Here is a 144,179-nt window from a genome sequence, read left to right as displayed (position 1 = left end):
GTTAATCAGTGGGCATGGTTTTTGATTGACATTTTGGGCAGCAGTTAATACTAAATGTCAGTTAGGTGTTGTGAATGAATGATCTGCATATGCGTTTAAATCAAGTAAGTAATCAAGTAGTTTATCAAGTTTATCAAATCAATTGATAATTTATTACTCTATATTTCAATTCATATACCTTTAATCACTTCCATTATTAATTTGTAAGCATTTTCATCACTTCCATTTTTTTCCATTTTGTTACTCCCACCCTTTAGGCCACTTTCCTTAAATGATAAATGGCAATTTTGTGTTGTGAATGATGAATGTAAGAAGGAGAAAATGATGAAACATGGCTCTGTTTTCATCATATCATGACAGTTTTATCAAATCGGTTTTAAATCAATCAAATCACTTGATAATTTATCACTCTATTTGTCACAGGTAGCAGAGCAGGAGGACTGAAACGCAGACACCGAAGCAGAATTACTGACTTAAGATCTTTTCTATGAATTCAGCAGTCAGGTAACAGAAGGCTCAGGTAACACGCTGGCATGACAACAAGGTTCATCAACAAACTGGAAACATTGACGATGATCTGACAAACAACTAAGAGAACAGACAGGTATATATACACAGGGAACCAATCACAAAACAAGGCACAGCTGGGGTGAGCAGGGACCAGAATATGGAGGGAACATGATGATTGGGTAAAAAGGTGATTAAGACGGTGTGGCAGGAAAACACAAGGCAAGGCTGATTTAACTAACACAGGAAAGGTGAGCAGGAGAAAGCAGGCTGGGCAGGGCCACAGGAACACATGAGGAACACCAGAGGTTACCAACTGACAAGAATAAAACCAAAGCAAGGCAGAGATAAAGAAAACCCTGGACTCAGAGGAGAAAACAATACCAAGCTCGAGCACTACACAAATAGAAACACAAACGGCAAATACAGTTATCACAAACAATTTGTAACCCAGAGCACATTCAAAACACACACAATCCTCTTTATGATTGAGACAGAGTACATGCTGTGCGAGTTCAGACCGGAGTGGCCAACCAAAATATGGTTTCTAACTTCTCCTGCCATCTATCCAGTCTTGCAGACTGACCCTAGGCCTCTTTTAATGAAGCTTTGGCAAATGAAACTGGACTCCCACTTCTTGATTTGCAGGATAATACCAAAATTGACCCTTATCCTGCTGCCCATATTCCCTCTAGCCCACTCACACCTGCCGCCCCAGCTCTCTCACCCGTCTTATTAGTTGTATGTGCAGCAAGCTCCCATGTATCGAAGGCCAGGCGGGCCAAAAATGCTCTTCCTATCACCCCATCCCTGTCATTGTAACTGTTATTGAGGGAGTGGAAGTCATCACAGGACTTGAAGGTATTGCCAGGGCTTGCTCTTTACTCCTTGGCTTGACCTACGCACTGAATCTTGATTATCCCGGGCAGCTGAAGTATACCTTTGAGGTATTCCAAAAACTTTTCTTGGAACTGTAACACCCGCTCTTACTTATATCAAAGTTTGAATGATTAAAAGTGTTTTGTCAAACATTCAATGTCATTGTATATTATTTTGTAGTATTTTGAGTTTTATTTCTTCTGTACTATCTGGGATATAGACTATAATCGTACCTTAAAATGTAGGCCACGACATAAACACATAGAGATGTTAAGAAATGCAATGGTTATTCCTAAGAAATATTTAGATTTAATTTACTGCATTGAATAAATTCAAATCAATGCAGTGATTAATGTAGATTATTATTACTCAAATATATAATATTGATATGTAGAATTAAATTAATTTTTATTAGTACTATTGACACATTTAGAAGTTTCTATGATTCATATGTACTCAATATTTTTGTTGAGGTTTTAATTTATTCATTTTTGTTTTCTAATTGAATTTACTCATTTTAAATGGATAACTATAAATGGTCTCATTTAATTTATATTTACTCAATACAAAACACAATTATATGTAATTAGTAATATTGTGTGTAATCTGTTGCCTCAATTTTATTGAGTAGATATGGTGTATCTTTTCTTACAGTGTATGTGCAAATCTACTTGGCAATAAACCTCATTCTGATTATTCAGAACAGGGTAACTTCATTCCTTTCTGTCCCCACCCATCTTCTTAATCGTTTCCCACATCTCTCCTACCTGAGTAGTGTTGCAGTTGAGTCACAGTACTTTCTCCAGTATGTCCTTTTGGTCTGTCTTTTTGTCTTCCTTACTATTGCCTGAGCTTGTTTATACTGAATCGTATGCTTTATTTTAAATGCTTTATTTCTATTTCTCACTGCTACTTTGCATTTCTGCAGAGATACATACTTGGAACCATGTGTTTAAAAACTCTACTCGGCACTATACTACAGCCACCACTTTTACTACTATTACAACCATTATTAATAAGAATAATACTGACTACTACTATTATATTTCTGCCTCTTTATGCCTCTTCTTCACTGAGGGTTTAATTAAAAGGCATTTTGACTCTTGATTGGTCATCAGTGTTAACCTGTCCAGTTAAAGTTAGATGCTGGTTGAAATTCTGGCAAAACCTTTCCTAATTTTCGTAACTGTTGCTGTTATCATCACCTACAGTATAATGATAGTAGTAGTTCACAGTGCTAGAGGCCTAATTACATGCACACACACATAACGTGCGTCAGAGCCATTCTAGTTCAGTTAAATGGAGCATGTGAATTTTAATTGAAGATGGATTTGATGACACTTCCATCTGAGCTTCCCACTACACACACCTTAGTAACCACTGGTGAAGGCTGGAGACTGACAGCTTGTTGTAAAAGTAAGTGAAGCCTTTTCTCTATAACATTTCAAATACTGTAGGTTTGATGAGGATAATTACATGCACACACACATAACGTGCGTCAGTGCCATTCTAGTTCAGTTAAATGGAGCATGTGAATTTTAATTGAAGATGGATTTGATGACACTTCCATCTGAGCTTCCCACTACACACACCTTAGTAACCACTGGTGAAGGCTGGAGACTGACAGCTTGTTGTAAAAGTAAGTGAAGCCTTTTCTCTATAACATTTCAAATACTGTAGGTTTGATGAGGATATCTGACCATATGGACAGGTTAACAGTTTTAGTCTGCATGAAAACAATACAAACCTGTAAATAAGGAGAATACTACACCAGTGTCAACTAAAACATATAGTCCTGTACAGGTGTCTTACACATGATCCATCAGTTGCTTTCTCTTTGTATTCTGGATTATCTATGTATACAGTATAGAGGTTCACAGCATGAATGAAATTGCAGGTTACCTCTAGGGGTTACTATATTATAAACGGCAGGGATTGAACAACCTGTATAAAAAGGTGTATCAGTGTTACTTTGTTACAAATGATACAAATTACAAGCCTAGAGAAAAAAAATGAGAAAAAAAAATGTGTCTACAGTGAAGTGATCTTTTGCTCCTCTGCTCATATTTGCTCACCATCAGTGTGCTGTGATTCGTGTTAGTTCACACTTTCCATTCATATGTTTCCATTGTCAGTTATATCATGTTTAATATCCAGTTTATCTTTTTTTCAGTTTTTTTTTCTTGCTGTGTCTTGTCAACTATTTTATGCCATCTTGACCATATTTGTAGCATGAATTACTAAAGTTATCTTCTAACACTTTGGTGTTTTTTATGAGTTTTAGTTTGACATTATGAGAAAAGAAGACATCAAATTACACACAACTTTGAAATTTGAAAGATGACACAATAAAGTTTGAGTCAACCACTGTGGTCCTTGATGTAAAGTGAGTAAAGATGCAGGAGTGACTACCAACAAACCAATACAATAAATACCTAAATTATCAGCAATATCCAACAGCAAATGCAAAAGTCCAACAGCAAAAAATAGATTATAAGGGTGACATACAATGTATTACCAATACGATAAGCGTACACCTCCAAGTTTACCAAAAGCCATAATGGGACCTTCTGTTTAACATTGTGCAAAAGAAAGTCTGCTATGCTTTGTAATCCATGTGTTCCAGTGAGTGAGTGGTTTAATGGGACTTTGTTCATGGAGCATCCCTGGCCAGAGGCAGAGAGGTGGCTGCTGGTGGCTGTGTTGGGACTAGAGATGGTGATGGGAGTTGTGGGAAACTGTCTCGTTCTGCTGGTCAAAGTACTGGTAAGGTGACTTTGACTTTAAGGATTATTCATTATATTGGTGTGAAATGTTATTCATGTGAGTTGTGTCTGTACAGTGCAGAGGGTGATACATTTAATGTGTTTTGCATTATCGCATTATCTCATTTTTATGTGATCTCAGCATGGCATAGGTATGTTCACTTCTTTCCTTCTGTCTTTCATTTTCAGTGCAGAGGTCGGTTCAGCTGTCGTTATTGGCTTCCCTTCATCAGTCTCACCTTGTCAGATTTAGGTACAATATACACTAACACTACTGCATTACAGGAGTTAATTGGTGTTTAATTTACTTTCTTGGTCTATCCCACTAAATACCTTACCTTGCAAGGCAGCTGGATTCGTAAGATCACAACATCATGAGATCACGCAAGAATCCATCTTGTCAGACTTCAAGTTACGCACTTGTGCTATGAGGATTCTCACTTAATCTCACAAATCCAGCTGCCTCACAAGATAAGACAGTGACAGACGATGATAGACTGGTGGTTTGTCTAATCACCTGCCAAGTATTTTTTGAAAGTGCATGACTTTTCCAAACACTTTCCAAGGACGACTTCTCAGGTTCTGTGTAACAAACCATCTGGTGCATCAGGTTACTATCTCCCAACCCATCTCATCTTTATTTACCTTTTTTGGATCAAAAGATTCCTGAGTTGTTACAGTTTTGACTTGTACTCACAGTGCAGAAACTCATCATTTCTGATAATGAACCACTGTGTTGTGAAGGCTGCTCCCTCCTTATTATCTCCGGCTCACTGTTGGCCATGCTGACGGGAGGTCAAAGGTCACCATGGTGTGAGGTCGTAAGCCTGTTGAAGTTTGCCTTCATCACCTCCTCCATAGGAAGCATAGGTAAGACACAGCTCTATACACACACTAGTGGTTGAACCAAAGTTGAACCATACATTTCTCCTCAAATGCAAATGAACATTATTTCATCTGTGTAAATTGAGAATAACATTGGTGATAACATGCAGCCTTGAGGGACTCCTGTGTTTAAAACAACTCTGTCAGACATAAAACCATTTACTCTGACTCTCTGGGGTCGATTGCATAGAACTTCCTTTATCCAGAGAACAATGGCCTGGTTAATTTACAAATTAACAAGATGTGATAATAAAATATCTGTATCAACAGTGTTGAAAGCATAGAAAAGTCCATGAATAAAATCCGTACACAGGCTCTTGGCCTGTCCAGGTGTTCAGCCACTGACTGTATAAGAATCAGACTGGCACCCTCCACACCTCTGCTGGATTTATATGCAAGCTGCAGTGGGTCAAGCTGCTCACTGAGCGAGCATGTTAGATGCCTACATATAACTCTCTCCGTGCATTTTCTTAGAATGGGAGTGAGAGCAATGGGCCAGAAGTCATTCATTACATTACATTTTACATTTTATCACAAAAAACAAATGTTGTTTTTTATTGATGAATGACTTAAATAGGTTTAATCGAGCTTCAAAGTTTTGTGCACAAGATTTAACAGTTAAACAGCTGTAAATATATGCAAAGTGCACTGGTGGCACTTGATGCCACTCACTCTGCACCCCTAAGATTCTAAGCTTGGAAGGACAAGCCGATATAGCTGTCATAAAGGACAGAAAACACAATAATTTTGGTTTAATTGAACTGAAACTGAAAGCGGCATCAAACTTTCTTGATGCATCTATCTGTTTTACTCAAACAGGTGTGGTCATGAAAACATCATCTCTTCAGTCTGTGAAGATTCTCAGTCATCCAGGTAATGGTATATCCAAAAGCGTTTAGTCAAGAGCAATTGGACTTGTTAAAGATTCTTGAAGATGTTTTGCCTTGCATCCAAAAGGCTTCGTCAGTTCTGACTGATTGGTGGGGAGTCCCAGGTAGGGTTGGTGGAGACTGTAAGGAACCCAACCACGGCCGAGACCAGATATGTTGTCTCATTATGGCCAACCTCTACATGGCAAAGCCCTGAGCTCCTTCAAAGAACAGCACCAAGCCACTGGTTCAGATACATGGACATCACATGGGTCAAAATAAAAGCCTTCACACAACACAGCAACTTAATGGATAGCAAAATCAAGTTCACATGAACTTGTCAGAAACAGTAGTTTCTTGGACTGTGCAGTACACATTGAAGAGGACAGAAGCCTTCACACTGACATATACAGGAAGCCCACACATACTGACAAGTGCTTACTCTTTGACACTCACTGCCCACTGGAATCCCAAGCTTGTGAGCTTGGGGTCATTATCAATCAATCAATCAATTTCAATCAATTTTTATTTATATAGCGCCATATCACAACAGAAGTCATCTCAAGGCACTTTTCACATAGAGCAGGTCAAGACCGTACTCTTTAATTTACAGAGACCCAACAATTCCCCCATGAGCAAGCACTTGGCGACAGCGGTAAGGAAAAACTCCCCTTTAACGGGTAGAAACCTCAAGCAGACCCCGGCTCTTGGTGGGCGGCCATCTGCTTTGACCGGTTGGGTTGAGAGAGAGAAAGAGAGAGGGAAAGGGGGAGGGGGGACAGAAGAAAAACAATCACAACAACAACAATAAGCACAAGCAGCAATAGCCAGGGAAGGATGCCATCAGGACTGTGAAGGACCGCGAAGGTTCGGCCCGGGACTCAGGTTTTCCTGTGAGATGAGAAAGCACAAAAAACTCCGGGGAAGAAGCAAAGTTAGTGACATGCATTGATGTTACATGAATGCATACAGATGGAGAGGAGGAGGAGGAGAGAGGAGCTCAGTGCATCATGGGAAGTCCCCCAGCAGTCTAGGCCTATAGCAGCATAACTAAGGGCTGATCCAAGGCGAGCCTGGTCGGCCCTAACTATAAGCTTTATCAAAAAGGAAAGTTTTAAGCCTACTCTTAAACATAGAGAGGGTGTCTGCACCCCGGACTGAATCCGGTAGATGGTTCCATAGAAGAGGAGCCTGATAGCTGAAGGCTCTGCCTCCCATTCTACTTTTAAAGACTGTAGGGACCACCAGTAAGCCTGCATACTGGGAGCGCAGTGTTCTAGTGGGATAATACGGTATTATGAGCTCTTCAAGATATGATGGTGCCTGACCATTAAGGGCTTTGTAAGTTAGGAGAAGGATTTTTAATTCTATTCTAGATTTTACAGGAAGCCAATGTAGCGAAGCTAAAATGGGAGAAATGTGATCTCTTTTTCTAGTTTTAGTCAGTACACGTGCAGCTGCATTCTGGACCAGCTGGAGAGTCTTTAGAGACTTGTTAGGGCAGCCTGATAATAAGGAATTGCAATAATCCAGCCTAGAAGTAACAAATGCGTGGACTAGTTTTTCTGCATCTTTTTGGGACAGGATGTGCCTGATTTTTGCGATATTACGTAAGTGAAAAAAGGCAGTCCTTGAAATTTGATTTATGTGGGAGTTAAAGGACATATCCTGATCAAAGATAACTCCCAGATTCCTTACAGTGGAGCTGGAGGCCTGGGTAATGCCATCCAGAGTAGCTATATCATTGGATAATGTGTTTCTAAGGTGTTTAGGGCCAAGCACAATAACTTCAGTTTTATCTGAATTTAGTAGTAGAAAATTGCAGGTCATCCATGTCTTTATGTCCTTAAGGCATGCTGGAAGTTTGTTTAACTGATTGTTTTCATCAGGCTTCATTGATAAATATAATTGAGTATCATCTGCATAGCAATGAAAATTTATGGAGTGTTTCCTAATAATATTACCTAAAGGAAGCATATATAAGGTGAATAGAATTGGTCCAAGTACAGAACCTTGTGGAACTCTGTGTCTAACTTTTGCCTTCACGGAGGATTCATCATTAACAGGTACAAACTGAAATCCGTCTGATAAATAGGACTTAAACCAGCTTAATGCAGTTCCTTTAATGCCAATTAAATGTTCCAGTCTCTGCAAAAGGATTTGATGGTCAATTGTGTCGAATGCAGCACTAAGATCTAACAGGACAAGTATAGAGACAAATCCTTTGTCCGATGCAGTTAGGAGGTCATTTGTGACTTTCACCAGTGCTGTCTCTGTGCTATGATGCGCTCTAAAACCTGACTGAAAATCCTCAAATAAACTATTGTTATGTAGAAAGTCACATAACTGATTAGAGACTGCTTTCTCAAGGATCTTGGATAGAAATGGAAGGTTAGATATAGGTCTATAATTGGCTAAAACACCTGAATCAAAAGTAGGCTTCTTAAGAAGAGGTTTAATTACAGCTACTTTAAAGGACTGTGGTACATAGCCTGTTACTAAAGACAAATTGATCATATCTAGTAAAGAAGTGCTCACTAAGGGTAAGGCTTCCTTAAGCAGCCTAGTTGGGATGGGATCTAAGAGACAGGTTGATGGTTTAGCTGAACAAATTATTGAAGTTAGTTCAGACAAGTCTACTGGAGAAAAACAGTCCAAATATATGTCAGGATTTACTGCTGTTACTAAGGTTCCTGTGTTTGGGGAGAGAACGGTGCCTGTTGAGGGCAGGAGGTGGTTAATTTTGTCTCTAATAGTTAGAATTTTATCATTAAAGAAGCTCATAAAGTCGATACTACTGAGAGCTATAGGAATACATGGATCAGTAGAGTTATGACTCTTTGTCAGCCTGGCCAAAGTGCTGAAAAGGAACCTAGGGCAGTTTTTATTCTCTTCTATTAATGCTGAGTAATAGGCGGCTCTGGCATTACAGAGGGCCTTCCTATATGTTTTAAGACTATCTTGCCAGACTAAGCGAGAAACTTCCACTTTGGTGGAACGCCAAATCCTTTCCAATTTTCACGATGTTTGCTTTAATTTGCGGGTTTGGGAGTTATACCATGGAGCTAACCTCTTATGTTTTATTATCTTCTTTTTTAAAGGGGCGATGGAGTCAAGTGTTTGTCTTAGTGAGCCTGCAGCACTATCAATAAGATTATCAATTTGGGAGGAACTAAAGTTAACACAAGAGTCCTCTGTAGTATTGAGACATGGCATTGAATTCAGTACTGACGGAATTGCTTCCTTAAATTTATCTACAACACTATCAGAGAGACATCTAGTGAGGCCATTTTTGTCTAATAGTGTATAATCCAGTAATAGGAATTCAAAAGTTATTAAAAAATGATCTGATAAAATAGGATTTTGTGGAAAAATTATTAAATGTTCAATTTCAATCCCATAAGCCAGAACAAGGTCTAGGGTGTGGTTAAGACGGTGAGTGGGATTATTTACACACTGAGAGAAGCCAATTGAGTCTAATAATGAGATAAATGCAGTGCTGAGACTGTCACTATCAACGTCCACATGAATATTAAAATCACCTACTATAATTACTTTATCTGTACTAAGGACTAAATACGACAAAAACTCTGAGAATTCAGATAGGAATTCAGAGTACGGGCCAGGAGGACGATACACTATAACAAATAGAACTCATTAGAACCCACACCACTGGGTTGAGAATGTGCCCACAAGCAAAAGAGAAGGAGCAGAAAACACCTCAAGGAAGCCCGAAAAGCTTGTGGTGACCCAAAAAACATCAACAAGATCCAGCAAGGACACCAAAACTGTGGGTGGAGAAGAAAAGAAGAACAAACACAACATGGTCATTCCATATGTTGCTCGATTTTCAGAGAAACTCTGGAGGATCCTCAACAAGCACCACATCCCTGTATTTTTCAAACCCTGCAACCAACTGAGACAGAAGCTTGTCCACCCTAATCACTACACACCCGAACACAAGCAGAGCAGCTGAGTGTATGCAGTCCAATGCAGAGGGGAATGCAGAGAGCTTTACGTTGGAGAGACAAAACAACTGCTAAACAAGTACATGGCCCAACACAGGAGCGCCAACTCCTCAGGTCAACACTCAGGAGCTACCTGCATCTAAAGGACAAGGGACACTCGTTTTAGGCCAGCAATGTGCCTACTTTGGATAGAGAAGACAGATGGTTTTAAAGGGGAGTGGAGGAGAGCGTCTATGTCGAAGTGGAAAAACTTATCAGCTACTTACAACGCTATCCTTTCATTCCTTCCCAGGCGGTTTAACACCCATTCACACCTGGACTCATGTGACTAATGACTCCAACAACTGTCCCATGACAGACAAGAGGACTAACAAACCATATGTGACTTCAACGACCCTAAAGGTATGAATGGCGCTACAGTGGTTAAACACCTGGGATTCCCCAACAGCCAGTCAGAACTGAAGAAGCCTTTTGGATGAGAGGTGAAATGTCTTCAAGAAATCCAGCTGCTCTTCACTCAATGCTTTTGGATACATCATCTCTTCAGTACTGCAGTAGTAGCCATGGTAACAATGCTGTATTGCAGTCCTATAATCCCTTTAATGTAATCAGTTTGAGCGTTTGTTCTTTCATCTGTAGCCATCCTTTGTGTGCAGCGGCTGATTGGTGTGGCCTCCTCAAGAAGTGCTCTCTTTGTTGTCATGGTGACAGCATGCTTGACTTCCTGGGGGACAGGGGTGGTGTTCGGGAGTGTCCCTGTTGTCTACGCCTGGATTCGGTATATAGTTTACCAAATGATGTCAGTTGAGAGCTTTAGAGATGATGATGATGATGCACATGTTGGTTCTATTTTGTTCATCTCCATCATCTGCTCCAGGTATGACCCTGCAGAGATGCTGTGTGCTGTGTTCTGGGAGAGCAGCTACTCAGACATGTTCGTCTACGTTCTTTGTGCTTTCTCCATCTGTATATTTCCCCCCTTCCTCCTCATCTTCTTCTGCTCTCTGCTGAGTGCTGCTAGCTGCCACAGAAGCAGAAACAGGTAAACATCTGGAGAAAAGAGTCTTTCCAAGTTGACTTATTCTATGTCATGGATTCTGTCAGGGATCCTTTAGTTGTGTTTGATTTAGTATTGTATTGTAACTGTGCAGCTCTGTATGGTATATGGTATATGAGGAGAAAATCAGGTGTTAGTTAAACTTAAAAATTTAAAAGCCATTTTGAGCACATCAATATGATTGATTAAATAAATTATCATGAACTTTAAATGAACATTTTTGGAAAAGAGGAGACATCAGTGTCATCTTTGTGTAGAGCAGAGATACAACTAGAATATGTTTAAAAACTGCTACAGTATCATACTTCCATTAAAACTGAAACAGTTTATCTAAATGGATGGATGGATACTTGTGCCTAACATACAATATACAAATGAGTAGGAACAGAACAGGGGAAACGCTTGTAATTTTAGGTTAAATAAGTTTATGCTATTTCCTCCAAAGCAGGGGGGTAGGTGTGTAAGGCATAATAGAAGTGAAAATTACAAATCACATTGCTGATTCAAATGGTTTTGTGCAGTTTAAAGACCCATAGTCACTGATGATGTGGTTCTTAAATTTTTCAAAGCTAAACAATTACTTTACCATTCATGTGTACATGACATTTTCCATTGTTGTCAGTTCAGTAATACATTCCTTTTGTTGCTAGTTCAAGCTTTTATGGTCACTTCAGTACAAACTATGCCTGTACAAACACAGTTTATCTGCAACAGAGTGGTCATATCATGGTTGTTTCTGCAGCTGTTGCTGCCTTTCAGTAAAACTTTAACCAGGAGGTGACATACTGTGTAGTCAGTCACCAGTGAGGGGCACTCACAATGCAAAAAATGAGTCAGTGCAGTCTGTTCAATTCAGTTTTGAAGATTCTCTGTTAAAGATTTGTTCGCACATGCACTGAACACCTCTAATCCCTAGAGTTATAAAACTCTATTTTGGAATTCTGACATGCTATTTGACTGTCATTGTGCTTCACTTAGTAATTAATTGTGGCTGATGAAAAACACTTACGCATTCTCAGGTCATATCAGATCCAATCAGTCCTGAATTCATGCTTCTCAAGTGTGAGAATTTGATGCTTTTCTTTGTCATATATAATAAACTGAATATCTTTGGGTTTTGGACTGTTGGATGCTCTGTGTTAATAACTATAATGCTATGCTATAATATGCAGGCCTCCTTTCTCACCGTCTTGTTTCCTCTTTGTCTCAGTGATGATGAAGCAGATCTGTCTGCAGTCACGCCTCTGCTGGTGTCCTCCTACCTCCTCTGCTACACCCCCTTTGCTGTGTCTGAGGTGACACATGCACTTACTCACTTGTTACATACAAACAACACAAGAGCAAATGAACATACACTCATCGAGCACTTTAATAGGAACACCTGTGCAATCTAATGCAATTCAGTACAACAACTTTGCTATTTTGTCCACTTCATTAACATACATGAGGAGGGCAAAATATTAGGAAGACAAGAGCTCTGCCATAAACAAAGTATACATTTTCAGTTTTTTCTGACGTTGTCAGACAAGTGATAATTCTATTTATGTTTATTACTGAAGTGGTAGTGGGTGGTGGTGGTGCACTGGAGTGAATTATATTGAAAAGGGCTCCTAATATTTTGCCCTCCTCATGTACATTAATGGAGTGGACAAAATATTATGAGCAAAGCTGTTGTACTGAATTGCATTAGACTGCACAGGTATTCCTAATAAAGTGCTCAGTGAGTATATGTGTGAACATATAATTCTACTCCCATAGACTGTCTTAAATTCTGTCTCTGCATTGATCAATTAGCTGATCCTCCTGGGCAGGATGGACCTGTCCCCAGCACCTGATTGGCTAAGGACATTATCATCGGTGATGTCATACTTGGACTGTGGTCTGAATCCTCTTATCTACTGCTCCCATCAGGAGTTCCGGGAGGCAGGCATGGCTCTGCTGTGGACCAATAGGAAACCACCATCAGAGCCTGTGCTCACTGCTATCACTAAACGCCACCTGTAAACATGTGAAAGGTTCCATATTTACTCACGCTGATGTCAAGAGAACCCAACAAACATATAGCTCATTGTGGTACTACCACCCCTTGTAAAGGGCAAAAGGTGTCGTTTGGCACTGGAAAAAAAAGTGATGTTGAAGAAGCACGGCCTTGTTTCCCAATAACAACTGAGCGTTTTCTTGGAGTAATGCTACGGACACTTTGAAATTTCTACAAGCATTTCCCAAAGCAGTACTTAAAAGTGAGAGCATGTGCATGCTGTTGAGAGCTTCTTAACGCTAGTTGTCTGTGGTGTTGAAAATGATGCTGAATACACCTCAAAGTAAATTCACGTATTTAACTCACTGTAAGTTGTACTGTATACTGTATTAAAATACATACATCACCAAGTGTAAATGTTGTAAACTATACAAATAAATGTTTCATAAAAGCATATACAGTGCTGTCTGAAAGTTTTAGAACCCTTTAGAACTTTCTGTAGTTTCTGCATAAATATGACCTAAAATGTGATCAGATATTTACACAAGTCCTAAAGTTAGATAAAGTGAATCCAATTAAACAAATGAGACAAAAAATGTTTTCATTTATTTATTGAGGAAAATTATCCAATCTTACATATTTGTGGGAGGCAAAAGTATGTGAACCCTTGCTTTCAGTTACTGGTGCAACCCCCTTTTGTAGCTATAACTTCAACCAAACGTTTCCGGTAACTGTTTATCTGCCATGCACATCAGCACAATTTTAGCCTAATCCTCCTTATAGAACATTCTCAACTCAAGGATGTTGTGGGCTTCTTTGCATGAACTGCCTACTTCAGGTCCTTCCACAGCATTTCTATAGGATTAAGGTCAGGACTTTGACTCAGCCGTTCCAAAATATTATCTTCTGCTCTAATCATTCTTTGGTAGAACAACTTGTGTGTTCACTTGTGTGTTCAGTTCACAGATGGATACCTTGACACTTTCCTATAGAATGTGCTGGTACAACTCAGAACTCATACATAGCTCCTTCAATGATTGCAAGCTGTCCTGGTTCAGAGGCAGCAAAGCAAGCCCAAACCATGATACTACCATCTCCATGTTTCACAGATGGGTTAAGGTTCTTATGCTGGAATGTAGTGTTTGCTCATCGCCAAACATAATACTTCTCATTCAAGCCAAAAAGTTCGATTTTGGTCTCATCCATCCACAGAACATGTTTCCATTTTGGCTTATCCATGTGGTCTTGAGTGAACCGTAGACGGCAGCAATGTTCTTTTTGGAGAGAAGTGGCTTTTTTCCTTGCAACTCTGCCTTGCACTCCATCGATGTTCAATGTTAGACTCATGAATATTGACTGTAGCCACTGCACGAGAGGCCTTTAGTTTCCTAGACGTTACCCTGGGGTCCCTTTTGGCCTCCTGCTCTTGGTGTGATTTTTGTTGTTCGACCACTCCTGGGGAGGGTAACAACAGTGTTGGATGTCTTCAATTTGTACATGATCTGCCTGACAGTCAATTGGTGGAGTCTAAACTCTTTAGAAATGGTTTTGTAACCCTTTCCAGCTTAGTGAGCATCAACAACTTTTCTTCTAAGGCCCTCAGAAATGTCCTTTGAGCCATGACACACTTCCACAAACCTGTGTTGTGAACTCAGACTTTGATAGTGAAGACCCAGATTTCTCATCTTTAAATAAGACAGGGCCTCCCAGACTCACACTTGATTGTCATCCCATTAATTGAAACACCCGACTCTAATTTTCCCTTCAAATAAATTGATAATCCTAGAGGTTCACGTACTTTTGCCACCCATAAATATGTAACATCATTTTCCTCAATAAATAAAAGAACAAGTGTAAGGTTTTTGTCTCATTTGTTTAACTGATGTCTCTTTTTCTAGTTTTAGGACTTGAATGGAAATCTGATCACATTTTAAGTCATATTTATGCAGAAATAGAGCAAATTCTAAAGGGTTCACAAACTTTCAAGCAGCACTGTATTCATATTGTCTGCAATATGAAGGCCTCTACAGTCTTCATAATCCATGTTCCTGGTTGGAAGTAAGTTTAAAAAAGTGAACTTTAATTTAGCTGCTGCAGTTTATCATAATTTAAAGGTGGATTAATATTAAGACCTTGCTGAGTCACTATAGGTTTTCTATACCTTCCAACCTAACGTGTTTTGACACTGAGTTTTGAAACAATGTTCTCTGCAAAAATTTATCAACATGGATGGATGAAGGACTTTATGTGCAGTATGCTGTGTCAGAGTTTCCTTTACTACCAAAACCAGACATGTGCTGATATCCACTACATTTCTGGAGGAAGACTTACAAGATATTATCTGGGAACTGACAAGATGACAAGTGTTTACTATGAGTTAGTTGTACTATAAGTCACCATATTATTGGTTCAAACTGAAATTCGGCCCTTAAGGCATGGGGCAAGTTGTCTCCTGTCATGCAGAAGATCAAGTTTGGCTTTATCTTTCATGTATGAAGATCAACACAATTTAACATTCACAAAGAGACAACACAAAATTTAGTACATGATGAGAGCAGCATTTGCAACAGTGATTATGATGATACTTTGTATGGATCAAGCACTTTATACATTTTCTTGCAACAGACATGAATTCAATCACAGACTTAAAACAGATACAGCAGATGAGATGGTGGTCTACTAGTAGCATGTAATTACCATTACCACTGTCTTTCTAAGAAGCAATAATTGTGCCTACAGATTGTTACATTTTTTGATAACACTAATAATAAAAATCAGTATTAAGTCATTTATAAGACACTTGTTAATGGTGAACTGATCATGAACAAAACATTAATTAACATATCACAAACATGTTGTAAGTCATCTATAAATGAAAGGTTAATTACGAAATACTGATGAACCAATCATTAGTAGATGATTATTTAATGATTTGTTGATATATTATGAATCACTTGTGAGCCATTCAAAGAAATTATAAGAATGTATGTTATATGAACAAAGCACTCTCAAATAATTCATAACCTTGTTTTTATCTGGATAAACATTTACAAATTATTTACAGTCAGGGCAAATACTCAGACCTTCCACCACAGAGATTCTCAATCCCCAGCTTTGACATGTTTCCAGTATTGGCCAGGTCCTTCGTAGAAACAAGTGGCAGGTGCTTTGCAGAACACAGGTGGCAGTGTTTTAATCATAGACTGTAAAAATATGGACATAGCCATCATGACGTCACCCATTGGTTTCTGAAGAGCGGTTTTGAAGCTCGAAGTGGGCAGCTCCAGCCATCACCATCTTGGCAGTGCCTGACTCCAGCCCTAATCCAAAATGGGCAAAGAGGTGGAACTGAGGCGGGCCGAATGAAGCCTGGTTGCTGAAACAAGCCACCTAGCAGCTAGCGACCTGTCACTCAAAGTGGCCATATCCTTAATTATGCATAACTTTACGGCTTAATAAATTTTTCACCCCTCATATAGTTGTCATGAACAGGGAAATCAGCTATAGAGATGAGCACCGTTTTTTGTACCAGGCTGTAAACATGTTTATTTCTGCCGTATATTTTTGGCATTTTAACATGGTGGTCTATGGGGATTGACTCACCTTTGGAGCCAGCCTCAAGTGGCCATTCGAAGAACTGCAGTTTTTGGCACTTCCGCATTGGCTTCATTTTTCAGCCCCAGAGGTTGCCACTTTGTTATAATGTGAACCTTTGTACATTGTGACTTGCCAATATAGCTCCTCATGCAGGTGTACAAGGGCTGGTGACTCCACATGTCAGTTCCATCCCCAGACCTGCTTCTGCAGGTCTGGGGATGGAACTGACATTCACCATACATAAATGTCTATCCTCTCACTTCCAATTTACTCTTGTCTGTTACAAAGGTAGTATGAGTAGTAGAGAAACCTGACGGCAGCTGACGTGCTACGGTAAGCGTATTGCATCATTTCCGGTTGCTGACTGTGTTTTCTGATAGCGTTGTTGCTGCTCTCAACTCAGTTGATTTTGCTATATTTCACATTACTGTGGATTAATACCTGCTGTATATTTAAACTTTCACTCAGCTCCGCACCATGGAAAAACAATCAGCAGCTAATGTAGTTAGCCAGCCCCCAGTATCCAGTGCGGGTCGACCTAGCAGGGCTCCTACTCCACCGGTAGTTCCAGAGCAGCCGGGAAGCCAGGGTGGCTGGGTGACTGTCCGAAGGAAGCATAGCCCTAAGCAGAAGCCCACGGTTCACCAACAACCAGTTCATGTTTCTAACAGGTTCTCCCCCCTCAGTAACACACCTGCTGAGAAACCAACTCTGATTATTGGCAGCTCCATAGTCAGAAACGTGAAGTTAGCAACACCAGCAGCCATAGTTAAATGTCTTCCTGGAGCCAGAGCGGGCGACATAAAACCAAATTTAAAACTGCTGGCTAAGGATAAACGTAAATATGGTACAATTGTCATCTATGTCGGCGGTAACGACTCCCGATTACGCCAATGGGAGGTCACCAAAATTAATGTTGAGTTGGTGTGTACATATGCAAAAACAATGTCGGACTCCGTAGTTTTCTCTGGGCCCCTTCCAAACCTGACCAGTGATGACATGTATAGCTGTATGTCACAATTCAACCGCTGGCTGTCGAGGTGGTGTTCAGCAAACAATGTGGGCTTCATAGATAATTGGCAGACTTTCTGGGGAAGAGCTGATCTCATTACGAGAGACAGCATACATCCCACTTTGGATGGAGCTGCTCTGATATCTAGAAATGTTTATTAGTAGACCAAAACCATGACAACCCAGAGTTGAGACCAGGGAGCAGAGCTGCAGTCCTACACGCTTCTCTGTGCCTCCATTAGAGCAGTTACCCACCCAAAACCACATAGAGACTGTGTCTGTCCCCCGACCACTTAAATCAATTAAATCCAAAGTAAACAAAAGAAGAGTCATTCATAAAAATCTAATAAAAATTAAAACCACTACTGCAATAGTACAACAAAATAAGATAATTAATTGTGGACTCTTGAACATAAGATCTCTGTCATCTATAGCCATATTAGTAAATGATTTAATCTCAGATCATCATATTGATTTATTTTGTCTTACTGAAACCTGGCTGTGTCATGAAGAATTTTTCAGCCTAAATGAATCCACTCCCCCCAGTCATATTAATACTCATATTCCTCGAGATACTGGCCGAGGAGGTGGAGTTGCAGCCATTTTCAACTCAAGCCTAATCATCAACCCTAGACCTAAATTTAATTATAACTCATTCGAAAGCCTTGTTCTTAATATTTGTCACCCAACCTGGAAAACTTTACAGCCAGTTCTATTTGTTATAGTGTACTGTCCTCCTGGTCCGTACTCTGAATTCCTATCTGAATTCTCAGAGTTTTTATCAAACCTAGTCCTTAGTACAGATAAAGTAAATATAGTAGGTGATTTTAATATTCATGTGAACGTCGATAATGATAGTCTCAGCACTGTGTTTATCTCATTATTAGACTCAATTGGCTCCTCTCAGTGTGTAAATAATCCCACTCACTGTCTTAACCACACCCTCAACCTTGTTCTGACTTATGGGATTGAAATTGAACATTTAATAATTCTTCCACAAAATCCTACTTTATCAGATCATTTTTTAATAACTTTTGAATTCCTATTACTGGATTACACACCATTAGAGTCTATCTGATAGTGTTGTAGCTAAATTTAAGGAAGCAATTCCATCAGTGCTGAATTCAATGCCATGTCGCAATACTACAGAGGACTCTTATGTTAACTTTAGTCCCTCCTAAATTGATAATCTTGTTGATAGTGCTGCAGGCTCATTACGAATAACACTCGACTCCATTGCCCCCTTAAAAAGAAAGATAATAAAACATAAGAGGTTAGCTCCATGGTATAACTCCCAAACCCTCACATTAAAGCAAACATTGCGAAAAGTGGAAAGGATTTGGCGTTCCACCAAAGTGGAAGAATCTCGCTTAGTCTGGCAAGATGGTCTTAAAACATATAGGAAGGCCCTCTGTAATGCCAGAGCTGCCTATTACTCAGCATTAATAGAACAGAATAAAAACAGCCCTAGGTTCCTTTTCAGCACTTTGGCCAGGCTGACAAAGAGTCATAAGTCTATTGATCCATGTATTCCTATAGCTCTCAGTAGTAATGACTTTATGAGCTTCTTTAATGATAAAATTCTAATATTCTAAAACTATTAGAGGCAAAATTCACCACCTCCTGCCCTCAACAGGCACCAGTTTCTCCCCAAACACAGGCACCTTAGAAACAGCTGTAAATCCTGACATATATTTGGACTGTTTTTCTCCAGTCGACTTTTCTGAACTAACTTCAGTGATTTGTTCAGCTAAACCATCAACCTGTTTCTTAGACCCCATCCCAACTAGGTTGCTTAAGGAAGCCTTACCCTTAGTTAGCGCTTCTTTACTAGATATGATCAATCTGTCTTTAGTAACAGGCTATGTACCACAGGCTATGCAGTAACAGGCTATGATTGTTATTATTCTGCCCCTCCCCCTTTCCCTCTTTCTTTTCTCTCTCAACCCAACTGGTCAAAGCAGATGGCCGCCCACCAAGAGCCAGGTTCTGCTTGAGGTTTCTACCCGTTAAAGGGGAGTTTTTCCTTACCGCTGTCGCCAAGTGCTTGCTCATGGAGGAATTGTTGGGTCTCTGTAAATTAAAGAGTACGGTCTTGACCTGCTCTATGTGAAAAGTGTCCTGAGATGACTTTTGTTGTGATTTGGCACTATATAAATAAAAATTGATTGATTGATTGATTGAAAGGCTTATGCATGTACACAAGGCTTTTACAATCGTGTCTGCATCCCCCTAGTCTAAAGTGTAAACAATTCATCACACACAAATGTGTTACATATCAATTTTAGTTATTCCTTAACTGTTACAAATGATCTGTATGAGTAACTAAGTTATTAACAAACTTTTCAGCAGTTCTAAGTTTCAACTGCTCATGTACCAAGGTGTAGCACAGTATTTTAACTGTTCCTCGCTGTTACAAAGGACGCATACTATTCATGTGCAAATCTTTTTGTAGACTATTAAGTTTGAAAAGAATCTACTGCTAAAGGATGCTTAAAAGTGACAACAAAATGAGTGTTATTGCAACATTTTAGATTGGATAGATAAATTAGATATATAGAGTAATAGACTTACACTGTGTAGCCAGCTCCCACAAACCCACAAACACTGCCACTTGTTTTCTATAAAGGACCTGGCCAATACTGGAAACATGTCAATGCTGGGGATTGAAAATCTCTGTGGTGGTAGGTCTGCCCTGACTGTAAATAATTTGTAAATGTTTATTCACATAAAAACAAATTATTTATGAATTATCTGACAATACTTAATTCATAAAACATAATTGCTTCTAATCGCTTTTAATAGTTCACAAGTGAGTCATATCAAATCATTAATCATAACCTAATGATTTGTTCATGAATATTTCATAATTAACTAAACTTATAGATGACTTACAACATATTTGTGATATGTTAACATGGCATTAATTAATAATTTACAAAGGTATATTAATGTTTTGGTCATGATTAGTTCATCATTAATGTCTTATACATGACTTCCTACTGATGGTTATTATGAAGTGTTACCCATTTTTCATTACAATAAAAGGGCTCATTTAAGTATAGAACATCTTAGATGTGATTAAACATGGTATATGTTTAAATGTGTATAAATGCCTAAATGGCCAGGCACCACCAGAATGTTCCCAAATTCGTAGATCTGGTTCTTCTGGATCTAACTCCTTACTTCTGGGTGTGGGTCAAGAGCTGGAGCTGACCAGATGATGTCAGATTAGTTTTAATAAACAAGTGTAAACACTTTTTTTTGGATGTGTGAAGGTATTTCATATTTTAGTAAATGTACTATTTGTATAATGAGTAATACCTCAAATGAAATCACACACATCATAATTGTCATTTAAGGCAGTAATGTATCAGAGGCTCAGCAGTCTTTATTATCAAGATTTAAGATGACCAGGACCACTATGGAAATAAGTTCTATTAACTTTTTCTCCAGTGTCATGCCTCAATTATGCATAACACCTTGATCTGTCATAGATGGGATGACTTTGTTTTTTGAGTTCCCATGTGCCCCATGTTGGACTAAACCTGTGGGTTTGCTCACACTCTCCATTCAAGTGTATGAGTATTTTTCTGTGTCCAGCTGCAGTTACTTATTGTCTCTACACACCTGACAGTACATATTTCTATCAAACTTTAACCAGGCCATGTGGGTTAAAAGTCTTTACTTTTCTAAAATATAGACTTGATGAAAATTAGGAAATTAATTTGTTTTCCACACAAACTCATGAAGAGTTTTCAGTTTACTAATTGAAATTCAAGTGACTGGGCCCAAAACTTGAATGATTTTGATGACACAGGTGAGAGCAAGACAGACATGTCTCACCCTGCAGAAAATTCTCAAACTTTCAAAATAAAAGCGCACCACACTTGTAAGAAATATCCCTCATTTTTAAAAAGCAAAATGATCTGATCCTGACGGACCAGAGTGCGAGGTCCCGAACAACGCTGCTTGCAACCTTAATTTCTTCTTCTTCTCTTTATTTCTTGTCATACGAATATCTGAATAAGTGTGTGGTCTGTATCACCTAAACCCATATGATGAAACATTTACTCGGTGTGAACCACTGAACTCCTACCACATCTGCCAGGCACATCACCAAACATCCTGAATCTGAGATGAATTATTTTTAATCAAGGTGAAACTGTGTGCCTCTTGACTTTTTATTTTTACAAAAGGGTATGCCGGTGATCCGTGAAGATCTTTGTTCACTCCTGCCGTGTTACGTCTCTCTGTATGCCCTCTGAGTCAGTGTGGTCAGGAAACAGAAGCTGAAGTGGAACTGCAGCACGTCGCAAACTTTGGACCAGAAGTGGCCAGTGAGTCGCTGGAACAGCTGGTACTGGGCGAGCCAGTGATCCAGCAGCTTCAGGATCACGAACCCGGCGCATGACAGCACGGCCAGCAGGAGAGATCTCCGCGAGCGGCCGTCTCCGTGCACCAGCTGCACACGGAGTCCCTTGTACAGCGCAAGGGCGACATGACAGCCCAGCGCTACCTCGAAACCCCGCTGGTGCGCCAGCGCCAGGCCGTAGCTGAGGATGGAGCACAGTTCAAGGGCTGCAGCGTGCGACGCGCGCCACTTCTCCGGCCCGCATTCAATGAAGGTGATCCACACCGGAACCCAAGCGAAGATCGGTAAGGTAAACCACTGGTCGAGCACGGCGGGAGCGCGCCGCAGCATTGCCAGGCGCGCCCACTGCACAGGTGCGTAAAAGAGCGCCATCAGTGCGAAAACTTCCCTCATATACCGACTCTGAGTGGGTTCTTTGACGCCCCTGCGCCGCAGCAGCCAGTAAAGTCCCATGTAGATATAAGCCAGGTTAACCAGGCAGTTAAAGGGCATCGTGAGGAAACCGGGCAGATAATCAACCGTCTTCTCTGCATAGTGCTCATAAGACAAGTCCACCTCAACTTCGTCGAACAGGTTGGTGTTCGCCAAGGCGACACACAGCACAAACGGCACCGACACGTGAAGCAGCGCTGACTTCATTACTGCTGTTGTTTTTGGAAAGGTTATCCTACAGCAAAGTAAATTCTGGATTTTTTTTCTTCTTCTTCTCAATTTGTAATGGCAGTTGGGGTAATGTTGCATTACCGCCATCTACTGGATTTAAACTAAAATATCCACTGAAAATAATAATAACCCCTTCCCACCCATTTCCCATTCTGCTATAACTTATCTAGTTTTCACGAGTTTGAGAAACTAAAAGCTTCTCTCAACAGCTGCTGCACACCTTCTCAACAGCTGCTGCACACATCCAGCACCTTCTTTCAAACCCTGAATCTTCATTCCAACCATGTAGGTTACTTCTTCATGTTCATTCTCACTATGACTCGATGAATCAACTTTCTTTTTCTTTCTCTTCACTGAGGCTCTCCCGCTTCTAACTTCAAAATTATCATCATCTATTTCCCTTGTTCTCTCTCAGTTTTCCCTGGTTTAAGCTTCACATTCTGAAATGTTTAAGTTTCCTGAAAGAGTGAGATCAAAAGTCAGAGCTGTTGTTGCTATTCCAGGTTTCAAAATCACATGGTAGAAAATTAAGTGTTTCCTGTCCCACCCTCTCTATTGAGTGTCATGACATACAGCATCATACCGATATACTGTAAAGGCTTCAGTATATTTATTGAACAAAATTTAACAGAAGTTACAGAATTTCAAAATATTGACCAAATTTTCTTCAATGTTTTATGGAAGAAAAAAACAAATCCACTTTCACAAAGTGTGACAGCCAAGAATCTTGGTGTTACTTTTGATCCTAGCCTCTTTTTGATAAGAAAATAAAAGAAATTTCTAAGACTGCCTTTTTTCACTTACATAGCTAAAAATGGTCTTTCCTGTCCATGGCTGATGCAGAGACTCTAATGCACGGCTTTGTTTCATCCAGACTTTATTACTGTAATGTTTTGTTTTCAGGCCTGCCACATACTAGAACTACAAGTCTTCAGATGGTTCAAAATGCTGCAGCTAGAAATTTATCTAAAATTAAAGCTGCAAGCAGCGATGAACAGGCCCTTGCACCTCGTGTGTCAGAGGGAGCGCCAGCATTGGTATCACTATTGGAGGTCTGTTCAAATGGTTCTGAATTGTCAGGATTATCATACACCCTGAGAATGGATAAAATATTATTTCCTGTGTGCAGTATGTGGTGCTGGAGATGACATACTAGAAATTGTGTATATATTTGATGGTCTATGTGTCTTTTAGGCTTCACTTCCTGTTGCTAGTAGACAATACTACATAAGTGAAATATTAATGTAGCAATACATTTACCAGAAGGCAACTGATATGGATGTACATTTTCATGAATATTGGAAATTGCATTTAGGAGGTACAGACAGGTGACACAAAACTAACATAAAGTTTTAGGCCACCATGTGCCACCAGAACAGTTTCAATGCGCCTTGGCAATGTTTCTACAAGTCTGTGGAACTCTACTGGAGGGATCAAAACCATTCTTCCAAAAGATATTCCCTCATTTGATGTTTTGATGGTGGTGGTGGAGAGTGCTATCTAATGTGTCGGTCCAAAATGTCCCATAGGTTTTCAATTGGGTTGAGATCTGGTGACTGCGAAGGCCATAGCATATGATTCACACCATTTTCACACTTATCAAAGCATTCAGTGACCCCTTATGTCCTATGGATAGGGGCATTGTCATCCTGGAGGAGACCACTCCTATCAGGATAGAAATGTGTCATCATAGGATAAAGGTGAACACTCAGAACAACTTTGTATTGATTTGGAGTAACCCTTCCCTCTAAAGGGACAAGTGAACCTAAATCATGCCAGCAAAACATCCCCCACAGCATAACATAGCCACCGGATCCCCTCACTATAGTGGTCAAAGCATTCAGACCTGTACCAGTTTTTCCTATAAATTTTCACTCGTCTGTATCTATTGCTTCCTGTGTCCACTATGTGGTGCTAGAGAACACCGACTAACTATGCATCATGTTGCTGTATATCATGAGCAGACCACACCATGTAAATTTCATGCAAATTGGATGATGTTTGTCACATAAGGCTTACTTCCTGTTGTCAGTAGGTGGCACTATGACTAAATATTGACATGTGGATGTGTTCAGGCCCGGGCTTTTATCAAACATGAGAAATTTGGGGCAGATTGGATGATGTAAAGTGGAGTTACAACAACTTCCTGTTTAATGCCCCAAACATGTTTTGGGCAAAATTGTCCAGCATGCCATGCCACGGGCGTTCCATGAAATATAACAAGTTTCGCAATTTAGCATCACAAAGGTCTTAAGATATCACCTACCAAATTTGAATTTGATTGGGTTAAATCTCTAGGAGGAGTTTGTTAAAGTACAAAGCCTGTCTGTGCAAATTTGATTAAAAATGGCTGACTTCCTTTTGGACTAAGAGTATCACTCCAATAGGCTTTTTTTTAAAGTCTGATGTGAGATGTTACATCTGCCTACCAAATTTCATACATCTACATCAAATTTAAAGGTGGGGGCTTTGACTTTGAAATATTCTAGGGGGCACCCTTGAGCCAGTTTGCCACACCCAAATCCAAGACCCATATCAGGTTACACCACTACTGATACATGTGCAAAGTTTTGTGAGTTTTCGAGCACCCCTAATACCTTAAAAATGCTAAAAGTAATCAGGGGGCGCTATAGAGTCAAAAAGCCAGGCCCAAGCACATTGTGATACTAATTGAAATATTTACTAGTTCGAACATAGGTGCAAATTGTTGTGAGTTTTCACGCATCCTAAAGGCCTTAAACATGCTTGTAAAATGAAAATTGACTCATGAAATCCAAAATGGCTGACTTCCTGTTGGGCGAAGAAATTTGAAAAAAATATTTTTTATGTCAAGATTGATGACAGCAACTAGCCCACCGAATTTCATGCACATCAAAGAAACTTTGTTCCAAAATGGCCCTGCATTTGGGGGCGCAATGGAGCCCACTGGCCACACCCGAGCCCAGTCACTACAGAACTTTGCAATTTTCACCAGTTCTGACGTGTGTGCCAATTTTCATGACTTTTCAGGTATCCTAAGCCCCTCAAAAATTCAATGACGTACTATAACAATAATAATAATAATAGTAATAATAATAATAATAATAATAATCCCTTCAAAAACAATAGCTCCTCACACTTTCAGTATCAGGGACCGCTGGGCCCCTGGGCACTTTCGTGCTTGGGACCTAACAAGAAGATATGACCATATTACACCAACTCTAGCCTCCCTTTATTGTCTCCCTATTCATGTTAGATCAGACTTTAAAGTGCTTCTGATGACTTATAAAATCCTAAATGGGCATGCTCCTTCATACCTGTCTGATCTCCTTAAATCCGTTTCTTCATGTCATTCATTCATCCTATTTTTCCATGTTGTATTTCTGTAATTTGTTTTTCTTGCTCTATCCTGTACAATTCAATTTAGCATTTCATACGTAATTATAGATGGTTAAATTCTTTTTTACTATGTTGCTACAATATAGATAAAATAAAACTATCATTATTCTATCTGCTAGCTTGATGTTTGATACCCTATACAAACACAACTTCTCTCCACATTAGTGCATAATATGGACCAACAGGGATATTTTATATTTAAGCAGATCTATGGTTTAATGACAGTTTATTTTGCTGTGTCAATTATTTGATAGCAGGAGGTTTCCTTTTAATTATGATGAGGTTATTTTCTCATAACATATCTGTGACTTCAAAAGAATTTGCCACTATCCATGATGTAATCCCCTCTGGTTTGGTAATACAGGCTAACATGACAGGATATAAACTTTATACTGTTCCTTCTCTAGACCCAGCAGAAACAGGTATTGACAATACTTGCATTTCTTCTTCTCAAAATGTAAACAGAAAGATCCACTCACTCTTTCGGAGAGAAGTTGTTTTTGTGCCTAATGTAACTTGCTTCTGCAACAACTTTGTTAACTATATTTGTTAGAAAAAAGTCTGGTCTCTTTCAGGAAAAATGTTTTGTTATTAACAAAGCCAAATGGTCACACAAAATTATCCCACACTGTTTGTAAATTATTTTTCTAATGTTAAACCATGTTTACCTGCATACAGTCATACATTCATATACACTGGTGCGACTTCTCATTATCATGATAAGAAAGCTTTCAAAACATGTGGAAGCATAGGTCTTTGAACACATGTACCTGCCCAATCCTGCTATTACATCATAATAGAGCTCATCAGTGATTTTATTTTTAACCAGCTATGGTGATTCCATTTGAGGTAAAGGGGCCCCTTGTGTCATTGTATTGGTAGATTTGAAATGCATTACTATTTCTCTTAACAGCTATTTGCCCAATCTAGGCGGTCCTATAGAAAAGTTCATTGTAGTCTCATTGCACTGACTTACTTGATGGCAAGCTTTAAGTATTTCCTGCTTTCTTACAGTGCAGACACTTTTCTTCTTGCTCTCGCCTCTGCTTGCATTTTTCTGCTGATATTCTTGTTTTTCTTCTGCGATAAACTAGGAGCAGCAGCTCCTGGATATTTATAAATCACTGGGACTATTTTTTTGTAGATATAGCAGGCTATTTGCTATATTTCAACATTTTTATGACCTCCTCAGTACTATGAGTGAGGCCTACCGGCAGCACAAGCCTGTACTGCAGTGACTGGAAACGTGGCACTTAGCTAAAGCTAATTAGCAGCAAGATGCCTCCCTTCTCCACGGACGACTACCACAGTCGTCCGTGGAGATGTATTGCCCTTGAAGCGGCTAATCTTTTCAGGAGTGTAAGAGAATCTATGGATAATTTTAAAATTACAAATTTTGTATCTTGCATTGATAAAACCTTTTTGTGCGTCTGTAAGCAATAGGGACCAGTGATCATCATCTATCGTAATTCCAAGATCTCGCCCCCATTTCTCTTTGACCAAGTTTGTATTAGCCTTATTATTTGCCATTAATAAGTCATAAGTCAATGAAATATGTTTGGCATTAATTTTTTGGGTTAGCGGGGATTCCAGTTGAGAAAGCCTTGGTCTTTTTAAGGACCCACAAAGTTGTGACTGTATAAAATGTTGCAGTTGTAAATATCTATAAAAATGTGTGGCTGGTATTTGGTAGGAGTCTTTCAATTGCTGAAATGACATTAGCGTCTCACCATCATACAGGTCATCAAGCTTAATTATATTTTTCTGGGCCCATACTTTAAATCCATAAATAAGTGAGACAATCACAGGTGTATCATTGGAACTACCAGCCTCTGATATTATGTAGAAAAGGCGCCTCAGATTATTCATTGAGGCTCTATTTTTTATAAAGCCAGTCTGATCTTTATGAATGAGTGAGGGAAGGTATTTTTCTAGCCTCATCGCTATTGCCTTGGCACTGAAAGCAAAGAAATAGGGCGGTATGAACCCATAAGTTCGGGGTCTTTGTCTGGCTTGCAAATTAGTGTAATAAGGGCTTCTTGAGTTGTCGGTGGCAGTATCTTGTTGTCAGTTGAGTAGCGGTACATATCTACTAAAGGTTTCATTAAATGGTGCTGGAATTTTTTATAAGATTCAGGTGTGAATCCGTCTAACCCTGGGGCTTTTCCAGACTGAAGAGACATAAGAGCTTTTAGAATTTCACTTCTGGATAGTGGTTGTTCTAAGAGAGCCTTATCAAGTTCCGGTAATTTTGGTATATTCAAGGAAGACAGGAATATCTCACATTTATCTGCGGTGTTCTCACATTCTGATGAGTATAAATTTTTGTAAAACTGTGTCATTTATCTCCTTTGGGTTGTATGTGGTAGTAGTGTCTGTTTTTTTAACTTTTTGAATCATGGAGGTAGATATTTGTTTTTTCAGCTGTCAAGCTAATAGTTTATTCCCCTGTCCCCCAATTCATAATACCTCTGTCTAGTTCTAAGTAGTGCTTTCTCTGTTTAGTAAGTGCTTGATATAGTGTATTTTGTTTTCTTAAGAGTGTCTTGTATAAACCATTTAATCTTGTTTTAAAGTGTTCCTTTTCCAAGCTTCTTATCTCTGCCTCCAGTAATTCCAAATTTTTCCAAGATTCTTTTTCTCACCAATCGCACAAGTTGTTAGTTATTTTAGCTCTGCAGCTAGCATTAGCAGCTAACTTAAACTAAGCAGTTAGCGATGGCTTCTCTCCCTCACGTTATTCTGCTCTCTCTTGCTCGGTGTGTCAAATGTTTAGTTATTCCTCTGCCTCCTTTAGTGATAGTGGTACGTGTAATAAGTGTAGTTTATTTGCAGTACTGGAGGCAAGGCTCAGTGAATTGGAAGCGCGGCTCTGCACCATGGAAAAACAATCAGCAGCTAATGTAGTTAGCCAGCCCCTAGTAGCCGTTGCGGGCCGACCTAGCGTAGCTCCCACTCCCCCCGTAGTTCCTGAGCAGCCGGGAAGCCAGGGTGGCTGGGTGACTGTCCGAAGGAAGCATAGCCCTAAGCAGAAGCCCATGGTTCACCACCAACCAGTTCATGTTTCTAACAGGTTCTCCCCACTCAGTGACACACCTGCTGAGAGACAAACACTGATTATTAGCAGCTCCATAGTCAGAAACGTGAAGTTAGCAACACCAGTAGCCATAGTTAAATGTATTCCTGGGGCCAGAGCGGGCGACATTGAGTCAAATTTAAAACTGCTGGCTAAGAATAAACATAAATATGGTACGATTGTCATCCATGTCGGTGGCAACGACTCCTGATTACGCCAATCGGAGGTCACCAAAATTAATGTTGAGTTGGTGTGTACATTTGCAAAAGCAATGTCGGACTCCATAATTTTCTCTGGACCGCTGCCTAATCTGACCAGTGATGACATGTATAGCTGCATGTCACAATTCAACTGCTAGCTGTCAAGGTGGTGTCCAGCAAACGATGTGGGCTTCATAGATAATTGGCAGACTTTCTGGGGAAGACCTGGTCTGATTAGGAGAGACCACATACATCCCACTTTGGATGGAGCTGCTCTCATATCTAGAAATATGGCTGAGTTTATTAGTAGACCAAAACCATGACAACCCAGAGTTGAGACCAGGAAGCAGAGCTGCAGTCCTACATGCTTCTCTGTGCTTCCGTTAGAACAGTTACCCACCCAAAACCACATAGAGACTGTGTCTGTCCCCCGACCACTTAAATCAATTAAATCCAAAGTAAACAAAAGAAGAGTCATTCATAAAAATCTAGTAAAAATTAAAACCACTACTGCAATAGTACAACAAAATAAGATAATTAATGTGGACTCTTGAACATTAGATCTCTGTCATCTAAAGCTGTATTAGTAAACAATTTAATCTCAGATCATCATATTGATTTATTTTGTCTTACTGAAACCTGGCTGTGTCATGAAGAATTTTTCAGCCTAAATGAATCCACTCCCCCCAGTCATATTAATACTCATATTCCTTGAGACACTGGCTGAGGAGGAGGCGTTGCAGCCATTTTCAACTCAAGCCTAATCATCAACCCTAGACCTAAATTTAATTATAACTCATTCGAAAGCCTTGTTCTTAGTCTCTCTCAGCCAACCTGGAAAACTTTACAGCCAGTTCTATGTGTTATAGTGTACCGTCCTCCTGGCCCGTACTCTGAATTCCTATCTGAATTCTCAGAGTTTTTGTCGAATTTAGTCCTTAGTACAGATAAAGTAATTATAGTAGGTGATTTTAATATTCATGTGGACGTCGATAATGACAGTCTCAGTACTGCATTTATCTCATTATTAGACCCAATTGGCTTCTCTCAGTGTGTAAATAATCCCACTCACTGTCTTAACCACACCCTAGACCTTGTTCTGACTTATGGGATTGAAATTGAACATTTAATAATTTTTCCACAAAATCCTATTCTATCAGATCATTTTTTAATAACTTTTGAATTCCTATTACTGGATTACACACCATTAGACAAAAATGTCCTCACTAGATCTAGTCTATCTGATAGTGTTGTAGATAAATTTAAGGAAGCAATGCCATCAGTACTGAATTCAGTGCCATGTCTCAATACTACAGAGGACTTTTATGTTAACTTTAGTCCCTCCTAAATTGATAATCTTGTTGATAGTGCTGCAGGCTCATTACGAATAACACTCGACTCCATCGCCCCCTTAAAAAGAAAGATAATAAAACATAAGAGGTTAGTTCCATGGTATAACTCCCAAACCCGCAAATTAAAGCAAACATTGCAAAAATTGGAAAGGATTTGGCGTTCCACCAAAGTGGAAGAATCTCGCTTAGTCTGGCAAGATGGTCTTAAAACATATAGGAAGGCCCTCTGTAATGCCAGAGCCGCCTATTACTCAGCATTGATAGAACAGAATAAAAACAGCCCTAGGTTCCTTTTCAGCACTTTGGCCAGGCTGACAAAGAGTCATAAGTCTATTGATCCATGTATTCCTATAGCTCTCAGTAGTAATGACTTTATGAGCTTCTTTAATAATAAAATTCTAACTATTAGAGACAAAATTAACCACCTCCTGCCCTCAACAGGCACTGTTCTCTCCCCAAACACAGGCACCTTAGAAACAGCTGTAAATCCTGACATATATTTGGACTGTTTTTCTCCAGTCGACTTTTCTGAACTAACTTCAATGATTTGTTCAGCTAAACCATCAACCTGTCTCTTAGACCCCATCCCTACTAGGTTGCTTAAGGAAGCCTTACCCTTAGTTAGCACTTCTTTACTAGATATGATCAATCTGTCTTTAGTAACATGCTATGTACCACAGTCCTTTAAAGTAGCTGTAATTAAACCTCTTCTTAAGAAGCCTACTCTTGATTCAGGCATTTTAGCCAATTATAGACCTATATCTAACCTTCCATTTCTCTCTAAGATCCTCGAGAAAGCAGTCTCTAATCAGTTATGTGACTTTCTACATAACAATAGTTTATTTGAGGATTTTCAGTCAGGATTAAGAGCGCATCATAGCACAGAGACAGCACTGGTGAAAGTCACAAATGACCTCCTAACTGCATCGGACAAAGGATTTGTCTCTATACTTGTCCTGTTAGATCTTAGTGCCGCATTCGACACAATTGACCATCAAATCCTTTTGCAGAGACTGGAACATTTAATTGGCATTAAAGGAACTGCATTAAGCTGGTTTAAGTCCTATTTATCAGACGGATTTCAGTTTGTACATGTTAATGATGAATCCTCCGTAAAGGCAAGGGTTAGACACGGAGTTCCACAAGGTTCTGTCCTTGGACCAATTCTATTCACATTGTATATGCTTCCTTTAGGTAATATTATTAGGAAACACTCCATAAATTTTCATTCATATTTATCAATGAAGCCAGATGAAACCAATCAGTTAAACAAACTCCAAGCATGCCTTAAGGACATAAAGACCTGGATGACCTGCAATTTTCTACTATTAAACTCAGATAAAACTGAAGTTATTGTGCTTGGCCCTAAACACCTTAGAAACACATTATCTAATGATATAGCTACTCTGGATGGCATTACCCTGGCCTCCATCACCACCGTAAGGAATCTGGGAGTTATCTTTGATCAGAATATGTCCTTTAACTCCCACATAAAACACATTTCAAGAAGTGCCTTTTTTCACTTACGTAATATTGGAAAAATCAGGCACATCCTGTCTCAACGAGATGCAGAAAAAATAGTCCATGCATTTGTTACTTCTAGGCTGGATTATTGCCACTCATTATTATCAGGCTGCCCTAACAAGTCTCTAAAGACTCTCCAGCTGGTCCAGAATGCAGCTGCACGTGTGCTGATTAAAACTAGAAAAAGAGATCATATTTCCCCCGTCTTAGCTTCGCTGCATTGGCTTCCAGTAAAATCAAGAATTGAATTTAAAATCCTTCTTCTCACATCCAAAGCCCCTAATGGTCAGGCACCATTATATTTTAAAGAGCTCATAGTACCCTATTTCCCCACTAGAGCACTGTGCTCCCAAAATGCAGGCTTACTGGTGGTTCCTACAGTCACCAAAAGTAGAATGGGAGGCAGAGCCTTCAGCTATCAGGCTCCTCTCTTGTGGAACCATCTTCCAGATTCGGCCCGGGGGCAGACACCCTATCTACGTTTAAGAGTAGGCTTAAAACTTTCCTTTTTGATAAAGCTTATACTTAGGGCCGACCAGACTCGCCTTGGACCAGCCCTTAGTTATGCTGCTATAGGCCTAGACTGCCGGGGGGCTTCCATTGATGCACTGAACTCCTCTCTCCTCTTCTCCATCTATATGTATTCTTTTACCATTAATGCAACTAACTTGACTTCTTCCCCGGAGGTCTTTGGGCTTTCTCATATGCAGGAACGCATCATGCTGACGTGTTGATATCCTTCTTCTGTCCTTCACCGGTTGCTGTTTGTTGCCGCTAGTCATGTATCCATTGTTGTTGTTGTTGTTGCTGTTCTGCTTCTCTGTGCCCCTCCCTCCCCACCCCTCCCACCCTCTTCTCTCTCTCTCAACCCAAGGGCAGATGGCCGCCTACCTAGAGCCATGTTCTGCTTGACGTTTCTTCCCGTCAAAGGGGAGTTTTTCCTTACCGCTGTCGCCAAGTGCTTGCTCATGGGGGAATTGTTGGGTCTCTCTCTCTGTAAATTAAAGAGTATGGTCTAGATCCGCTCCATGTGAAAAGTGCCCTGAGATGACTTTTGTTGTGATTTGGCGCTATATAAATAAAATCAAATTGAATTGGAAAAAGTGTCACTCGGTTTTTTCCCTGCAAAAATGTCACTTATTAACAATTTAAGCAGCGTAATTGTTAAATTCATTTGTTTTTCCCTCCAGAGTTTCTGGACAATTCAGTTCAGAAGTATATCTTCAAGCTGTCCAAGAAGAGGAAACACATTCAACTCACAGAAACAACATTGTGATCGGAACCAAGGTCAGATACTCCTCTGCTTTCTAATATCATCTATGTCAAAACTTCCACCATCTAGCCTGCAAATTCACTATGCATCTCAATCTGAAGTCTGACAGGCACAAAGTAGAAAACTGAGCATCAAAGAAAATAGTTAATTTTTCTGGGAGGGGATATGTTAAAGTGAAGACTTGAATGAGATGACTGTTGTTTTTGAAGCAGACACCCTGAGGCAATTTCCATCCTCCACCTCTCCACAACAAGTCTTCACTGCCTCCATCTTCTCTAACGTCCCAGTTCCAGGAGGGGAGGAGGAAAAGCAGCTCTCTACAGTAAGGGTTAGTGCAACTAACACTGGCATTCCAAAAGTGTTCAGTCAGTTGTAAGTAGAGCTTGGAAAGCAATAATGATGTTCATATGGAAATAGCTATATTTTATTTGGGGGTGGGTAATGGGTGTGGGGGGTTACTTCCCATGCCAAAGTCCTGAAACCACTTCCTATCTAGCTGCTGGTCCACTATAGCTTCTGTAACTCAATGCAATTCTCATTCTTTCAACTGCATTTCTGAAAAAATTAAGTGAGTTTACGTTCCATATTCTAGCACATTTAGCTGTAAATTCTGCCACCAAAATTTTTGTTTGGTCCTCTGAAATGCATGTGCTTATGGTAAGCAAATTTTATTAAAGGCTGCAAAAAACAAATATAGAATAAAAAACAACATTAAATCGTTTCTCATAAATTACTATCTAACCAATCTAAACATATGGAATGGACAACAGGTAGGTAGGTATTTATGTTACTACAAATGCAAATTGGATTTCAAGCAAGGTTTTCGAAATCCCCATCTTCTGGGACAGAACCTGGAAGTTCTATATATGTGTGCAATGTTTCTTGGATCAGACAATATATACCTTACATTCTTCCCTTATTATTATATAGAAGGATCTTAATCTCATGCCTTGTACTTTGTACTTTGTGTGTGTGTGTGTGTGTGTGTGTCCGTGTGTCAGTCTGGAGGGAGCAGTCCCAGGACTTTAGTCAAGTTAAAGATCAATAAAACGATGCTAAGAGAAGCACATCCAAAGGAGGACAGAGAAAAGTAGAGGGCACTTCATCCATGTTATCCACAGTGTGTTTAATATTAATATCAATTATCACAACAAAACAAAAATAAAATAAAATTGTTTTGGGTTTTTTTTGTCAAATTGTGTGGATAATGAGGAGAATTTGTACAAAAAGTGTGTGTTATATGTTATGTATTTTGAATTATATTGATATTTTTAAAGGATGTAAACGTCACGAAAGTGAAACTAAGAAAATCCACTTTGTTTTTGCTCTGACCTAACGTGTTTTGAAAATGTTTCGTAACCAGCAAGAGTTGTAATACCTCAATGCACAGATGAACATGTTATCTTTCAACTTTCAGTTTAAATGTTAAAATCACAAAATGTGATTCACTGTCCTTTAAGTCAGAATGAAATGTCTGAACTGTATAAATGTATTGCAACAACACCAGAACTAACTTCCTTTATTGTACTAGAACATTTTAGGTAATCCTATGTCTGTCAAAACAAGAATAGAAACAACAGGAACAGAAAGGTCGGAACAGCAAATCTTTATAATTTTCTTTGCGCTTTAATTTGCTTAACCATTAATGGTCGTGTATACTTCATTTTTGTAGTTTGACAAGGGAGTTGCTTATTTTTCTTTCTTTTTTTTGCCAAAATATCTAGTGCAAATACATATCCAATAAAGCTACATGATCACACCCAGCCTCATAAAAGGGCCAATGTAAAGTCAAATACTGGAGCATGTTAATAAATTCATTCATTTTACCATGAGGTTGCATCACAAAGGCACACAAATTCCTAAGTAGTTATCTGAATCTGCACGCTGATCACTTCCTGAATCTTTCATGGTAGACTCTACATTTTATTATGTAAATACTAGTTATTAATATCCCCATAGATAGTGACACACTGAGCTGTTACTAGGACTGCTTGTTACTTCATGATTACCATTACTAAGCACTTCTGTGTCTGCTTAAGTAAGGGGAGACAGGATTAGACATCACTGTTAATGGAAATGTGCTTTGTAATACTTCTCACTGCAGCTAAGTTGCTTCTTTCTTCTTCTACTTTCTTTATAAAATTTTAAATGGTTTGGCCCCTCCTCCACTATGTAACTTTGTGTACACTCGCTCAGTAAGTTCCATTAGGTCCTCCAGAATATCCTCTATACAAGATTGTACCGTACCATTGTGTTGCACTGCATTTGGGCAGTCAGCTTTCTCTGTGAAAGCCACAACTCAGTGGAATGCCCTACCTGATGATATGAAGAACCTCAATACATCAATCAATACATTTAAGGCCAAATTAAAAAATCTAAGACCAATCAGCTGTGTGACCACTGAGTCTAAACTTTATCTATGGTTTTCTCATTAGCGCAGGTAGTCTTGCTTTTAATTTGACAGTTTACATTATTAATTTCTAATTGACATTGTGGGAGTATGTGATTTGCTGTGTGTAGCTTGTATTCTGTATTTTGTATGGTGTGTTCTGTGTGTTTTTTGCTTTGTACTGTTTGTTGTTGTGCTGTTGTTTGTTTTGATTGTGGGGGACTGCGGATGCAATTTAGCTTTGAGCTAACTCCGGTGCAGTGCATCTTTTATGCTTGAAACTGCACACTGTACCAATCAATAAATAAATACAATCTTAATGCTGATAGATATAAAATGAATTTATACTCTGTTCTACTATTTGAAAGGTTTATTTAAAGAATCTATAAAGAGTGTGTGTGTATGTGTGTGTGACAGACAGTAGACTATACATTCACAAATAAGAAAATACTTTCCATAATATGGAACAAGACCATTCTCCCAGTCTCCCAGTCTCCCAGATAAGGAAATTTGAGTCCAAAAGTTACTTGAATGAGTACAGTACATAAAATAAATGAGAAAATGACCTTGTCCTTGTCCTTTTTGTAGAAGGAACATAAAGGGAAAACATCAGGTCTAAAATTGTGAATTGATTAATTACAGGGATATTATTTTTGTAAAACTGTAATATGCATTTCTTTAACTTTATTGGGGACAAAAAAATCTGTTCAATTTAGTCCAGACATTCCTGCTAAATGTCAGAAAACTGACATTTTTCAATGACTTACTTTTCAATGATGAAAGAAATTTGGATACTGACTCTAAATAGAAGTAAGAACACTTCTGATATGAGAATTATAACGAATCTTCCTCAATATCCTTTCAACTACGCCACAGTGAGGGATTACTCTTGAGAAGGGTCATATAATAACGACATCAGCTGGCATTTTAGTGCCCAGTGCCAAGCATTGCCATACACAGGTTGCATGCAGTGGCTATGACTACAGTGGGAGCTTGGCCCTGCTGAAATAATTGATTTTTGTTCCTTCTCATATGTATATTTTAGTTATATTCTTAGTTAGTTTTTTGTACCAATATTGCAGTGGGTATTGTATATACAGAAGGGTGACAAATTAAAGGAAAAACCATGGTTTGGGTCCACTTGTCCCCTTAGAGGGAAGGGTCACTTCATATCAATACAAAGTTGTTCTGAGTCACCACCTTTATCCTATGATGACACATTTCTATCCTGATGGAGTGGTCTCTTCCGGCATGACAATGCCCAAATATGTTGCTGTATTTCCAAGATATCCAGGTGCAGCTCACAGAAACTATTGTAATTAATTAGCATCTTTGATAGCTAAATAACATTGGATTGACTCTATCAGCTCTTAAATTAGCCGTTGTTGTAGCACACAGATTCAGTCATAGTTTAAGCCAGTAATTTCAAAGTGAACACTTAACATTAATATGAAATCTTTATTCATTAATGATAAAATGATTCATAAACACAATCAATATGAGCACAGATTATGGATGTGTCACATTTTCCAATCTCAATACTGATGATGTTCAAAAGCCTCTTTGTTTTGTTCTCATCAAATGAACACCAACAATGTTTGCATGTAAGGGGGGGTGAGACACAATGCGTTTTTTGTGATTTGGTTGAAGTAACTCTTCATCTGTCATCAGTGTACATTATATTGGTTTATTTAAAACTCATACAGAGAAACAAAGTTTTCCAATCTCAACTTTTATTACAAACCAAAAATTAATTTACATCTATGAAGAAAGACCAGTGTAAAGTGTGAGTGAGCCATCAGTTTGTGCCTGTGCTTGTCTTGCTTCCATTGGTCTGTGTGTACAGTATGTGTTGAAACTGGCTGGATGTGTGTCTGACTGTGTCTAATAGCTCTTGGTGGTCTCGTATGTCTCAGGGAAAGGAAGGCTGACGTGTCCACTTCCAGCCACTAGAGGCAGGATTCCAGCGTTGGGAACAACATTCCATGACAGTGTCAGAGTGATGTTTTTATTGGCCCTGGAGATGACACAGACATGACAGTCAGGACAGTTGCATACAGCTAATTACTTAGATGTAACATTCAACTCATGCTGACAAGGACCTCAGATTTGATAATTATATTCACTATTCAAAAATGGGATTTTTTGTCACAAGGGAAAAGCCTCTGAAGCAGCATTTGGAGCGTCAGACTCTTACTCAGACCCTTCCATAATGTTTAGGTATTTGATCCTTCAGGTGAAGTAAGTGTTGTCTTAAGGCAACATTATTATTACATTATTGCGGCAAAACAGCTTGTGCACATGCCTCCTCCATTATTGTGTAGGTAATGTCTTGTCTCACATGCAAAATACAATTCAAGGAAGAAAATACATTCCAGGTCATTTCAGGTCTTATTTTGAAACTAACTCTCAGATTAACTCTGACTCCAGAGCCATTCAAACCATCGCAGTAACCACCGTAAAAAAAATATAAGGTGACACCCCCCCCACCCCCCCCTTGCAATACCTGTTTTTAGAAAAATACTTTCTGAATATAACTTTCATCATAGCCTGTTTGTATTTGGATTATCATCAGTGATGGTATTTGGCAGCTTGACATAATTCTGTTTCTGCAGCAAAGACATCGGAAGACGCTTTGGACTCATTTTCACTCGTCATTAATTTATTTCCTCCATGGCAGAAAAACACGTTGCACAAGCCTTCTGAAACTCCTGCAGGTTAAACTCGACTAACAAAACACTTTTAGGGCTGACTGACTACACACTCACTATAAACAGACTTTAAGACACTTGCTAGCCTAGCAACATCAAGGCTAGAAACAACCCATAACGCAACACTCCATGTAGGAGCTGGTTGTACACCGGTACTTTATCCATTCGAAAGGAATATCTGATTTTGTGAACAGGTAATTGTCTAGACCCCGAATATGAGACTACCCCACTTTTTAAGATGCATTTCCAGGAAAAAAACCTGTCTTAAAATTATGAGCGCCACTGCTAAAATTTCACACGATCATTAATATCAACGAGCTACCAATGATTTTCACTCACACATTTTGCGAGCACACCCTGCGTTATTGTTGAATTGTTTTGAGTCATCCTACCTCTCTTCATTCTTCAAAGGACATCTATGTGAAGAGTAGCGTAGCTCCGTTAAGGAAGAGGGCAGTGCGTAATATGTGTGAACATAGTGTAGAGCGAGCGAGCAGCAGAAAAATGATGGTGATGTGAGCAGAGCGGAGGAAAAGGTCAGCAGTAAGTTAGTTGTCAGTCTGACAGTAAATGTACTGTAAAGGCTGCAGTGTGTCAGTTAATAAATGCTGCAGCTCCTCATGACAAAGAAAACACTCATCTATCGAAGGGGGTTAGCCCCGAAGTTATCAACAATGCCTTAGCCTAACCTGACCAGGCTTACCTTTAAGGTGGACCAGCAATTCTCATTTTAGTGTCAATCTCAGCCTCTCTTTAACAGAGAACGGAGAAATGTCTGACTGATGAGTGTCTTGAGTTTTTCATAAGCCTCTATTGTCTAAATGTCTTTCTTTATTCCAGTGTTGTCATTAAGAGGTCAACTTTGCAGCAGGAATATTTGTCGGCTTTCAGCAGACACATTGTTCTTCATGTCAAGCCTGTGTGTGTGTATTTGTGTCTAACCTGAGTCCATTTCCATCATCAAAGAAGAAGTATTTGGACTTCATGTCTCTGAGGTTCAGTTTGGTGTTTTCACCTCGAAGGACAATCTTATCCCACAGCACTACCTGGTTCAGAGACTGACACACGCACACACGCACACACAAACACACAAACACACATTATATTAATTTCATTTGATGACTTCATCTATCAGGTATTGTGCCCCTGATCTACAGAGAAACTGTGAATGAGACAGTTCATTTAATGTATTTTTTCCCTGGCCAAATGTTCACAGAAAATAATATTTCTCACAAACTTAACATACAGTGTATTGTTTTACTTTAACGTATTGCATACATGAAGGAAAAATCAAAATACACATGAGACCATTTTAAAACAGTTAACCAATCCAAGAAATGCTCTGTGGATCACATTACAGTTAAAAGTCATTTCTGAGGCAGAAGTGGTATTTTGTCTTCCTTTGAAGAAACGCTAGCCCTTGGTTTTTAAATACTAATATGAATCCGTGTAACAGAAAACCTGTGTTTTCAGGTCTCTAAATTATGTTTCTTTATGAAATATTGCATTTGTCTATACATTGTGATTCTGGATTAGAGATGTACCGATATGGAATTTCAGGGCCGATAACCAATAATTATCTGTTTGTTGTGGCCAATACAGATAATGTAATTAGGCTATTACAAATTCAGAAAGCATTTGTAATATAAGTGTATAAGGATGACAATAAATATATATTTTTAGAATGACAAGTCTATTCTTCTAATACAGCACAAATGTTTACAGTACTCACCATCCTCAAAATTAAAAAATACATTTTGACAACCATAATTTATCTTTTAAATATGTAGACTAATTAACAACAGACATATCTCTTTTTCAGATACTTAGCTAATGAGATTTAATTAGTATTCCCTTTGAGCTAATTTGTAACAGTTCGCTAGAAGTATATCAAGCTCGGTATGGCTGTAAAATACACCGGCTGTGGATAAGAGGGGACAGTGAGTTGACTGCTGGGAGGGCCATTGCAGATGTTGCATTTCTTCATGTTTATGTTCTGCTTGTTGTTTGATAAGTTATCTTCCTTACTGGTTGATTGAGCTCTGATCTTGTTACGCCAGCGAACATTCACTGTTGACTAAAGTAAAGTATAACCTGAAGTCTGTTTCATTCTCTCTGCTTTCTCTCCAGAAACGGGTTTTGAGTAGCACCCTTAGTCCACAGCCAAGGCATAATTATCGGACATAATTATCAGCTGAAATTTCATTATCGGAAAAATAACAATTGAATTTTCTTCTCATCAGCCAACATTTTATCGGCCACTAATATATCCCTATTCTGGATATATCCAAAGACAGGTGGACAAAAACTGACCACACTTCCTGATAAAAAGCCAATAAAATGCCTGTATATTTGTTAGGGCTGGGTGATAAAAAAAAATCAAAGCTTGATTTTTTTCAAACTTGAGGTCAATTCACGATTTTAATCAATTTTTGTTTGCCTGCAACATAGAAGGCTTGAAACAGTTTTTTAAGACAGTTGAGCAAGAACAATAAAAGACCTGCACCACCTGCAGGGCTATAAAATACAGGTTATCCCCACAGCTATTGCCTGTCAGTACTAGATGCTTCAACTAAATAGATCACATCCAGTTTAATAATCAGTTTCAGCACAGATAGAGCAGAAAGGTCAGCTCACTAATAATCTGCTGCTGTTTGTGTTCCTTTACAAGACATCAGCCTGATGTCTTCAGACTGCTGCTAGCTAGTGTCAGCTACCCAGCAGATAGAGACAAACTGTACAAAACAGAATCTGAAAACTGTTCAGTTGACTCCCAGCATTTCAACTCTGGTAACCAGAGAGGAAACCGAGAGCAAAGATCAGTGTGCAAAGTCATTGTCAGTCGATCTTTCTCGTAGATGTGGCCGTTAAATTCACTCTGAGTTCTCCACCTGACAGTCATGACAGTCATGTAAACTGCAGCAGATGAACATGTAGTATAATCACGTTACGTTACTTTTGGACTAAAAATGACCTTTTTGTGCATATTGTAATAACTCAATTTTACAATTTAGACACATCGTGCAAAAACAAAAATATAGATACCAACCAGCCCTAATATCAGTCTAACCTTAGTGTGCAAGTGGGTGTGTGTGTTTGCTGAATACGGCTTACATTGCTCTTTGTGGCGTACTCAGCAGATAGATAGAGAAACAGCTGTTTAACATTCCAGTCAAAAATTGGTTGCAAATGTAAGAAAAGTTAAGGAACAATGAGAGTACAGACATTACCCTGCAGGTAGTCATCACACAAGGACCATGCCACTACAACAGGACATAAATTGTATAACTCTTATTATACAACACAAAGATGGGCCTATTTCTTAGGACCTTCAGTGGAAAGTAAAAAGTAAATACAATAAAAACTGCTCACAATGGAGGCAGAAAGCTCAGAAACATACGGTGGATTAAGAAAGTATTAGACCCCTTCACTTTTTGCACATTTTGTGTTGTAAATTTAATTCTAAATGGATAAAATTGCCATTGTTGTCCATCAACACTCCATAACCCATAATGTTTTTATGTTAAACATTTTCAGTCTGTCCCTCTTGTAGATGTGACCATTAAATTCACTGCGAAATAGCCAGAGACAGCTTGCCACCTGGAGTCACAAAAGTCCTGTAAACTGCAGCAGGTGCTTTTGTAGTGTAATTTATCACATCAGTTTACGGGTCTGTCATGACTTAAAGCAGCTAATGAAGCAGCTATTGTCTGTTACTTCTTGAATAAAAATTACCTTTTGTGCATACCTTAACAACTTGAATTTTCTAAATCTAGACATTTAACATTACAAAAATTCAAATTAATCGAATTAATACGATATATAGTGCAGAGCCCAACTTCTTCCTCATGCTCTCACAGTTAAATGCTGTTTGGCAAACTCCAAGCAGGCTGTCATGTCCCTCTTACTCAAGAGTGGCTTCTATCTGGCCACTCTGCCATAAAGGTCTGATTGATGGAATTCTGCTGTGATAGTCATCCTTCCAGCAGGTTCTTCCATCTCTGCAGAGGACTTCTGAAAACCCGGTAAAGGGTGACCGTTGGGTTCTTGGTCACCTCCCTGTACAAGGCCCTTCTTGCCTGGTTATTCAGTTAGGCTGGACAGCCAACTCTAAGAAGAGTCCTGGTGGCTCCAAACTTCTTCCATTTTTGAGGCCACTGTGCTCCTGGTAACACTCAAAGCTCTAGAAATTGTTTCATATCCTTGCCCTGATTTATGCCTCGCTACAGTTATATCGCAGGTGTGTGGGGGTGTGGGGGTGTTTGTGCTCTAGAATGTAACCACTGTGAAACAATCAGAAAATAAAGTTTTATTAAACTGATTCAATGGCCTTCTCGCTACTTAATTCACTGTCTAGCTGGCTTGACCACAGCTGCTCTCGCTCACACTCTCTCTCTCTCTCTTTTTCTCTTGTCTTTTTTAAAATGAGTCGGGAAGCCGTCAGCAAATCTCTCTAATATTTTCACATAACCCTGTAAATAATCAGAAAGTTTGAGGGTTCAGAAACAAGACAAGTAATGTTAAATGTAAAATGAAGAAGAAATACTTTTCTTCTTCCCTAGTTCTAGGTTAGCAATCAAATTTAAGCAAATTTGTGGCATTGACAAACTTAACTTTGTACAAAAGGTCAGATTTCCTTGACTTGCACGCCTTCAATTGAAGCATGCGGTCAGATGACACTCAGGTGGATTTGATCTACTCATCAGAGGCTCATTCAAGTAACTTAACTTGCAGCCCATGTTCACCTGTTTATAAATATGGCTTTAAAATATAAATACAGATAAATATATAAATAAATATGGTTCCTTCTAAACTTTTTCTTTATCAACTTCTACTTTTATTTATATGGCATATTCAATTATTTTCATTTATTGAAGCGTCACAGTTAAGGAAGGCTGTGTTGAGTTAAATTGCCTATTCTTTGTTGTTTTTACATAAACATAACATAATATAAATTTACCATAAATGTACTTTGGCCACTAAATTTTAGGGGCTTAGTGACCCGTGGAGCCAGTGCTTAAAAAATTAGCATCTATCCCTGAAGTCTCCTGTTATTTAGTCATTTAAAAGCTTTTAATTTGAAGCAATAAAGCAGGAAATGTTGAGTTTGCATCAGCAGTAACTGAACACAACTCTGCTCTGGCTGGATCCCTAGCAGGCTTCCGGAAAGCTGGCCAATCAGAACAGAGTGGGCTCATCGGGAGGGGGGGCTATAAAAAGACAGGAGCTGAGACTGCCTGTTAAGAGACAGAGACTGAAATGAGGGGCTGGATAAAGGACCAGTATAAGATAAATAGGTTGAGTCATGGGTTTTATGAACTGTGAATTATGCAAAGCTACTCTAGTGGAGTCCAGAAATAAAAATATAGAGCTGAAAATGAGCATTATAGGTCCCTTTTAGTTACAGCTCGATGCTATTAGCGGTAAATGGAAAAATATTGTATGTTTTTGTAATTTGGTTAAACTGGCCCTTTAAATTAAACAAATTGTTAACACTACTTACACCCAACCATACTCATGAACTGAGATGAGCTCACTGCTGAACATGACAATATGGCAGTAAGCAGACTCAGGATTAGAACCTGGCAAACCAGTGCTTTACTTGTAGGGGTGCACAATTCAGAAAATCTCACGATTCAATTTGATTCAAATTCTTGGGATCACGATTCAATTCACAATTGATTTGCGATTCAAAATCTATTCGAGTCTTGATTCATAATCAGTTCTCAATTCATTCATAGATTTGATTCTAGATTGATGTTTTGAGTTACTCTTTCCATTTGACTGTGGTAGACACTTTTATAGGTCTCAATGAAAAAAAAAATCACACTAAATCAAATGTAAACATTTACAATATCAACCCTGAGTAAGATTTATTTTCTTTTAGTCCACTCAGTCGATAGGAAACCAAGGCAGCCCTGAGACAAAGGGTAAAATGAATACTTCACACAAAAATAAAAATGATTACGAAGATAAACTGCTAAGTGCAAAACTACAAATAATAACTTAAATTCATACTTCAAATAACAGCGAGAAAGTTGAACCAGAATCAACTTTTGGAGCAACACAACCTGTAACACTGTACAACCCTGCCATGATGGAAGACAAAAACTTTACTAGGAAGAGGGGAGGACATTTCTCTTCGTTTAATAACGTTAAAAGTAAAGTTAGGCTTTGCTGACGGCTTCCCGACTCATTTTAAAAAAGACGAGAGAGAGAGAGAGAGAGAGAGAGAGAGAGAGAGAGAGAGAGAGAGAGAGAGAGAGAGAGAGAGAGAGAAGCAGTGGTCCTACAAGCTAGAGAGTGGATGAGGAAAACGTTATTTTCTGATTGTTTCACAGTGGTTACAAATAAATATGCCCACAACAGCAGAACCCTGCAGAGGTGCACTGCAACACCTGATAATCTTGCCTTCATTGCCAATGAGGCAGGTTGTATTTGTTTTTCTGTGAAGTACTCCATCACTTGCGGTCTCTCCATGACACACAATTCACTTCCTTCTTGCCCCCCGAGTTGGGTCCGGGCAGAAACCACCGTGGCGTCATTGCGCCATCTATGCGATTTAGCGAGCTAACTCATGTCAGGAAAACAACGTCATGGCAAGACTGAAAATTGTAAATCGATTCTTGGAATTTCTGAATCGATTCTGAATCTGCAAAGATAGAATCGCGATTCTTATGTGAATCCTTTTTTTTGCGCACCCCTATTTACTTCATCCCTAAAAACTAGACATGAAGATATACAGTACAACTTTTTGAAACGGACAGATTACACTGGCTGCTGGCAGAAGGTAAAAGTGGGATTTCAACACAGAAAAACATTGTTCCTACATGTACAGTGCACTACAGTGCATCAATGTTTGAGAAGCAGTACTGTAAAGGATATCAGCTGAGAGGTCAAAGGTGATAAAACCCAGATCACTGCGCTCTCTGGGTCCTGTGAAGTCATCGACATTCTTCCTGTTGAACAGAGAGGAGAGAAATAAACAGAGGAAGACAGACAACATGTACATCTCAAGTCTCTGATATATCCTCACTATAACCAAATCGAAGTTCGAAGTTGTTCTGGTCCACCATTTTGAAGGCCATCGACACTGCAAATTCCTGAGCATCAAGTTTGATATGAGTTACATAATTTCCATTTTCCCTGAAACACCTAATAATTTTTTTTTTTTTTTTAATTTTCAGTGTTCAAAAGACTCTATTCACTTTCTGGGTTATTAAATAATGAATTCATAATCAGAATATCAATAAATACAGACTCAAATAATAAATAAATAATATGAATGCATTCTGTTTGTAGAAATGGTTCATATGCCTCTGAGCAGGACACAATACACAGAATAAATACAGAATGCAGGTTTTTATTCATGTGCAGGTGTTTGTCAAACAGCTGATCAAACTGATTTGATACATCAAAACATCCCTGCAGTTTCATATCAGAGTGGAGACAGATTACAGATTAAATTTAAGTGTATCACTCCCAAGTTTTATGTTTTATTTGTTTTCTGATTCATCATCTAGTTAAAAAAAATCTGTTAATTGTCGGTCTGATCAACAAAAGAACCATAAACAACTTTCTTCATTTATTAGAGAGATGTTTCTTTTCATGATGCTATTTCCCCCATTAAACTGTTTCTTGCTGAAAGACTATTCCTGACTTTAATTTTATCCATAATAACAGTTAAACACATATATATATATTTTACATTATATTTTACATCATTTATCGTCATTTCCATTCAGTCACATGTGAGGCTGAAAATTCCTGAGCGTGAATCCAGTGTTCAAAAGACATCCTGATCATAGAGAGGAGGGCAGGTGCCTGCTGACCTCCGCAGGGCGGGATCTCTTACACTGGACTTAATGTATTTCTTTTTTTTTTTCATGCTAATCTGTAATTGGCCATGACACGTAAAATGACGCTCCAAGGGAGGCTGTCCTCCCTTACCAATCAACAACCAGAGTGCAATATTGACAAGTTGGTCCAATGATAATTTCCAGATTTCATCTTCAATTCTCTCCACTGTAAGGCAGAGTAGCAGCAGTAGATAGCTCCTTGTGTTAGCCAATGCAACAACTGGCTTGTTGTAGCAGCCTGAAGGACTCTTTATACATCCATGGAAGAACTGTTAAGGACTGTTGTTAAGCTAATGGGAGAAATTATCTGGACTGCCGAGGAGGCTGGAGAGAGAAGCAACCGGAGAAACAACCACGAGAGTTAGCTTGTTTGCCATTGTTGCTAATGATATCAGACTGGTTAAGCAGCAGCCATAAAGTTCTGTTATATAGAACTGTTATATGCTATATATATATATTCTGCTACATATAACATACAAGATGACCAACAGTCACAAATGGACGTTATGACATGAATACTTCATCTCCATGATAGAAAGAAGAAGACATCAGCTAACGTGAGTCAGATACAGCGTCTTTCTCTCTGTCTCTTTGGTCGCTAATTTCATCTCTGATGGGTAAATGTCTCTGTAGCTGTTGTGTGAATTTATCTCTGTAACAAGAATGCAGCAGATATATATATATATATAATGTATTGTGGGTAACGTTAGTTTGCTTGTTGAAGTTACAGTGAGATGTCTGGACTCACTCATTCATTCGTTTTTAATTAATTGGTTGTTCAGTCACCTGTTGTATGATTAGTGAATGAGTGCAGGAGGTCTGGCTGCTTGCTTCTGACAGTTTCTTTAGTTTGTTTTTAAGCTGAGCCGTATATTGGTAATTGGTAATAAGCTTAAAGTAACTAAAATGACAAGTGTTAACTAGTGGTGTAACTGATTGTAGTTGATCCGTGATCCGTATGGATCGCCCCCCACGGTTCGGCAGGCATATGAACTGCGGATTAATTGCAAAATTTAATGTCTCATTTAAGACAAAGTAAACAAACTGCTGTAAGTACAAGTCATGGGCAGACAGAGTGTCGCTAACGTTAACAGGGATTTTGAAGAGCAACAATCAAACCAGCATCTAACAGTCCGATGTGACATTTGAGTTATGTTTACCTGCTGTTTGATGTGCTGCAGCTGAGCAGCATATTAGTTATCTAGCTGCTAACTGATGTTAGCGGTGAATGTTGGTTATCATCAAGTTTTGATGATGTGGACAGAGGCTGTTTCATTCACTGTTTAAAAGAGGAAGGTTTCATGCCTCATATTGCAATCACTGAGCATTGAATATTTTATATATTTTATTTTATTTTATTTAAACATTGGACATCTTAAATGTTGATTTCATTTCAGAGTTCCTTGCTGTTTCTGGCTGTAAATGTGTTACAGAATAAATGGAAAACAAAGTTTTATTTTTCTCCCCCCTTTTTTTCTCTGATCCTAATAATGATCTGATCCGTGACTCAAATCTGTGATACGATCCGAACTGTGAGTTTTGTGTTCATGTTAACACCCCTAGTGTTAACATGTTAGCTTTGTAGACTATATTTTGTATATCGTACATATAGATAAGAGTGTGTAGGTCATGTATTTGATACATGCATTAATACTTTCTGATGTGAACCTACACTTTTAGATCTGTGAATGTTTTTAGTGTCCAGTCTTTCTAGTATTCAGCACTGATCTGAACCTGTATCACATTATAAGCTTTGTGCTACTTTATATATTTCTGTATACTAAGAAAATACATAGGAAACACATGTAAATCATGTGATATGTTGTCTGTTTTTGATGAGAACATAAATTTGTTGTCACAATAGAACAATACTATAAATTTGAATTTCACTTTGTTAGTAAAATGACACATTTGAACCACTCCATGGCTAAAATGAGCACTTCTTTGTTTAGAGACGATATGTATATGCCAAATGTCTTTAAAGAAGCAGCCTTTTCAAGCAAATTGTTTTTTTGGCATATAAAATTGCCCCCCACCCCTCCGATTTCATCAGGTGGGACAATGATATAGTTTGATGCGATTTGTTGTAAGATTCCATGTTGGTTTTCCTCCTGTCCTCCCCAATTTTTTGAGTCACCAGCCGCTACTGATTTATATACATGTAGTTTATTTGATAACATGAATTACCTTGTAATTTTGAAGCTACCTGTATATAACCTGTTATATTTTATTTTACTTTTTTATTGATTACTGTTGAGATTACGTGAATGGTCTGTTGTCAAAACCATACTTGAGAAAATTACTAAATTTGCTTTGCAAAATAATGCATTTGTTACAAAAAGAGAGTATTTAATTTTGCTGAGTATAATTCTCTGCTACAAAAAGCATTTCATTGAACCAAATCAGCCAAACCTCAAATGCCTTACTGTATTTTTATACACGGTTATCACCTAAGCACTAACGTTTCTCTCATCTCATCTTTGATCTGCTCATTTGCATTATTGCCTAAACATTCAAGCATTAGTAATGATACGTAACTAAAATACAGTACTCACAGATACATATTCTACTTGTAAAGTATTTAATGTTGACAGCTGTTATAAATAATGCTTGAAAAATAAATCTTACAGCATGACTTTAGAGACGTGGATGTCCACAGGAACTCTTCTGTCTTTGAACGCTGTTGTGATGAAACAGCCGAAAGTTAAGGCCGCCATGACGCTCAGAGAGAAGGCGAACAAAGAGTTAGCTCTCGACAGAACCGTATTCATCTTTAAATAGCAGTTACCAGACCAGTAATAACAATAATACTAGTAAATCAATAAGACGTATATCGCACACGATGTGCGCGATAGCTAGCTCTAGTCAATGTACAAAAAGGAAACGTCAAGTTTTGTTAACGAAGACGTACTTCCCGTAAGGCGTTTCAAAATATAATCAATGTGTGTGCGAGATAGTTGGGTAAAAAGGAGGAAGTTGAATTATATAAAGACACACTATTTTAAATGTGACTTTTAGTCGAATACATTAAGAAAAACCAAGTGAGGGTCAATATCTCTGCAACTAATGTCGGCTATATGATTGACAAAAACGTTCTGAAGCACCTACTTTAGACAGGCAGCTCGAAAGAGTCTGCTGCCATGACAAAATAAATTTAACTCGAAGCAGATATGGCAGTTCCTACTCGTCTGCGTAGGCTAAGTGGATTTGCTTCCGTTTTGTGTCAACGTTAACTTGACGCACCAGAAAATAGGAAATACGTTCAAATGCGAGCGCTGAGTAAGCGGAAGAAGTAAAGGTTTTTTTCAATAACTTTATTCCTAACAAAGAATATGTTATGTACAGGAAATTGCACACACACACATTATAATATATAATGTATGGATTACAAAGTTCACACACACACACACACACACACACACACACACACATATATATATAGAGAGAGAGAGTCAGAGCTCGAGTCCATACCTTCTTCATTCACCTGTGAATGTTGATATCGCTCAGATATTAACATTTTATGTGAACTCTATATATATGTATGTGTGTGTGTGTGTGTGTGTGTGTGTGTGTGTGTGTGTATATATGTGTATGTATCTGTATACACACACACATATATGTACACACACACACACACACACACACATATGTATATATATATATAGAGAGAGAGAGAGACAGAGAGAGAGAGAGAGAGTGTGTATATATATAGAATTTAAAAATTCCCCCTTTGCACCTGGGGTCCTGTCTGGTGTGGTAGATCCCCGCTTCTATTGATCTTGTACTAAGTGCCTGTTCTTGTACTGCCATGATAAGTGCTTCTGTGCTGTCCTTCAGTCCAGCCTTTTCCAACTACTGGTAGGATTTCTTGATATCAGCCACTTCTTCTATCTGTTGGTGGTACATGCCTTGTAGGGGCTTGTCCCACCATGATGGCTCCTCCTCCTCCTCTGCATCATCGGGTTTCTGCTGCCTGAGGTATTCACTTAGCAGTTCATCTTTGGGGGCCATCTTCCTGATGTATTCCTGGATCTTGGTTGTGTCGTCCTGGACAATGGCTCTGACACTCACCAGTCCTCGGCCTTCCTCGTTCTGCTTAGTGTACAGTCTCAGGGTGCTGGACTTGGGATGAATCCCTCCATGCATTGTGAGGAGCTTCCTTGTCTTGATATCCGTGGCCTCTATCTCCTCCTTTGGCCAGCTTATTATACCAGCGGGGTATCTGATGACTGGTAGGGCATATGTGTTGATGGCTTGTATCTTGTTCTTCCCATTCAACCGACTTTTGAGGACCTGCCTTACTCTGTGTAGGTATTTGGCTGTGGCTGACTGCATTGCGGCCTCCTCATGGTTCCCATTTGCCTGCGGGATCCCAAGGTATTTGTAGCTGTCCTGAACATCTGCAATGCTGCCTTCTGGTAGTTCAACCCCCTTGGTTCTGATCATCTTCCCTCTCTTCGATACCGTCCGACCACACTTATCTAGTCCGAATGACATCCCAATGTCGTTGCTGTAGATCCTGGCGATGTGGATCAGTGAGTCGATGTCTTGCTCATTCCTGGCATACAGCTTGATGTCATCCATGTAGAGGAGGTGACTGATGGTTTTCCACTTTGGAACTGGTATCTGTAGCCACTCTTTGAGATGATCTGGCTGAGGGGGTTCAGGCCTATGCAGAACAGCAGTGGGAATAGTGCATCACCTTCGTATATGCTGCACTTGATGGTAACTTGTGCAATTGGCTTTGAGTTGGCCTCCAGAGTTGTTTTCCACAGCCCCATTGAGTTCTTGATGAGCAATGTCTGGGCAGAGTTCTAACAAATCTAGGTACACAAGGTATTAACCAACACAGTCTTTTTGCTGCTCTTTGGTTACACGACAACAAAAGAAGGAAAGGCAAAAAGAATTAAAGCTGCAAGCAGCATTGGTCGGGACCTTGCACTCTGGCCCTTTTACTTTTAAAGTCTTTTCTTGCTTCTCCATTGATTTTATAATGAGTGTGTATTTCGGAATGTTTCACAGCACTGAGGGAGTGCCATCACCAGGAGCAGTTGGAGAGGAGGATTTTAGAGTATGCTTCTTGTGAAATCTTATCAAAAATCCCATGACTTCGGCCAAATCTTACATTAAAAATCATATTTTAGTAGGAAATTTCATGGCGAATCCATTGATTCAGGTTTGAAAGTGGTCAGACTTATAGTTTAGACGTCAGAAGCCTCTGTTTGACACAAAGTTTATGCCTCCCCATTGTTTTATATTGTAAGGGTGATGTGGCACTGCAACTTTGGGGGCTTATAAAATCCAAACCATTTGAGTTATTACAAAGTTTTTAACAACTTTTTTTCAGCATAGTGTCATAAGTCATCTATTAAAGTTTGAAGCCAATACCATTAACGCCCTCAGATAGTGTTTGTTCAAGGGCCAAAATTGGGGCAAAGTCTTATTTTGAAAGGCTAATTGAGGACTTCCTGTTGGCTTTAGGTCAGGGGTGTCAGTGTATGATTTGTAGGTCTTGATGAGACAAGTAATTGAGCTTTGGTTTGATGTCTCTACGACATTCCTACAGGCCATGGCAGCCATTTTAGTTACATAGGTGGCGCTAGAGAGCACATTTTGGTCAAATTTAGGTCTGAAGTAGCGCAATAATAAAGAAAGAAAGAAAAAAAGAAAAAAACAAAAACAAACAAACACACGATAAACAATAGGGTCCTTGCCCTCAGGCGAGGACTATGTTTTACAGTAGTCCTCTGCCTTTTTGGCTCAGTCCCTTAAAAAGAAAGTTGGTTAGGTTAATAGGCTCACTCCTGAAAGAAGTTGGAGTTAGCCAATAGAATGGCTCAGACTGGTGTGCAAAGTGTGGCTGTGGAGGTTGCATCACAGTGATAGTAGCCGATCTAAGGATTTAGTCTAACTTACCTACTCACCTATGTTACACCTGAGCTCACATTTCTGACACAGTATCTAAAGCATGCAAAGGTTATAGGGAAAGCAAACTACAAATTGACAGTGGTTATGGTGACGAATGGAGTGGTAGTAAGTATTAGTGCATGCTGAGATTGTGGGTACAGTACACTACGCTTAACTGGAGGGGACACTACCACAGTGAGTCCACCCCCTTCAATGTGGAGGTTGCTCCACCCATTCAGGGAGTAGAAATGGCTGAAAGAGCTCGGTCAGGGGGTGGGTTTGGTCATCACCCTTGTGGTTTTGTTTCCCACCCCGCCGGCAAGGTGGTCAGCGTCTGCGAGGTCCTGCTCTGCTGTCCATCTTGACGTGAGGCATCTTGTTGCCTTCCAGCGCTAGGTTGGCATCTCCTGAGGTGTGGATCCACAGAACTCTGATGTCATCTTCCTGCCCTCTAGCAGGGTGCATGAGGTGAGGTAGGTCACCCAGGTAGCGTTTGATTCCCTGGAGATAGTCATTGATGTCTGAATCTTGACTATTAGAGTTGAAGCATTCGACATCGCTTGCGAGGGACTTGAGATGTCGAGTGCGCAAGTCATGGCGTCGATGTGGCAGTGGACTGTCTGAAACATCAGAGACTCCAGGGTTGCTCAGTTCACCATAGCGATGAGGACGACTTCTTCCTCTTCATGGTGGGGATGGAATCCTGTCCAGGGGCACAGGCTCGGTGATGTGTACAGCTCGCTGGTCAAGGGGGGCCCGAAGGCACCCACGCCACTCTCATCTTGGGAGTGATCATCCCCCCTTCAATCTGGACATGAGGGCATGTGGCTGAGGATTGAGGGGGGTGCACCATCGGAGTGTGGGGCACCTGCGTCTGCTGAGTGGGCTGATGGAGGCGCTTGGCAGTCTTCTGGACTGATGAGGTTGAAGACTGCACCACCAGGGGTCACTAGGCTACTAGCTTGCATCTCCTGGTGGACTGGGGTCATCTGCTCCTTTACCTGGAGGGCTTCTTGGGGCAGGCCTCAGCTGGTTGCTACAGGAGGAGGGTCAAGTCTTCAAGGTCAGGAACGTCACTTGGTTCCTGGGTGGCAATGTTGGCAGCAGTGCTCATCAGACCGGTCTGGCCTACTTCGCGCCTGTCCTCTGCTCTTGTCTGAAAAGACCTGATCTGCGTGCGCAGAGTTCTGTTGGCATCTTACAACCAGAGTATCTCAGTATCTGAGCATAGGCGTTCATGACGCAGTCTGCGATTCTCCTCCAGTACAGCCTGGTAGCTGTGCTGCAGCTGGCTCAACTGCTCTTGGCGCTCTGCAGCTAGCAGCTGGGCTCTGTGCTGATGGAAGAGAAACATCTCACCTAATAGGTCCGGGATGGTGCTCTTGGGCTTCCTGGCCGGGCTGTAGGCATAGTCAACCAGCTCTTGTAATGCTTTTATCTCATTCGCTAATGCTGTAGAGGTTGAGGTTCTCCTGTTCTTCTATGGAGAGGTGGAGGAGGGCAGTGACGACATCCTGCATGTCTTGGTCATCTGGCCTCTGAGGAGCTTCGGTTCCGGCCACGTGGGGTGACTCATTTTACTTGTAGTAAATGCACAGTACATAGTGGCTCTAACAATTGTTGTGATACAAACTGCTAATGCTGCACAAATGCATAGGTGAGAGGCAGAGGCACAGGTGTGGCTTACACGGTTGATTACTCAAACTGCAACCTATCTTGTCCTGACAGGACAAGATAGGTTGCAGTTTGTGTGTATGCTAATTACTCTACGATACAACCTATCCTATTAGGATGTTAATGAGGTGGCTTCAGCACCTCTGGTAAGTAATAGCTGGTTACTGTATTAGGCCGTATTCAGACCAAATCAGGTGGTGCGGCGAAAACGCCAGACCTCCCATTCATTTGAATGGGGGTAGTGCGCCGCAGCCGTGGCAGGAACGTTGAGCCAGAGTCAACCTTTGAAGAAACGAAACCTGACGTCACTGCAGCTGAAGACTGCGGTGGCCAATCACAGCCAGAGATCAGACTGATCAGAGCAGTAAACTCTGCCATGAGGGAGTAAAAAGACGTTACTAGGATGAGGGGAGGACATTTCTCTTCATTTGATAACATGAAAAGTAAAGTTAGACTTAACTGTCAGCTTCCTGACTCATTTTATAAAAGACTAGAGAAAAAGAGAGAGAACTGAGAGCACCAGCAAGAGAGAGAGAGAGAGAGCAGCAATGGTCAAGTGAGCTAGAGGGGGAATGACGAGAGGGAGCAGTGGTAGCGAGAAAGCCGGTGAATCAGATCAATAACCCTAACATTGTAAAATATAAATTAATTGTATAAATAAATTTTAGAGTTTAAACTGTTTCTCAATAAGTTTTACATATTGATAGCTGACTTCTACATATTTGTAGATGTGATGTGCGCCATGAGTAGTTGCCATCTCCTCAAAATGACGCTGGAGTGAGCAAGGACGTCCCGTTTGGTGAATTAAATTCCTCCGTCTTTGTGTCTCTTCCTCGCATCTTTCTCTCATATCCTCGCTGGGAGGAGCTAAGACACAAGGAAGAGATGCAAGTGAGGGAAGCGAGGAGACATGTTAGTTTAATGAAAAGCACCCAGGGAGCAGGACAGGGCTAACAAGGATAATGCAGGGCAGGTGTGGAGAGAAAAGCGGAACAGAGACACAGGAGGAAAACCCAGAGCAGCAGAAAACCAAGAAAACAGAAAACACAATCCTAATCAAAGAAACACCTGTCAGTCTCTGGATAAGAACTGCTAAATGCCATGAATGTAAATACAGAAAACATGAAATAATCTGCCTGGTGTATAAATTGCTGCATCTAGGATGTCTAACAAGGTGTGTCAAACTCCTCAGTCACATTTCACAACTAGTGTGAAAACACACTTCAGTTTCAACTTCAAGAGCCTCAGGAGGGCAACCGGAAAGGCAGGACAGATGCCCAGTGTCGCTCAGGTGTAAGTCCGGAGGGTGACCAGCAGGACGAACAGATGTCAGCATGATGCCGCTCTGGAGGTCAGCAACAACGGCTGGGCCGCTCTGGAAGTTAGTGATGAAGGATGGGCCAGTCTGGAGGTTGGTAGTGAAGCCTGGGCCACTCTGGAGGTCTGCAATGAAGCCAGAGGGGCTTTTTTTTTCGTATTTTGCAGTTTTTCATATTGGAAGGGCAAATGATTAGCTTGTCTTGCACAACCTGATAGATTCTGCTCTCTCTTGTAGAGCAGCTATGAGAGTAGTTTTTTTTGTTTTGTTTTTTCTTGCTCTATTTTACACAAACATGAAACACATATACAATACTCACACAAAAAAACTTACATCTTACATCACAAATAGTGTAAGAGTGTGTTTTTTTCATAGAGTTATCTCTCTCTCAAATACAACAAATACAACAAATAGGGATTTGATAGAAATTGCCATGAGGAAAGGAAAAAGGCCTAACTGGAGGTTAAAGTAAAAGTATCATGGTACATAGACCTGCTCTTGAAAATATGAAGGCCTTGATTTTGCACTGAATTCATGGGATCCTCAAACATTTAAGTGCACTTTTTGCAAATTAAGCTCCTATTTTCAACCTGTGCATGAAATTCATACTGAGGCTACCGGTTTGACCTACTTAAGGAGGTTGCGGTCAGAAGCTTCTGTCTATATATACTATATAGCAGCAACTGCTTAAATTGTACGGCTGTGGTGTGTGTGTGTGTGTGTGGTGGGTGGTAATACCTAATACTTACCAAGCCTTACTGAAAAAGAGGCTGTTTAAAGTTAGACACATAAAGGAGTGATAATGGTGATTTGGTGTTTATATCAGATATGGTCATGTAAGTGTGGTGCTCCTCAGGTAGCCTACAATAAGGCAGCTCCTCCCACTGCACACAGTAGCACTCAGGAGCTGAAATTATTAGATGATAAATTGATTAGTCGATTGATAGAAAATTGGCAATAATTTTGATAACTGGTTAATTGTGTAAGTTGTTTTTTAAATGCAACAATGCCAAAGATTTACCAGTACCAAATTCTCAAATGTTCATATTTGGTAATTTCCCCAGTTGTCAATGATGGTAAACTCAAAGTCTTTGGGTTTTTGACTGTTGGTCAGACAAAACAAGTCATCTGAATATGTTAACTTTTTAAGTATTTTCTGCCATTTTATATACACTGAACAATCAATTGATTATTAAAGAAAGTAATTATCAGACCTTGATAATGAAAATGATTGTTGGTTGCAGCCTTGTACTCCTATGACGGAATAATTGTGCTGAGTTTTGAGTGTGCAGTCTGATGAAACAAAACTTGACAACAAATGAGCTCAATATACTGTAAAGTAAAACTATTGTCTGCAAACAAGATTTTGACAGAGTCCCTCTTCAAGTCCCTGTCATATATATAGTGTTTATTCGTCTTCCAGATAAAATTAAAATCGAATTTCTTTATGGATTTCATAGCCTTATTGGGGATAGTCAGTGAGTAGGCAGTGTAGATACATCTAGCCAGAGACTCAATTTTGGTTAGGTAGATTCTACCAAATATAGTTTGATCTCTTTGCATCCATATATCTAGTTGGTCTGCTCTATTTATACAATCGTTAAATTTTTCCATGTATTTAGTCTTTCATTTTAATTGCTGTTTTTTGTCATGTGAATTCTCCGATTTTTACACATCATTTAATTTGAATATTGAATGCTACAGTGTCCCCAGATAAGAGGGTCCACCTGTCCTTACACTATCTTGTATGCGCCAGTTTCATCCCAATGAATAGGTGCCATTTTTGAGTCTGGTATCCAGTTCCTAAAATACATCCATGGCTTTGCGGAGGTGGTTATTCAGCCTTATACATTATTAGGGGAATCACTGATGTAAAAAAATGTTGATGAATGAATACACTACCTTCAAACAGCCATGACACAAAATTGGCACTGGTAATTTCAGAACAAATTGTTGTGATGAGGAGATCTAGTGGAATCTGATCAGAAGTTAGATTTGATGTGATTCAGAGTTAAATCTGCCCAAGCAATCACATAGGCTACAGTTTAAAAGATGCTTCAGTACGCCACAACATACAAGCACACAAACAGATGTGACTTAAGGGACGAAAATAGGCGCTCTTTCGTCCACACATGGACGGGCATGTGAGATGGTCATGTGCGTTGAACACGTCAACAACAAAGCCGTTCAGCCAATCAGTGTCTCAATCTCCTTCTGCCCGCCCTGCTCACCCTTTCCCGTCAGACTGGCTCGTACTCAGCTGGTGCAGTCCGTGCTGTTTAAGTGGTAAGCGAGTGAGATCCAGCCGTGGGAACATGACAGAGGCTCCGTCTGTAGCTGCGGAGGTGTCCCGGAAAAGAGGCGCCGAGCCCGGCCCGCTAACCGCACATGCCACGGAAAGGAAAAAGGCCTGCTGGGGCATTCTGACCAGCCAAGGTACTGTCATGGATAAAGGCCCTGGCTGTTTATTCGCATTGGCGGAGAGCAATTAAGTAGGCTACAGTAACGTGTACTTGCTGTAAGTAGCTACAATTTTGAAATACTTTTACTTTACTTGAGTATTTCCATTTTATGTAACTTTATACTTCTACTCCACTAAATTCAGTGGGAAATATTGTTCTTTCTACTCCACTACATTTATTTTACTTTTCAGATTAAGATTTTACACAATATTACAAGCTTTTGAAATAAAACGCTTTGTTAAAGATAAAAACAGTGGTTTACAACATTTTTGGCTTTTGGATTTTGAAGTAAGACTACTTAAGTAGGATTTTAAGAGGGATTTTTCATGCTGCTTACTTTTACTTGTAATGGAGTATTTTTACATTGCTGTATTGTTACTTTCACTTAAGTAAAGGATCTGAATACTTCTTCCACCACAGGAGATAAATATACTTAAGCCTAGATAGGCTACAGTCATACAAGCACCCTTTAAAAAAAGAGAGCGTCAACAGGCTGTACTTAAAGTTACCACTTTAGAAAATATGGGATAAACAGCTTGCACTAGTGTAAGTGATAAAGTTAGAGTAGTGTAATTCACAGTAGGTCTCAGAAATAAAAACAAGAGAGAACAACAGAGCCCTGTTAATTTGTGCTGTTGATCTTTCCATTACACATACTGTATATGTATGTGGATTAGTATGTAATTGGAAACTAGTAATATTTTTGACTATTTAAAAAATCTTGCACATCAATGGATTCATTTTCAATTAATCCATAGAGCCTATATCATCACATAATGAAACAAACTGAATCAGATCAATGTCCCATTCCCCAGTGTTCTGAAACTGGGGACTTCATGCATATGTTCTGGTTCTAAACACATATTAGTGACCTCTGGATAAATATTATCAGTATCCTACAACCTGTCTGCTTAGGACAGGCGAAGTGTTTTAGCTGCATCAACAGCAGTACAGCAAACAATTCTTAGGAGCAGATAAGACCCTTCAATATCTCTGCTTAAAATTTAGCTACTGCTTTTTAATCATATGTGTAATGGAAAGATCAACATCAAAAATTAACTGGGCAGAAATTAAGGTGACTGATAATTGGACTAATGTGGTGAAAAACATACAGATACTATTATCTTTTTTTTTTTTTTTTAAAAAAGGGTGCTTGTATGACTATTGCATCCATCACTGCTGTAGAGACTTACAGCTCACATGTCCTGACCATGTGTAAATTATTGATGAACAGCAAGACTTGAACTGGCAGAGAGAAAAGGTGTGGGGGTGGGACACAGGCAGAGAGTTCAGTGGGTGTGAGAAAAGACTGAAAGTAGGGGACAGAGGAAAGCTTGGCTGTTTGTTATTTAAATGGTAAATGTACTTGTATAGCGCCTTTCTAGTCTTCCGACCACTCAAAGCACTTTTTACACTACGAATCACATTCACACGCTGAATGGTACAGGGGCTACCATGCAAGGTCCCAACCTGCCCATCAGTGGAAATCTAATCATTCATACACATCCACACACTGATGGCACAGCCAGCAGGAGCAATTTGGGGTTAAGTGTCTTGCCCAAGGACACATCGACATGTGGACTGGATGAGCCGGCAATCGAACCGCCGATCTTCCGATTAGTGGACGACCCGCTCTACCTCCTGAGCCACAGCCGCCCCGCTGAGACTGCAACATTATGCTAATACATATGACAATACCGTGAAACAATAGGAATTTGTCTACCATCTGAGATTGAATATATCCGTGGTTATATGTCTGGTTGTTTTAGTCCATTGTGAACAATCAAATCAAAGAGCAGGACAGGTGTGTTGGAAATGTCTTCTGAGGCACTGCTGTGGTGAGGGTTTAGGGCACCGACCATAAATTGCAACGTCCCTTGTTCCAGTCCATCTGGGGACCTTTGTGTGTTGGGCTGGTAGCTGGGAAACCTGAGGCTGAGGCTTGGGTTAGTAGCTGGGATCCTGGGGCTGAGGCTTGGTCTGGAAGCTTGGAACCAGGAGGTGAGGCAAGCTGGGGCAAGGGGAGCAGGTCCAGAGTGGAATCTGTGGAGGCTGGGTAGAGCGGGGGTCCAGGGCAGGGAAGCAGGTCTGACGAGATGGGGGACAGGAGTCAGGGATCGGAGACAGAGCAGATGGGACTGCAGGGAACAGGAGACAGGCACATGAGCTAGAGCAGACAAGACTGCAGGGAAAAGGGGACAGGGATGGGAGCCAGAGCAGACAGGACTACAGGGAACAAGAGAAGCAGCATGAGAACATGATACAGGCAACACATAAAACCCTCAGGATAAATATAGGGAACAGATGGCTTATAATATATAATGGCTTAATGGCAATGCGTAGACTGACTGGTGCAGAGGCTACAATCTGGCAGGGCTGAGTATAAATAGAGGTCTTGATTATGGAACGGATTGCAGCTTGTGGGTCTCAGGTCTGACTCCAGCACACCTGTCTTCAGTCACACAATCATACACACAGGAAGAGAGAGGGAGAGAGCAACTGGGGAAGTGGCAACAGGTAGGGTGACACAGGACTGAGACAGGAATCATGACACCCTTATTATGGTCAGGATATGTATTGAGTGGAACATTTTACAGGTGGAAAAAAAACTTGTCACACTTGACATATATTTTTCATTTCTGTACTAAAATTTCTTGTATCTGCAAGTAGGGGTGTCATGATTTTGATTCTAAATCAAAAATTGATTGTAAGGAGCATTCGATTTCAGCCTTCGAAATCAAAAGTAGGATCGGCGATCCTCCCAGTATTTTTTTTTTTCTTTCCACACCCGCCGACCTGCACATGTCCAGTGCACTTCCGCAGAAAAAAAAAGAACATTTCAAAGATGATAGTGTAGCTTACTGGTAGCCTGCTGCTGCATTACTTTGAGACAACATGGCTACTGCTGGAGTCAGAGAGGACAGAAACAACGGAACTAGAAAATCCTCCTGCCTCCCTGTGAATTGTGTAAACAACAAACAAGTCATTGACAGAAAAACTACAGTTTGCAGACTATGGAATGTTGTTAAAACACAAACGATGCCTCTTTCCTACCCTAGTAAGGTAGGCAACGAGCTACAACATAATTTTCACCAAAACAAGCTGGACAAATAATATTGGTCTCTATGTACAGCCAGCTGTGAGACAAGTGCACAGGGGCTGTCGAAAAAGCCAGGATTAATCCTGGTGGCTTTTTTTATTTCAATTTGACCATATGGCCTTAGTGTGGTACATTTCCCCCAAAAATATGGTGGTTTTATCACACTTGATACCATGTAGCCTATCTTTTTGAAGAAGAATTTGAAAATGTAAATCACAGTTGTCAGGGCATAAAACCAATGATCTGTTGATCTTTACAAATCAAGACTTGATAGTCTAACAATGGCATAGTGCTGAAAAAAAAAAGTTTAAATCTTATCGGATTGTGACCTTAAAATTGAAAGTCAAAGCAAATTGTAGATTTAGAGAATCATGACATCCCTAGCAATAAGCTAATATTGCCTAATTTATTGGTCCTGCTCATGAGTGAGAACAACGCAGTTTTATGTAAACAAAGAAAATAAAGGGACAAATTATTAAAGTGAGACAAATTAAGTAAAGTGTTGCAAAGATAAAGAAGATAATATTGACAGATAGTTCGTGTGTGAGATAAAGGGGGAGAATGAGAGTGGAAATGCTTTCTGCAGCCATCTCTGTTGCTGTTGCTCATGACCTTTTCAAAATGGCTGCTGGCCTGTACCACCAAGAGGAGGCCAGAGACAGAAACAACCTCACAGATCATCTTACTATGGCTGCCTGCACCTGCACAGACACCTGCACAGACAGTCTAGTCTTAGCAGAACAGATGACAACAAGAAGGCTTTATAACATGTTTTTTGGCAGATTGAGATCCAGTGGTTGAGCCAGTGCGTAACACTGTGACCTTGCTGGTCAAGCAGATTGGTTAGGTAAGTGTGTTAGTTTTGGTCTCAACACACTGATATGATTGCTCTCCCAGTGATATAAGCAGCCAGTCAGTTATCCAGCTAGTTATTCAGTTAGCTAGTAAGCCAGTTATTAGTTATTTTTAGTTTCAGTTGCAGCCTGTTGTCAGTTTTCAGTGTAGCTAGCCAGTAACATGATCTTCCAGTTTGACAGACTTGACACAAGGACAAGCAGGAGGTGTGGAGGTCCTTTCACTTCCACTTTTATTCAAAATGTCTTATATCTACCAGTGGCTGGATGGGCCATGGGGAGACGGAGATATGGGTATGTTGTAGATATGACGAATATTTATGTTGTGTATACTGAGGTGTAGTTACTACTGCTACAGCTGTTGAGAACCAAATATAACCACAGGGAGCAATGCTGAAGTCCTGCTTCAGCTTCTGTTTTAAGCATATACTTTCCTTGAATTTTGCATCTAAGTGTTTTAATCCTTGGTTAATATGGTCATTATTTATTCAATTAAAGCCACTATGTATAGAATTTAGTTTGAGTTTAGCATCATATGAGTCATAAGTTTTTGCTCATAGAAAAATAAGAAAATCCTGGTGAAAATTAGAACCATCTGCTTTCAGCCCATTCATCTCAGTCACTGTGTCCACTGCTGTCTGCCACAGTGTCAGAAAAGTCCAACGTGACGTGTTTTGTCCATTGGACCAAACAAGCAGGAACCAGTGTGTTTGGCATTTTTGCTTTATTAATGACAAGCAATTAATTTACTATAAAAAAGTTGTTGATTGATCCTCTTTTAAATAATTGACTAATTGATCATTTCAGCACTAAAAATAAGATCTTTGTGGTCCACATTTAATGCAACTGAGAGTCACCCATGTATCTAAATATCTGTTATATATTTGTTGCAGCAGAAAAATGGTGAAAGGGAACATATCTTTGTTAAATGTGAAGCTATTGCAAATATATTTTGTGAAAATTGATGAAGAAATCATGCTCTTGGTACAACTGATCCCGGTGCCCTTGCCTTGATAATTGGTATGTCAATATCCTGACAATCATAATTGCAAGGCAAAAGATCCTGTGCGAGTTGGAAAATCATTCTGTCAAACATTTCTGGATATGTATTCCGTCAACCGAAACATTTTGTGTTGTGGCTCTTTACCATTCAATGTCTGACAACGGCAGACAAATGCCCTAATAATTGGAAAGAAACAAATAAAACACAACTGAAACACAATAGAACAATAGAAACTATTCTCATAAATATAGCTGAATTTATTTATAAGATGCGCAGTATGTTACTATTGTATTTTTTTCAAACTTTAAACAAAACAATTTCTGTTCAGACAACTCAGTCACTCTCTCTCTCTCTCTCTCTCTCTCTCTCTCTCTCTCTCTCTCTCTCTCTCTCTCTCTCTCTCTCTCTCTCTCTCTCTCTCTGTGTTTTTCCAGGGTCCTGGGCAGATCGCTCCCCTCTTCATGAAGCAGCTTCTCAGGGTCGCTTGCTGGCCCTGCGAACACTGCTGGCCCAGGTAATAACTACACACACACAGAAAAGGACAGCACGTTTGCAGGGTATGCATGCAAGCTGACTATGGCGTTATTGGCATTATGTTGAGCACACAGTTGACAACATTGCACTCGCACAGGGGGTATGTTGAGTGTGCAGAGTACTAAGACGTCAGAGAAAATATTGTGTGCTGGCACCAGGGGCGCCAGATTCATTTCAGAAGTGCGGTGTGTGTGTGTGTGTGTGTGGGTGTGTGTAGATAGACTGGAGACTCTCACTAAACCTTTGTGGAGTAACTATAACTTGCTCGCACCACTGGGCGGTGGTATAATTCCAAACACAAAGCAGCTAACTAGTCCTTGTGGGATTAGATACAAGTGTTTTTGTTCAATTACCCAAAACTACGAATTTACTGGACAGTAACACTTCTGCGGCTGAGAAACAGCAAGCAGGCAATAGGAATGTTAACGTCCTTGTGTTGTAAGCAGCCATGCCCCAAATCCATATTTAATGATAAATCAGAAAAAAACATTACTTTCCCTACTGTGTCACCTTAGCAAATTATCAACATGCCATGCTGTTGTGAAAATGTCAATCATAGCCTACAACAGCCTATATAAAGTTTGGGAGCACCCCGATTACCTTTACTGCATTGAAACAATTTTATTATTTGCAATGTACACTGTATGCATTTGATTTGTGTGACAATGTCCTCTTTGTTTGGATTAAAATACAAATATTCTTCCCGTTTTGTTTTTGTTTGCTTTATTTTACCTAATGTCTTCAGATGTTGCATCTAAAAACACATGGAAAACTCCTGCCATGCTGTTTTCATCCTTTTATCCAAGGTGCTTGGGAGGTAACGCTACTGTCTTGCCTGCTGTTACTAAGCAACCAAAACCACTTGTATCTTTTTGGTTTTTAATGACGGCTGGCAACCAGCATTGGCTGACCTTTCAACCAGATGTTGTGACGTCCTTGGATGGAAAGGGCGAAGCAAGTCCTGTGGAGCTGATTGGTTAATGCTTGTCACATGACCTGCAGTGCTCTTGCTACATTCAAAAAGTTGAGATTTTTTGATCTCGGTGCGCCAATGTGTCTGAAAAAACAAGCGCGTCGCAATTAATGCACGCTGTGACAGTGCTGCTTTCAGTTTTTAGCACGCTTGTCGTACATCTCGATTGAAAAACATGAATAGTGCTTGCAAAAGATGCAACATCTGAACAGACCCTTAGAGTGGACAGGAATGATTGAAATGTCTCTTTACTGAAAGTGTTGCAATATATGGTGGCATGTAAGGGGGGCGGCTGTGGCTCAGGAGGTAGAGTGGGTTGTCCACCAATCGGAAGATTGGTGGGTCGATTCCCGGCTCCCTCAGTCTGCATGTCGAAGTGTCCTTGGGCAAGATACTGAACCCCAAATTGCTCCTGATGGCTGTGCCATCGGTATATGAATGTGTGTGACTGGTTAGATTTCCTCTGATGGGCAGGTTGGGACCTTGTATGGTAGCCCCTGTACCCATTCAGCGTATGAATGTGTGTGTGTGTGAATGGGTGAATGTGACTTGTAGTGTAAAAGCGCTTTGAGGAAGACTAGAGAGGCGCTATATAAGTACAGTCCATTTACCATTTACCATGTGTAGGGATACAGTAATTCGCAACCTAAGAATGTGGGAGGAGGGTAATGGCCCTTTGGAGCCCCTACATCTGGCACCCTTGGCTTACACAGTGGACTTGGGCACATGAGTGTTGAGTGTTGAGCGCGCTTTGCCCTGGTCTGTGCACACTCAGATCCCACCTGCTCTCACTTGACTTCCCTTCTGCTTACGATTGACTCACTGTCTGCTTGCACTCAACACCTTATTGATATGAATGATTGAAGGTCTTCTGAACAAATCAGAGCTCCGCGTTTTGTTACATTGCTGCCGATTGGCTAGTTTAGTAAAACTGGGTGGAACCACCCTCATCACTGCTCCAGTGGTCATGGAGCAATGACAGGATCGTGGGACGCAGAGTGGACAGAAGACATGACGATGTCGTCGTAGGATTATACACATAAATAGGTATTTCTTCAAAGTATTTACTCCTCTTATATTTTACAGACACTGTGTTAATAGTTAACACATCGATAAAAATGATTGGTGACCTGCTACCTAGCTAACCCACATAAGATAAGCCTGCAGTGTGCTAGTGTACTAACGCTAGCTTTTTGATTTTAAAAATATCGTAGTTAAAAATTGGAAATTACAATATGTGTTACTATTGTGCTATTGTGCCAAAATGTGGGTTTCAGCTAGTTATACAATGCCGTTCTTGAGTTAAAAGAGCTGCACATTTGATCAGCTATACAGCTTAGTTATAACATTACTTGAGTCTAATGGTTAACCTCAGCTAACAATAAAGCTGGAGTGCGGGACTTTTATATATACATGAATCAATCCCTTGCCAAACAAGTTTACACAATGCTGATTAAGAATATCACTGCTAGGTAAATCTCTGTATTTCGCAGTATACTGGTGTTTTTAATCTGGTGTCCCAAGCTGGCACACCGGTAGTGATGCATTTTACATCAACCAGCAATGATTGATGTGCGCCAGAAACTTCCACTGGCCGAGCAGGCTTCTTCCAGTTTAGCCCTCCGCTAACTTGAGGGATAAAGTAATTTAATTGTGCGGCTCCTGTAAACTTTCCAAATGTTATCTGACTGAATGGATCAAATTCTGATAGAAATTAGTCATTTCACAGGGGTTGTGACACTCAAAACAGTTTATCCACCATTTTACAGCCACAACAGTAACGATGGGAACCAGCTCACGCATGTATTCATAGAACTGTAGTTACATCCAGATGACTACTATTTACTCTCACTGCCAGAGAGGAGAGACAAAAGTTCTGCACTGCAGGTTTAAGTTACTTTGCCATAGGTTATGTAAAGATTAAAAGTAAATGATCAATTTACCTAAATATTATCAAGTGGCATTGATATTTATATGTACAGTACATTTTTGTTCTTGGTGAGGAGAGCTGGATGTTAGAGTGGTACTTGGGCAGAGTCCATTTGTAACTTTGTTAGTTTACTATGTATGTAAATATATTGACTTTACCTTTGTATTTGGCAGAGGACATTGGCGTTTCCTGACCATGTCGCTGCTAATGTTACTCCTGTCACTGTCAGCATCACACAAGAAGCCAAGGTGAGTCACAGCATATCAACCCCCAAGCTGCAGTATAAAGCCAGCCTGCATGATAAAATTAAATAAGATGAACATCATACATCACAAGGGGCAAGGCAATATAAAATCTGTAGTCTCCTAGATTAGCACCTTTGGCCCCAGATGTCCACACCACAACCTTGGAATGGATGGGGGTACTAGACATGCTGTTTAGAAACAGACACACAGAGAGAAATAGACACAGTGAGCTGTCCGTATTCTAACTCTTAACATCTTGACTATATGTACAAGCGGTAGTGTCAATAAGTAAAAATGCAGTGTGGTGCTGGGTGAATGATATGTAAGTAAAAATAATTTACAACTATGTACATCCATCATACTAAAGGGAAGCTTTCAATTATTAATTGACTTTTCCCATGTGGCACCTGCACACAAACTCTAATAAGGACCTTTACTTTAGCCATTACAGGCAACATTTCAGTTCAGACCGAATCTGAAATCTTTCAAACATGTTTTGACACACAGTATGCCACCAGTAGCAACTCACAGCTAAGGCTATGTGAGAAAAGTTAATTCAAACTGACTTAAGTGTCAATCTATCTAAACACCATTATATCCAAGAAACACGTCTTAAAAATAGTGTTTGGAGTTGATGTACATATGTCAGTCTTGTCATGAGGGAACTTAAAAAGGCAACGTGCACCAGGAGATACACATTCTTTAACATCCTGTTGGGATGTTGTTGTTCAATAAAACAACAATATAAATTCATAACACTAACTATGACTAATGTCTTAATATGCTGATGAAGAAAAAATTGTTCAAAGGTGTTCATGGTGTTATTCAGCAACTTTTGAAATGTATGTATCCCACGAGATATGTTTACACCAGATTAGGGGTAAAAAACATTGGTCAATGTTTAGTATTCAAAATTTAGTTTCAAACTGGAAGACATGCAGTTTGCAAAAACTGTTTGTCTGCAAAAACAGACATTATGACAAAATACCAATTTTATTTTACACATAGACACACACACACATGCATATATATATATATATATATATATAATGTGTGTGTGAGTATATATATGTATATGTATGTGTGTATATTTATATTTATATTAGCGGTGTGCCCGAATACAAATACTTTATTTGGCAAGGCACAAATAGTGGGTTTTTTATGAATATTTGTTTCATACAAATATTTTAAGAATTATTTGTTTTCAGGAAGAAAAAAAACATGTCAAATACCAGTGTGCAGGTCGGTTACATCGTTATCTCAGTCTCTCTCCTCTGCTCTGCTGTTACGTCTATCAGCAGGTCTAAGCAAGGGGAGTCACATCCACCTGCTACATGATGCACATTTCCTTATTTCAACATTACTCCCGGAGTTGGGGGTGTTCCCCAGAGATAAAACTGAGTTACTGACACACGCGAAGTGCTCCCAAGGGACTCTCCATAATCTGTTGTTCCTCTTCTCCTTTCCATAAATTTAGGTTGTAAAAAATAGGCAATAAATGAAAAGTGCAAAGCAAGAATCGCCTTTGAAGTTCTTCACTACACGTTACATGCTGTGCTGTCTCTGTGTTATGGTGTATAAATAGGTAGAGGTCTGTCTGCAATGAGGTGATGAGTAAGGTTTTAGCTCAGTAGTCAGTGCAGTCATCTATGATCTGGGAGACTCCAGTGTTAGACTCGGAGTGGGGAACTCCTTCGTAAGGTAGTTTATTTATGAACACTTATTGTAACTCTTTAATTTTGTAAAATTAAAAGTGCATCTTGGGGCCATGACGTTTGCACAGTGTTGGTAGTCATGTCTGGTATTTTGCTAACCTCAGTTGCTTTTGGTTGGTCAGGTGGGAAACTGCGTGCCAAGGTTTTGGTCTCAAGAACATAGCACTGGGCTTCAGTATTTGGGGGAAAAGAGATAAGTACACCGGTACACCTTCAGGATAGGTACACAGGTACATCGGCAGAGGCCAGTGTTCAAGTACTTGAAGTCAATCAATGGCTTGAATCAGTTGAGATGGTTGTTCATTTGATTGTGCCTTGTCCTTTTTAGTATCAGTAGAAAACTGGATTGGTAGAACTGTGTGGTAGCCTATACTTTGATAGAAATGATAAAATCAGTTTAAAAACTAGTATGTGTGATGTTAATGACCAGGGAAACAAAATGTATCACTTCTCTTCATCAAATAAAACATCAAAATGTTTACGATTATGACCATTTTTATACCTTAATAGGGCAAGGTATCCTGGGAGATACAACTCATAAAATCCAAAATATACAGAATATTTAAAAAATTTGTGTTGAAATGTTTTACTTAGGTGCAAATGAGATAAGTAATAACATTGAATTATTTTTTACAACTCATTTTCTACTTCTACTTGTTTAATGGGTTAGGGTCCATATTTAAAAAGAGCTCCATCCAGGGTCCGACACTTCAAAAGCCAGCAAGACTAAACTGAGATTAAAGGTGAGCAGATCAGAATATGTTTTAAGTTTCATATATAGCTTCACAACAATGTATGTAAATTGCACAACATATAAAGCAGATTATACAGTACTAGTCAAAAGTTTGGACACACTTTCTCATTTATGTGAATGGGAAGGTGTCAAACCTTGTACAAACCTTTGACTGGTACTCTAAATCCAGAGTGTGACAATTCATTCTTGATCTTAAGACAGTAGTTTGAAAAAATAATCATGACCCAAGGACCACTAACTAGTGAAATTTACTAATAAACCCACTGAAAGCATAGGTAAACTCAGTTTTATTTAAATTATAGTCTGTTATCATTTAGCAGACAAAATACTCTATACCATTCACATTTCATTCCATGTTCTAGGATATGAATTTTTGCTTTGCTTTTATAATTGTATTGTTAATTACACTAACAAGAAATGGTACAAGTTAATGAATAGGTTCACATTTTCTTCAAGTCTATCTTAAAACCATGAAGCTTTACTATTTACAGTAGAGTCAACGGCATAAGAAAGGTCTCTTATTCGATCCAAACCTGCCATAATTCTGTAACTTGGAATGAGAGTACTAAAAAATCTTGCCCATGGTGTTTCTGTGTGTGTGTGTAAGTCTCTTTTAACAATGTGAACCTTAGGTGGCACAGTAAGGACTCTCATGCGTGGTATCACATGACACAGACCACATACCCCAGACCGTCCCTTTGGTAAATATTCATAAGCCTTCATGCCACAAATCCAGTGTACACCCCTTGGTATAGAACAATGGCTGATCATTGTAGCAAGGTTATTATAATCATCAATAGGATCAGATGATGAATAATGTCTCAGAGACACATTTCTTTTTGAATTAACAATTAGTTATTCTGATGAAGTGTATGTTGAGTCACATTTGGATATTCCTAGGTGAATTTTTCCTTTACCTTCAACACACCATTTTAATATCTTTGGAGCCATTGTGAGGGTGAGAGGGTTAGGAGTGTTGCAGGAATAACAGTTGGCATAAAGTTGATCGCAGTATAATTGTCTAGTTTGGGATAGATCGGGACAGGCACAGTGTTCATAGGTGGAGTTAATGTGTAGCATGTGACAAGTGTCACAGGAAGTAGTAGGCAAAGCCATCAATGGGAGTCCTTTTCTTGTACTGTGTGGGATGAATCCACACACAAAACAGTTATTAGAGTTTGGGCTATTATCAGCTACCATTTTTGCCAATTGGAGGTATGTGTTTGTTGAGGGTTCATATGCATTAGGTGTCTTTCTCTCTTGGTATACCGAAAGGTCCTGATTTTGGTGTCTGTAGATTTCTCTGATTGTCATGTATAATGCACCCAGGCTTTTTTCTGATGGTTGTGGGTATCCGATGTCTTCTTCTGGGACTGTGGGGCCTGCGTTGCTCCTCTGACGGCTGTGGGTGTTCTATGTGTTCTTCTGGGACTCCAGGGCCTGCGTTGTCCTTCAGGGGAGGAGGTCCTTCCCAGGAATACAGCCAACATTCTATGAGTCTGTAGGCAATGAGGAAGATGACCCACAGGATGAAGAGGGATCCTGCCGATTTCTGGTGCATGGTGGATTTCTTACAGTGGGATGCATAGACCCTCTTTGGGACGACCCTCCCACTTGACTGCTGTGTTGGTGGTAAGCAGGACATGTTGCGGTTTGGACAGGCAGTGTTTCAGGGCGTTTTTGCACTGGAACTCTCTGATGCAGACCCAGCCCCCCTGTTTGGTGGCACGGCTTGTCACTAGGAGGAGATTGAACAGCTTTTACTTGACTGTAGATTAACTTAACAGCAGAGGTCAGAGCAGAGCAAAATGATATCACGGACTCATCCATAGCAAGGAGATCCATCTTTTTCATGCATAGTACTGAATTAGTTGGTATAGTCATTGGTTTACCCGTAAAAATCTCATGAGATGTAAGTTTGTGCTTCCAGATGGGTGTGGACCTCACTGACGGGAGGGCTAGAGACAACAGCATTGTCCATTTCAGGCCTGTTTCAGCACACAGTTTGGCTAGTTTGTTTTTCAGGATACCATTTTGTCTTTCAAGTAGCCCTACAGACTGTGGATGGTATGGACAACGCAGTCTTTCTTTAATCCCCAGTGATTTATTTCAGTAATTATTTGTCCTGTGAAATGTCTGCCTCTGTCTGAATTGATGGGATGCCAAATCTTGGAACAATGTCTTTCAGCAGGCATTTTGCTACAGAAGCAGAGTCAGCCTTCTTGCAAGCTCAGGCTTCGGGCCAGTTTGAGAACATATCTACACATATAAGAATATTGCCATATCCATCACATTTTGGCATATGAATAAAGTCTATTTGCAGAGCTTCAAAAGGTCCCAGAGGGGAGGATGTGCTGACATTGTCATCTGTACTGTTTTTCAGGGGTTGTGTTGTTGACAGATTAGGCATTGTTCAAAGTATTTTTGGGCATAGGATGTAAATCCTGGACCATACCAGTCTTTCAACACTATGACACATCACACATCACCCCTTTCCTCACATGTGACAAGCCAAGTGACATGCTTGCTGCCCAAGGATACAGGGAGCCACAATGCAGAAAGCCACAACCTATGCTCCTCCACATTAGCAGTATCTTGTAAATTAGGAGAAGCAAGGTCGTTAGTGGGTACGGAAGGACAGAGCTTTACATGGACAGGAATGCCAATTTTGGCGACTTCTTTGGCTGCATGGTCAGCCAAAGCATTGCCTTGTGAAACAGGATCATTGGATTTGGTGTGGGTGTCACATTTAACAATAGCAATAGATGAAGGTAGTTGTCATGCATCTAATAGTTCACCGATCAGTTTGCCATGGTTAACATGTGTCCCCGAGGATGTAATGAATCCTTGGATTGCCCATAGTATATCCAAGTCATGCAAACATCCAAAAGCATATGTGGAGTCTGTGTAAATGTCAGTTTTACCTTTTGCTATATGACAGGCTTTCATCAGTGCATATAACTCAGCTACTTGGGCAGCACCTGATGGTGGCAGGGCAGTGCTTTCAATAATTGAAAAATACTCACAAATTGCATACCCTGCGTGTGGCACTCAATTTTCTCTACAAGCAGAGCCATCAGTGTAGGAAACAAGATCAGAGGTGGAGAGAGGAGTTTCTGAAAGTTCGGAACGAGGTTTAGATCAACATGAAATAACATCCATGCAGGTATGAGGATCACCATCATCTTCTGTAGGTGTAGCAGGGTAATAGTGTAGCAGGGTTAAGAATAGAATATCTTATGAGTATAATGTGTGGAGCAGTAAGTACAAATTTTGCCTCTCTGGTCCCTGTTACATGTCTGTCTTCCACCAGGATTAATCCTGGTGGCTTTTTGGTGAGGAAACTAAGTTTAAGTGATGCACTTTTTAGACGGTCCCTGCACACTTGTCTCACAGCCAGCTGAACATAGAGACCAATGTTATTTTTCCAGCTTAGAGGATGGCTTGTTGTGGTATAAATTCGATTTTAGTTCACTGTCTACCTTACTATGATAGGAAAGTGGTGTTGTTTGTGTTTTAAGAATGTTATGCTTATGAGTTATTGATCTGGGAAGTTTGAATCTGTCTATATTATCAACTTTATCGAAGCGGGTAGCATAGCCTACAAACTGTAGTTTTTCTGTCAACAACGCGTTCATTGTTTACACAACTCATGGGGAAGGCAAAATGTTGCCACACTGGTGACTTCAGGGAAGCAGGAGGATTTTCCAGTTCTTTTGTTACTCTATCATCTCCGTCTCCGTCAGTGGCCATGGTGTCTCGAAAAGTAATGCAGCTGCAGGCTACCAGTAAGCTAAGCTGTGTTATCTTCGAAATGTTGTTTATTTTCTTGCTTCGGCCGCGTGTCAGATGTGTGCAAGTATGCGGGGTAAGAGAGTAAAAAAATACGGGGTAAATTAGCGATCCTACTTTTGATTTTGAAGGTCGAAATCTAACGCTCATTCAGATTGATTTTCGATTTCCGCCTTTGTGCTTCTGGGTACAGTATTTCCTTACTGACTTGAGGTAAAGATGGCCAAGAGTTCCTGGTCCCCTCTTGTGACAGTCTCCCTCTGGAAACCTCTGTAACAACAATTCCTACATTCAGTATACCTATTCTATGGAAGAAGTGGTGACAGGGCTCATCCTCTTGGACATATTTACCTAGATCAACAGATGCTTGTTTTAGCAATCTTATTTAGGTAAAGTTAATTTCAAGCACTATCCCTGCAGTATCTGAATGTCAACCCCCACCCGCAATCTCACCTGCAAACTTTAAAAATAGGAGGGGTCTTTGCGTTTTTGGGCCTCATACTCGATGTGAGACAAAGGCAGCCCTGCACACAGTCACAATGCCTGATAACAAAGAGAGGTGCCTAGTCCCCCCCTTCTTTTAAACTTTAAACTTCTTAAAGAGAAGTTTCCTGTGATTTTGTGTATAGATACTGTGATAACAGCTTGGTGACGGAGTCAGTGCTCGAATTCAAACCTTCATTGTTCACCTTTATAAATGCTAATGTCTCTCAGATTAGACGTTGTTAAAGTGAACACCCCTTTTAGACTTTTTTCACTGTTTGGTTATTGGTCCCTGATCTCAGGCTGGTGCCCCATTATTATTAATTCATATTAATGATTTTATTGAATGTCTTCATAAAGTAGAACTTTCTGTCCTCCACAGTGTTCCACCACACCACACCAGCACCACCCTCCACCAGAAAGCCAAGTCCTCGCATGGGGCAGGTTCAGTGTGATCATCAGCCTTGGACCATGAGGATTGTGGAGTCTGCTTCAAAATTTTCTCAATAACTAATTTTGCATCTGATTCATGCATGAAGTCTTTTCAAGTTAAACTGTTAATTGAGCGGGTCATATTTTATGTATTATTTTGTATTTCGTATTGATTTAACAATGAATAAATATATACATTGTGCTGCAGGTGAATACCTTGGTTTAATGGTTGGTTTAATTCCTCTACTCAGGAAGAGTGAACTGGCACCTACTAGTTGTATAGCACAAATAATGGAGAACACCACTGTCTCACCACGGTGTGAAATGATTTGCAAAGTTGCCCTGATTCCCCCTGTAATCAATGCAGGCATACCAGATAGCTACAGTGGCTGTCTTGAACCCCGGCAACTAGAGATGGATGGTATTGCAGTTGCCCGCACACTGTCTACTGCTAAAAATGGCTGTACTGTTGCACGCATCATCAACCCAACACATGGCCCTATGGTGCTTCATTCAAATATGCAGTTAGGACAGTTTACCCCTGTATCTGACACTGGGATAATACAGGATTCAGCCCCTGTATATAAGGTGTCCACCAGCCCAGTAACGCCATCCAGTCTGCCAACCAATCTCACACATCCAACCAAACTGCCTTTTGATGTCAAATGTGGAGATCTGACAAGTGGAGAGAGGTCTGACCTACGCAGCTTGCTCTCATCTTAACAGGATGTGTTTAGTAAAACCAGCACAGACTTTTGTAATACAGACATTGTCAAGCACAAAATGCAAACACTGATCTAGTCACATGTGGATGAAATGCTGGAAAAAGCAATAGTGGAAGTTAATCACAGCCTGTGGGCAGCACCTGTTGTGATGGTCAGGAAAAAAGATGGCACATGGCGTTTCTATTTGAGCTACAGAGGCTTGAAAAGGATGCACACCCTTTATCCAGAACAGACGACACCTTGGATGCACTCAGAGGCTCATCAGTATTCAGCACAATGGATCTTTCATTAGGGTATGGTAAGTGCAGCTAGAGGAGCAAGACAAAGCAAAGACAGCTTTCACCACAGGCAGAGGACTTTACCAGTTTCGTGTCATGTCCATGGGCTTGGTAAACATCTAATGCAGCTAGTGCTACAGGGTCTCTCATGGAAAACATACCTGGTAAACCTAGATGACATTATTGTCTATAGCCAACCTGAAACTCAAACCCTCAAAATGCTGCTTTGCACAACAGGAAGTGGCATTCCTGGGACATGTTCTTTCTTCCACAGGACTAAAACTTGACCCAAAAAACATTGAGAGAGTGAGAGACTGGCCTGCACCTACAAACCCCAGTGAAGTGAGAGCGTTTCTCGGGCTATGCTCTTACTACCGGCGCTTCATCTACCAGTTTTCTAAAATGTCAGAGCCCCTGCATGCTCTCACTCAGAAAGGAAAGACATTTTTATGGACTGAGGTTGAGCAGGGAGCATTTGAAAGCCTCCATCATGCTCTGTGTAACACACTTATCCTCTCCTATCCAGATTTCACACGAGTTTCTACTCTTCACCGATGCTTCTAACACAGCCATTGGATGTGTTCTGGCTCACAGCTCGGGCTGCACGCCTTAAGAGATACACAGGAGAAGCAGAAGCCAGGAGAATAAATAGGATGTTCTCCACCGAATCATCCAAAGTGTACTCTCAGTGGCAAGGTAATAACATGAGAACAGATCCACCCAGCGCTGAGACTTAACAATAGTCGAAGAGCATATGGGAGGAGGCATGGGAGGCATCACATAACACCAATGCTCAGTGGCTAGGGGATCTAAGAGCAAACCACAGCAATTTCCCAGAAGAACACCATTACAATGGCAGACAACCAAGAAAGAGTGTCAGGTATGGTTGTGCTGGACAGCACTGGGCCCGGGCAATCCCATCCAACTACCGGCCAATAACCTGCCTCTGTATAACATGGAAGCTCCTGTCAGGCATCATAGCAGCTAAAATGAATAGGCACATGGCCCAATACATGAGCAGGGCCCAGAAAGGAATTGGTAGTAATACCAGGGTGATAGAGCAGTCACTCAAGACTGCAAGACCAGGCAAACCAACCTGTGCACCACCTGGATTGACTACAAGAAAGCCTATGACTCAATGCTGCACACATGGATACTGGAATGCTTGGAAATGTACAATATCAACAGGACACTAAGAGCCTTCATCAAGAACTCAATGGGGCTGTGGAAATAACTCTGGAGGCCAACTCAAAGGCAATTTCACAAGTTACCATCAAGTGTGGCATATACCAAGGTGATGCACTATCCCCACTGCTGTTCTGCATGGGCCTGAACCCCCTCAGCCAGATCATCTCAAAGAGTGGCTACGGATACCAGTTCCGAAGTGGAGCAACCACCAGTGACCTCCTCTACACGGATGACATTTTGATTGGATTTATTAATTGGGACAATGTTTTAAACATTAAAGATGCACTGCACTGGAGTTTGCTCAAAGCTAATTTGCATCCGTAGTCCCCCATAATCAAAACATACAACAGCACAAAAACAAACAGTAGAAAGTAAAAAAAACAAAAACAAAAAACACAAAACCCCACGCAGTACACACCATACAAAATACAAAGCTACACACAATAGCACATCACATACACCCACAATGTCAATTAAAAAAAAATAATGTAAACTAGACTCAGTGGTCACACAGCTGATTCATCTTTAGTTGATTTTTTAATTTGGCCTTGAATGTATTGATAGAACTTATAGTTCTTCATATCATCAAGTAGGGCATTACACTGAGTTGTGGCTTTCACAGAGAAAGCTGACTGCCCAAATGCAGTGCGACAAAATGGTATGGTACAATCTTGTACAGACTTGTACAGAATATAGACTCAAGAAAACAATAATAAAGACAACAGTAAAATGATCTTCAATTAACTTTCCCTGTACTTTGAGTTTAAAATCTCCTAAAAATTTTGGGTCCCTCCTTGTGAGATTATCAATGTTTTTCCAGATCAATTTACTGTTGCCTTTTGCCTCATTCAAAATATTGAGGTAAAAACGAGATTTAGCTTCTCTTAGCTCTTGGATAACTTTGTTCCTTAAACCTTTATAAATCAGCATGTCAGTGTCTCTTCTAGTTTTAATTGCCTTCCTTAGTGCAGCATCTCTAGATTTCATTAGTTTCCACAAATTGTCATTAAACCACGGTAAATTGTTTTTCTTTTTAGATTTTATCTGTATCCTCACATTAAACCTTTCCCTCACAGAGTTGATTCTGTGAGTAAAAGTATCACAGCCATAGTCCAGATCATCAGAGGACAGTACATCATCCCAGTTCAAGCTGTTAATTTCATTGATAAATTCTTTCTTTGCTTATTCTCTTTGCTTAGCTCTGGGTATGCATTGAAGGATCATTGTCTTAGTGGCCGTGGTCTTAAATCTACTTTTAGTCAGTTTTCTCACACATGGGGTTAGGTTATGATCAGATAAGCTGGTGATTAAATTATAACTTTTAGTTATTCTTTCTGGTTTGTTATTAAGTATCAGATCAATTTGTGTACTGGAGCATTTTGCAATCCTAGTTAGGCCTTTTACTAGTTGTTCTAGTTGGAATTTCTCTGTGATCATTTTTAGTTTTTTCCTCCAAGTTTTATCCTCCCAGTTCACATTAAAATCACCCATAAGTAATAATTCTTTGTTGAGATTGCACTCTTTCAAGACTTCTGTGAGTCGATCATAGAAAGTGTCATCTGCAGAAGGGGGCCTATAGATACCTTTGATGTTAAAAGACATTTGCTTGGATAACATCATTTTTATCATACATATTGTAACGTGTTACCCACATTATAAACAACACATTCACATTTGATGTTGTCTCTCACATAAAAAAGCAACCCTCCTCCTCTTCCATCAGGTCTGTCTCTTCTGAAACATTGGTATCCAGGCACCGTGAACACACTCGCAGGAGTTGTTTGTTTCAACCATGTTTCAGTCAGACAGAGAAAGTCCAGACTTGAGTCAGACATAAGATGAGTTAGCTGATTGCTCTTTGCAGTAATGCTTCTGATGTTAAAATGAATAGCCCCCTCGGTTTCAGCTTCGGGTCCATAAGACTTTTGCATGATTGACAGTTTGGAAGGTTTTGAATAACCTCTGCCTCCTCAATGCAGGGTTTCGACACACAGTGGTGTCAGCAGCAGTTTTTGTGAGAGAGACACTGGACCTATCAAGGTTTCCACAGTCCGGTAGCAAAAAGTTATTCATGGAGACATTATGCCTCGTGTTAACAAAGTTTAGTCTGTTAAGGGAGAAGCCTGGCTCAGAAAGTTGCTGTTCATTCATCACTGGCACCAGAGGAGTCCCAGACACACAAATCAGCATCGAAGTTCCACAGCACTCCAGGGGTCACTGGTCCAGGATTTAGCTGAACATCTCCAGAGAGCAGGATCAGCATGAAGAGGAGACCTGCTATTCTCTTAAATTAGGTGGCAGATGACAGGTCCACTGGATTGCTGATTCGCTCTGGTATCTGGGCTCGTCAGAGGAAAAGATTGCAAAATATCCCAGTAAGTTATGATGAAAACTCACTATAGGAGCGTCAACTGGCCATGAGCATTTGTCCCAAGCTCAATCACTAGGTGTCGTAGTTGTTTTCCATCAGTGTTGTGATTATTCTGGCCAGACGGACACGTACAGGCAATACAGCAATGAGTACCAACAGTAGTCCAAAAAGCACTCCATGAAACACAGCCCAGGTATTTTTGCTGATGAAACACTGCCTTGAACTTGACACAGTTTTTGACAGGCATGCTCTGTGGTATGAAGCTCCTCTTAAGCCTTCAGCACCGGCCCAGTGCACCCAGAACCTCCTCTCCTCGGGGAGAAAAGGCCGCCATCCAGACGGTTACCCCAGAAGATCCATGTGGCCAGGACCGTTTCCTTCGATGTTGAGATGGATGTGCAGATGGTCTTGCTTGATGTTTAATCTGATGTTTACATTTGAAAACCTGGACTGACCTGGTAGCAGAGTTGGCAGGGGGGTGAGCTGACCATCTCCCCATCCCGATGAGTGACCTCCAGTCATATGCCATCACTTCTTGAGTCCAGGGCGCATAGAGAGGCTCCAGCATGTGTGGATTACATTACCAGCAAGGATCCTTAAAGTTTTCCTCTTGTTTTCCATCATACATCAAGCTGTATGCCAGGAATGAGTGACACATCGACTCCACCACATCGCCAGGATCTACAGCAACAACATCAGGATGTCATTCGGACTAGATAAGTGTGGTCGGATGGTATTGAATGGAGGGAAGATGATCAGAACCGAGGGGGTTGAACTACCAGAAGGCAGCATTGCAGATGTTCAGGACAGCTACAAATACCTTGGGATTCCGCAGGCAAATGGGAACCATGAGGAGGCTGCAAGGAAGTCAGCCACAGCCAAATACCTACACAGAGTAAGGCAAGTCCTCAAAAGTCGGTTGAATGGGAAGAACAAGATACAAGCCATCAACATGCACGCCCTGCCAGTCATCAGATACCTCACTGGTATAATAAGCTGGCCAAAGGAGGAGATGGAGGCCACTGATATCAAGACAAGGAAGCTCCTCACAATTCATGGAGGGTTTCATCCCAAGTCCAGCACCCTGAGACTGTACACCAAGGACTTGTGAGCGTCAGAGCCACTGTCCAGGACGAAACAACCAAGATCCAGGAATACATCAGGAAGATGGCCCCCAAAGATGAACTGCTAAGTGAATACCTCAGGCAGCAGAAACCCGATGATGCAGAGGAGGAGGAGGAACCATCATGGATGGACAAGCCCCTACACGGCATGTACCACTGACAGATAGAAGAAGTGGCTGATATCAAGAAATCCTACCAGTGGCTGGAAAAGGCTGGACTGAAGGACAGCACAGAAGCACTAATTGTGGCAGCACAAGAACAGGCACTTAGTACAAGATCAATAGAGGCGGGGATCTACCACACCAGACAGGACCCCAGGTGCAGGCTGTGCAAAGGTGCTCCTGAGACAGTTCAGCACATAATAGCAGGGTGTGAGATGCAGGCAGGAACAGCTTACATGGAACGCCATAACCAAGTGGCTGGCATAGTGTACAGGAACATCTGCACTGAGTATGGGCTGGAAGTCCCAAGGTCACAATGGAAGACACCTCCTAAGGTGGTTGAGAATGACCAAGCTAAGATCCTTCCAGATCCAGACTGATAAGCTGGTGATGGCTAACCAACCGGACATCGTGCATATATATATATATATATATATATATGTACATTTTTTATAAATGTATATGGTCTCTTGAAAATGCAGATCTTGTTCAACTATTCATAGAAGGGATTTCCCTCAGAGCATTATAGCAGCAATCCCCCTCCACTGATTTGACATAGAAGTTTGGACCGCGATCTCTGATGCTCCATGAACACACCAGTAATGGTAGTTATTAATAAGAAAAGTGTCAACATAGATCACCTTTGGGCACACATCACTGCTGGACCCCTCTCTCAGAGGTGTTTGACAGCTCCACTCACTACTTTGCTACTGGAAACCCTGCTATTTGTTTTCTCATGACAATGTATATGTAAGGATATGTGCAATATTTCATATAGTGTTATAAATTACCTCAAGTTTTCTGCATGATCTGAATTTCAAAATTAAGGTTAGGCTACAATTTATGTCACTGTTTTTTCAAGTTGAATTATCTAGTGCAGCAGGGAGGATTCAGCAAACCAGCTGTACTCGCAAAGCTGGTCTCGGGCACTGCTCACATGTTATTGGCCTCCTTTATACTCATACCCATCACAGCAAATTAGGATGCAAGTCAATCCCCAAAACAAAAAGTACAACCACATTACCTCAGACTTGGCATGTCCCCTCACGTGAATCAGGTAAAAACCAGCTACTCTCCTGAAGATTAATAAAATCAAACCACCCATGACACATGAAAACCAAAAGATATCAAATTTTGGCATTGGACCAGAGATTTACTGTCCGATCCCCTTTCCTCTGCCCTGTGACTCCTATGCAAATTTTTAAGCAACTTTAAGCAACTGCCAGGTGGTGAGACTTTTGGAAACAAACAAATGTGGAATATGGGCCCACTGAATTTGGTGACCTTCCACATGGATCTGTTCTCACCTACCAGACCCTGAGCACTGCTGTCCTCCCTGGCAATGTTCCCTATTCCACTGTACTACCCAAAGAGCTGTCTGATGTCTATGAAGGGCTCAAGCTTCCCCATGATGGAGCCCTGTGACTTGAGGAGGAAACGAGACACCAGAGCACCTGTAAAGTGTGGCATGAGGTACAATCTGAATGCATGACTGCATCAAATTTCAAACAGGCCTGCTCCAGGCACTCGGACTCGGCAGCAACATTGTATTCAGAACTCACAGGTCATCAGGTTTTCCCCTGCGGGTTTGTGCTGAATCCAAATGCCCCCCATCTAGGATGTACACCTGACAGGAGAGTCACAGACCTGAATGCAGACCCCTGCCATGGCCTTCTGGAAATTAAATGCCCCAACAATGACAGCTGTGCAGGGATGCTTTCCATCTTAAGAGAGTCCAGTTTGATGCTACCTTGTGGGAGGGCATGACAACTATACTTGATAAGTTCTTTTTGAGTATTTCCTCCCTACTCTTGGCCAGTAGGTGACAAAACTAACTCCATAAATATTTCTGTATTCTGCTGTCTATGTAGTAACCTTATTATTTTAAGGTAAGTATGCATTCACTTACCACACTCTTGTAATAGATCTCCTCACATAAATTTTTTGTTTTTTTGGGGGGGGGGGGTTTGTCCATGGAAACAGCTGGGGGACACTTCCTGGAAGCAGGCATGTTTTACTGGCCTCTCTATGCCTCACAAAACACTCACTGCTTAAATGCTTGGAACACACTTTTGTGTTGAATATTATCTGTATGAACATTACACAGAAATATGTGTTCCAGTGAGCATAATATAACAACGTTACTGACTTGACCAGAACATTTGCGGTTGGGTAAAAGGCAGCAAAAAAGTTAACGTTACATTGCAAGCTTGATTGCATTGATTGCTGACAGTGGCTAATGGGTTATCAAATATGTTATTTTACCTTGATATATGGCCCGATGTCCCTCCAGATTTTCACTGTCCATTGGATCCTCTTCAGTTGCTGATCAACTGGGTAGTGGTGAATTGATAATAATTTGTTAGATTCCCTATGATATATGACTTGCAACTTGGAAAACAGGAGTGCAACGTTATTCTTTTGATAACAGCATTTGAGCTTCCCACCCTAACAGTGACAATGGCCGCCATGTGAATATGGTCCATATTGCTCAACAGTATGTAAATTTGGCTAACAATAGGCTAAGAATTTTATTGATCATTATAATATTACATTTACAAAGAGCATTGATATATACAGTATTTATTTATTTATTTGTCCCAATGACATCTAGGATATTCCCCAACGTCATCACTCAATATTACAGTAAGGTAAAAGGAACCCTACAAAATGATGTTTAGCGGACATCCTGGAGACTGCTCACAATGGCCAAATACATTCAGAGATGTAAAAGGTAAAGTACTGAGGTGCAAACAGTATGTCAAAATGTCTAATAGTTGACAAAAATGTTTTATATTGTCCATCCCTACAAGTAGCTAATACAGCATTTCATGGTGCAGATTCACCAAAATATATAGACTTAAAAATCAGGGCAAGCCCACACCTAACTAACTTTATAAAAACATTGTACTTCTTGTGTACATCATGGATCCTGATGACAAAATCTCACAATATTAAAAAAAAGTTAAAATACACAGATATACAACAGCATCTGAGAGTACTTTGGGTTACAAAAAGGCACGTCTAGGACCAATTACATGGAGCCCATTCGGAACTGTTAGCTCAAAAAGTTAGCCTGCATGTAGGCTACAAAGAGTGTGGTATTTCTGTAGCATTGAGACCTCAGGTGCCTGACACTTTCTGCAATTAACATTGCCAAAATCATCCAAAGCACATAAATACACGAAAATCTAGCATATTCCCCCAGAGAAGTAGCATTACATTCAGTTGCCTAGTAACCACACTGGAGCTGGAAAGGTGATGAGGGTAGTTCCTCCCGAATTTTACTAAACTAGCCAATCAGCAGCAATATAACAAAACACAGAGCTGATACATTCAAATGACCTTCAATCATTCTCATCCATAAAGTTTTGATAGCGAAGGGAGTCGAGTGTTGGCAAAAAGGGAGTCATGCGAGAGCAGGTGGGATTTGAGTGTGCATAGACCAAGGCAAAGCATGCTTTGCATGCACTCAATTAAAATAACGCCATAGCTGACCACCCTGTCACTTATAACATTATTAGACTGTTTTTGCATTTTCACTGACTGGAGATTTTTTCTTGGACTGGGGCTATTTGCCCAGAGTGTCTGGTACATTTGGCCAAGTGCAAAAGCTGTTGCTGAAATTGGTTATAGTCTAATAAGGTGGTCTTGAATCCACCTCAGAACTGTGGCCTCAGTTCACTTCAAGCAAAATGAAAAGCCATTTGCTTCTTACACTTGTTGAAAAGACTTCTGTTTCATTCCTTCCTGACTGCCAGTGGCAGTAAACATAGTGGATATGTCTCTATGCAGATTGAGATCTTATATAAACAAAGTTGTGTGTGTGATTTGTAGGTTGCCTGTGCATCTCAACTATAAATACCAGGTGGTAGCCGACATTCAGCCTCTTTGATCTTCTCGCTGTACTTTGCATGCAGGTCCAAGCACATTCTGTGTTGTTTGTGTTTTTCAACCTGCCTGTGACTTATAGCCAGAGAGCAATTAGTTGCCCTGTAAAGCATTGGTTGGCAACTACCCTGCCTCTGTTTTCTTCATCTTGGTGGCAATGGTGATTTTAGGGGGTGGCACATCTCATTGGCCACCCCTGTGGCCAACCCAGATCTGGGTTTGGTCAAGTTCATCAACAAAATAAGGTGGGAAAAACGCTAGCCAATCAATGATGACAGCTGATCAGCTGATATAGCCATTTCCTTCTACTATAGTAATGGTCTGACTGAGGCTGTGAGAGCTGATCTCTAGTCAGTGGACTTTTGACCATGAGTCAGAAAAAAGCATGTCTCGAAATCGAAAGCATGTGCTGAAAGTTATCACAGTGAAGTTCACAGTTCAGAGATAGTAGAGCTGATGAAAGCTGAGTTAACACCACAATGATATGAATAACAGCCTGTAATTTCCGGGCACCAAAGGAGTGCAGTTGCACCAATGTGGAAGGAGAGACACAGCTGAGGCTGTTTTTATGCAGATTACGCAGCGCAGCGCAATTTTGGTGCTCATTTTGGCACAAAGTTGTGTTTGCTATAAAACCTGCTCAGACAACCCCACTACCTCTTATTGCACATGCAGACGCAGGGCAATTTTCGTGGCCTCAGTTGGCTGAGTTAACACCACAATGATATGAATAACAGCCTGTAATTTCCGGGCACCAAAGGAGTGCAGTTGCACCAATGTGGAAGGAGAGACACAGCTGAGGCTGTTTTTATGCAGATTACGCAGCACAGCGCAATTTTGGTGCTCATTTTGGCACAAAGTTGTGTTTGCTATAAAACCTGCTCAGACAACCCCACTACCTCTTATTGCACACGCAGATGCAGGGCAATTTTCGTGGCCTCAGTTGGCAGAGGTGCACGCACACAGACATCTCAAAATCACAAAACACCTCTCATTTAAGTTAACTGAAAGGGGCACCCCTTTCCATTTGCTACATGTTTTTTCATCCACTGCAATTTGACATGGGGATTAAAACACAATTTTATTTTTACGGAATATTCTTATCAATAATATCATCCACAAGAACATAATCCAGTGACCCAGAGTTCAGAAATACAGTTCAGATTCCATTTCCCACAACTTGTAGAATGTTGGATCTTTTCCATGTTTATTTATCCTTTTATTTTACAGTCACTGCAATATTTTGGTTTTGGTAAAAAAAAAAATCATAAATATAGTTTCAATGTTGTTCAAAGGAATAAAAAGTGCTGTTTTAGTTGAGGACTACGAGAGGATTTGATGTTAAGAGGGGAATATGCTAAGGAGACCAAGTTAGCTTCTTCTCTTTATACTAGCAGCTGAGTTATTAGCACTGCATATTAGAAATAATGAAAGTATAAAACCATTAAATGTTATGGGCTGTTTCTTGATAATTACACAATTTGCGGACGATACATCATTTTTTAAAGGATTCTGACAAAATACCTAATGCCTTAAAGGCTGTGTCTATTTTTTCAGATGCCTCAGGGTTGTATTTAAATATAAAAAAGTATGAGATCTTGGCCATTCACAATAACACACGAACTTTAATTCATAATATTCCAGTCAAAAATGAGGTTAAATATTTGGGAATAACTATCAGTAAAAATCTTATTGACAGGGAAAGCTCTAATATCCAAGCTGTTTTGCAAAAAAATAAAAATTTAATAGCTGGCTCTCACAAACCGGGCCGCATGGTCATGACAAAGAAGGGAGATGCACACAACAAAACCAATTAATAACCAATTTATTTAAAAAAAGGAAGTAACCTAAGAGAAAAACCTAACCTAATGCATGTGTAGTCAGTGAGATCAGTAGTGTAGGTGAGTGCACAAGTGGAACAGTGTATGGATGTAGTGTTGTATGGTGCAAAAAAAAGCAAGTCAAATGTCAACCCAAAAGCCAAAAGGTGTCCCAGGGAGGAGAGCACAAAGCAACTGCACTCCGAAAGGGTTTTTGAAGGGGCACTGGCACACAGAGCCCCAGGTGTTGCCAGTGTTGCTGATGACGCTGCCACACCCACCTCCAGTACTTGCAGAAACAACAGATAGCAGCCACACAAAATCAAGCCACAGGCAGACCGGGCAGAGAGGGTTGTAACACTGGCTACAAAGGAATATTTTAATTTTTGGTATAATCTTGTTAACAAATATGGAAGGGATTTCAAGATTAATTTACCCAGCATGGAAGAAGATTATAATATTTTGAATCATACTGATGATTTTAAAATAAAATTTAATTTGGATTGCTTGTATAAACAATATTCTTTAGTAGTCAAAGGTATTTCTGTGGCTTTGACGAATCTGATTAAAGGAATATTACAATATTCATCTGTAATACCTACATCTGCTACTCTGTTTATTCTAAATTACAATTCTTAGATATTAAATATAATAACAAAAGTTTGAGATCATTAATTACAAAAGAATGTTTTCCTCTTCCTGTTAAATGAAAAGTGCTATCTCAAATATTTTCCAGAACAGGCACAATCAAAGTTAGAACTAGATATTTGTCATTTCCTTTGTTACCCAAAATGAAGGGAGTTCATTTCAAAACAATGAACAATATTTATCCATGTAGAGAATTCTTAAGGATAAGGTTTAATTTGGATAAAAACTGTTAAAGAAAACTGAATAACAGGTTATCATTTGATATATTTCTTCAATATATCATACATGTTTCAGACAGTGTTTAAGTTCAGTTTAGTGTTAGTTTGTGTTTCACACATGTTCTAAATTCTTCTGTGCTATGTCTATTCTAAACTTAGTTCTTTGCTGTGTAAGATGAGGCAGTTGTGTGTCTAACAGTTAAGTTTATTCTATTATACCCTTACCTGAGCCAGTGATAAGATAAACTGTAGTTATGTAGATTTTTATGTGTAAAACTGATAAGCTTTAGAGGATAGTGTGGTTTGTCCTTAATTTAATATGGTAGTAATGTTATTTTGTGATGTTACTTGATGCATGCTTATGTACTGTCATATATGGTCGTGAAGAAAGACTGTTCCTAGGTTAGCTGAACTTTTGACTTATGTTTCTATCTGAGGGTTGGTTGCTGACCTGTAAGGTTAGTAAACAGATGTCTCAAATTCTGTACGAGCAGTATTTAAGGGACTGGTTAAGTGCCAACCTTTCAGACAAATAAAAGATAGCTAGGTGGTATGTATCTTTGTCTCCAGAACTATGATGCATTATACTTCTGATTGTATTATTTGATTACATTATTTCATAACCTGACAATGCTCTCTTTGTGTGTTTATTGAGTGATCAGCAATTTCCTATTACAAAACACATGTACATTTTGTCAAGAAGATATTGAATCTCAGGAACACCTTTTCTACACCTACTATTGTCAAGACTTTTTGAAAAAGAATACATGAATGGTTACTTAAGTTTGGTGTTCTTATGCAAAACAAAGATGTTGAATTTATGTGTAATAATATCTTGATTATGGGTACATTTTATATACACAAATGTAGATTTTTTAAAAAATTGCTCCAAGGTTTGTATTGCATTTAGAAATGCCTCCACAGGGAAGGGAAGCACCGGAGGGAAGCACAACCAGTTAGCTTCCGCTAGCCTCCCAGCTAACCCCGGGCTCTCCGTGTGGATCCAACTGGACTACCGAGCCCCAGTTTGTTATCCAGGTTAAAGTGGGAAGCAGCAGCAGGTCTGTCAGACAGCTGAGTGAAATGGAGCCTGCAGAGGAAGCACTGGGAAAATATCAAACATTGGCAAAAAAATCCAATATCGTACATCCCTATATCAATGTAATCTTGAATTATGGTTCTTTACCTGTAATTTTAAGGGTAGAACTTTAGATTACTATCTGTAAATCCACAGGCATTTCATTGTTTTATGAGAAAAGGGAAAAATTTCCTGAAAAATTACATTTGTTTACAGTGTACACACACAGTACTTGCAAGTAGGATGACTTCACTCTTGGTTTGGCTCTGCACAGAGAGATTTGTTGACAATAAGAAAAATATAGAAAATTGCCAGAAACATCCTAAACATCCATGTTGTTGTAGTTTAAACTGTAAAAGCTTTGAAGGTGACACTGAGCAGTGATTTAGATTCGTCATACCTTTATAATTTGCATTTTATAAGTAAAATCTACCTTTTTATTTGTTCTGTTCATTTGAAGTTTTCAGTGTTTCATAGTCTTTGCTCTGAATGGATGATGGGCAGGAAAGTGGAGCTGGCACAGTTCACAAAGTGTGGATTTGAAAGAGTGCACACACAGAAATAGACCTTCAAGAAGGTGTGTGTTATATTCTGTTCATGGCGATCATTGACTCAGCAGCCTTTGATTTTTTCTCATGTTGAGTAATTTCTGTGCAGAGCGAGATCAGACTTATTATTGATTCATTACAATGTTGTCTTCACAGTGGAAACAGTAAAACAGTAAAGCAGGAAATGTTGGATTTGCGTCGGCGGCAACCTAACATGACTGATATGGCTGCCCCTTGGCAGGCTTCTGGAAAGCTGGCCAATTAGAAACAGAGTGGGCTCATCGGACTAAGACTGCCTGTTAAGAGACAGAGGCTGAACTGAGGAGCTGCATAAAGGGCCAGTATAAGATAAATAAGGAGTTTTTTGAACTATGAATCATGCAAAGCCACTCTAGTCGAGTCCCAGCATAAAAATATAGTGCTGGAAATGAGCATAATAGGTCCCCTGTAGACTGAATTATTGCTTTAGACTTTGTAGACACTGAATTATTTCAACTATATAGATGCAATATTGTTAGTTACCCAGCAGATGACACCATTTCATTTGTACTAATGGGTTTCCCCAGGAACTTTTGGTAAACATTGTGCCTGTGTGTTTCAAGCCAGACAATAATCAATGGCGAATTTAGATCCTGTGTTTATGGCTAAACATTTGCGAAGTACAGTATTAGATTTAAACTTTCTTCTGGTGGACCTGTGCAATGTCCCACAATCGCTGCTTGTACTGTTACTGTTGTTGTTGTCACAGTCGGGTGTTCACACCCCAGAGCTTCAGCGTCTGAGGGAGCTCTATGGACTGGTAGAGCTTTGGTGGCTGGGTTTCCACTCTCTCTCTCAGTCAGCTGTCCTTGCATCAGAGGACTTACCCCAGAGCCACCCAATGTCCTCAGATCTACGGCAGCTGAGCAAGTTGTAGGAACCGGCAGGGGTTTGGCAACTAGTTGATTTACAGGAGCCAAATTCATCTGGCTTCCATCTGGGCTAAACACATCAGACCTCTCTAGTGCTGGGACGCTTTGAGCTGGGTGTATTAGGGTAAAGTCTGTGATAAAAGTTGCAATCTAATCCAAGTTTTCCAATGAAACTAGGAGAAACGACAGAGAGAAGATGTTTAGTGTGTTTGGTAAGCAAAAATATAATGTTAAAGATATCACAAAAATGCTCAGAGTGCAAATAAAAACTAATTTATTAGGAAATTCTTCTGCAGTAGGATTCCCTGTGTCAGTCGAAACAGTAGCATCTGTAAAAAGCATCTCTTTAGAACAAATGAAGGATGAAAATCAGATGAAAAATCAAAATATCACACTGTGCAAACAGAAATTAAAATAACATTACCATTTACCATGGCAGTGGTGCTCAAGGAGTCTAGTGTTTGACTACAATTCTTTAAAGACAGAGATATATAGATAGTTGCGAAAGAAGACCCCACATCAGTACCATCAATAATATGGATGCAAAATAGACCATGGACCCCTATTTAGTAAATGGACTGCATTTATATAGTGCCTTTCTAATCTTATCAACCACTCAAAGCGCTTTCCAGTAAATGTCAACATTCACCTAGTCACACACATATTCATACACTGATGGCAGAGACTGCCATGGAAGGTGCCAACCTGCTCATCAGGAGCGATACAGCGCTTCCAAAGCGCCCCACAGTGTTTCTTTGCTCACCCTCCTACCTCCTGAGCTACAGCTGCCCTTTTCTTTCAAACTTTATACGAAAGTGTTCAAGTTTACTTTGGTGAGCCTATTTTTGGAGTGAATTACATATATACAAGAAAACATTTAGATTACATAAAAAAACAACATATGTATAAAATGCAGTCTTAGTAATATCTCATTTGAGGCAAATATTTATTGTTCAAGCATAAACTTCTGATCCCTCCTGTAAGCTTTCTTTACGTTGAACAACTGCAGCACAGTACTTCATTGTATCCAACAGTGGAGCAGGAGGGTGGCCTCTTAGGCCCCAGCCCTGAACGTTGTCTCAAAAGCCCTGAATCTTCTAGGTTTTTAAAATAACTTCAACTCTGTGTCAATTCCCATCAGTCTCTCAGACTGCACCGGCAGGTCAATGGAGCAAAAGCTCTATTACTGGGAAAATATCGCCATCTGTAGGTCTGCCCTAGCACTGTCATGGGGAGTTGTTCTGTGTCTTGTGTTCCATTCAGTCATGTCATCTGTGTGGGCAAGCTTGCTAGCTAGGTAGCTAACTAGCTTATGGACAAGCCAGGAGGGAAAATGTGTCAGAGAGCGAAGAGGGAAGGACAGGAGAACACCTGTGGAGCAGTAGAGGAAACAGGACAAGAGGAGGAGAGATGATGAGGGGAGTGAGAAAGGAGTGAAAAGTTAAGAGAAGGAGAGAGGAGAAAAATGTGTGACGAGGAGCCAGGAGGAGAGGAGTGGAAAATTGGTGAGAATAGGATGGAAGTGGAAGTCTGGATTTGAGGAGTGAGGAAGAGAGAAGAAAGGGAGGATTGAAAGAGACAGTGAAAAAAAGAATGAAGGAGAAAATAGGAAATGTGAAAAATTGTATAGAAAGCAGATGAAGAGGAAGAGGAACAAGAGATGAAAATGTGTTGAGAAGTACAGAGGAGTAAAGGAGAGCAAAGGTGCCAGGAGTAGATGTAAGAGAATAAGATATGCATCTAATCTTTTTTGCATCTTAAGTTTATGACCAGAAATCTTCACACTTTTTTTGTTTTATATTTTCTTCTTTCAGTGAAGGACATTAAATGAGTGCAGTTGAGAGAATGATAGAAGTTAAAAAGAAAAGAGGAGGAAAGAACAGAGTGATCAGGAGTAGATAAAGTAAAGTACCATAAGATAATTTATGCTCATGTTGTTTATCCTACTATGCTATTGCCTAAAGAAATCTTATATAATTTGAGTAAATGTTCTTCTGTCGGCCTAATATTCAAATCAGCGTATTGAAGACCACATTTACTTGGCATTGTCGGGGATCCTTGATTTGCGTTTAGAGCAGCCTAGATTATTATGGCATGGATTCAAATGAAGCAAACATTCATTCTGTGAACTCTTCTCCAGTACAGTATAACAAAATAGGTTTCATGATTAGTAATGCTGTTTACGCCAAATTCCTACCCTACCTATGTTATGTAACTTAAAGAATACTAACATCAGACAATTTATGCCTCTTTTTAGGTAGCAAGAGTGAAAATCAGTCATCCTCATCATGTTTTTCCCAAATGATGTACAGATTTTTGGGCATTCTATTATTTCAAATGGCTTGAAAAGTAGAGCCTATATGTACGTGTGTACAGCACCATACATACAGAGAAATAAAGACAGAGAGAGCATGTCACTGTTTGTGTGTGTGCACATGCATGCGTGTGTGTGCATATAGAGTTATAATCAGTGCCTTCAGTTGGGACCTTCTTTGTGTCATACAGCGGATACAGTGTTACCTTAACAAAGGACTTGAACATATGAAGTCAAGAGTGGGAACACTAACTCCCAGCTTTCCCACAAATTACCCCTATGGTTATTATGAACCTTTCACTTTGTGTATTTTCCCGGCATATACTCAGCATTCATTAAGAAGTATTCATTGAAGTACCTTTATATTTCAAATGGACATTCATCTCACCCCATACCATCTTATTGATCCATTGTTTTAACACCACCCTTTCCTCTCTCATGTGATTGGTTATTATTGAAGCCCGCCCCAACTTCACCTGCGCATAATGCATTCCTCCTACTAATAATGTATGCAGTCTCTCCTCCACGTTGCGCCTGGCTGAGCCCAAAGTGTGCCAGTGCTGATGATTTGGGAAAATTGCAAATATATGTTGGTCACACCCACATGTGCCATGGGCCAGGAATTAAGATTTGGATCTGTGCCTGCGCCCTATTTCAGGAAAATAGGGCCCTCTGTGTAACTTCATGTACACAAGTTCTATATAATCACGGATATACTGTTGGTAAACCTTGGTATTCATTCTTCTTTCTCTAAGTTTGCTGTGCATTTTAAAGCTAAACATCCCTCAACAAGAGATAAAAAGAAGTATCTAATGGTTTCTGTCCCTGGTTATTTAATCCATCTTCCATAACTGTGGTATTGTTCACATGGTTTCACATTTGCACGTGAAGCGTGCATGTGAAGCTTGAACCAGCAAGCACCAGAAGATGTGACCAATGCATAGCTTTGTACCAAATGCCATTTAAAATGCAATTCTTGGTAATATTTCTTTCTTCATCACTAAGAGATGAGTATGACTCAAATTCAAATCTGTTTCAATTGAATGTCTTATACAGCACTGATAAAAAGTACAACAGGTGTGTGTCACTTCTCTGTTATATACTGTGAGTGAGAAAAGACCAATTTATACTGCTCTTGACAATGTGTTAACATTCAAACAGTGTCACTGAGTTACAAAATGGGAACTATTCAGGTTGTATATGGGGCCACATTTTGCATGAATATGTCTTTTTCCTGTTTCACACAAATGAGTTATCAAATCTAAATGATCAGTGTAAAAACTTATTGATGCGCATTAAACCAGTATTGCATGAACTTTGGCGAGATGTTCTTCTCATGCAAGACCAGAATTCATGCCATGAAGACAGAAATCTGGGAGATGTGCCAATATTCCAATATACAAATACTACAATAATTTCCTCAAAATTAATTCAAATCAGAAACTGATTGAAACAAGCCAATATGCCTTTTCAGGATATACAGTAATAATGCTGTGTGCTTTTATTTTCAGGGATACCATGCCAACATTGTCACTATCGATCATGTGACCCCTCTACATGAAGCCTGCCTGTCAGGACATGTTGCATGTGTCAGAGCATTAATACACGCTGGAGCTAATGTAAATATCCGTCTTCTTCTCACTTACTTCTGAGTGTCACTTGTATTTATGCACCATATGTATGTACCTACTGTATATCTACATATATCTAGATATGGTTACTGTTTTGTGTTGCTCTCATCTGTCTGTGTGTTTGCAGGTGAATGCTGCTACCATCGATGGTGTAACTCCTCTGTACAACTGTTGTGCCTCTGGGAGTGTTGGTTGTATGGAACTTTTGCTGCAGAATGGAGCACACACACACACACCACACACACACTTCCCCTCAGCTCTGCACGAAGCCTGCAAGAGAGGTAAATACAAGCCACAGGAATTTTGTATACAGCATATAACTGAACTGAACCAGTGGTTATGTGTAGTTATATTTGGATCTCAAACAACCACCACACCAGATTTTGGTTAATTTGTATGAACAATTTGAGCCACTTCTGCATGGTGGCATTATAAAAAATAAAATTCAGTCAGGGCAGCGACATCATTTGGAGGTCAAGTTGTTGTAGTGGTTAACTACAAAATAGAAGTCATATCCTGGTGAAAACATGATATAAGAAAGCACAAAGGTACTGCTCAGTAGGCTGTAAAATTAAAAGCAGAAAGAAGAGTATAAGATAAAGTTTCATTATTGTGTATATATTTGTGTATGTTTGTGTGTGTGTGTGTGTGTGTGTGTGTGTCTGTGTCTGTGTCTGTGTGTGTGTGCGTGCACACGTGTGTGTGTGCGCGTGCATAGGTAACAGTCAGTGTGTAGAGTCTCTGCTGTCTCATGGAGCAGACCCTGACTATGAAGTATCCCATTTGGGCTCCCCCCTCTACGTGAGCTGTCTACACCAGCACACAGCCTGCTCAAAGATTCTGCTACACAGAGGTGTGTCTGCTGGATTCTACTGCACACATGAACACACACTCACTGTTCCTAAGTAAAATGTTGATAACAAAAAATATTGCATAGCATCTTCCTGAATATTGCAAAAACTGATTATCAGCTGAACAGTGAGGTAGTGTGGTGATATGCACCAGTGTAACCACACCACTAATGCTATGTATACATACAATTTGTTATTATACTCTCTTTCCATATCTCTTCTCTTCTCTTCTCTTTTACTTCTGATTAGGGTGGTCTAATCAGAGCTCAAATCTCCACCATTAAAGGCATAGATGCTCCAACATCCCTCTTCTTTAAGCAGAAGAGAAAAGTCAAAGAGCATAAGTTACTGATACTCTCAAGCTTCCAAATGCAGCCATTACAACCAATCCATCAGAGATGAGAAGACTGGCTGTAGACTATTACAGTGGCCTGTTCAGAGCTGAGAACTGTGACTCTGGCTATGTGAATGTGATCCTGGAGTTACTGTCTCGGCTGAGTGAAGCATAGACAGCTGCTCTTGAGTCTATCATCTCCTTTGATGAGATGTCTGGGGTGGTCCAGCAACTAAGCTGTGGCCATTCCTCTGGAGTTGATAGACTTCCTTCAGAGTTCAACAAGTGTTTCTGGACTCTGCTGGGAAATTACCTGATTCAAGTATTCACTGTTTAAACTCTGGAATGCTACCACTGAGTGGCAGTGGCATATCCAGGACATTTTGACTGGAGTGGCCAAGATGGTACACAGAGCTAGTGTGGGGTGGCCATGGCATAGTGAACCTTAATGAATGGCAGGTGATCAAAAGTGTAAATACAGATGTTCAATGCACCGTATTGTTTCAACCTCAACACAGATCAATCATAATTGAATTCGAAAACTCATGTTAGCATCCATTGTAATGTTTGAACTCTGGGCCATGTTGTTGTTTTTACATTTTATAATACAGCATTAAACTAAAGGTGCGATGCTGACCACCTACAACAACTAAAGATGATATTACAACTTAGAAGATCAGCACTAACATGCAGCTATCATTCTATTCAGTTTTCTATTCCCTGTACATTGCATAATTTCGTTAAGGATAGGTTACACATTTTCTAAGAGCCGTTTCCCTGTAGTGGAGTTAATATGTTATATGTTACAGTTTCAGAATGAAGCTCTGGGTCCAAACTGGTGCAACACATTTATTCACAGGGGTTACCTGTGCAAAACATATTTAAAACAGTTGTCAGCAATGTTATTCATATCATTGTGGCATTTACTCAGCTTGCATCAGCTCTACTATCTCTCAACTGTGAACTTCACTGTAATAACTTTAGCTTAGTCCTGCTTTCAAGTTCTCAATGGATATAATACACAATGCTACAAATACCTACATGTGTAATTTGTACCATAACATTTTCTATCAATACAGAAACAATATTGAGCATACACAATCATAAACATATTTTCTCATCAGCAATAATCTCACTCTTATTCACTCTGAACACAAATAACATTACCTACATGACACAGTAAAATGCTATTAAACAAAACTGGACAAACTACTGTGGTGGATGTACATAAACTGGTATCAAAATGGCCTTTAATGTTGTCTATTAACAAATTAGACTGTGAATTACATATGCTAATTGCTAGTGCGATTCACTAATGCTTCCAGAACATACACACATCCTGGCCCCACATGTATATTCAAATTAACATTGTATGCAACCCCAAACCAATGTCCATAACACTTACAGGAGTTTACTCTATTTTGTGGCCATAACAGTCCCATTATACTTTTCTTACCTGTGCAAAACATATGTAAAACAGTCAGCACGTTACTCATATATCATCGTGGCATTAGCTCAGCTTGCAGTCACTTTGACTGGAGTCCGTGGTCCTGACGGCCAGCACGTACTTTCGATTTCGAGTTCTGTTTTTTTTCTGACTCATGGTCAACAGTACGCTGACTAGAGATCATCTCTCACAGCCTCAGTCTTACCATTACTTTAGTAGTTGGAAATGGCAAACTGGCCCTATATCAGCTGATCAGCTGTCATCATTGATTGACTTGCATTGAACCCACTTTATTGTGTTGATGAACAACCTATCAGATCTGGGATGGTCACAGGGGTGGCCAGTGAGATTTCAGGGGTGGCCATGGCCACCTCAGGCCACCCCCTAAAATCACCATTGCTGAGTGGCACATGGGCTGCTTCACCTGCAGTCTGGAGGCAAAGTGAAATGCATCACAGCATGTCACCTCCAGACTTCACAGCATCCGCTGTATCATAAGCAGCAGCTCTGGACTGAGACAGCATCTCTGCTCCTTCACAGAGTGAAGAACCTGGGCTACAACAAACACCTGTTCCTTCTGGAGTTTGGTGGTGTGGAAATGTCTCAGACCAGTCCTTTATACCAGTCTGTCCTTCCTGCATGGAGCACTGTTTTTAATGGTAGGAGAGACTGTTCTCAGCTGCATGGTAATGTCAGGGAGGAACCACTCCTCTGTAACCCTGTCATACAGTGCAGAATCAACTCTGTCAGTGTGCAGAGAATCGAAGCTGGACTGACAAAGCTGGCAGGTCTGAGATCAAGGGTACAGTGGAAAACTGCTGTCAAGTTCAGCAGGGAGACTGGTTATCAAGACTAGTTTTTGTGCTTTCTGGACAAACTGTAGGAGAAGGTTGTGGGTGCTCTTCCTGGTGTTTTCAGGGAGGCGTTTCGTACAGAGTCTTTGGACGATCAGCTGGTCGCAACGGCAGACTTTGCATCGTTGTCCATTGCGGGAGGAAGACATCAGAGCTCTTCTATCATTTCAAACACCACAGCTCCCAGACTTCTCTCAAGTGTCAAAGAAAGCTTTTTATGTGGTGACTGTAAAGGTTGTCAACAGGGGGTCGCTGGCTGGCATAGAGAAACGCAGTGCGGATCTCCAGTGGACAGTGGTGCATGGGTCTGTGGCTACCAACAGACATGTGGCACACAGAGCAGAAAGTCATTGTGTGTTTTGTCAAGCTTAGGAAACTCTACATCTGTGACTCAGCTGTCCCAGGCTGACTCCTCTCTTCTCTCTGCTGTAGCAGTGACTCACTGTTATGACAAGTGTTAGAGGAGAGGGTTTTCATTTTTGGTCCCAGATATAGTGTTGCACGGACGTGTCTCTCCGGTTAATTATTTAATAGGTCAGGCCAAAATGAGCATCTGGCTCACTAGGAGGAACAAAACAAAAGGAACTGGGTCTTCACATGTTGAACTTATGTTCAGGGGGCTTGTTACTGCACATCTAAAGTAAAGTTTGCATATTACAAAATGGTGTCAAACCTGTTCTCTTCTCTCTTCTCTAGGAGCCAGTGTTAATGTAGGCAGAGGAGGTGACAGCCCACTCCATGCAGCTGTCAGACAGGACAGTGCTGATCAGGTGTCAGTGTTACTGGACAACGGCGCTGATGTTAACCTCAGAGACAGCAATAACCAGCGACCTGTGGACCTAGCGCCTCCTGGTGGAAAAACACAACAGCTGCTAATGTTATTTGAAGGTACTGCACTATCTTCTACTTCAGTGATTCTAGTGATGCTTAGAGCACTTAAAATGCATGCTGAGCTGCATAACAGTATGCGGAAATCACTCTGTCTCTCTCTAGTTTCTCCGAGGAGTCTCTCCCAGTTGTGTCGTCTACAGATTAGGAATCTGCTTGGCCGATCCAGACTGAAGCTTCTCCCCCTCCTCCCTCTCCCTTCCCTGCTAACTTACTACCTGGAGCACACATAGGATAATGGGCGCACCTGCTGCATGACAATGAGAGGCAACTGAAACTCAGATGCCATGTCTTGAACTTTTAAATATGGGATGTGCTAAGCCCTTTATTAACCACATTTCATGTTAACATATCATCACCATGGTTTAAACTGTATGGGTAAGTTTGATTATTACAACATTATTACATCAAACAATACTGAACATTTACTTTGCTGTATAGTACTCTGGTACATTGCCTTTGTGTTACAAAATTGCCACAATCTCATTTTAAATGTTTATTCTATAGGACTTCATACTTTCCCTTATCAGATGATTGTCTGACTGATAGTGACAGCTAATCTAAACTGTGAGCTCATTCTGGCTCTATGTGTTGGTAAAGCACAATATGTCATTTTGTGAATATTGAAAATTATTTTACATTGGAACAAAATGTCCCTCAAGTATCTGTATGTATATATAAATACCAATAAATGATCTGTGACATGACCTCAGTGACCTGTCCAGCAAGCAGCCAGTCTCACAGCAGTGAGCATGGATGAGGGTTACACTTATGTTTTGCTAGTAGCCTGTTTATTTGAATGCACCTCAGTCTCTATCATTACACTGTTTGTGTATTGTGTCAACATTTTCAAAAGCTAATTTATCAAGAGATTCATTATGTGAATGATCAATTGTGGTTGAGTGCAGGATTAAAAACACATTTAGTGAGTAGTTTTGGAAGACTCTCATAAGGTATAAGAAGTAGTCTACAAATTGTTCTGCTGTGATGTTTGACGTGTTGTTAAGTGGTGGTTTTCCTTAAGCCTTTTGTCTAATGGCAACGTGTTAAATTACGTCTGAGGCCTACTGTTAGGTCTGAGATGTTCTAAAATTACCTGAACATACCTAATATCCAAATGCCCCTCATGCAATATTCTGTGTCGAAATTAGCATCGGAGTTGACATAGACAACTCTCTACAACCATTTATTATTATTTATTATTATTATTATGCTTTGTTTATATTAATATCATTTTCCACATCCACACTGCCTGTTTATTCTTCATTACTGCATATTAAGTTGTGTGTGTGTGTATTCCAGTAGTCATTCCCTACGTGGCGTTTCCCTCTCTCCATGGTATGTCTTTATCTCTGCGAACAATGAGCTACAACCCTCATTACTGACCCGCACGTCACTTAAAAAATTAGATTGAGAAAGCAGACAGACCTCTCGTTTCTCTTCCCACACCCAGTAATACCTGCTAATCCGTGACACAGTAAACGTGCCCTTCTACACGCTAAGCCATACTACAAACAGAGGGACACAACTTGAATACTTAATATTCGGATGTTAAAGAAATATACTGAAAACATTTCAGACTAATCAATAACGTATATCAGGCAACACTTTTGCCTCATGTGGCGGCACGGCGTCCAGTGGCTAGCTATTTAACGCCGCCACTTGTGTGTGCCTCTCAGGTGGGCAGAGCTACATTGCGGGTGTCGCTACGCTGGAACGACTGGAACACCGTCCGCAGTAGCAAGTCATAAAGACAAACTGTAGAAGGAGACAAGGATAAGAGGCGAAAAGGAGCAGACTCCAGCAGCTAAGTGGAATACTAGCATTAAGTGTCACTCTAGCGGAAAGCCCTGGTTGCACCACAGCCTGCCGTCGAAATAATTTCAGACTTGTTCAAACTTGCAATATCAGCAGCTAGCTTAGTTGCTAGAAGTCTGGCTATCCTGTCAGTTGGTTAGCCATTGCTAGGAGCAGTAGCTTAGCTAACCTAGCTTAGCTGTTGGCAGCTTCACTTCCAAGATGAGGCTGAAAATCGGCTTTATTCTACGGAGTTTGCTTGTCATTGGGACGTTTCTTGGTTTGGTGGTTCTGTGGTCTTCTCTGTCGCCAAAACCCCACGATGAGAACCCCTTTGGAAAACGGGTGAGTTGAAAACCGCAGACCAGTTAACGTTAACCGTAACTTCGGTTCCAACAGAGGGAACTACACGTATCAGTGCTAACATAACTCCGACTCTAGTTATATGTTAAAACGAATCGTACATCCAGCAGTGCAATGCAGTGCAAATGAGTTACAAGTCAGTGGATGACTGATAACAGCAGAAGACTGATATGTTTCTTGTTTAGTTAACGTTAGTTAAAAGTCGCTCATTATAAGGCGCTTTCATTCAGCTGTTTTGCTAGCTTTACTGCATTGGTTGTCATGGAGATTGGTTCCTGGTCAGGTAACGGTGACTGTCTTGATACATGGATAACGTTAGTGAATAGGCACATTTGAATGTACAGTTGCATCCTTCCTTGTTTAATACCAGCCTTAGTACCTCTACTAACATGTTACCGTTAACATGCCATTTCCTAAACACTGTCGTTCTTTCCAGGATACATATCCGCATATGTCATCATATTTGTATTATACGTCATTAAGGCGGAACTGTGTTGTGTGTTAGCTAACAGTTGGCATAAGTTCATTGCTTTAAGTCTTGGTATTTCGACCAGAAACTCCTGAGTACTCTGTAGCAAGTACATGCCGTCAAAGTTGCTTCTTATGATCAACAGGCATATTGAACATATTAAGGTAGTTTTTGGAACCACAAAAATGCTATAACTTTCGTATGAAAGTTTTTCCTACGGAAAATGTGTAGAAGATAGTTGACATTAGTTTCAAAACATGAATTGCACTGTGATGAGCAACCCCCGGAATACAACCTACATGTCTACATCTATTAACCTTTTCATATGTTCACTCAAGGACTTTGTGAAAACAAAACGTTTGTAATGATAATCATTATGTTCCCCTAAATATGAATCCCTCTGAATGTGGCTTAAACACATCTTTAAGGACACACTAAAATGCATTGGGGATAGGGCTGCTCCATTATGGCAAAAATCATAATCATGATTTATTTTGGTCAATATTAAGATCATGATTATTTAACACTATTACTCGTTGACTTTGGAAACATTTATTGATTTTTTTTTTTTTTTTTTTTTTTAACTGGATTTCCTTTAACTTTAACTATAATTCAACTGAAAAACCAATTTAAAAAATGTTAATTATCAAAATTTGTTAAGATGCATGTTGTGTGATCAATACAAAAATGATCCTTCATCATGGTACTTTGAGAAATGATGTTTGACAGAAATCATTGACTTCTATTATCATGCAGTGTGTTTACTTGCACTAGAGTTACCAGGTTACAGTCGGTTTTCTCCAGAAAGCTAATTTCTTAACTGTCATGTAAATGAGAAACCTGCTTTCTGTAATCTGAGTATAGCGTGGCGTGGCGCCAAGTGGCTGGATGAAAGGAGAGATCATTACACAGAATGAATTGTCCTCTTATCTAAAATAATAGCTTTCAAAGTCTGACTGAAACTCAAACAAAGTAGCCTGTAGATGTCTAAATAAGTAAGTTTCCACCGCTGAACATTTGTAAAATTCAGACACATTGGCGTTGTGAGGAAGAGCTCCACTCTGCCTGTCTGTCTCTCACTGCCCTGTCTGGCTGCTCCAACACACAGTATGCTGCACTTACAACACAAGACAAAAACCAGAGCATCATTGTGAAATGGAATGCGGTACAATAATCAATTTATCTCGATTATCTTGTTTTCATAATTGTTGGAAGCAAAAATCGTAACTGAAATTAAAATGTGATTAATAAAGCAGCCCTAGTTGGGGACTGAAATGCTTGTTTTCTGCCTTGTAAACCTCATCCTCACCAATATCTGCACCAGCAGCGCTGTCTCCACTCATACTACCCACCCCCCCCCCCCCCCCCCCCCCAGGTCAGATATCAACAATGTGCCAAAAGAGGCAAAAAAGATCTGTAATTGCCAAAATAAGATTGGTGACGGGTTATAATTCTGTTAGTTTATGAGCACAATGAAACCTACACTCATTACTAATTTGTTGTGACAGGCTCTTTGTCAGTGTGAACAAATCTTTCCAAATGATACATGTGTTTCCATCTTTCGCTGAACCAGATGTGTTGTGTCCTCCTGCTCACCACCACTTGTTCATCCACAGCCCTATTGTTTATGTTCAATTCTGTATTATTCTAAATGTTAATGATGTTCATCTGTGTACTGCTGCCTGTCACATCCCCCCATACAGGATGACAGTTCGCTGCCCAAAGGAGACCTATCAGATCAGTTTAAGCCTGTAGTGCCCTGGCCTCATGTGGAGGGAGTGGAGGTTGACCTCAACTCCATCAGACTCAAACATGGTAAGATACACTAAGTCATTTTTTAAAATATCCCATAAACAAACTCAGCTCTCTACAAAAGATTTCAGCATTACTGACTGTGGCTAAAGCACGTCCAGGTGTTAAGGTGACCTGCAATTAAACAGTTCCTGGTGCATATGTACGTTGTAGGTTTTGTTTGTGTGACATTTAGCAGCAGTGTTTGCAATGCAATTGAGCTGTTACACACTTAATCAAAAGCAGTTTATCAGAGAATTAACACAGGCTTATGAACAACAGTGTCCTTTTCTATTCTCGCTCCATCCCTGCTTAAACCTACTGGTCAACTAGAAGTTGAGGATAATATAATTAGTATAAGGACTGATTTCTACAACTGGGATACATTTTATAGATTTTATAGTAAAGTTAGAATACAGCAACACTATGGCAAGTCTAAAACTAATGTAATGGAGTAATTACATTTAAAAGGTATCTAATCAGTTATCTTTTGACTCCAGGAAGAGGAAATTCTCCTAAATATTTCACCTGCCCAGTGTTGACTATTGAAAATTCATCTATAATTTGGTAATTTTTGAGGTGCTATTAGATGCTTCAACAAAATGAGTATCCTTTTTCTCATATCTCAAATTATAAACAATCAACACATTTATTGGTATCAAAAATAGTTGTCAGTTGCAGCCCTACTAGTTGAGGACCTCATCAGAAAGATAGACTAGCCTATCTCCAAAAAAATAAATTTTTGCCTGCTGGTTTTCTCTGTGAATGAGGGCACAATACATAAGGAACTATAATTTTATCAGTGCTTGAATGTTCCAGTATAGTCTCATCGCTTTCATCTTTTGCTTTCTGGTTGTCGTCTCCAGGTGGGGCCAACCATCTTCACAACTCAGACCAGCAGCCTAACCAGAAGCAGGTGATCCAGCAGCAGTATGTGACATTCAGACCCCACTCACACAACTACAACACCCCCACCCTGAAGAAAGGTATGCTGGGAAACTTTGAGCCTAAGGAACCTGAGCCTCCGGGGGTCCCTGCTGGTCCAGGAGAGGGAGCCAAGCCTTTTATCCTGGGTCCAGAGTACAAAGATGCCATCCAGGCTTCCATCAAAGAGTTTGGCTTCAACATGGTGGCTAGTGACATGATATCACTGGACAGGACCATCAGTGATATACGCCATGAAGAGTGAGTACTGCCGTTCATACCACAACTGCTCTCACAGACTATTCATAATATCAGTTTCAGCTGCATACAGTTCTACTTTACACTACTACTATAGCATGGCTGTAACAATTTACAACCTGATATTTAACATTCCTCTATTAATAGACCACTACACCACACAACACTCTCTGTATCTTATAGGAAAAGTTAAACTCCTACAGCAAATAATGCAGGTACGGGCCAAGCTTGAACAATCAAATAAAAGCAAACACAATGCTGGCATAAATTCTGTCACCCTGGAATAAATCAACACTTTAAATTGAGTTGGTCTAGATATTAAATGAAAGAAGTTGTTTAAGAAATGACAGTCAATTGAATATGGTTGAGCCAGTCCCACCATGTTTGGTGCATCCATGAAGTGGTGTCACATACAGCCTTAAAGGATCAAAAACCCCATGTCAAAGGTATACTTTCCAGTAAAGGGATTACTGTCTTTCATTGCATTGTTGTAACTCTAGTCTAGTTTAGTGAAAAAAAACGTACTGTAGAATCCCCCAACTCTACAAATAAAAGTGTATATATACAAGACAGCAGTCACCCAGTCCTGCATACAATTTAATTGTCAACGATAAAAATACAAGCTTATTTCCATTGTTGTCCCTCTCAAGGGGAAGGAGGGTAACATGGCAGATATTCAAGACAGGCAAGACAGGTTAAGACACACACAATAACAAAACAAACAGACAAGACTAAGTTATACAAACAAGCAAAACCAACCTATGAGAACAGACAAAACAGACCTATAATTGACTATCAACCACTTCTTTACCAAAAGTTTGAAACCCCTCTCAATCTGCTGTTGCTTCAAGGATCCTGGACCACACTACAGCAAGGTATAAAAATGTATTTTTGGAACTCTTGAATCTAAAAGGAATAACATTAAAGGTATACTTTGCAGGATTTTCCTAAAAAACAATGTATAGACTCTTACAAAAAGAATCCCTCTCAATCATCCCTTATGACCCACTACAACTGTATGGCGATGTATGTATCTACAAAGACCCTGCCCTCTGCCTGTATTTTCTTATTATTTTGCTGTGTTCGGGACACTTCTGGGCGTCAACCTTTGGGCAGGGGGTGTGTAGCCCCCAGTCAGCGTGCAGGGTGTGAGGTTAGGACTAAAAATGTAGTGACCAGGTTACAGTGCTGTCTCTGTCTCTCTCCTGTGCTCCGCTCTGCTCTCTGTTTCTGTGTCATGGATATATATTTAGCTGCAGGTTTATGTGTCTGCTTGACCGAGGGCGAGGCCACAGCAGACAGGATGAAGCTCTGCATACACACAAAATCCAGCAATGCAGCACCTTCCCACAGGGTTGTGCGGAGGTGTGGGTGTGTTTATTTGTGCTTTAGAACTAACTGCTGTGAAACAATCAGAAAATAGCATTTTATTTATCTGATTCATGGCTTTGTTCTCGCCAGCGCCGCTCTCTTCATTCATTCTCTTCATGCTCTCTCTCGCGCTCTCTCTCTCTCGCTCATTCTGGTTGAATCGTTACCTTACGAGGCAGCTGGATTCACGAGATCATGAGATCATGTGAGAATTCATCTTGTCAGGCTTCAAGTTATGTGCTTGTGTCTGAAACACCAGTGGTTCAGACCAGTCAGCGTCCTGTGAGGATTCTCTTGTGATCTTGTGAATCCAACGGCCTTGCAAAATGAGACAGAGATAGACAGATGGTTAATCCAATCACATTTCAAGTATTCTTTGAAAGTGCCTGCCCCATTCCAAACAGTTTCAAAGGACTACTTCTCAGATGGTTCTGTGTAACAAACCATCTGGCGCATCAGGTAAGTTGAGCCAGGGAGGAGGGGCCAACTTTGAGTGCTTTGTTTACAAACACCAACCGACAAATCCTGCATAGTATATCTTTAAACTACCTCTTGTTGCACAATTATGATGATCTCTGGTAAGACTAAAATAGTGAAGTAACCAGCAGTTATATTTACAATTTTGTGAGAGGCCAAACTTAATTTGAAAAAAATCTTCTTTCCACGGTAAGAAAATTGAGAATTTGTAAATGTGCTAGATCTAGAGCCAAAATGAATGGCCTCAGTTTTCCCTATTATCAGAGAGCCAAAGTCAATATTCTCTCAATGTTTTCTACAGAGTTTATCTTTTATGAGATTGTTTGATGATTTATATAAAGATTGTTTATAAACATAGCACAAAAAGTAAGGAAATTTGTGTTTGGTAGATTATTTCTTTGTTGCTACAATGCATCTTGGCAATAAATCTTATACTGTTGGAAAGCCTGTTTATTTTCCTTTTTAAATGGTGCCACATTTGTAAGGAACATGCATTTGTGGGATGAGCAGCAGACCTGAGTATGTGGGTTGCGCCCATGAAAAATATGCCAAATCTTCTCTGCCAATGTCAAACAGCTTATTCTGCCATTGACTCTTGTTTGGTGGATTGTATGATTGAAGTTTGAAGAAACAAGACATATTGGCAATTTAACAATTTATTCATTTAACAAACAGGAGCCTCAGTAGCGTGTGGAAGAACCATACACAGCCACAACAGCCTGGCACCTCCTCCTCATGCTGGTCACCAGCCTGGTCACACACTGCTGTGGGATGGCATCCCATTCTTCAACCTGCTTTTGTCTGTTTGTGGGGTTTATCAGGGACTGCCTCCAGAATTTGGGAGTGGAGAGGATGGAATGGTCTGCTAGCAGTCCTGACCTCAATCCCATTGAACATTTGTGGGATCAGCTTGGGCGTGCTGTTCGTGCCAGAGTGACCAACACAACCACATTGGCTGACTTGTGACAAATGCTGGTTGAATTTATGTAATATTTATAGTATTTGGCATATTTTTCATGGGCACAACCCACATACTCAGCTCTGCTGCTCATCCCACAAATGCATGTTCCTTACAAATGTGGCACCATTTAAGAGGGAAATAAACAAGCTTTCCAACAGTATAAGATTTATTGCCAAGAAGCATTGTTCCAACAAAGAAATAATCAAACACCAAGCACAAATTTCCTTACTTTTTGTGCTATGTTTAGATGTTTGATACTGCATGAACAGGCAGACAGAGAAGTTATTGTTGTATAATAAAAAAGAATCGTTGCCCCAGGACACATCCCTGAGGAGTCTCACAAGTTATGGGCTTAGGACTTGAGAGTGTCCCTTAATATCTACCTTTTGATGTCTACCTGTAATATAAGACTGAACCCATTTGATTGCTACTTCACTGAAACCAACAGCTCTTAGTTTGTTCAGCAAGATCCCATAATTTACAGTATCAAAGGTATTTTGGAGATCAAGCAGGACCATACCACAGAGCTTGCTTGCATCCACCTCCTTCCTGTCAGTTAAGTATACAGGTTTCAGTATGAGACTGTAACTCATCCAAATCCAACATTTCCCGTAATACAACCAAAACCATAATTTTGTCAGAGGGTTATCTCCAAGCCTGATTTGGGGAATTTAAGTGTTTTCACAGACTAATACTCTGATCTGATGTGTAAAATCGGTGGTGTACCCCCCCCCCCCTTTTTTTTTTTTTTTTTTTTTTTTTTTTAAAGCTTTTACATGTACACTAACGGTCAAAAGTTTTAAAACGGCCTCATTTTTCCGGTTTTTATTGAAATTTAAGCATTTTAAGTCGGATGAATAACCTTAAATGGTACAAAGTTAAGTGGTAACTGCCAGAGATGGAAAAAAAAGATTTGAACTGAAAAACTGAAAAAATGACATAAATTTCACAAGTATAACTCAGGTTAACAAAAAAAAAGAGCAAAACAGCTTTTCTGCAGCAATGGATGTAAATTAAGTCTTGAAAGTTGATGCAAACAATTTCCTACAGATGTCCCAACTTTAGATGGTTACATACAAATCCTTTGTCTGTATAAAAGCTTGGCGTAGGAAGCGTGATGGTCTGTGGCTCTTTCGCTGGATTCAGAGTGACTGGCACCCTGCATCAAAAGGGCTACCACAACATTTTGTAGAGCCACACAGTATCCTCTGGTCTACACCTAATTGCACAGAGGTTCATCCTACAGCAAAATATTGATCCAAAACATACCTTCATGCTGTCAGAAATACCTTTTAGAAAAAAAGAACAAGACAGTGGGTTTCAAATCATGGAATGGCCAGCACTGTCTCCAGAGCGAAACCCCATGGAACTGGTTTCGGATGAACTGGACTGAAGAGTGAAAGCTAAACCTGCAAGTGCAACATTTGTGGGACCTTCTACCGGTCTTGGGAAGAACTTTCCAAACAATATTTGATTTCCATCGTAGAGAGAATGCCATAAGTGTGTTCACCTGTAATATCTGCAAAACGTGGGTACTTTGAGTCAAAAAGTTAGATTAAATTTGTTAAAGAGATTCCATGAAATCTTTTTTCAAATCTCTAATTGTTTATTTGTTCTGTGCTTTAATTTCAGTTATGTACTGTAAATTTCAATAAAATAAGGTGTTACAAAACTTTTGACCAGTATTGTACATTGTTAACAAACCCTTTATAACACGTAATATTTTTGTAATCATAACAATACGATTTAGTCTTTACATTTCAAAGCAATTTAGATAGAATGTGTCTGGAATTTTAATTTTAATGACAACTCTTAACTAAGTTTTAACAAACTCTCATATAGGCCCCAAATAATTAAAGTCCATGAGATTCTAATTATTTTTGCAAACACACCCATGCACAGTGACATAAACATGCATCATTAAGACTGCAGGAACCCTTCTAATGGGAATACATAACATTTCTGCCTGAATTTAAGCATGCACTTAGCACTCTGTCCCACCTCTCTAGGTGTAAGTACTGGCATTATGATGACAGACTGCTGACCTCCAGTGTGATAATAGTCTTCCATAATGAAGGTTGGTCTACACTGATGAGAACCGTCCACAGCGTCATCAAGAGGACTCCCAGGAGATACCTGGCTGAGATCGTCATGATAGATGACTTCAGCAACAAAGGTGGTTTTGTTTTTCTCACATACAGTGTGAGGAGAGTGTCAAATTGGTTTCAGAAAGTTACAGAAATTGTTTGACACAGCCCTCCCCAATTCTGAATTAGGAAAGGGTTGTGTGGGGGGGGGGGGGGGGGGGTAAACGGTGACAGTGGGTTAAGATTTTGTTCAAAGATGACAACTAAATTCACTTTAGTAAATTAAATATGTTGTCAGGACAAGAGACTCGCATCTCTTAATGAACAGGGGTAAACATGCAGGCTTTAAGTACCTCTGTTGGTGGGTAACAAAGTGAAATACTCTATTGACAACAGGACAGCAGTTGCTCTGTTACAAATGAGATATTATGTAATGACATTTCTTTAAACATAAATGTATACAAGAGTACAGATAAGGAATAATAAATGTAAAGAAATGGTGTCATGTATTATTGAGAAGCACAATGAGAATTATTTTGTGTGTGTGTGTAGTCCATCTAAAGGAGCGTTTGGAGGAGTACATCAAGCAATGGAACGGTCTTGTAAAACTCTTCAGAAATGAGAAGAGAGAAGGTCTCATCCAGGCGCGGAGTATAGGAGCCAAGAAGGCCACTAAAGGACAGGTATCACATGATCTTACATGTCTGCTACTGATTCACTACTGCTGCTGCTCCCAGCACTGCTACTGTTACCAGTGTGTGAGTATGTATCAGTGGCTTTACCTGCCACATTTGCCATTACAAAATAGCATTTTCTAATTTTGATCTCTCAACTTAAACCAGGTGTGAAACACTATAATCAATAAGTAGTGCCAGGGACCTGTCTGTCAACATTACATTCTGGTTAAACAGAAAGTGACACAGGCATCCAAGTGTTTATGTGCATTTGTTTTCTAGGTGCTGATCTACTTGGATGCTCATTGTGAGGTTGGAATCAACTGGTATGCTCCACTGGTTGCTCCTATTTCAGAAGACAGGTAACACACACACACACACACACACACTGACATGTTCAGCCTCACACACGATAATAGATGTCAGTGAGTATTCACTGTATAAAGGTGGGCTGTCATCTAACAGAAATGGTTTACAGACTGGTTTGTAACTTGATAACAGCCTGTTAGATTAGATTAGATAAAACTTTACTTTTTAGCACATCTTTTTTATATATACACATTTGTTGTTTTGTGTTGCACAGAGTATGTTATAAATACATGCAAATGATTCAATATTACATTCAATATTTTATGCAGCAATTTCTTTAAACAGTTTAATGACCTTCTGTTGGTGTATGCAGGCACATTTCCATACTGGTTCACAAATATCCAGAGCTGTGATCTTATCTTTTATTCTGAACTTTCAAAGACCTAGTCTTTATATAACCTATTTTTTTTTTTTCTGCCATCATCCAGTGAAAGGTATCTATGGATTGGTTGTTTTCTACAGATGTCTACATATTCATCGGTTGCGTCAGATTTTTCACAGAGTTTGTGTTCATTCTTATCACTGTACTATATCTGCTTTTGCTCTGAAACCTCAAACATTGTGCATTTCAGCAAGATGTTTAACGAAAAAATCAACAGTAAATCACACAGTAAATGATTTTTAGCATACCTATTCAGCAGTGTTTTAATACGATGTCAGGTGTGACTGTCCACAGGATTCTGCATTGTAGTTTGAATAAGAAAGGTCCAGCTGCATGTGTCAAGACACATACTAGAGATGGCTCCTATTTCATTTAACAGTGTCTACTGATGCCAATAAAGTGTATATATTGGCTGTATATAAATGCAACTTGCTTGTTTTGATGATACTAGACACTTATCTGATCTCCATATTTGTTCTCTAAAACTCACATCTGCAACATTTAGAACAGGACATTGAAATAAATTCATTAACTTGATTTTTGACTATCGCTTTAGCATGTACTGTTAAACTAGTCATCAAAAGCCTACAGCCCAATACAGACAAAAGTGTGTGTGTGTGTGTGTGTGTGTGTGTGTGTGTGTGTGTGTGTGTGTGTGTGTAGGACAGTATGTACAGTACCACTGATAGACTATATAGATGGTAATGAGTACAGTATGGAGCCCCAGCAGGGTGGAGATGAGGACGGCCTGGCTAGAGGAGCATGGGATTGGAGCCTGCTCTGGAAGAGAGTACCCCTTAGCCAGAAAGAGAAGGCCAAGAGAAAATATACCACCCTACCCTACCGGTATACACACTGCAACCAGCATGCTAACATTCACCCCTGTTCTGTTTGTCTCCATCTCCCACCCCTTGATCCCACCTGTCCTATCCTCACTGTGTCTCGCTCTGTCATGGTCTCCGACATCCCACCCCATGTCATTGTGTTTATACTTGGCAATGCCTCCCCCACCCCCCCCACCCCCCACCCCACCCCACCCCCACCATGTATCTTGAATGCATGGCCCCTTCCCCGTCCACCCCCACTTTGTCAGAACGGTGTGTACGGTGCCTCTGATCGACTCCATCCATGGCCAGAGCTTCACCATCGACCCCCAGGGTGGAGGAGACGAAGACGGCTTTGCTAGAGGAGCCTGGGATTGGAGCATGCTCTGGAAGAGAGTTCCTCTGGGAGACAGAGAAAAAACACTCAGAAAAACCCGTACTGAGCCATATAGGTACAGAAAACAAATGTGTCCGGACTAATCTGGACAGTGTCAACACAGAAGACAAACACATCCCAATTAACCTGGAAAATAATAATGATTGGTCTGACATTAAGACTATTACTACTACCTCAAATACCTTATGAAGAAATGCTAATATTAAACTAAGCAGTGAAAATACAGAAAACCAACTCAGCTCCATGGAACTGCCTAAATTAACCTCTAAACCAGAAATATAAATACCAGGGTGTATGGGTACCAACAGCTGAGGTTTAATGCCAAGTAACAAGATATTTAAATTTGGCAAACATTACATATATCATTAAGTCTAAACCTTACTGCATATTTCAACTAACCAACTAAACCAAAGCTAGCTACCACTGATGGTGAGTAGCTTACTTCTAACTTTCCTCTAATGGGACTTAATGGTGGGCCTTGCTCATGTAATGCAGTGGTTTTTACTCGTATTTGTCTTAAACTCTGACTCGTTAAGGTTTTGGTGTAACTACAGTAATTAAGGCCAGTTTAGCAAGTATATCCTGTTTTTCAACTACTGAGACTGTAAATGGCTATCACAACATACCCAGAAATGATTTGGTCCTGATCCAAAAGCTGCGGGAGTGATGAGTTTGTGTTTGGACAGTTTGTTGGGGTCTGCAGGGGAGCTTCTGGTGTGAGTCGGGTTCGGACTGGGGCACCATCACTCCCACCTTCCCTAATCACTTTTTCATTCATCATGTCTTGCTGTCCATCTTTTTTTTTTCTCAGCTATGCTTTCACTCATTTCTTTATTGCTCAGACTTTTTTTTCTCTATCTGTCTGATTTTATGTGTTCTTAATGTTGTTAAAACAGTAACTGACTGACTGATTATGCTTTAGGTAAAGGCAGTGTTTTGAAAGAAATGAACAGATTTTCAAAACAACCTGGTTCACCATATTTGCAACATGCAAGTTGCGACTTGCAACATGAGAATTTCTTCTTGCGTTAATTTTAACACATTTTACTAAAAAGAAACACCATTCTTGGTGGACTGCTGGATTGCAAACGTATCTGCAGTTTTAGAGTGACAATCATTTGTGAAAGGACAGAGTGCCACTATTTGTGATCTGCGTGTAAGCAGTGCTTGCAATGTAAGCAGTGCTTGCAAATCACTTTCATGAAACGGGCCCCTGAAAGGAAAAGATAATGCACAAATGATGATGATGATGCACAAATTTGTGAACACTGTGATGCACATGTCTGAGTGTGTGTCTGTGTCTGTGTCTGTGTCTTTATGTGTCTGTATACCTGTAGGTCTCCAGCCATGGCAGGTGGTCTGTTTGCTATAGAGAGAGACTTCTTCTTTGAGATGGGTCTGTATGATCCTGGACTGCAGATATGGGGAGGAGAGAATTTTGAAATATCATACAAGGTAGAATGCAGTTATTGGTTGACACTTTCACTTTGACACTGATTGGCTTGTCATACATCATCTAAAAAGTCACCTACTAATCATTTGTTTATGTAGATTTGGCAGTGTGGTGGCAAGCTGCTCTTTGTACCATGTTCTCGTGTCGGCCATATCTACAGACTTCAGGGATGGCAAGGCAACCCTCCACCTGCACATGTTGGATCCTCACCCACACTGAAGGTAGAATAGCACACTTCCAAACACCTGCAGTTTGACCAATTTCTGTTGTTCTGGTTTCTTGTGGTTTACAGCTTTTGACAGCTGTTGACATTATGTGCGTGTGTGTGTGTGTGTGTGTAGAACTATGTTCGTGTGGTGGAGGTATGGTGGGATGAATACAAGGACTACTTCTACGCCAGTCGTCCTGAAACTCTAACTCTAGCCTACGGAGACATCAGTGAGCTCAAACGCTTCAGGTATAAAATGTATACAACAAAATATGCATACTTTAAAATTCCAAACATCTATATAAGTAAATACAATCTTTTTGTCTAATTTAATGACGTTTTTACACATCTCTGAATTGCTCACCTTCCTAACGATTCATTCACTTTATTAACTTGATCACTGTTTTTCTCTGCAATACCCCAAGTGCGCTGTGAAGAAAGATAAACCTGTTCAGTGCTTAATGTTTCAAAATGAGACATCTCTGCTCTAATGTTTGAGTGTCTGAACTCGTCCTGTTGAACGGCCTTACAACTGTTAGAACGGTGTCAAATCATCTGAATTCTTAGTTCAGATGTTTCAGAAGAGCATTTTATTATTTATTATCCTGTTCATGTCACTTGTGAACAGTTTAAAAAGTCTTCACAGGCCTTAAATTCAGCTTGATGCACCTTACAGACACAGACAGTTTGAAAAATTGAAATAAACTGAAAATCCTAATTTCTACTTTTATTTTTGGAATTGGCGATTAATGAGTAACTCACTGCGAACCTCTCAGTTCACTGGCTGTGAATTAATAGTTTTTGGTTTGTTGGCTGAATTGTTTGTCAGGGAGGAACATCGATGCAAGAGCTTCAAATGGTTCATGGAGGAAATTGCTTATGACATTCCACTACATTACCCTTTGCCTCCTAAAAATGTGGAATGGGGAGAGGTAAGTACACATATACTGCGTGTTCAATTACTGTATCCTTTCAAGCTTGCGGCTTACACACACACACAGAATCCTACGGTTCAGGATAATATTTCAGATGTATTTGTGTGTGTATATCCTGTTTGTGTTTGCATAGATTCGGGGCTTTGAGACAAGTTACTGTATTGACAGTATGGGACACACAAATGGAGGCAATGTCGAAATAGGGCCGTGCCACAGGATGGGGGGCAACCAGGTAATGAAACTCATACTATTGATCTGGCTTGTTTTGTTCTCTGCCAGGGAACAGCAGGGTTAGTAGAACAGCTGTGTCCCCCACTATAGAACTACTTCTTACCCTTTTTTTAATTCTGCCCCATCTAATTGTTTGACAATGTGCTCAACCAGTGTGCTCCCCTCAGTGTCTTTAGTTTCTTAATTTTAAGATTTTACTTCAAGTATTGTCCAGGAAAAGTAGCTGTTTTAGTCAGACAAGTTTACCTGCCAAGTAGTGGTGTGTATTACTGTCTACCATTGTCTTTTTTGATACTGGTAACAGTGATGACACATGGTAGCTTTAGAGGGAACATGTCAATGAACCAATATATTTAACTACACCACAACAGAATGCTCTTGTTTGTAGTCAAGTTTGGCCAGATGCAGGTTTTAATGGCCTTAGGGCATCTAGTGCTTTACACAGGAGTCTGTGATATGAATATTGATTGGTTTTATGTGAACTGTGTCTGTGTAGTTGTTCCGTATCAATGAAGCCAACCAGCTGATGCAGTATGACCAGTGCCTGACCAGAGGAGGTGATAGTTCAACTGTCATTATTACACACTGTGACCAAAACCAGCACACTGAGTGGAAGTACTTCAAGGTGAGACACATACTCAAACCTCAAATGCTCACCATGGTGTGGAAACAGGAGAGGATGAGAGCACACTGATTAGTCTGAAGACTGTTAGATACAGAAAGCTTTTATTACAGAATGTAACAATAACGGTGGCCCGATTTTTGGGGCCAGCCCAATGTCAGGCCAGTCAATTGAGCAACTTGGGCCGATGGTGAAAAAAATTGGAGATTGCAAAATAGAAAATTGATTATAAATTTGGGACCCTTTCACAGCACCTAAGCAGAATGAACAGGAAAACAAACTGCTGAGAGTTCTCTACCATGTTTTGCTGTAATTTATGGTCACACTAGCTTCTGTCCTCCCCTCTGCTCTCTGTGTCAGACTGACTGAGGGTGGGGCTCAGCTCCTACACACACACACACACACACACACACACACACACACACACACACACAGAACAGACAGCAAAACAGAGAGGCCATGGTGGAGACAGTGAACCAGGTGAAGTGAAAGAACACATTTTTTACTGGAGTTGACAAGAACTCAACGCTTGTTATTAAGTGCAGTAAAAGCTTAGGGAATAAAAAGCCAATAAGACAAACACCACAAAACACCTGTTCAACAAGCATCAACATATAGAAAAGCGATATTTTCAACTACTTTGTCTGCAGTCTCCAAATTTTACAATGTACATTCAGGTCACAACAACTTCCTGTTTCTCAAAAACTCAAAATTTCGCAATTGAGCATTGCAAAGGTCTTTAGATATCACCGACCAAACGTGAAGGCACTCTGGTTATTCTCTAGGAGGAGTTTGTTAAAGTACAATGTCTGTAAATGGCAAAAACGGCGCAAAAATTGCACATTAAGTCTGGAGATGTTACTTCTGCCAACCAAATTTCGTTCATCTACGTCAAATTTAAAAGGTGGGGGTTTGAAAATTGTTAGGGGTGCTGTAGAGCCAACTTGCCATGTCAGAGCCTAAGTGGACCCATATCAGATATCAATTTTTGCCACATGTTGTTTTGTGATTATTTTTTTATGGTACACAGTGCAAGCAATTACTCATGAAAATGTGAAGGATAACTTCAGGACCTAGCACTTACTTCATCAGTAAGCATATTTGTTTGGCTTTTCTTCTTGCTAATGTCTGAGTGTACTGTGAAAAACTACAACCTGTGTTGTTGTTGTTGTTTTAATAAATATTGTAATGATAATGGTCCAAAATGATGTGAAAATGCATAGCTTTTAGTTAAATGACCTCAATTTTTCCTGGAAGGACCCCCAAACCATCAGCATTGAGGGGAGTTGTTCAGAGATGGCTGTCAGAGGGGGCAAAGGCACGCCATGTTAGCAGTTCTCTTTTTGTGTGTGTGTTGGGGTTTTTGTTTGGGTTTTTTTTGTTTTAAGGGCTCTGACTTTTTTTAAAAAAGCATTTCAAAATGGTCTGTTGTTTTCAGGGTCCCTTTTTAATAAAAAAGATTGAACATGGAAAGTAGTAGCCTTAGTTTTGATGTGATAATCCCAATAATTTCAACTCTTGGATGTGAGGCCAGTAAAAATTGTCTTGGGGCCTGTAGCAGCCAATAATGTAATAATTACCATTAATGTAGTAACTGCAAATAAAGTTATAATATTTCCATTCTTAATGTAATAAAAGTTGATAATGTAATAACTTACCCATAATGTAATATAATTTCTAAACCACTAATGTAATAGCTTTTTGTGCATAATTTAATAAGTTATTACATTCTTCGCTAGTTATTGCATTATTAGCTAGGTTTTTTTTAAAAAAAATCATAAATGTAATATCTGGTGCTGATAATCTAATAATATACTTATATCACTTACCATTACACTTACCCTTACTGTTGCCTCTTTGAAATAGCTGACAGCATTTCCCCTATAATAGTACAGTACGAGAACCCCGCCAGGCCAAAAAATAGTGATGTCAAAAATAACGCCAAATAGCCATTCATTCAGAATTCAACAGCGTTTGGGACCCTCTGTGCAGGGCTGTTTTGAAACGCGATTCAACATCTGTGTGGTTGCCTGGGAAACTCCAGGTAGCATAACTCCTTTTAAGGAATGGGGCAGAGCGTAAGCGAGTGAGTGGTTAAGCGAGAGTTGAAATGTATTTTGTATGGTGTGTTCTGTGTTGGGTTTTTTTTGTTTTGTTTTTGGGGTTTTTTGAGTTTTTTTGCTTTGTACTGTTTGTTGTTGTCCAGTTGTATGTTTTGATTGTGGGGGACTACAGATGCAAATTAGCTTCAAGCTAACTCCGGTGCAGTGCATCTTTAATGTTTAAAACTGCACACTGTCCCAATCAATGAATCAAATCAAAGCGAGCGTCACAAAAGTGATGGTGAATGTGAGCGGAGCCGAGGAAAAGGTTAGTAGTAAGTTGTCAATCTGGCAGTAAATGTACAGTACAGACTACAGTGTGTCAGTTAATAAATGCGGCATGCCCGTGTGCGCAGAGTATGGGTGCTGTGTGTGTGTGGTCATGTTTTTGAGCAGCTATTTGAAAGAGGCAACAGTAAGGGTAAGTGCCATAGAAGTGTGACATTTTATAGCCAATAAATAAAACTTAAAGTGATATAAGTATATTATTACAGTATAGGCTCCAGTTATTTTTTAATGATTTTTTTTTTTAAACCAGCTAATGTTATAACCAGCCAATAATGTAATAATTTATTATATATTATATTATTGGCTGTTACAGGGCCGGTAGGTTACAGACTAAAAAATGTTTTTGTTGAACCCTATATTAACAGTGGACTCTCCTATTTCTTTGTTTTTCCCTGTCCATACAGGATCTCCATCGGTTTACTCATGTGCCAACAGGTAAATATCTGCACATACTTTATCATTTTTGCAATACGAGGAAGATTAGGAAGTCTTCATTTCAATTAAGTTTTTCCAAAATTCTACTGTAGCCTGCTCACACAAAGACTGCTGGTGTGGTTCAAAGTACATATGGTTTGGTTTGTACAGTTGGAGGATAAAGACAGTGATGTCAGAAACTTTTTTTATTTTAGTTATTATTTTTAGGTGAAGTGGATAAGGTGAGTGTAAGAGGCCAATCAGAGGTTGAGCATAAATGATGTTTATAGGTTGAAAGATGCACATCTGTGGAATACACCCAGCATCACATCTCAGTGTGGTTAGGTGTGATCTGTTGTAGAGATCTGACACCATCCGAAACAGACCTTTTTAAAAAAAAAAAAACTTCCCTGACCTGCATAAGTTAATTAACTCTATCCAAAGCAGACCTGAGTGTAATTAGACCTGATTCAAAAGGTGGTCGACCCAAACAGACCCTAATAAAGTGAAAACACCAGCAGCATAATGATCTATAGATCAACAAGCAGCCATATGGAATAAAATTAGGGTCATATGTATCGTAGCTGTGTATCACTATATCTGAATGTATAAAAACATTTTGTGTACATTCAAATTTGTGAATGTGTAAAACGTTTTGATCAAATGAATTCAAATGTTTTTACACAAACATTTTGATCAAATGAATTCAAATGATTGAATGTGTAAAAAAATATCTGAACAAATAGATTTAATTTTTGAATCTGTAAGGAGATCTGTAGCTGTGAGTGACATTTTGTGAGCAAATTAAAAAGATTTGCACAAATAATTACCAATGTGTTAGTGCATAAAGATTTGCATGAAGGTTTGCGGTTATGAAAAAGGTTTGCAGTTACACATCAGGTAGGTGATCAGAGCTCATACTAAGCACGATTGGATCCCTTCAGATCCAATCAGGTACTATACATATTGACACACAGACCCAAGCCCTGTGGCTGTAAAAACAGACCCTACCTGACATGAATAGAGTTAGAGTATGGTTTGGACCTCCTATCTGGTGCACTTTCACCCAACCTCGATGTAGAGTTAAATGCTGTGCTTCACAGGATTTTGCCAGAGCCTGCAGTTCAAGCAGGATTGTCATCCTGTGGAGTTACTCTTTGAAGTTGGTATAGATATATTGGTGTCAGTTGATAGATGACAAGAAATTGCAATACAGAAATTTCAAATTCATGTTTGTTTACATTTAGTAGTATAGTAGTTTAGTATAATTCATTAGGGGTGTCATGATTTCTATTCTAAATCGAAAATCGATCGAAATGAGCGTTCAATTTCGACCTTCAAAATCAAAAGTAGGATCGGTAATTCTCCCTTTCTCTCCACCCCTGCCTACTTGTGTGCGTCTGAAGGGGGGGGGGGGAATAATTTCAAAGACTACACAGTGTAGTTTACTGGTAATCTGCAGCTGCATTACTTTTCGAGATACCATAGCCACTGCCAGAGTCAGAGATGATGGAGAAACAACACAAATGGAAAATCCTCTTGCTTCCCTGAAGTCACTGGTGTGGCGGCATTTTGCTCTCCCCATGAGTTGTGTAAACAACAAACATGTCGTTGACAGAAAAACTACAGTTTGTAGGTAATGCGACACACTTAGGTAAAGTTGGAAATATATTGACAGATTCGAACTTCATGGATCAATAACTCACAAGCGAAACGTTAAAACACAAACGCAAATCTTTCTTATGGTAGTAAGACAGTGAGCTACAACCTAATTTTCACCAAAACAAGCCATCCTCCGAGCTGGACTAATAACATTGGTCTCTATGTACAGCCAGCTGTAAGACGAGTGCACAGGGACCATCTAAAAAGTGCAACATGACTTTAACTTTATTTCCTCACCTGCAAAAAGCATGTTCCTCACCTGCTTTTTGCATGAAAGGAAATTCAAGCTGTTGTTGTAAAGTACCCTTCTGCCATCTAGTGGCTCTTCTTTTCGCTTTTGCGTTGTTCCCGATTGACTGGTGAAATAATTACTTTTTAAATAAATTATTCAAATTTTACCATATGGCCTTAGTGTGGTACTTTTTTAAAAAAAAAAAAAAAAAAAGACCGTTATCACACACTTGATGCCATGTATCTTTTTATAGAGGAATTTGAAAATGTAATTGGCATAAAACCAATGATCTGTTGATCTTTACAAATCAAGACTCAACAACTTAACGATGGCATAGCTGTCAGTGCTGTGTCACCTCTATAATTTCCTATATAAGTATATAGTATTATTATATATTGTTATAATTTTGAATCCTTTGTCTTTGCAAATGAATTATATCTCTGTTGCTTCATAGTTGTTACTGATACTAATTTAATTTCCATTGTTAACTGTTTACAGTTTGTTGTGGGTGGGTGTCTTGTGCTTTTGGCATTTTTCAACTGTAAAATGTCTTGCTCAGTACATACACTATTGTGTGTGATATTGGTGGCAACTATTTAATAACAAATTTTAAAGGATCCTTATCAAAAATGTTTGTTAAAAAACAAATATTGCCTGATTGTTATCTCTACTTAAAACACTAAATCACATCAGACAGTTGGGATGGCAAGAAAACAGAAGGAATTGGCTGTCATTAAATGTTAATGTGTTTAATCCAAATGTTCTATACACACAGTGAATACCTTAACAGAATGTCAAGCACACAGGTATGAGTAATGGTCATCTGTGTTCTCCTAACAGGCAAATGTCTGGACCGCTCAGACCTACTCCACAAAGTGTTCATATCAGACTGTGACACCAGTAAAACCACTCAGAGATGGGAGATGAACAACATAGTGGCTGTATGAAGACTGGACAACTCGCACAAAAAAAAACCACTGGGAGCTTAGAGAGGGACATGGTGACTGGATGAGGACATACACACCGATTAAAACCCACCAAGAAATACATCCATACTACAGGTTTACAGATATATCAAGCTGATACTGTCCCTCAAAGAATACATGTTGTAGGTATGAGTCAGTCAGTGTCAGTGCACCTCCAACATGATGGAGCCAAATGGTCAAATATAAAGATGCTGAGTATCACCTGGTAACAGCTTCCACCCCAAACTATTGCTCTTAGCCAAAATATGCCTTTGTCAACATGAATTATATAGGCACATAGACAGTCCAGAATGCCAGAAGAAGAACTGGTTAGTATGGAGGCTGAAGCTACTGGTCCTCTGACCAAGCACTGAACTGGAATCATGTTAGGCTCTCTCTCTCTCTGTCCTTCATGGTGGTTGTGTTTACATGGTGTCCCTCTATCTGTTCTTTTGGGCTCTCAGGTCTTTTCTAAACCAGTACATTGATTTCTGAAATTACTCACATCAACTCTTACTATTTAAAAGTCACACTTTTATTAGACATTTTCAATCAACTGTTAGCCAAACTGATGAGCTCACTTACCAAAGAGTCCTTTTTATTGGTGGAGGATTCAATTGCATCATCAGTGTGTTTAACCAATTGGAGTGTTGCTGCAGACACTGGCTTTTGTCTGCAAGTCAGGTTTAGATTGCTTTCAGGTTAGAATGATAAGTCGAAACGATGTCAAAAACAAAAATAGATGAGGAGTGAGCTATCAGGTTAGCACTTTTGAAATAGCTGACTTGTGTCATGCTGATGTTCATGAGTGTTAAGTCCTGGCTTGTTTTCTGCATGTTAACAATCAGTAAGGTACAATGCAAAATGCTTTTACAAGGTAAAAGCATCAAAAGGTGGAGAGATGTCCTCACATACCAGTCATGTGTAACTAAAGCTCCTCCAGTCACATGCTGAACAGGCTTAAAAGGGACACTTGACATTTCAATATTGTTTTGTTTTTTCTTCACATTTGCACTCAAAATGCTGCTCCTATTAAAAGGGCCACCTCTAGTGTGTTGCTAAGTCTTCTAGCAGACTGAATTTGGTTAATGAATACATAGAATTTAATCCACCACACTGAATACAAAAAGCCTTGCCAAGATAATAAAAAGATTTAAACAAATAAAGCAATGTTTGCCTTCTGCATTAAGCTTCATACAGTGCTAGTTCCCTAAACCATCTCATGGTCCATTCACATTGTGCCATTTCTGAAACCAACTGTTGTCCAGCCCTCCTACAACATGCTGTTAAAGGCTGTCTTTATTTTGTTTGGTTTTATTGGCTTGAACTCATTTCCATCAACCTCTATAGACACTGAGATGCTTGAGAGAAACTTAAACTTGCTAAGGAAAGCACATCTTTGAGAACTTTGATCTGACTAACTGAGGACTTATGAACTGCCTGCCTTACTCCTGATGAGTAATTCAGTAGCTGACCAGTTGACTGTGATTTAGTTACTGCCTGACTGTCTGTCTGAAAAATGAGGAGGGAACAAAAACACAGGGCTGTTGTGGTGGGGAATTATACTGGTGAGAAATGCACCGTTTATAATAGGGAAAATGGCAAATGAAGAAAATGTGACTGCTTTTTGTTTGTGTATTTGTTTTTGCAGGGGAATGGGGCTTTGGTGTATGGATGATCATGTATGCAATGTTTTGTACAATGTAAATACTTTTCTTTCTAAAGACGATCATGATACATTTTGAGAAGGGCCTTGAATGATGTAAATATCTAACTTATAGCAGAGATTTAATTTGGGCTGAACAGTGGGTGACTGAGGAAATAAAAGACCAGATTTTTACTATGACCACTGTGTTCTTTTTGAGGTTTTAAGGAAATTGGAGAAATTATTTTCTGCACTTTGTGACAAGGCAGAGTGGGATCACCTAGACGCAGAAAACCTTTACCTACGTCAAAAAATGTTATGTTACTGAGCTCTTGTGGCATGGAGCCATGCAGGTAGTTTTGGTTTACATTGTCCAGGTTTTGAGATATTTGTCTCTGACCTTTCTACCTCTGAAATTTTGTTTGCGATGCAACAAATGTGCTGAAAAAGTCTCAGCATAAACAGGTGACAGGGAGATCTGATGGCCCGAGGAAAGACCCAGCTGTTAGGTTTTTCAAACGTTATTAGTATACTCAGATCTTTGTTACTCCTTTTCATCTGTGCATTTTCTCTAATATCCAGTCTATCCTTGTCTGATAGCCTTTTTGGACCTGTAGGGGAAAAGGGACAAATATATATTGAAAAGTTTATAAACACTAAATCGTTCATTACACTGTACACATAAGCACATAAGTCTATGTTGGCATATGATAATACAGGTTCTCTGCCCCTTCCTAATTGTGATGGATGATGCAAGACTCCGGTGTATATTTCATATCAGCTGCCACGCCAAGTGTAAATATCAGAACACTGGCTAACTGTAGCCTCAGTTTGTGCCTCTCACACAGAGCTGCTGGTAGCATCGGCAAGTCTGACAAGAGACGACAGAGAGGCAACATTGTGCTTCTCAATAAATTTAAATTTTCCATGAGTGTAGTCACAGTAGTTCATGTAATATATTAGTCCTCCTCAGGCATTATGAGTCAATATGTTTTTACGTGACCTTATGTCTCAGATTGAAAACCACTTCCAGGCACAAATGCCTGGTAATACCCTGGAAACCATTGGCTCAAGTAAAAAAAAAAAAAAGACACCACATTGAACCAGAGACAGAAAAACCAAAGATGGCAACAGTACAAGATCTAGTATTATGCACTGCAAGTGAAGTGCAAAAGTTATTACAAAATCAATTGAGTAAAATGCTGTGCAGTGCCACACACACAGTGGCAATAATATTACAAATATATATGGATGTGCAAGTTAAAAGTCAGAAAAAGTAGCCTAACAAATTAAGCCCGTCAATAACAACAGGAAACTCTGGCACACCTTGTCCTTGTTTCAAGCATTCTGAAATAGCAGAGGGAAGGAGGTCGAATTCTTATAAAGTGGGTGGTCAGGACAGCAAGAATACTTTGGGCCTCCAGAGCAGGAATATATCAGTCCATATTCGAAATTATGGGCTTATGTGTCTCCAGGTCTCATCAAATTGACCCCATTTCACCTCCACTTCACAAACATAAATCTGTATCCGATTAAATAGACTAATTAATAAGCAACATAGAAAATTCGATTCAATTTTATTTTATTTATATATCGCCAAATCACAACAGAATTGTTAGACTTGTTAGGGCAACCTGATAATAAGGAATTGCAATAATCCAGCCTAGAAGTAACAAATGCATGGACTAGTTTTTTTGCATCTTTTTGAAACAGGATGTGCCTGATTTATGCAATGTTATGTAGGTGAAAAAAGGCAATCCTTGAAATTTGTTTATGTGGGAGTTGAAGGACATATCCTGATCAAAGATAATGTAATAAACTTTAACTATTAAAGATTTTTAGGTAGTGTAAAGTTGCCACCACCTTTTTTTCAGCAACGGCCCTGGACAGGGAGACAAATAAGGTTTAAGGCGGTTGAAATGTAATGTGTTTTATGGTAAATCAACTGCTGTAATTCCACATCCTCACTCTGAGCCTTTGCTATTTCATCATCCACCCATTGCTGACCATTTTAAACTGTAGGCAGGTCAGAACCATTTCTACCAGTAGAGGGGAAGCAGAGGGCCCCCTTAGCCACAGTGTTGCCTTCCAGTGGCTTCTCTATAGGGTGTCAAATTATTAAAAGTCTACTTTAAGATAAATCATATATAGACAAAGACAAGAAAACTCTTAACGAGTCAATATATAAACATTAAACATGGAGTATTTTAACTTATCTTGCCTGGTCGGGTGACAAGACCCCCTGTGGAGCATGGACATGGAGTCTCTCGTAAAACCAGGAAGCACTCACAAAAACTCTCTCTGCAGCCAGGATGCCAAGACAGTGATGAATGAAGCACAGGAAAAAGGCATTTTCTAGTGCCCGGTCTCTCACTACCTAAAGGAGGCGCCTAGCCTCCCCTCCTAACATAGGAACAGATAACTTGCTTTCCTGTCTTCACTGTTGGCAACACAGTGAATACACAGTGCCACAGCCATGGAACAACGCAGTTCAGTCTCTGTCACGCGCTGTCCGGTCACTCAATGCATACTTTTATCCCAACATGATTCTCCACACCCTCTTGGTACAGGTGAGAGTCATCAGTAATTAGTTCTCGGTTTGTGGGAATTCTCCTCAATGAGTGTCCACAGGGAGATAGAAACCCTCCCCCACATTTCTTCACTACAATAACTCCCACTTTCCTTGGTGGTGCTGGAGGCCAAGGTAATGCCATCCAGAGTAGCCATATCATTAGCTAATGTGTTTCTAAGGTGCTTAGGGCCAAGCACAACAACTTTTGTTTTGTCTGAGTTTAGTAGCCGAAAATTGCAGGTCATCCAGGTCTTTATGTCCTTAAGTTATGCTCAGAGTTTAGTTAACTGATTGGTTTCATCTGACTTCATTGATAAATATAATTGGGTGTCATCTGCATAACAGTGAAAATTAATGGAGTGTTTCCTAATAATATTACCTAAAGGAAGCATATGTGAGGTCATATAGTATTGGTCCAAGCACAGAGCCTTGCAAAACTCCATGTCTAATTTTTGTGTGCATGGAGGATTTATCATTAATGTGTACAAACTGAAATCAAGCTGATAAATAGGACTTAAACCAGCTTAATGCAATTCCTTTAATGCCAATGAAATGTTTCAGTCTCTGTAATAGGATGTGATGGTCAATGGTGTCACATCCAGCACTATGATCTAACAAGACAAGTACAGAGATAAGTCCTTTGTCCAATGTGATAAGGAGTTCATTTGTAACTTTCACTAGTGCTGTCTCTGTGCTATGATGCACTCTAAATCCTGACTGAAAATCCTGAAATAAACTATTGTTATGTAGAAAGTCACAAAACTGATTGGCAACTGCTGTCCTCTCTAAGTAAACCATCCTCCATGCATGGATCTAGTTTGTGAATAGAACTTTCCTTTCTGACTGCAGACTTTCCAGATGAGAGTGCATCAATTTCATCCTTGAACTGCTGCTGATGAGTGTAGCGAATGATAGAAATTTCTGCCTCCAAAAGGTCATTTTATGATTCTGACCCCCAACTGCACTTCTGATCCTTCAAACCAGGCAACTGCAAGCAATTACTTTTTCAGTAGCATTAGGTGAGTCCTTGGCAATTACGGCATTCACAGTGAAGTCTTTCTTCACTCAAGACTTCTGTGTCATCTGATGGAATGGTGTTTTCCACAATATTTTCTGGCCAATACTTCTCTGGCTTCCAAAGAAAGTTGGGCCCTTCAATCTTTCTGCCGCCAATCAGTAGGTCATCAACTGTCATAACTCTGAACGCATCATCAACGCCGGATTGTTTTTAGTATTGACATACCTCCATTGTGACACATTTGTAGCATCTTTCATGGTTGAAACCCTGTTTGCCACAAAGGTATGAAAGCGCCTGTCCTCATTCCTTATATACTTCAGCACCAAGTTGCTATCTGCCCAAAAGACTGAGCCTTCCAACTGTAGCTGCAGTTCTGCTTTTGACAACCTGTCCACATGCACATCCAGAACTGCAGCTGTAAGCTCCAGGTGTGGAATGGTGACCTGTTTTAGTGGTGTAACTCTTGCTTTGCCAAGCAGGAATGCAACATGAACATCATGTCTGTTATTCTCCATCTTTACATAACTGACAGTGCCATATCCACTTTCACTTGCACTGAAAAAGTGATGCAGTTGGGCAAGTGTGGGCTGTCCAAAATCCTTTGGCTTAATGCACCTCCAGATTTTGAACTCTGACATCTTGCTAAGCTCTTCCAGACACTTTGTGCAGTGTTGCTGTATGTCATGGAGTAAGTTGTCATCCCATCCACAGCTTCTCTAACAGAGCTCCTGCAGCAAGGCTTTGCCAGGTAAAATAATGGGTGCAATAAATCCTAAAGGGTCACACACTGAACTGGCCAGAGTCTACATGTCATTGTCTAGTATAAGGCCTCTCTTTCACCAGCATCTTGAATTGGAAGGCATCACTCTTGATGCACCACTGCAGACCAAGGGCTCTCTCTAAATGAAGATTGTCCCTATCTAGATCCATTTCATTTAAGTCCTTGGCTCTGTGTTCCTCTGCGACTGTCCACAGCACCACACGGCTGTTACTGACCCACTTTGTCAGACGGAAGCCTCCTCTTTGGTAGGCAACTGTAAGATCTTAGATCTTTTGAATGGCCTCTTCTTCGTATGATGTGCTCTTCAAACAGTCATCCACATAGAAGTTTTGCTCTCCAAACAGTCATGCACATAGTTTTGCTTCACTGTTTGAATCACCTCAGCTAAGAAGAGTTCTGGACTGTCCTCAGCTGTCTTTATTAGTGCATATCTAGCACAACTTGGGGACGAAGCAGCCCCAAACAAATGGACGGTCATATGGTACTCCACAATTTCTTGACCTGAGGCGGTCACCCTAATGTCACCACAGGAAATGAAGGAAGTCTGTTTCTGTGACCTTGACCTGATAGAACATCTTCTGTACATCTACCATCAAAGCCACAGACTCCTGTCTGAACCAATTTTGCAATACCACATGCAAAATATTCTACCTTGGATGGTAGACTCTGTTGTGGGGGATATACCAGACCTTTCCTTCTTCACAGTTCAACTGGTATTTTCTCTGTATAACCTTTACTGATGACTTCAGTAAGGAAGCTTTCATATTCTTGATGGAACTGCTTATTTTTCTCACATCTCCTCTTAAGTCCAAGTATCCTTTGCTTGGCCATAGAGATATTGTTAGGGAGTGTGGGCTGATCTTTCCTAAAAGGCATTTTTAAGCTGTAGTGCCCATCCAACGGTTTGGCAGAATGACTTACAATTTCCAGTAGCCTCATGTCTTCTTTCGACATTTCCTTCTCCTCTTAAGTCCTTTCATTGAAATCCTGCTGGTTGTTTAGCAGTTCATTCAGCTTGCAAACAGAGATCCTATTCATAGCAGCAACAGATGATCCGGCTTCCTGGTTAGTGGACCCAACCCAGAACTGTCTTTATGACATATGGGCCTCCTCCACAACTGTTGACAATTTCTCAGGGTTCCAGTAACTTGGGAGCATTGCTACCAATCAGCAAGTTAACATTGGCCTTAATGCAAGGAATTTGTATGGCTGACAGGTATGGCCACTGTGCTAGGTCTTCTTGTGTAATGATGTTGTCAGTTGTTACAGTCATTTTCCTTTGTGGGAGCACATCCAGTAGTTGGTAATAGCACTCGTTAAGACCAGACATTTCAAGGCTGGTAAGTGTGTATGTTGGAACAAACTTCTCCTGTTCCATGGTGCATAGGAGAAAGTTTGTATGTCTTCCTCCAATATTCAACTCTTGCATGAGACTGTCTGAACAGAGAGTTGCAGAACTGCCTTGATCCCAAAAAAGCATAAGTATGTATCACTTTGTCTCCCTTGCTGGACTTAACCTTGATGAGCAGTATTGATAGGACACAATCATCCTCTCTGGCTCCTGTATGCCCACAAGTTCCTTGAGAATCTAATGCACCACTGCCTAGCGATCCCTTTGACTGTTTCAAATCTTTATTAGCTCCTTTGCTCTTAACATGACATGAAGCATGGCAGGATGACTTTGACCACACCTTTTGCAAGTAAGGTGCCTTTGGCGGTCCTTGCTCATGTGTCCAGTACACAGGCAGGCAAAGCAGATTCCTTTCTCTTTTAGAAAGTTGATTTTTTCCCAATGCCTCATATACTATTTTGACTTCACATTCAATGAAAGCAACAGAGGCCTTCACACAAATCAACCAACTTAGCAAAAGCGTACTTTCCCTCAGGTTCAATCACAATTTCTGGCATTAATTCTTCCAATTCCACTTTGTTTAACTTAGCCCTTTTGTGCTTTGTAGCTTGTCCAATTTTTCACAAAATGCCTTGCTAGTTAGTTTAACAACCTGCTTTGGCCTTTCTGATTTGGTTTTCCCATTGTCATCTGAGTCATTAAATGCCCCATTGTCATTCAAGTCATTAGCAGTAGCCCCAGTAGCCAAGCAAGTCCAACAAATCATCACCATTGTTCACATTTTCCATTGCAGCAATCTCGCATGAAATGGAAACAACAGTCAAGTCAAAGTCAAAGTTTTATTTCCTTCTCAGCTACCAAGCTTGGATTTACACCGAAAATTGTGTCCACACAAAGTCAAATGGTTATTAATTGTTTAGTAGTGCTACTCAAACCTTATGAGGAGGAATCAATGTTGATCAGTGTCCCAACCGGTCCCATTGAATCCAAAATCTGTGTCCGTGCTAGTTCTGGTCCCAATGAGTCAGCATCCTTCATCTTTCACGGCAGCTCCAATATTCATAGGAACATCCAATGTCAATCATGCTCAGGCAATGCAAGATCATAGTTTCAAAGTTCATGGAAGTGAGTTTTTTGACTAATGTAGTGGTTTTCCAATAATTTCCCTCTCTTCTAACTGCAGCATATCCCTTTATAATAAAATCCAACTGTGGTTTCAACCATATCTCCTGTATATAAATTACATTAGGTTTCTCTCCCAAATTATCAATATACTTCTTAAACTCTTGGCCATTTGCAATTAAGCGTCTTGCATTCGACTGAAGTAAAATTAACACCATTAAGATGATCCAGCCCATGCCTCAGAGGATTGTGTATCCTCATTAAGAATGTCTTTAACTGTTTCCCAGTGCAACTCTTGCATACCAAGATAATTCTAAGCTGATTTGACAATTAATTGATCCTTTCACTTCGGCTTGTCTGTCCCGAACAGTTGACTATCTCTGCCATAAAGAGTACAAAATCATTCTTACACACTATCAGAGTTTCCTCCTTCAACTTATAACATCCTTCACATCTTCCTGTATCTTTGTTCCTAGCGTCATTTTGTCTTGACCACATGTCAGCATGTCTCCTGAAACCTTGACTTGCTGCACCTCTGCTGCTCTCTTACTAACCTCGGAGCCATGGCAAGCTGAGCTATGCCCCCCCCCCCCCCCCCCCCCCCCCCCCCCACAATTGCAACATTTCAGCTTTGCCCCCTCTGCACACTACTCATGGTCTCCACCTCATCTATCACACCTTTGCTTTCCCTTGCACACTGCCACCACATGTCCAAATCTCTGACACTTGAAACATCTTAGTAGTGGGGGAACATACAGCCTCACATCATAAAACAAACAGTACTGTGCAAAAGTTTTAGGCACCCTAGATGTTTAGGTGTCTGATCGGTCCCAAATTTATTCATGACATGACAATGACCCAAGCATACTGCTAGAGTCATAAAGAACTATTTTCAGCAACAAGAAGAATTAAAGCTGCAAGCACCCCAGCGCATGTCGAAGTGACGCTCAGTCGAAGGGCTTTTGTCAGTGACTTGTTGTGTAAAGTTTGAGGCAGATCCAACCATGTACACTCAAGTTATATCAATTTCCTCTGTCATGGCGAAACATCAAAACTCAACGCCACGCCACGGCCAAACCATCATGATCATACACTACTCTAGATGACACACACTGATTTTGAAGTCCTTACGATGAAATCTGTAGGAGGAGTGCGTTAAAATACAAGGTATGCAAAATGGCCAAAAAAAGGCGAAAATTGACCAGTTTTTCAAGATGGCCGACTTCCTGTTCGACTTACAATAAGGCTTCAAGAGGCTTTTTTGTGCGTGTTGACATTATACATGTGCCCTGTGAATTTCATCTTTCTACGTTAATCTGGAAGGCGGGGCTGCAATTTTGAAATTTTAAAGGGGGCGCTGTTGAGCCATTTTGCCACGCCCATTCAAAGCGACCACATAGGATTTTAGCTGACATCACTCTAGACATGTGTGTCAAGTTTCATGACTGTAGAGCAATCCCTTCTCCCTGAAAAACAGTATCATATTTCATGGCGAAGGATGTGTCGCCATGGTAACAGCATTCAGTTTTGGGTCATGAGCTGCCAAATGTAGCATCACCAAGGTCTTGTTTATTAGCTGACTTAATTTCAGGTGCATCAGCCAAATTTCCTAGGAGTAATTAGACAAAGTACGACGCATGATACTTCCTGTTGCCAGTAGGTGGCGCTATGACTTTCGCTAAATATGAGACTGAACATGTGTTCAGATTGGGACTCTTAACAAGCATATGAAATTTGGAAAAGATCAGACCACGTGGAGTCAAGTTATAAGGCATTGAAATTTCATGGCGTCACATCGAAATTCGCCGCGTCGCCATGGCAACACCTTTCAACGAAGGGTCACCAACTTCATAATATAAGATCTCCAAGGTCTTGAGGCTATTCTCAGTAAATTTCAGCTGGATTCGATCACCGTGCTGCCCACAGGGCGTCAGAGCGTAAAACATGTAACTTCCTGTTGCCAGGAGGTGGCGCTATGACTCATATCCTGTATTGTCACATGGACCCGTTCAGGGCGGGACTCTTATGAAGCACAAAAGGTTTGGCTCTCTTAGGATCATGTATGCCGGAGTTATAGCCGTTTCATTTTTCATGGCGAAGGATCGAAATTCGCCGCCCAGCCACGCCCCCTAGGAAAGACTAATGAGAATTGTTTTAGCAACTTTTAATCTCCTATGCCTGTAGATGATACGGACCGAATTTGAAAGTCCTGGGGTCAAATCTCTAGGAGGAGTTCGTTAAAGTATGCGGGCTGGAAATGACAAAATCGGTGCAAAATTTCAACTTTGATACAAAATGGCCGACTTCCTGTTGGAGTTAGGCTATGTGTCCTTGAGACTTTTTGGTGCGTCTGGTCATGATACATATGCATACCGAATTTCGTTCTCCTACGACAATCTGTATCGAGGGGCTCAATTTTCTTGACTTTCTAGGTGGCGCTGTCGAGCCATTTTGTCCCGCTTTATTTCGAGACCCATAAAATATCGAAATTTTCGCCAGTCCTGACATCTGTGCAAATTTTCATGAGTTTTCGTGCATGTTTAGGCCCTCAAAAATGCGTTTGTTTCGGAGGAATAATAATAACTCCTTCAGTTTCAATAGGGCTTCGCACCGGTCGGTGCTCGGGCCCTAATAACTCCTTCAGTTTCAATAGGGCTTCGCACCGGTCGGTGCTCGGGCCCTAATAACTCCTTCAGTTTCAATAGGGCTTCGCACCGGTCGGTGCTCGGGCCCTAATGATGAGTCCTGAAACAGATGGTATGGTATGGCCCCCACAGAGCCCTGATCTCAACATCATGGAGTCAATCTGGGATTACATGAAGAAGCACCTGAGATGGCCCAAATAATAAATCCACAGAAGAACATTCTTTCTCCAGGATGGTTACAACAACCTACCTGCAAGTTACCATGAAAAACTGTGCTGCTGTTTTAAAGGCAAAGCTGCTCACAGCAAATATTGATTTCATTTAGGTTTCTGCTGTTTACTCAACTTTGTAAGAAGTTAATTGATAAATTAAAACAATTTATAGCAATATTTTTGTAAGCATTGTCACTTTACTTTTAGTGCCTAAAACTTTTGCACAGTACTGTATATCCAATGAAAATCTTTTCTGGGAGTCTTTCTTCATCAAAGGTGATCAGAACCGAGAGACTATCACATTTAATCCCATTTCTGTTTGCCTTCAGACATTTTACCTCATTTATATTTGCATTTGTTAAATCTCCTTTCACATCATCTGCTGATACATTTACCGGAATCCCTCCCTGACCAGATCAGTTACTGGTCAGAGAAATTGCACTTTCCTGCCATTTATTTTATCAATTCTGATTGCTCTCCCTTGTTGTCCTCCATCTTTACATATAATCAGCAGTGATCCATTTCTCAATATTTTAGCACTCCTTATCTTCCCAAATTCCTTACTAATGGATTTAATTAGCTGTATTGGATTCCAGTTGCTGAAAGAAGCTCCCTCTTGCGTTTAACAATGACCTTGTAATCCTCTCTCCTCCTTTTTTATTTATTTTTCCTAACTATATCCCATTCTTCATAACTCTCGCCACCTACTTCCATCTCTCTTAGCTTGCTTCTTGATCTGATTCACTTCCCTCTGCCATCTCCCGTCCAGTCACAATTCAGTGTTGCCAACCACCACCCTTCAAGCCTCAGGTTTCCCATTTTCATCCTCCTTCCTTGTCTCCTCCTAGGTGCATTTAAGGGATTGGAACATCCTCAAAGAATGTGGAGGGAAAGCGATTTCTGGAGTAACAATGTCATGCCAGAGGATGAAGGAGCGAGGACGGGAAGATGCATATATTAGCCAAATGAAAAACACCCCTAGTTCATCTCGAACAAGCCTATAGGTGCATCTCAATTCCCTTATTTGATCATTCCTCGCTCCTCGCTCCTTGCCTGACCTGGAAGTCGTTCTGGTCCACCATCTGAGAAACCAACTCTGATTATTGGCAGCTCCATAGTCAGAAACGTGAAGTTAGCGACACCAGCAGCCATAGTTAAATGTATTCCTGGGGCCAGAGCAGGCGACATTGAGTCAAATTTAAGACTGCTAGCTAAGAATAAATGTAAATATGGTACGATTGTCATCCATGTCGGCGGCAACTACTGCCGATTACACCAATCGGAGGTCACCAAAATTAATGTTGAGTCGGTGTGTACATTTGCAAAAACAATGTCCGACTCCGTAATTTCCTCTGGACCGCTGCCTAATCTGACCAGTGATGACATGTATAGCCGCATGTCACAATTCAACTGCTGGCTGTCGAGGTGGTGTCCAGCAAACGATGTGGGCTTCATAGATAATTGGCAGACTTTCTGGGGAAGACCTGGTCTGATTAGGAGAGACAGCATACATCCCACTTTGGATGGAGCTGCTGTCATATCTAGAAATATGGCTGAGTTTATTAGTAGACCAAAACCATGACAACCCAGAGTTGAGACCAGGAAGCAGAGATGCAGTCCCACACGCTTCTCTGCGCTTCCATTAGAGCAGTTACCCACCCAAAACCACATAGAGACTGTGTCTGTTCCCCGACCACTTAAATCAGTTAAATCCAAAGTAAACAAAAGAAGAGTCATTCATAAGAATCTAGTAAAAATTAAATCCACTACTGCAATAGTACAACAAAATAAGATAATTAAATGTGAACTCTTGAACATTAGATCTCTGTCATCTAAAGCTGTATTAGTAAACGATTTAATCTCAGATCATCATATTGATTTATTTTGTCTTACTGAAACCTGGCTGTGTCATGAAGAATATGTCAGCCTAAATGAATCCACTCCCCCCAGTCATATTAATACTCACATTCCTCGAGACACTGGCCGGGGAGGAGGAGTTGCAGCCATTTTCAACTCAAGCCTAATCATCAACCCTAGACCTAAATTTAATTATAACTCATTCGAAAGCCTTGTTCTTAGTCTCTCTCAGCCAACCTGGAAAACTTTACAGCCAGTTCTACTTGTTATAGTGTACTGTCCTCCTGGCCCTTACTCTGAATTCTTATCTGAATTCTCAGAATTTTTATCAAACTTAGTCCGTAGTACAGATAAAGTAATTATAGTAGGTGATTTTAATATTCATGTGGACATCAATAATGACAGTCTCAGTACTGCATTTATCTCATTATTAGACTCAATTGGCTTCTCTCAGTGTGTAAATAATCCTTAACCACACCGTAGACCTTGTTCTGACTTATGAGATTGAAATTGAACATTTAATTATTTTTCCACAAAATCCTATTTTATCAGATCATTTTTTAATAACTTTTGAATTCCTATTACTGGATTACACACCATTAGACAAAAATGTCCTCACTAGATGTCTATCTGATAGTGTTGTAGATAAATTTAAAGAAGCAATTCCATCAGTACTGAATTCAATGCCATGTCTCAATACTACAGAGGACTCTTATGTTAACTTTAGTCCCTCCCAAATTGATAATCTTGTTGATAGTGCTGCAGGGTCATTACGAATAACACTCGACTCCATCGCCCCCTTAAAAAGGAATATAATAAAACATAAGAGGTTAGCTCCATGGTATAACTCCCAAACCCGCAAATTAAAGCAAACATCGCGAAAATTGGAAAGGATTTGGCGCTCCACCAAAGTGGAAGAATCTCGCTTAGTTTGGCAAGATAGTCTTAAAACATCTGGGAAGGCCCTCTGTAATGCCAGAGCCACCTATTACTCAGCATTAATAGGAGAGAATAAAAACAGCCCTAGGTTCCTTTTCAGCACTTTGGCCAGGCTGACAAAGAGTCATAACTCTATTGATCCATGTATTCCTATATCTCTCAGTAGTTATGACTTTATGAGCTTCTTTAATGATAAAATTCTAACTATTAGAGACAAAATTAACCACCTCCTGCCCTCAACAGGCACCGTTTTCTCCCCAAACACAGGCACCTTAGAAACAGCTGTAAATCCTGACATATATTTGGACTGTTTTTCTCCAGTCAACTTTTCTGAACTAACTTCAATGGTTTGTACAGCTAAACCATCAACCTGTCTCTTAGACCCCATCCCAACTAGGTTGCTTAAGGAAGCCTTACCCTTAGTTAGCACTTCTTTACTAGATATGATCAATCTGTCTTTAGTAACAGGCTATGAGGATTATCAGGGTTACCCACTGCTCCAGTGGGAACAGGAATCACAAGATCTTTGCAGGCAGTGAAGTAATTACAATGTCATGTGATGCACACTGGCCCAAAAGGACTTTTTCCCATAGACTTACATTGTGAAAGAGACATCTGTAAATCAGTAGATAAATTTTGTGTTACAGCCCCCATGAAAAGACTCGTCTCACCATCAGAATTTGATCCATTTTTTTTTGCTTCATGCGCCACTGAGCAACTTTCATAGGAATGAACGGGGCCCCGCCTCCGACGCTGTAACCAGTTCTCTTTATTCATCCATGGGGCCGAGCGAGAGCTCGCGGGTGGGGCTAGCGGGGGAAACACTACTGCGCATATTCAATGGGCTGCACAACGCGGAAACAAACCCGGGAACTAAAAACTTTTCTTGGCGTATGCGCCAGGCAGAGAGTTCCTATAGGACTGAGTGGGCCCCATTTTCAGTCCAGTATCTAGCTTTTATAATACATCCATGTTCATGTGCCACTGATCAACTTTCATAGGAATGAACGGGGCCACCCCTTATGTTGTATCTTACTGGTCTAGATTTGTCAATAACCTGAATAGGAAATATATCTGGAATCTTCCATACAAATATCTTCTTACTGATAAGATAAGGGAAGTTTCTTTTAAAATCATACATAGATATTATCCTGCAAGTCATTATCTTCTTAGGTTTAAAAAAGACATCTGTGTTAACTGTTCATTTTGTGTAATGCATCCAGAAACAATTCAACACCTATTCTGGCAATGTCCTTACACTGTCAAATTCTGGAAAGATGTAATCCAATATATTGTTGATAATACTGACTTTTCACTCTACTGGAATAATGTATTGTTTGGTGTCTTCAATAACAATAATAATAAAATTAACAATTATACATAATCAATGCACTGGTATGTCAATAAAGATGTTGAAAGGGGGGAAAAGGAATGAACGGGGCCCCGCCTCCGATGCTGTATACAGTTCTTTTTATACATCCATGCTAATCTGTCTGCCTTCCTGCTCCAGTTTACATAATTTTGTCTGTGCAGGGGTAAACAGACAAGAAAACCCCCAATAGAGACGCATATTCCGAATGCGCTGTATACACGTCCAAAGAACGTTCCTAAAACGTAACAATACTGGCATATCCCATATGTCTTAATCGGAAAATGCTTGATTTGGAATGAGGCCTAATTCGGAATATTCAAACGGAATACGCTTTTTACATGATCTGTATCAGATTTTGCAATATTGTCATAGTCGAATAACAATGGCATGAAAGTGTGCCCAATGAGTTTGGTGTGGCGTCTTTTTCTGAATGAGAAAACAAGCTGTTTCCAGCTAAATTACCTTAAGACAGTGATGCATACTATCACAGATAACTAACACAACACACGTATACAGATGATCAAGGCTTATGATTTCATTGTAGTTGTTTTTGTCATTTTGTCATATTAACTGTGTCTCTTTTCGTTCAGTTCTCTGGATTCAGACGCTACAGCAACACGCCTGAACGCCCCCTAGAGAGTAATCGGAGAGTGACACCCAGTGGCAGATTGGTGCAACTGCAGCTATATTTTCGAATAGAATCAAAACTAACAGAGCAAAATCACAATTCTTTTTGTTTTTATTTCACACTTGCTTTGGCAATGTAAATGCATGTTTCTCGTGCAAATAAAGCCTACAAAGCCTCTTTGAATTGAACATTGAATTGATAGAGAGGGAATCCAGGATTTTGCACAAATGTCCCTGTTTGGGTTTTGGTTTCCAGCACAGATTTCCTGTTTTTTCCGCAAGAGTACCTTGTAGGCAGGGTGCAAAATTAACTTTTTTCTTCCACTGGCCAAATGGCCAGTGAATGTTCAAATTTTACCAGCCACTTAGATTACCATTGTTTGGTTTTTTTTGGCTGGTGAGTGAGGCAAATCTACCAGCCACTTGCATATTTTACCAGCATTTGGCTGGTGGCTGGTGCTAATTTTGTGCCCTGCTTGTAGGTTTAAATTGCTGTGGTCAATTTAACCCCAAACATAAAATATTATTTTAACATAATTGCTGGGTTAATTTTGATTTTGACAACAGCAGATGCAATAAAAGCGGTAAGGGTCACTTTCATCAGTAGCTCACAGGGTCTTCCAATTAGCATAGCCTTTCCACATTGTTTAACAAATTATTTACAAGAAACTATTTAATAAATAAATTTGATATAAACATTACATAACACATTTAAAAGAATTGGTGACTTTTTAAAGACATTTTTAAAATCTGCACCAGTGGCAACTTCTCAATTTAAAATACTGTATAAAGCCTTTCAGAGTCAATTGACTTTTAAAATATATTACCAATATATAAACTTTTTTTAAATCCGTGGTGCTGGGTGCTATCAGGGTGCTACTTAATGAGGGGGAAAAACGACAAGAAGAGGGCCAACTTCCGCTGCTAAGGTCACGTGATTTCCTGTCAACCGCGGAGGCGGAAGTCTAAGATGTCTGCCTCCCTGTCTGCAATTTTGATCTGCAGATGGGCACTCTTCCTTGTAAGGGCCGTCGTGCACTTTCCTCATTGGTCGGGCTATCAAAAACAAACGACGCACCACGGAAGTTATTTTAAGGTATCTTGTGTGTAGGGTTAGGCTTTCATCACAGTACACCACTAGTCAGGTCTAATGTTGTTTAAAGTGAGACGCTTCCAGTTCAGTAGTAACTTTAGTAGAAGTTAGAAACACGACGACATTCAGAGCCTCTGTTGGAATTCACAACGCGGAAATGAAGGGGTATATTGTATTCGGGTTACAGTTTCTATTTGTGGAACATATCAAGAGTTGGACTGACGGTAAGTTTTTTTTTTCTGTCCACTTCTGCTTCAGTTACGTTATCATTAGGGCCTGAGCCCAAAGGGCGAAGACCCTATTGTATTTCGTGTGTTTGTTTCTTTTTTAATCCGCCACTTCAACTCTAAATTTGACCCCCTAAACATGCTCAAAAACTCACCAAATTTGGCACACACATCAGGTCTAGTGAAAAATTTGATAAAATGTAAAAATTAACCCCCAAAGTGCCAAAATGTGCTCGAGAGCGCCACCTATGTATCTAAATGGCTGCCACGACCCGTAGGAATGTCGTAGAGAGATCGAACTAGAACTCAATTATTCGTCTCATCAAGACCTACAAATCATACGCTGACACCCCTGACCTAAATCCAACAGGAAGTCCGCAGTTCACCCATGAAAGTATGACTTTGTGCCAATTTTGGACCTTGAATAAACGCTATCTCCTCCTAGGGCGTTAATGGTATCAGCTTCAAACTTTAATACATGACTTATCACACTGTGCTGAACAAAAGTTATTAAAAACTTTGTAATAACTCGAACGGTTTAGATCTAGTAAGCCCTGAAAGTTGTAGTGCGACATCACACCTTACGATGTAAACCAATGGGGAGGCAATCTCTGGGCATGGACTTTGTGCCAAACTGGGGCGTCTGGCGTCTAAACTATAAGTCAGACCACTTTCAAACCTGTATCAATGGATTCGCGACGAAAATTCCTCTAAAAAATGTGATTTATATGTAGAATTTGGCCAAAGTCATGGGATTTATGAGGACATTTCACAAGAGGAGTACTCTGAAATCCTTCTCTCCAGCTGAGAGGGAGAGGGAGAGAGGGGAGGGGGGGGATGGGTAAAGTAAGATCTGTCAGCCCAGGTCTGAAAACATCTACATGCCTGTGACAGAAGCCCTTGGACTGCGCCACACTCCAGTTACTTAATGTTTCTACACATCTGACAGCAGTGTTCAATCCTTACTTTTTTTCAAGGAGTACATGTGCTCCTAAATGAAAAAAATTAGGAGCACACATGTAACTTTAGGAGCACACTGAAAAATGTTCAAGTAACAGTTTCTTAAAGAAAACAATTCATTACATACATATTTACAATTTATCACATACATATTTAAACTCTGTGTGTGTGTGTGTGTGTGTGTGTGTGTGTGTGTGTGTGTGTGTGTGTGTGTGAATCAAAATTTATGTTGTTTTTAGGGGTGCTCGATTATGGCAAAAATCATAATCACAATTATTTTTGTTCAATATTGAGATCATGATTATTTAACATGATCATTTTTGCCAGTTGCCGATGTTGATATATGCACATATTTTTTTCCACTTGGCTGAGGAGACTATTACACATGCAATCATATATTGTACTAATGATCAAGAAAGACTATAGCCTATATGAGGGAAGAACTTTAATGCTGAGCTACTGAACTCCAGTCTTCCTAAGTTCTTCCTTCATATATTGTCTTTCTTGATCATAGTATAATCTATGCTTGCATGCATAATAGCCTCCTCAGCCAGCTGGTAAGAATACGTGCATATATCGGCATCGGCAATCGGCCACAATGAGTTGGAAATGTCAGCATATTGGATATCGGCAAAAATCCAGTGTCGTGCATCCCTAGTTAAAAATCTTTACATTCCTAAAAATAGACTTGATGAAAATTAGGAAATTAATTTGTTTTACACACAAACTCATCAAGGGTTTTCAATTTACTAATTGAAATTCAAGTGAATGGACACAAAACTTGCATGATTTTTATGACACAGGTGTGAGCAAGGCAGCCATGTCTCACCCTGCAGAAAATTCTCATCCTCACACTGTTGAGATTTGATGTTTCACCATGACAGAGGAAGTTGCTATAACTTTATTGTAAATGCTCCAATCTGCACCAGACTTTACATGTTTGATAAGACTCCCAGCCTGAACACATGTACATGACAATATTCCATCAGTGATGCAAACCAGCTGAATAGCACCCCCTATGAAATTTCAGTAAAGCAGCCCCAACAGCAGGCAAAATAGTGGACAAAGGAAGTGATGTTTATCTCCTTCATGCACTGTCTGAAAACAGCCCGGGTCTGAAGACATCTACATGTCCGTGACATGCTCGATTGCGCTGTGGCCCGACGTGCGCAAGGGTGCGAAGGCCCGTTCAACGCTGCTTGCAGCTTTCTTTATTAATCCGCCACTTCAAACCTAAATTTGACCCCCTAAACATGCTCAAAAAGTCACCAAATTTGGCACGCACATCTGGTCTGGTAAAAAATTTGATAAAATGTAAAAATTATCCCTCAAAGTGCCAAAATGTGCTCTATAGCGCCACCTATGTCACTAAAATGGCCGCCATGGCTCATAGGAATGTTGTAGAGAGATAGAACCAAGACTCAATTATTTGTCTCATCAAGACCTACAAATCATACGCTGACATCCCTGACCTAAATCCAACAGGAAGTCCACAATTCACCCATGAAAGTATGACTTTGTGCCAATTTTGGACCTTGAATAAACGCTATCTCCTACTAGGGCATTAATGGTATCGGCTTCAAACTTTAACACATGACTTATCACACTGTGCTGAACAAAAGTTATTAAAAACTTTGTAATAACTCGAACGGTTTAGATATTATAAGCCCCGAAATTTGAAATGCCACATCGCACCTTACAATGTAAACCAATGGGGAGGCAATCTCTGGGCATGGACTTTGTGCCAAACTGAGGCATCTGACGTCTTAGCTATAAGTCAGACCACTTTCAAACCTGTATCAATGGATTTGTGACGAAAATTCCTACTCAAATGTGATTTTTAATGTGAGATTTGGCCAAAGTCATGGGATTTATGAAGATATTTCCACTAGAAGAGTACTCTGAAATCCTTCTCTCCAGCTGAGAGGGAGAGGGAGGGAAGAAAGTGGGGGGATGGGTGTTACGGTTAAATGGAGCTCATTTTTGAAGGATACAGCAGAAAGGTCTATATACATACAGTACATTTATACAAACTTTGTATGAAGTTTGGTGTTATTATCATTTATTTTACAATAATTATGAGTCTTATATGTATAATTCAGTAGTGGGGATGACCTATGAGGGGAAGGGAAAAAAAATGGAGTGACAGTTTAGTGATGAAGTGCTGCAGAAAAATAAAATCCAAACTAAAATTTGTAGCTCTGTACTGTAGTTTTTCCTTTATAAGGGCCCAAGCACATAGCAGTTTGCTCACACTCTCCATTCAAATATATGAGTATTTTTCTGTGTCCAGCTGCAGTTACTTTTTGTCTCTACGCACCTGACAGTACACATTTCAATCAAACTTTGACCAGGTCATGTGCATTAAAGGTCTTTCCTTTTCTAAAAATAGACTTGATGAAAATTACTAAGTGAATTTCTTTTACACACAAACTCATCAAGAGTTTTCAAATTATTAATTAAATGCTCCAGTCTGCACCAATCTTCACATGTTTGTAAAGTCAGACCTGTCAGCCCAGGTCTGGAGACATCTACATGCCCGTGACAGAAGCCCTTAGACTGCACCATGCCCTGATGTGCGCAAGGGTGTCAAGGCCCGTTCAACGCTGCTTGCAGCTTTAATTATTATTATTATTATTATTATTATTATTATTATTATTACCATTGTTATAGTACGCCATTGCATTTTTGATGGGCTTAGGATACTCAAAAACTCAGGAAAATTGGCACACATGCCATAACTGGCGAAAATTGCGAAGTTTTGTGATTCTGTGATATGGCTCAGGCGTGGCCAGCGGGCTTTGATGTGCATGATTTTTGGTGGGTTCATTGCTCTCATCATTGGCGACAAAATACATATTTTAAAAAAAAATTTGCCCAAGAGGAAGTCAGGCATTTTAGATGTGCGTCAATTTTCATTTTACAAACACGTTTGAGGCCTTTAGGATGTGTGAAAACTATTAAAACTTTGCATATATGTTCGAACTAATAAGTGCTTCATATAGTATCAAAATTAGGCTTGGGCATGGCACCCCCTAATTACTTTTAGCATTTTTGAGGTTCTAGGGGTGCTCACAAAAACTCACAAAACTTGGCACCACTAGAATATTTCAAAGTCAAAGCTCCCACCTTTAAATTTTACATAAATGTATGAAATTTGGTAGGCAGATGTAACATCTCCAGACTGAATCAAATTTGCATTTTTTCACAAAGCGAAGCCGTTGACAGGCGTTGTATTTTAATGAACTCCTCCTAGAGATTTAACCCAAGCGACTTCAGATTTGGTAGGTTAAACCTGAAGACTTTTGCAATGGTAAATTGCAAAGCTTTTTATATTTCATGGAATGCCCTTAGCGTGGCGTGCTGGTGAATTTTGCCCAAAACATGTTTGGGGCATTAAACAGGAAGTTGTTGTAACTCCACTTTACATTGTCCAATCTGCCCTAAATTTCTCATGTTTGAGAAAAGTCCCGGCCTGAACACATCTGCATTTCAATATTGAGTCATAGTCATAGCGCCACCTTCTGACAACAGGAAGTCAGCATTATGTGACAAACATCATCCTATTTACATGAAATTTACACGGTGTGGTCTACACATGATATACAGCAAGATGACTTATTATTAGTGGTTGTTCTCTAGCGCCACCTAACGGACACAGGAAGTGATAGTTTTCTCCTAAACGTAATGTCCAATATTCATGAAAATGTATATCTGTGTCAGGTGCCCTCTGGTAAATGTATTGCTGCATCAATGTTTCACTTATGTAATATTGCCTATGGGCAACAGTAAGTGAAGGAGACATGACATATAGATCATCAAATGTACACACAATTTCTGAAATGTCACCTCTCATGCCATGTACTGCATACAGGAAAAAATAATTTACTCATTTACACAGTGTCCCATAATCCTGACAATTCAGAGCCATGTCAACAGACCTCCAGTAGTGATACCATGGCTGCCTCTCCCTCCAATGCGCACAAGATGTGAGGGCCCCTTCATCACTGCTTGCAGCTTTAATTATTATTATTATTATTATTATTATTATTATTATTCTAGTACGCCATTGCATTTTTGAGGGGCTTAGAATGCTTGAAAACGAAAATTGGCACACACTTCAGAACTGGCGAAAATTACAAAGTTCTGAAGTGATTGGGCTCAGGCGTGGCCAGCAGGCTCCATAGTGCCCCCAAACGCAAGGCCATGTTGTTACAAAGTTTCTTTGATGTGCATGGAATTCGGTAGGTTCGGTAGGTATCATCATTGTTGACGTAATACTTAAAAAAAAAATTATCCAAGAGGAAATCAGTCATTTTGGATTTCGTGCATCAGTTTTCATTTTATGAACACGTTTGAGGCCTTTAGGATGTGTGAAAACTAAAGAAACTTTGCATATATGTTCAAACTAAGAAGTGCTTCAATTATTATCAGCCTCGGGCTTGGGCATTGCATTTTGGTTTTTTAGCGCCCCCTAATTACTTTTAGTTCTAGGGATGCTCGAGTAGCATAACTTGATATCTGTTATTTCACTTATAATTCACTATCACAATTCCAGTGGGTCGGACGTTTACATGAGTTTACTGTGCCTTTAAACATCTTGGAAAATTCCAGAAAGTGATGTCATGGCTTTAGAAGCTTCTGGCTAATTGACATCATGTGAGTCAATCAGAGGTGTACCTGTGGATTTATTTTAAGGCCTACCTTCAAACTCAGTGCCTCTTTGCTTGACGTTATGGCAAAATCAAAAGAAATCAGCCAAGATCTCAGAAAAAAACAACGTGGACCTCCACAAGTCTGGTTCATCCTTGGGAGCAATTTCCAAACACCTAAAAGTACCACGTTCATCTGTACAAACAATAGTAAAAAGTATAAACATGAGACCACACAGCCATCATAGCGCTCAGGAAAGAGACACATTCTGTCTCCTACAGATGAACATATTTTGGCGCGAAAAGTTCAAATCAATCCCAGAACCACAGCAAAGAACCTTGCGAAGATGCTGGAGGAAACAGGTACAAAAGTATCCATATTCACATTAAAACAAGTCCTATATCAACATAACCTGAAAGGCTGCTCAGCAAGGAAGAAGCCACTGCTCCAAAACCGCCATATAAAAGCCAGACTACGGTTTGCAACTGCACATAGGGAAAAAGATCTTACTATTTGGAGAACTGTCCTCATAATGACCATCGTTATGTTTGAAAGAAAAAGAGGGAGGCTTGCAAGTTGAAGAACACCATCCCTACCGTGAAGCACGGGTGTGGCAGCATCATGTTGTGGGGGTGCTCTGCTGCAGGAGGGACTGGTGCAGCTGGACTTCACAAAATAGGTGGCATCATGAGGAAGGACATTTGGGTATATTGAAGCAACATCTCAAGACATCAACCAGGAATTTAAAGCTTGGTCGCAAATGGGTTTTCCAAACATACCACGAAAGTTGTGGCAAAATGGCTTTAGGACAACAAAGTCAAGGTATTGGAGTGGCCATCACAAAGCCCTAACCTCAATCCAATAGAAAATTTGTCGACAGAGCTGAAAAGGCGTATGCAAACAATGAGGCCTACAAACCTGATTCAGTTAGATCACTTCTGTCAGGAGGAATGGGTCAAAATTCCAGCAACTTATTGTGAGAAGCTTGTGGAAGGCTGCCTGAAACGTTTGACAGAAGTTCAACAATTTAAAGGCAATGCTAAGTGTATGTAAACTTCTGACCCACCGGGAATGTGATGAAAGTAAAATAAAGTGATCCTAACTGACCTAAGACAGGGAAGGTTTACTAGGAATAAATGTCAGGAATTGTGAAAAAGTTTCAGTGTATTTGGCTAAAGTGTATGTAAACTTCTAACTTCAACTGTATCTGATTTGTTTGATTTTAATGGACTTTTGTATACTTACAATGAATTTCCGATGATTTATAACTTCCCTGTCACATATTGAGAATTTGCTACTGTTTTTAAAGCTATTCCCAATGGTCTGTCCCACTTAATTTTTATTTATTTTATTTATTTAAAAGGGACAGTAGATATCTCAAACATAAATGTCACCATTTGATGAACTGTACCAGATTATATCTTAAAGCTAATTCTCATCTGTAGTCCTTTGGCAGGTCAGAGCAAAGAAACAACACAATAACAAACATTACAGAGTAAAAACAACATACAAAGTTATACAAAAAGAACACGCAAGACACACAATACAAAACTACACCCAATAGCAAATCACAAATGTATACTTTTCATCCTTAGCTCGATTTATGTCGAGCAGCGCAGCAAAACTAAAAACTGTAGTTATCAACTGAACGGGACAGGGGAAACTATCCAGGGAAAACAGAATTAAATGTTTAGCTTTTGAAATAAATTTCTTAGACAAGTGAAAAACTAGTTATTTTCTGATTTTGGTTTAATTTCTATTCCAATTGCTGATTTGAAAATGAAAATGGGTTAGGGGAATGGTAAAAAAATGGGAAGTGGATTTTGTTTTTTTGTTTTTTTTATTCACACGATAAACAGAAACAAAAAATGCATTTGATTATCCTGTTATCAAACAAGTTGACCACAGCTTTGGATGGAGGGTACACGGACCGGGAGGCAGCAATTCTCTTCCTGTGCCTAGTCTGCTGGAAAATAGAGGACATCAGTTGAGTAGGCAGTCATTTAATGTGGCCCAGGACACATTGCGTTCACACTGCAAAAAGAGTGTGACCATATGCAGTTCAGACCACCTCCAA

At 40.0% G+C, this 144,179-nt stretch overlaps 6 protein-coding genes and 1 long non-coding RNA gene across 11 annotated transcripts in view; 5 read left to right on the top strand and 2 right to left on the bottom strand.

The window, feature by feature from the left end:
* The first annotated feature begins 2,948 nt into the window (after nt 1-2,948).
* Nucleotides 2,949-13,240, top strand: si:dkey-9i23.8 (visual pigment-like receptor peropsin). The gene is made up of 8 exons (XM_042397777.1): nt 2,949-3,025; nt 4,013-4,152; nt 4,341-4,404; nt 4,896-5,021; nt 10,513-10,651; nt 10,751-10,915; nt 12,141-12,225; nt 12,725-13,240. Coding segments are annotated over exons 1-8 (930 nt in total). The 5' UTR covers nt 2,949-3,024; the 3' UTR covers nt 12,935-13,240.
* Nucleotides 13,241-21,686: 8,446 nt separating this feature from the next.
* tmem187 (transmembrane protein 187) lies at nt 21,687-22,625 on the bottom strand. Its single transcript, XM_042434267.1, has one exon. It carries the CDS (start codon nt 22,528-22,530, stop codon nt 21,760-21,762), a length of 771 nt encoding a protein of 256 aa, XP_042290201.1. The 5' UTR covers nt 22,531-22,625; the 3' UTR covers nt 21,687-21,759.
* A 14,565-nt stretch (nt 22,626-37,190) lies between these two features.
* On the bottom strand, nt 37,191-49,217 carry spcs3 (signal peptidase complex subunit 3). The gene is made up of 5 exons (XM_042434282.1): nt 48,945-49,217; nt 45,343-45,416; nt 41,572-41,648; nt 39,400-39,515; nt 37,191-37,763 (listed from the first exon to the last, which is right to left on the bottom strand). The coding sequence occupies exons 1-5, from the start codon at nt 49,085-49,087 to the stop codon at nt 37,631-37,633; spliced, it is 543 nt and encodes a 180-aa protein (XP_042290216.1). The 5' UTR covers nt 49,088-49,217; the 3' UTR covers nt 37,191-37,630.
* Nucleotides 49,218-57,141: 7,924 nt separating this feature from the next.
* LOC121912152 (ankyrin repeat and SOCS box protein 5-like) lies at nt 57,142-98,072 on the top strand. 2 transcript variants are annotated; one of them, XM_042434248.1, is made up of 7 exons: nt 57,143-57,651; nt 63,069-63,148; nt 92,279-92,386; nt 92,526-92,679; nt 93,117-93,251; nt 96,581-96,772; nt 96,878-98,072. In XM_042434248.1, exons 1-7 carry the CDS (start codon nt 57,348-57,350, stop codon nt 97,003-97,005), a joined length of 1,101 nt encoding a protein of 366 aa, XP_042290182.1. In that variant the 5' UTR covers nt 57,143-57,347; the 3' UTR covers nt 97,006-98,072. The 2 variants fall into 2 exon arrangements, with proteins under 2 accessions (XP_042290191.1, XP_042290182.1); XM_042434257.1 differs by lacking the exon at nt 92,279-92,386 and having other exon boundaries at nt 57,142-57,651.
* LOC121912174 lies at nt 64,669-73,694 on the top strand. The gene is made up of 3 exons (XR_006100019.1): nt 64,669-65,188; nt 66,245-66,319; nt 73,443-73,694. It is a non-coding gene; the product is annotated as an uncharacterized LOC121912174 (long non-coding RNA).
* Nucleotides 98,073-98,445: 373 nt separating the features above from the next.
* galnt7 (UDP-N-acetyl-alpha-D-galactosamine: polypeptide N-acetylgalactosaminyltransferase 7) lies at nt 98,446-120,868 on the top strand. 3 transcript variants are annotated; one of them, XM_042434219.1, is made up of 15 exons: nt 98,446-98,914; nt 101,105-101,216; nt 102,059-102,377; nt 107,193-107,359; nt 107,823-107,953; nt 108,227-108,306; nt 109,789-109,971; nt 111,254-111,371; nt 111,468-111,590; nt 111,711-111,826; nt 112,407-112,509; nt 112,646-112,744; nt 113,240-113,368; nt 116,160-116,190; nt 118,904-120,868. In XM_042434219.1, exons 1-15 carry the CDS (start codon nt 98,792-98,794, stop codon nt 119,008-119,010), a joined length of 1,941 nt encoding a protein of 646 aa, XP_042290153.1. In that variant the 5' UTR covers nt 98,446-98,791; the 3' UTR covers nt 119,011-120,868. The 3 variants fall into 3 exon arrangements, with proteins under 3 accessions (XP_042290153.1, XP_042290162.1, XP_042290170.1); XM_042434228.1 differs by lacking the exon at nt 109,789-109,971 and adding an exon at nt 109,359-109,541 and having other exon boundaries at nt 98,447-98,914; XM_042434236.1 differs by lacking the exon at nt 109,789-109,971 and having other exon boundaries at nt 98,448-98,914.
* A 15,225-nt stretch (nt 120,869-136,093) lies between these two features.
* Nucleotides 136,094-144,179, top strand: part of saraf (store-operated calcium entry-associated regulatory factor) — a 15,725-nt gene continuing 7,639 nt past the window's right edge. Inside the window, exon 1 of one of the 2 annotated variants that reach the window (XM_042398874.1) lies at nt 136,094-136,190. In XM_042398874.1, coding sequence (XP_042254808.1) covers nt 136,175-136,190 — 16 coding nt within the window. In that variant the 5' untranslated portion in view covers nt 136,094-136,174. Of the gene's footprint in view, nt 136,487-144,179 lie in introns of both variants that reach the window. The other variant, XM_042398869.1, reaches the window with a different exon arrangement.

Source organism: Thunnus maccoyii, chromosome 2 (genome assembly GCF_910596095.1).
Source record: "Thunnus maccoyii chromosome 2, fThuMac1.1, whole genome shotgun sequence".
NCBI lineage: Eukaryota > Metazoa > Chordata > Actinopteri > Scombriformes > Scombridae > Thunnus > Thunnus maccoyii.
Note: the sequence above shows the minus strand (reverse complement) of the source record. Positions and strands in the feature narration are given on the sequence as shown.

Excerpts from the sequence above, each read along its gene's own strand:
- si:dkey-9i23.8 (XM_042397777.1), top strand. Across the intron at positions 4,153-4,340 it reads TTCTGCTGGTCAAAGTACTG|TGCAGAGGTCGGTTCAGCTG; the intron begins GTAAGGTGACTT and ends TTTCATTTTCAG. Across the intron at positions 5,022-10,512 it reads CTCCTCCATAGGAAGCATAG|CCATCCTTTGTGTGCAGCGG; the intron begins GTAAGACACAGC and ends TTTCATCTGTAG.
- tmem187 (XM_042434267.1), bottom strand. The coding sequence starts at position 22,530 with ATGAAGTCAGCGCTGCTTCACGTGTCGGTGCCGTTTGTGCTGTGTGTC.
- spcs3 (XM_042434282.1), bottom strand. The coding sequence starts at position 49,087 with ATGAATACGGTTCTGTCGAGAGCTAACTCTTTGTTCGCCTTCTCTCTG. Across the intron at positions 45,417-48,944 it reads CACGTCTCTAAAGTCATGCT|GAAGAATGTCGATGACTTCA; the intron begins GTAAGATTTATT and ends TCTGTTCAACAG. Across the intron at positions 41,649-45,342 it reads CACCTTTGACCTCTCAGCTG|ATTTGCAACCAATTTTTGAC; the intron begins ATATCCTTTACA and ends AACTTTTCTTAC.
- LOC121912152 (XM_042434248.1), top strand. The coding sequence starts at position 57,348 with ATGGACGGGCATGTGAGATGGTCATGTGCGTTGAACACGTCAACAACA. Across the intron at positions 57,652-63,068 it reads GGGCATTCTGACCAGCCAAG|GGTCCTGGGCAGATCGCTCC; the intron begins GTACTGTCATGG and ends GTGTTTTTCCAG. Across the intron at positions 92,387-92,525 it reads TAATACACGCTGGAGCTAAT|GTGAATGCTGCTACCATCGA; the intron begins GTAAATATCCGT and ends GTGTGTTTGCAG.
- galnt7 (XM_042434219.1), top strand. The coding sequence starts at position 98,792 with ATGAGGCTGAAAATCGGCTTTATTCTACGGAGTTTGCTTGTCATTGGG. Across the intron at positions 108,307-109,788 it reads GCTCCTATTTCAGAAGACAG|AACGGTGTGTACGGTGCCTC; the intron begins GTAACACACACA and ends CCACTTTGTCAG. Across the intron at positions 111,372-111,467 it reads ATTTTGAAATATCATACAAG|ATTTGGCAGTGTGGTGGCAA; the intron begins GTAGAATGCAGT and ends TTGTTTATGTAG.